Source organism: Bufo bufo, chromosome 11 (assembly GCF_905171765.1).
Source record: "Bufo bufo chromosome 11, aBufBuf1.1, whole genome shotgun sequence".
In the NCBI taxonomy this organism is placed as follows: Eukaryota; Metazoa; Chordata; class Amphibia; order Anura; family Bufonidae; genus Bufo; species Bufo bufo.
In genome coordinates, this window is record NC_053399.1 from 80,270,528 (window position 1) to 80,413,264 (window position 142,737).

Below are 142,737 nucleotides of genomic sequence, written 5' to 3' on the forward strand. Positions count from 1 at the left end.
TTCTTGCTATGAGGCTAAATAGCAGGGGCGGGAGCCATACACATATACTGCTACCCATCAAAGGCAGGTCAGAGGGCACTTGAGGAGAAATACTCCTCTCACCTAATGAGAACCGGGCCTGTTGGCAGGTGCCCACAGAGCTGGACCCCTACCGATATAATATTAGGGTGGCCAGATGTCCGGTTTTCTGGCTCCCTGTCCTCCGTCCGCACAGGGCCTGGATGGACGCAGCAGGGATGTTCTCCTTTCTCAGTAGCTCACACTCAGACAGCAGCATTGTGCTGTATGAACCCTCTGACATGTCTGAGGGTGAGAGAAGTGATCCAGTAAAAAGACACAGGAGTGCTGCTATGCATGGATCTAAACTAGCTTTACAATGCTGCTGCACTATGGGAATAAGTCCCCTCCCAGCTCATCTTTCCCATGCGCTTAATACCTCCCACCGCTAGGTGTCTCTGTGACACTTATGAGCCCTCTTTCCACGCAGTGCTGAGGCGCTCTATAATAGAACGTCAGGCGTACTCTATCGTCCGCAGTTCCGAGTGACGTGTTTCCGGTGCTTCTTGTGCTGAGCTCAGCTGTGGAGGAAGATGGTTCTGCTGGAGAGTGAGCAGGTGAGTGGCGCTGTGTGAGCCGGGGCTGACATAGCCCCAAGTAATGGATAGCTGGGGGTGTATCTTAGAGGGTGAGGACTGGACTCCGGGGCAGGACCCTGATCCCTCCTGGTGCCATATGTAGTGGGGCCATGTCACTATATAGCTAGAGGTGGGGGTGGTGGGTGGGACCACCAGAGATCCCTGGAAAGAAGGGGTGGACATGCTTGTAAATATTAGCTTCCATTGACTTTGATGGCAACCCCCACAACAGAGCTCACCAATCATAGTTATGGGGGTATCTGTGCCCTCAGTGATGCCATCTACTGGTGAACCCCACAAATTGGCCTTGTTCTCGTCCAGGACCCGGTGCCTGCCATCGGAGGTATACACTTTCCGCGTCACCTACCGCAGCCTTGTGTTGTTCGGATGGTATGGTGATTTATACCGGCCTGACAGAGACCAAGGAGCGTATGGGTAAGGGCTCATGCATCCCACTATGTGTATTTTGCAGTCCGCATCCGCCAAAAAAAAAAAAAGGATGATGTCTGTGTTAAATCTGTATTTTTTCCGGATCTATTATAACAATGGCTGTCCTCGTCCACAAAACAGACAAGAATAGGACATGTTCTAGTTTTTTGGCGGAACGGACATACGGAGTGCACACAGAGTAATTTCCGTTTTTTACGTCCCCGTTGACGTGCGCATGAGCTCTAAGTTTAATGTATATGCCGGCAGCTGTTGCCAGACCCTTGTGACGTCACCACTGCCTTAGTTTGACAGTGAGTGGTTCGTTGCAGCGGACAGTCGGTGTCACCAGTTGCCTGACTCCCCCAGTACGTGCATGTGAGGGTGTTATTTTGGCCAGTTACTAGGTTGACAGGACGCTGGGTCCTGGATTCCCGCATTTGCCTTTTGTGAGATCGAGGATACACAGCAGTCTTGACCTGGATTCTCACTTATGAATTTCTTATGCAAGGTTATTTACCTGCTTTCCCGATCATGTGATTTGTCCCATGTGACCATCTATGGGAGGCCGTTACTTACACAAGGACATGCGCACACCGACCGGAGGACGGGCTTGGCCATCTTGGTTGTGGTTCTGGGTTTGTCTCTCTGCGCACGTAGCGTCGCGAGACTTCTGTTTCTGACGCATGCGCAGAGAGGGAACAGGGACGCCGCCAGGGACCGTGGGGCCGGCGCGACACGGCGCACCAGCTGATTGTGAGTTTTAACGTGGTGATTAGGGACAACACACCTGCACTAATGAAGAGTATTTAGGGTTCATGCCCCATATTATACACAGTATGAATTATTTTATACATTTAATGTATGCACTGTATTTTGCAACACTGCGGCATAATATATGTATTCTGTTAAATATAAAGAACCACGTAATATATGAATTTTCTTGTACATGGATCAATTGGTTTAAATTGAATTGTGTAATTGATGCACCTTTAAATTGCATGTTTGCAACACATATGCACATAGCTTGAGAAAGACAGCAACAAGCTGTTGAAACGTCGCTGCTGACTCTGGAGGAATAAACTTCACATTTTGCTGAAAACCTTGGTGTGCTGCTGGCCTTCCTTTCGTCTGTATACTACTTTGGATCCCGGTGCTGATTCACACTGGCCTGACCTTGCACCCGCCATTGACAGAGTGCTGCATCCTCATTTTTTCATATTCTATATATTAAACATGGCGCTTTGCCTTACCCACCCCTCAAGCTTCAAGGGGATGTCCAGTTCTGTGATATTGTTGACCTAACCTCAGTGTCAGAGGATTTGCTGGCCGCCTGCGTTTTTTCTTGCCTTGTGGAGGGGGGGCGTTTTTTGCATGCAATAGACAAGCGTTTATTTTCAGACATTTAGCCAACACGTTCTTTCTAGGGGAAAACCCACCATAAAGAAAATGCTTGTGGTAAGACACAGAGGGGGTCATTTACTAAGACCGACTGTGTACGCGCTAGTCTTTGTAAGAAGCTACACCGGGGTTATTAGGAGATGCACGCCTCTTTATAAATGGCGTATTTCCTGCTGTCCGTGCACTAGGGTTGTCAGATACCAAAATCTTGATTCCATAAAAAAGTATTGCGATATTCGATACCACGCCACTCTACCTCTGACAGGGCGCTGCGATCAGTGGCAGTTAACCCCTCAGGTGCTGCCCGCAGCCCGCCCAACCCCCATGCACTTCTTTAAAAAAAGGCAAGGGTGTAAGAGTTTCAAATTTTATTGCAAAACAACACTTGAGACAAAATCTGAAAATTGGGGTGGAGCCATAGCAAATTAACTCTGTGTGCAGAAACAAAATGCAAAAAAATTGCGCATAAAAAGCAGGTGCCAAAAACCCCCACAAGCGCTGCTGTTTTTTTTACAGGTACGCCAAATGCTGGTGTACAAGGATCCTTAGGGTAACTGTACACGGTGCATATTACATGCACATTTTCATCAGCAGCGTAAGGTCTCCTTCAGACGGCCATAGTGTTTTGCGGATCCACAAAACACAGATACCGGCCGTGTGCGTTCCGCAATTTGCAGACCGCACATGGCCACAACCATAATAGAAAATGCCTATTCTTGTCCGTGGAACGGAACCACGGATGCGAACAGAACACGGTGTGCTGTCGGCATCTTTTGCAGCCCCATTGAAATGATTTGCGGAACGCGTGCGGACCCGTTCATATGGCCGTTTTCCATGGTGCAGAAATTGAACCGCACTGCAGATTTTTAAATTTTCAGTTTGGTGCAGATTTCATTCTTTGCAATGCGAATTGTGAAATCTGAGGCAAATCCACAAATAACACATGTGGCGTTTGGTGCGGAAAAGCAGTGAAAACCATACAAAGATTGGATGGTAAATGTGAACTCCAATGCGGTGTTGCTGCTTATAATTGCCATTCTGACTCATAGGGGGTCAAATATTAAGACTGCCGCTCTGAATACCCCTTTAGCTGACGGTGTATGCACCGTCTAAATCTACGTCCGCTTTCTTGCATAGATTTAGACCATTTTCTACGCCTAAAACTGGCATAGAATATGATAAATGGGACAGGCCTGTCGGCCCTTCCCTGCCCACGCACCCTCTTTTAGACTTGGCATGAGCCCCTTTCACCCCATACAGAATACTCTTCTCGGATGGTCGCATCAGATGCTGTTCTGTAAAGCTATTTGTGGAAAGTGACCTGCTCTGTGGTCTCCTGCTGGACCTCGTGGTCCCGATGCTTCCTCAGTCTGACCCCTGGATACATATATACTGTTAGGCTTACTTATGTATCAGTATGAATTGTAAGTCAGATGCTTACAATTAGTGCTGCAGTAAACGATTATTTTAAATATCGAGTATTCTACCAAGTATTTTTACGATTAATCGAGTACTCTAATAAGAAAAAAATTAATTACAGTAATACTGTTTTCCTTTATAAAAACTCATTAGTCCCCAACCCCCTTGGTTCCCCCAGTGCCGTCTGCTCTCCCCCCGTCCCCTCACTGCACAGGGGTCACCCCACTGCTCCCCAGTAATCACAGCAGTACTACCATAGTGTTGGCATTCAGGAGCCTTGGAGAGCCTAGTGCTGCTGCCACCCAGCTTTCCCAGGCACATATCTCTCTCGGCTTCCTACCTGTGTCTATGGTGGAGCGGTCCCTGGCCAATGCCTCCTGGTGCTCCCCGGCCTCCAGCAGCTCGCCGGTATCCCGGTGCTGCCAGTTCTTCCCGGGCACACACTTGTCAGCCAGCTGCTTGAGCTGCACACAGGTCCGGCGGGACAGGTGCCCCTGGCACAGCCGGCAGCGCTTCCTGGGCTCTCCCCGCAGACAGGGCCAGCAGTACGTGTGCCCGCACAGCACAGTGACCGGGTCCGGCAGGAAGCCGCCACAGCCCGGGCACCGCAGCACACACTGCGCTTCCTCCCGCACCACGACCTAGCCCCGATACTACCGCAACAGAGGCCACGGAGCGGTGAGTGAGAAGCTTCACTTCACTCACGCTCCGTGGTCACATGATTTAAACGAATCCTCGATGCAGGGGAATTGCATTGAGTTATTGTTGCAGCCCTACTTACAATATAGCCCGCCAGGGCCGATTAGTAATAATGAAAGAAATAATTTCCCTAAATGTAATTTTATTGCAGTTTTTGACTGAGCTGACGCGTCTGTTCCAGAAATGCCGAACAAGCGGAAGTGTCTTCGTCACATTAAAGAAATGTATGTATGTTCTCCTTTAGTACTTATGAAAGCAATAAGTTGTACAAAATGTTAAAAAAAAAAAATAAAATTGTGATTGGGCTCTGGAGTAGAAGGCTAGCTTCACACTAGCGCTAAGGATCTTCCAGCATTGCCGGAAGCTTGAAAGTCTCCTCCGGCCCCATTAACCAGCAGATATCCGGCTGCAATCCGGCAAAAATGCTGAGGTTAATGAGGCTGGATGCAGAGAGATCCCTAGTGCTAGTGTGAAGCTAGCCTTATACAGGCTGTACCTTTAAAATGAGGCTTCTTCCACACCCAGATTTGCTCTAGCAATACTGCCAAAAAAAAAGCCATAAAAACCGCTTCCTTTTTTTGGGTGTATAACACTGTGTGACTCAGAGGGTGGTGTCGCACACATCTTTTTGTGGTAGTTTTTGGTGCCTTTGTTTTTTGAGCCAAAGCCAGAAGTGGATCCAGCAAGGAGGACTTCTGCTTCTCCTTCCTGATGGATCCACTTCTGGCTTTGGCTCATAAAACTGCCACTAAAAGCTGTGTGTGACGCCACGCTGAGGAAATCTTTCAAACCTTCTGGAGTAGGATGCACATTAATTAACATGTCCACTTTGGGCTCATGTGGAGACTGTGCCGTTAAAAACCGCAGACAGTCGTACGGCAAATTGCTTTGACATTCAGCCTGTACTAGGCAAAGCACATACATCCCAGACGTGCTGCACATGTGCTTGCCGTATGCCAGTTTGTGGTAAAACCATGGGCAGTTTTGGCCACTTACTTGAGTTCCGTGAGTTATATGTTGCCACATTCTTCACAGACGATGGACGGACAAAGCCGGTTCCTAGTAAGGGCCATTCAGAAACCTTCGAACCAGCCGACAATAAATGTCTTTTGAGAGCCACAGACGGGAAAAAAAAGATCAGCACCGTGGTGAGTGGCCGGGCAGTAGAAGGGTTCCTCTAAATGTCCACCTAAGCTCATTGTGCGTCTTCTACCTCTACAGGTCAGTTCCAAAGACGTAAACAAGTTCCAGATGGTAAGTGCTCCTTCTAGAACGAGAAGACCATCAGATGTCTATGTTCTGTATTCTAGGATAGGTAATATTTTCTCCCTCTATTTCAGGCTTACTCCAACCTACTCCGTGCAAATATGGATGGACTGAAAAAGAAGGACAAGAAAAGTAAATCGAAGAAGAGCAGTGCCGCCCAGTGATGGACTTGGACTCTTTTTTGCTATAGACGAGAGCAGTGAGAGAGCACAGCCTATCTCTATATTACACCTCAGACCAGACGTAACTGGTGGCAATGATGGGTCCATCGACGTACATTGCTCTGCTGCTGCCGTCTGTTATATTTTCAGATTTTTAAATTTTATTTTTATTTTCTTTTGTAATTGGAAAACAGTTTCTTTGGGTTTACTGTACAGATTGTCCGGTTAGGACATACATTTGTTCTGTCATTAAAATTATACTGAAGTTAGTGCTCTGGTACCAGCACTCAGCCTGCTACAAACAAGACTTACTGAACCCAGTCTAGAATGAGCCCACGGTTGGCAGCATGCTCTGCACAGTGTCCACCCCTAAGTACAGAAAGATGGGTCTTGAGGACTAGCTAGGAGCATCAGATGCCACATGTTTTGAAATAGAGAAGATTTTATCCCCCCCCCTTTAAAGGGTTCTCTGCATATGATGCACTCCTGGCTTTGGCTTCAAAAAACGAGAACATGGAAACTAAGCTTAAAGAAACCCTCACAAGCTGGTTTGGTCATCTTTCGGGAGGACCTTATATGTCTGTGCATTACATGGGCAGCCCAGTTATAGCAAACCCTTGCTCCTCGGCAGGCACTAGCTGATTGTAAGTTGTCTCACTGCTGGGAACCCCAGCAATCGGCTTATTTTCAGAGACTCTTCTAACCGAGAAGCAGTCAACACCAGTGGAAAGTCCACGTCCTCTCACTAGACATCATGATTCATCAACGGTTATATCTGCTCCATACAGTCTGACATGTTATGGCTTTGTATTTATACTGCTGTTAAAAAATATATATTTAAAATAATTTACACCTGAGAATACTTGTTTTAGCAGATGAAGGTTCAATATAACGCCAGTCCTATGTAAATTTATTATATGTGGCTTTTTATATAAGCTGTCCTTGAGGTCCCTCTGTGGCCATCATCCAGCATGCATTCTTGAGCTGGAAAACTCATTTAACTGTACAATATTGGTAGTATGTTAGTACAAGTAAAATCAAAAGGTTATAAATACATATAGAAAATTATTTTTACCTATTTTTGTGGTTACCTGGAGTTTTAAAAAAAAAACAAAGTTTGCACTAACTTGTCAGGACCATAATAGTCATTTCCCAACTTGCCCCTAGTTTCAGATCTTTGTCATAGGTTTGTGCCCCTCCCAGAGAGACGTGCAAACTGTGAGGTCTGTGTGTCCAGGATGCTGCTGCCTTCACTAGCTCTCTGGCCTCTCATTCTACAGCCCATGAGGGATTTCTTCTCCCTTGAGCTGACAGTCTGTGATGCTGAGAAGTCTGTTATGGCTCCAGTTAAAACCTCAATCGTGGAGAATTCTAAAATGCTGACCGTAAATCCTACTATGAGTTTTTAATGTTGTCGTTGAATCCTGGTGGATATTCATGTGGAGGTCTCATTTGCAGAGGGGGGCAGCAGTGGCCACGGACACACCAGAGCCGGGAACACACTTCTTAGGGTTGTGCTTGACTAACTCAACTAAAGGGGCAGATTTACTAATGCAATTCTGCTTAGGCCTTGTCAGAAAATGTGCCAAACATTGGTGCACGACGTTGGATCGAGTTTAAAACTGATTTACGAAGCGAATGCGGCAAAAATAGTAATCCACAGCACTTCTCCTGTTTTTCATTTCTCAAGCTTGACGAGGGGGCGCGGCACAAAATAAGGCCTCATGCACATGAACGTATTTTCTTTCTGGGTGTTTATTTTTTTTGGCGGACTGTATGCGGAACTATTTATTTCAATGGGTCTGCAAATTATTATTTTTTTTTTTTTTTACTGTGTGTGCGCGTTCAGTTTCCGTATTTCCGTTCTGCAAAAAAAATAGAACAAGTCCTATTATTGTCCTCATTACTGACAAGAATAGGACTGTTCTATTAGGGGCCGGCTGTTCCGTTCCGCAACATACGGAATGCACACGGACGTCATCCGTATTTTTGGGCGGCCCTCAAAATATATACGGTCGTGTGCATGAGGCCTAAGCCAACCAATACTTGGTGTAATGTTAGCAAAGGTGTCCAGGTTTATCATACAGCATGAGCCACTGTGATAATTCTGGTACATCTTTAGTCTGTCTTAGTTTATATCATCTACATTTTAGAGAGGATTAGTAAATCTGCCACAGAATATTTTTTGGAATTTTTTTTTCCCACTATGGAGAGCTCTCTGAGAAATTGGCTGCTTGCCCCCCTCGTCACACTCTGATCAGCCCTGTACATCCTCCATCCTCCTCTTTGCTGCTATCTCCAAAGCTTTATTCACATGGCAGTGTTCTGATTAGTATTTAGCATCAGTATTTATAAGCCAAAACCAGGAGTGGAGCCTACAGAGAAAAAGTATGAGGGTATATTACCACGGCAAAAACTACAGCAGTTTCTTCCTCGGTTGTTCACTTTAGAGGCCACAGACTTGTTCACGGCTTAGCTTGAATTGAACTAAGCTGCAAGTGGACAGCTGCTGTGGTTACAAGCAGTGGCTGTCCGCCCCAAAAAGGGACATGTCCCTTTTTGGCACTGTACTGACTTTTTAAAGCAGGACGGCAAACTGTGAGGCTGCCTCCGATTATGAAGAATGGGAGGCAGAACACATGCAGCTATCCGAATTTTGGTGCTATGTTTGCACCAATGAAAAAATTGTATCTCATTGATGTTTTGAGATTTGGGGAGATACTGGCTCTCCTTAAAGGGGTATTCCGGTTTTAACAAGTTATCCTCTATACCAGGCATCCTCAAACTGCGGCCCTCCAGCTGTTGTAAAACTACAACTCCCACAATGCCCTGCTGTAGGCTGTTCGGGCATGCTGGGAGTTGTAGTTTTGCAACAGCTGGAGGGACGCAGTTTGAGGATGCCTGCTCTATACACAGGTTTTGTGACAAAGACCGTCGTAAAACCCCCACTGTGTGTGAGGCCTTCTCGAAGGACAACAGGGGCGTACTATTATTTGTGCAGTACAAGGACGGACACTGTGGATAGGGACTTTTGTGGATGTGGGGGTGCTGGAAAAGTGAGGAGTCAAAGATGGCTGGATGTTCCACGAAGTCGGGGCTGGGGGAAGTCATCATGGAGGTCCGTGGTGGATAGACAAGAAAATGATTCTGATCAGGGAAGGCGTTTCTTGTGAGCCACTGGATGTAGTTCTACTATAATTATGTCTGTGGTCTGAAAAAACCCTCTGTGGTGGTAATATTGGCCTTTTGTAGAGTGGTGTTTATTAGGGTTGAGCGAACCTGAACTGTAAAGTTTGGGTTCGTACCAAACTTTTCAGTAAAAGTTCGGGTTCGGTGTTCGGCGAGTTAATGGCGCTTTTTGAAAGTCTGTTAGTTAGTTATCCGTCAGTTAGTTAGGTGGGCAGCGGCGGCCATTTTATGCAAGTTCAGTGCATCAGCACAGCATATGTGCATTTGTGACATTCAAATCCAAGCTTGAAATACTGCAATTATATTCTTGGTTTAAAAAAAATCACCCATTTTTGGCAATACCCTACATCTGGGGCCTTTTCAGCATTTGTCAGTGTGAAATACAAGCTTGAAATACTGCCATAATATTCTGGGTTTAAAAAAATACTAAATTTGCAGCCTTTGCTGCATCTATCAGTGTGAAATACACGCGTTAGATACTAATGTTATATTCTGTTATTAAAAAAACACAAATTTTTGGCAAAAAACTAAATTTGCGGAGAATGAGGAGAGTGTCAAATAAGGGACGTGGCTCAGGTCGTGGTGCTGCTGGTGGAGCTCCTGTTTCAGGGAGAGGACGTGGTCGATCTGTGCCAGCTACACGCACAAGTGAACCCCCTTAACCCCCTTCCTCAGGTGCGAGTAGGCGACAAAGCCTGCAGCGGTATTTGGTTGGGCGTAATGCGCTCTACGAATGGTGAGGCCAGAACAAGTACAGGCGATAGTAGATTGGGTTGCTGGCAGTGCCTCCAGTTCCTTCACATTTTCTCCCACCCAGTCTCCTGCTGAAAGATCAGAGTTGTCAATCAGTCTTTCACCTCACCCCCTTGCAATCAGCCAAGCAGTCTGAGCCCCAAGTCATGCAGCAGTCTCTTCTGCTTTTTGATGACTCTGTTAGCAGGGTTTCGCAGGGCCATCCACCTAGCCCTGCCCCAGAAGTGGAAGAGATTGAGTGCAGCGATGCCCAACCACTTATGTTTCAGGATGAGGACATGGGAGGACCATCGCAGCACGTCTCAGATGATGACGAAACACAGGTGCCAATTGCTGTGGCTTTCTGCAGTGTGCAGACCGACAAGGAGGGCAGGGGTGAAGACTTGGTGGAAGATGATGTGGAGGACGATGAGGTCCTTGACCCCACATGGAATCAAGGTCACGCGAGTGACCTGTCTAGTTCGGAGAAAGAGGCGGTGGTCGCACAGAGCCACCAGCACAGCAGAAGAGAGAGCAGGGTGCAAAAGCGGAGCGGCCGTCCCCTAGACAGTACGCCTCCTACTGCCCACCGCAGCAAGGGACCAAGCACACCAAAGCCAGCTCCAAGGAGTTCCCTGGCGTGGCAGTTCTTCAGACAATGTGCTGACGACAAGACACGAGTGGTTTGCACGCTGTGCAATCAGAGCCTGAAGCGATGCATAAATGTTCTCAACCTGAGCACAACCTGCATGATATGGCATTTAAGTGCTAAGCACGAGCTGCAGTGGAGTAGACACCTCAAAAACCAAGAAAGGTCTCTGGCTCCTCATGCTTCCTCTTCTGCTGCAGTCTCGGCCTCTTAATCCACCTCTGGAGTGACAGTGCCACCTGTCACCCCACAAACAGAGGATCTCCCAGCAACACCACCACCTGGGTCACCAAGCATCTTCACAATGTCCCACGGAAGCGTTCAGCTCTCCATCTCCCAAACGCTGAAGAGCAAGTACCCACCCGCGATCCCTGGCCCTGAATGCCAGCATTTCAAAATTACTGGCCTTTGAAATGCTGTCATTCCATCTGGTGGAGACGGAGAGTTTTAAAGGCCTTATGGCGGTGGCTGTCCCACAGTATGTTGTGCCCAGCCACCACTACTTTTCCAGACGAGCCATCCCTTCCCTGCACAACCAAGTAGGGGACAAAATCAGGTGTGCACTGTGCAACGCCATCTGTGGCAAGGTCCACCTAACTACAGATACGTGGAAAGCACGGTCAGGGACGTTAAATCTCCATAACAGCACACTGGGTAAATGCAGTGGCGGCTGGGCCTGAGGCGGATAGCAGTTTGGCGCATGTCTTTCCACCACCGAGGATTGCAGGGCGCTTCAGTTTGCCTCCTGTTGCTTCCTCATCCTCTACCGCCTCCTCATCCGGTCAGCGTAACACCTTCTCCACCAACTTCTGCACAGCCAGGGGTAAACGACCGCAGGCAGTTTTAAAACTTATCTGTTTGGGGTTTGCAGGAGCTGTGGACGGGCATGGAACAACAGACCGATGAGTGGTTGGTGCCAGTGAGCCTCAAGCCCGGCCTGGTGGTGTGCGATAATGGGCGAAATCTCGTAGAAGCTCTGGGCCTAGCCGGTTTGACGCACATCCCTTGCCTGGCCTGTGCTGAATTTGGTGGTGCAGAGGTTCCTTAAAAATTACCCCGATATGTCAGAGCTGCTGCATAAAGTGAGGGCCGTCTGTGCGCGCTTTTGTCGTTCTCACCCTGCTGCTGCTCGACTGTCAGCGCTGCAGCGTAACTTCGGCCTTCCCGCTCACCGCCTCATATGCAATGTGCCCACCAGGTGGAACTCCACCTTGCACATGCTGAACAGACTGTGCGAGCAGCAGCAGGCGATAGTGGAGTTTCAGCTGCAGTACGCACGGGTGAGTCGCTCTGTGGAACAGCACTACTTCACCACCAATGACTGGGCCTCCATGCGAGACCTGTGTTCCTTGTTGCGCTGTTTCGAGTACTCCACCAACATGGCCAGTGCCGATAACGCCGTTCTCATCGTTACTATCCCACTTCTACGCCTCCTTGAAAAACCGCTCCTGGCGATGATGGAAGAGGATGTGGCACAGGAGGATGAGGAGGAAGAGGAATCATTTCATAGGGTTTCTGGCCAGTCATTCACAAGTGGCTCTGAGGGTGGATTCCTGCACCCACAAACGCCAGGTACACAATTGTCCAGCCAGGGCACAGTTCTGGAGGATGAGGAGATGGAGGAGGAGGAACCGTGTTCACGGCAGGGTGGCACCCAAACCAGCTCATGGCCATCACTGGTGCGTGGCTGGGGGGATACAGAGGACAGCTTGTCGTTGCCTCTGGGCAGCCTGGCACACATGAGCGATTACATGCTGCAGTGTCTCCGCAACGACCGCCGAGTTGCCCACATTCTAACTTGTGCTGATTACTGGGTGGCCACGCTGCTGGATCCCCGTTACAAGGACACGTACCGTCCTTAATTCCGTCACTGGAGCGTGATCGGAAGATGCGCGAGTACAAGCGCACGCTGGTAGACGCGCTGCTGGTGGCATTCCCACCTGACAGTGGGGGCACAGTGGAAGCACAAGGCGAAGGCAGAGGAGAAGGAAGAGGTCGCCAACGCAGCTGGGGCACCGTCAGCACCTCAGAAGGCAGGGTTAGCATGGTGAAATGTGGTAAAGCTTTGCCAGCACGCCACAACAACCAGCACCACCAGCTGATATGGAACGTCTTAGCAGGAGGCAGCATTTCACCAACATGGTGGAGCAGTAGGCGTGCACACGCCTACACGTACTGAATGACGGGTCTGCCCCCTTCAACGTCTGGGTCTCCAAATTGGGCACATGGCCTGAGCTTGCCCTTTACCCCTTGGAGGTGCTGGCCTGCCCTGCAGCCAGTGTATTGTCTGAATGTGTGTTTAGCACGACTAGAGGGGGTTATCACAGCTTATATTTCCCAATGTTTTGGGGTGTACCCTAATTTAAACAAAAAAAATTAAAACCAAAAACCAGTGTTGGCTACCTCCTCCACCGCCGCTTCCACCTACACATCCACCGCCTCCTCAACCTCCTACTCCATATGGACCTCGTCGTCCTCCTAGATCAAGATTATTATTTTTTATTTTTATGTATTTTATGTTATTTTAAGTCATTTCCCTATCCACATTTGTTTGCAGAGCACTTGCCATGCTCTTAACCACATTTTGATGCCATTTGCAGCCCTCTAGCCCTTTCCATGACTTTTTAGAGCCATTTTAGTGCTCCAAAGTTCGGGTCCCCATTGACTTCAATGGGGTTCGGGGTCAAGTTCGGGTCCCAAACTAGAACTTTTTTGGGAAGTTTGGTCAAACCCGAACATCCAGGTGTCCGCTCAACTCTAGTGTTTATTCATATACTGAACTAGTAAATACCAGTTTACTTGAACGAGACTGAGCTTGCAGTGAATTTCCCGCATGCTACACAAGTGCTGTGCTAGTTCCAGACCTTTGTGGCTTCTCTGAATGTCTGAGTTGTGCCAGGAGTCGGACCCCCACCAATCTGATACTGATGACTTCTCCTAAGAGTGCATTCATACGACCGTGCCGGTATGCAAAATACAGATCCGCATAAAATACGGATAATATCTGTGCTGCCTTTTTTCAGATCCATTGTAACAATGCCTATCCTTGTCTGCAAAACGGACAAGAAACAGACGTGCGGATGCGAGCAGCAAATGGTGTGCTGTCCACATCTTTTGTGGCCTCGATAAATAGGTCCACATCCGATCCAAACACACGGTTGTGTGCATGATGCCTAAAGCCTCATTCACACGTCCATGTCTGTGCTTAAAGGGGTTCTGCACTTTCATTTAACTGATGATCTAGTATCACGACTAGTATCAACTAGCGTGGGCGCGGCTAAGCTCCATTCAAGTGAACAGAGCTTAGCCGCACCCACGCTAGTTGATACTAGTCGTGACGTCAGTGGGCCGGCGGCCTGGCGGTAAACAGTGAGAAGGCCGTGGCACTGCTGGAGCTCCGCTGCCTTCTCAAACAGCTGATCGGCGGGGGTCCCGGGTGTCGGACCCCCGCCGATCAGAAGCTGATGATCTATCCAGAGGATAGATCATGAAAGTGCAGAACCCCTTTAAATCTGCGAAAAAGTGGTCATTGAGGCAGGGCCGGGCCAACACAGAGGCTGGGGAGGCTCTCTAGCCTCAGGGCGCAGGCCAGCTCCCCAGCCTTTGGGCGGCAGGCAGGTCACTGATCACGTCGCTGCTGCTGCCGCGCCTGCCGCGCTGGAGGACGGAGGGAGTAGTGAGCACTTGGCACTGACTTACGTGCTCCCTCCCCGCTCCGCCTCCTGGCTCGGCCGCTCCGCTGCTCTGGTCTCTGCTCAGTCGCTTGCCTGACTGGCTGAGTACAGCGCGCACTTTGACCTGACGCGCTGTACGCAGTCAGGTCACATGCGCGCCATCTGGAGACCAGGAGCAGCGCAGGCAGCAGCACAGCACTGTGTCACGACCCAGCCCAGGCCCCAGCAGGGGGCGCGCACTTGGGAAGCTCAGCCTCTGTTGGTGGTGGACCTTGTCCCAGCCCTGCATTGATGCCTCCGTGAAGATGTCTGTGTTTGGTCCGTGTGTCTGTTTTTTGCTGTCCGTGTGTCATCCGTGTTTCACTGACAATGAACAGCTGAAAAAAAAAATCTTCAAAGCATCTCATCCTAATGATCCGTGAAACATGGATGGCATCCGTGATTTTCATGGACCCATAAACTGTATTGGCCGTAATGGATTCGTGAACATGGACAAAATAGAACGTGCATCCGTGCTAAAAACATGGACCCAAGGATCGCGGTAAAAAGCTGATGTGTGAATACACCCGCAGAGAACACGTACAGCACACGTATGTGGAACACTGACGTGTGAATGAGGCTTAAGGCTGAATTTTCCATTAATATCTGTAAGGCTACTTTCACATCTGCGCTTTCCCTTTCCGCTATTGAGATCCGTCATAGGATCTCAATAGCGGGGGAAAACGCTTCCATTTTGTCCCTATTCGTTGTCAATGGGGAGAAAACTGAATGAAACGGAGTGCACCAGAATGTATTCTGTTCCGTTTGGTTGCGTCTCGATTGCGGGTTTTTCTGTCCGTGATGTGGTGCGGAGTAAGACAGAATGGTGGCAGATCCGTTTTCTCAGACACAATAGAAAACGGATGCGTCCCCCATTGACCTACAATGGTTTTAGTGCTGGATCTGTCATGGCTATTTTAGAGATAATACAACCGGATGCAGACGGTTGTATTATTATGGCGGAAGCGTTTTTACGGATTCAGCAAGCTGAAACCAGGAGTGCGTCCAAAGCATGGAAGAGGGGCAGACTTTGTCACCATACTTTCTTCTGCTTAGGTTCCACGACTCCTGGTTTTGGTTTACAGATACTGAGCCCTACACAAATAGGTGTCAGCAGTCACCTATGAGGGCTAATTAATTGGTGATTCATTTCCTCAATCTTCACAGAGGGTTTATGGGTGGTGGCAGGAGCCTCAGGATCTCCTTCACAGGGTGGTTGAGGGATAATGAACAAAATAGAGCAGAGTCAAGCCAGGTAAGTACTCGTGACAGACACCTTGGTACTATTCAAGATTTAAAACCGCGCTGCTCTCCAACGGGTGCCAATCCGACCCCTTCAGTATATGTCGATATTCAAAATGCACCAATCGCTGTTTCCATAGCCCTCCGCACCGCACACTTATTCGTCTCTCCTATAGTCAAATCAAAGAAGCACTGCAGTAGATATCTTAAAATTAGCTTTTATTATACTCGCAAGATCAAAAAGGGCACAGGCATATCAAATGTTTGCACTGGTTTCCCGTCTACCAGTAGATAGGAAACCAGTCTAAACATTTGATATGCCTGTGTCCTTTGTGGCTTAGTTACCCATAGCAACCAATCAGATTGCACCTTTCATTTTTCAGAGCTCCTTTGGAAAATGAAAGCCTCAATCTGATTGGTTGTTGGTTGGGAGCAGCTTTTGGGCCTGCAGAACACCAAACCTACTCCATTCGGATAAATCGCGCCGTTTTTTTTCAGTCACGGAAAGTTCTGCAACAAAACCTTCCAGGTGTGAAGGCCTCCTTAGGCTTATGCCTCTCAGACTCACACTCGGCAGAAATTTCTGGAACACCTCTGCTTCAAAAGAACATGCTATGAGGATGGATTCAGGCGGCCATATTAATGTACAGCGCAGTCTATGTAGGACACAGACCTGGAGACAATTGGTCCATGTGGAAAATTGGAGATGTGATTTGAGTCGGGGTGCGATGTGTTAAGCGAACGCATATGGGGTCATTTATCAAACTGGTGTAAAGTAGAACTGGCTTAGTTGCCCATAGCAACCAATCAGATTCCTCCTTTCATTCTGGACAGCTTCTTTGGAAAATGAAAGGGGGATTCTGATTGATTGCTGTGATAAATGGCCCCTATAAGCATCCGGACTGAATCCTGACCCATTCATTTCAATGGGTCTGTGCACATGAGCGTAGTTTCTACGTTAAGGAAAAATTGCAGCATGTTCTATATTCTGCATTTTTTTTACACCGCTCTGGTTCCGTGGAAGTGAATGGGGCTTCAGTGAAAAACAGGTGCAATGCGTTTTTCATTGATGGTTGCTAGGAGATGTAGATTGTTGTTCTTCAGTTTTTGTTTTGTTTTTCACGCGTGTGAAAAAACGGATTGCACCCGCATGGAGAAAACTGAACCACTGAACACAATCGCAGACAAAACTGACTGGACTTGCGTGCAAAACCATCAGTTTTTTTTCCTGAACAGACCCTGAGAGAATCCGTAACGCTCATGTGAAAGAGGCCTAAGTCCTAAACGTATTTTCTTTCCGTTTCCGTTTTTTTGGGACCGTATACGGAACCATTCATTTCAATGGGTCCGCCAAAAAAATGGAAGGTACTCCGCGTGCATTCCGTTCATGTATTTCCGTTCCTCCAACAAATAGAACATCTCCTATTATTGTCCGCATTACGGACAAAGATAGTACTGTTCTATTAGGGGCCAGCTGTTCCGTTCCGCAAAATACCGAATGCACACGGACGTCATCCGTATTTTTTACGGATCCGTTTTTTTGCAGACCGCAAAATACATACGGTTGCGTGCAAGTGGCCTAAGGGTGTAAGCACGAGGTCACAGGTCGTGTTGCATTTTCCAAGTGGTTAAGAACCGTATGTTCGTACCGGCCAATAGCTCTTTTTAACTGATGAAGACTGCACTATTTAATCCAAGCATGCTCAACCTGCGGCCCTCCAGCTGTTGCAAAACTACAACTCCCAGCATGCCCGAACAGCCTACAGCAAGGAATTGTGGGAGTTGTAGTTTTACAACAGCTGGAGAGGGCTGTACGTTGAGCATGCCTGAAAGGATCAATCTTCAGCACGCCAGCTGCTGTGAAACTACACGCCATATTTGCGCAATAACGTGCTACTTTTTGAGCATCTCGCCACTTTTCTGAAATGTCTTTAAAAATTCAAATGATCCCCCCCCCTCCTCAAAATTAAAAATACATAAAATAAAAATTAAAAAAAATATCAAGGCCATATCACCGTGCGAAAATGCCTGTACTATTAAAGTAAAATGGCGAAATAGGAAAAAAAATCAAAATGGACACACTGCCTCACGGCACCACTGATCATCATTCATGTCCCCCCTCCGTATCAAGCTGAACGCCGCCTGTGTGCGCCATTTTTTTCATAAAAAAAAATCCAAAAAACTACCTACTCTCTTTTGTTCCGCTCTCCTCACTTGAGGGCTACGGCGGCCAACGGGCTCGTCATTCCTGGCTGCTGTGATCCCGCGAGACTCGCCGCGGAGGTCACGGTAAGTAAGCGCAGCACAGCCACACAAAATATAGGTAGGGCCCACCGCACTTAATAAAAAATCACTTGCGGGGCCCGCTTTACTCCATCTCTCCTGGGGGGCCCGGTCACAATTGCGACCGCTGCAACCTCTATAGCTACGCTACTGAGGAAAACTATACATATGTGGTATCGCCGTAATCGTAATGACCCAGAGAATGAAAGTAACAGGTCAGTTTTACTACATAGTAAACATCATAAAACTGTTGCGGAATTGCGTTTTTTTTTTTTTTTTTATCCCATCTCCCCACTACATTGTAAAAGTGCAACCCCTCCTCGTCCTGTGTGTAAGATCCTTGTATTCGAAAACCGAGTCAATATTTTCCAAGCCATTGAGACCGGTAGGAGGCCATTGTTCAAGACGAGAGGATCCTCTGAGCGTCAACTGCTGTAATGATCTTATTCTTCCAGGGCCGTGGGAAACCCTCCATCATTGTATGCGGATGCTGTGCCATTACTAAACCCTTAGGAGAGTGTTCACACTGTTGACCAATACGAATAATAATTTAAAGGGAGGGGGTTTTCCAATTCTAAAAATGTCCCCCCTATAGTATAGATCATACTCCCGCGTCACTCCAGATCCCTGCACGGCCGCCGAAGGTGGGTGCAGCCAATGGCAGGCCGCAATGGTGACATCACCCGTGTAGATGGGAGGGTATTGTTGAAATTTTTTTTAATTTGAATTTTTTTGGGCATTAGTATGGCCGGTTTTTCAGGGCCTCGCCCTTAACTCAATTAACGATGCCCCTTTTCCACAGTGCACCATCCCCTAAATGGACTTTTGGCATCAGGGCTGAGTATAATGACTGATGGTCTGCGAAAACCACAGACCATATACGGAACCCCATCCCTGTTGTGTCTATTTCACGGACAGGTAGACTATAATCAGTTGGTAAAATCGCGGCATATAAGCCCCGGGGAACGCCGCCAAACCCACGGAAACAACACTTGTGGGTGGCGTTTGCATTAGCCACACCTACTTTTGGCCCAGGACATTGCAAATTTGCTGGGACTGTCTCTTAAAATCGGGGACAGTCCCGGCAAATTCGGGAAAGTTGACTATGTATAATATGTGTGAGGGATCTGTACTCATGGACACAAATTGGGGGGTGCTTCTGGGGTGTCGCCACGGACCATGGAAAACCATGAAAACCGCAGACGGCACATGTCAGTGATTCACTTATACTGAATGCAATGATACCTTTCAGTTAGTGATCCGTTACTTCAGAACTTTTAATTTTAATCCATATGCAAATGAGTAGTTAGGTGCACTGAGGGCGGGCTCAAATAACTGTGCACTCGGTCTCCTTTGTTGGCCTGCCCCTCTCCTTGATTGATAGACCAGGTTCCTGCATAGTCACCTTGTCTGACCCTGGCAATCAAGAAAGAGAAGGAGGAGCTTCAGCTAAAATTGGGACCTGACATTTATTTCGGACGGTGGTGCTGTCGATGTGAAACGCCAAATGGGGGCCAGCCGCCAGGAGGAGGAGAGTACTGTGAAGCGGATAGGTGAAGCCGACTGGAACTAGAGTCTACACAGTCATCAGAAACGCGACCAGATCAAAGGTGGGTGCAACTTCTTTATCGGGATCTCTTATGGTGACAACGCGTTTCGAGTGAAGAAATTCCTTCTCAAGTCTTATAGAGATAAACAGAAAGCCTGGTTCTCTGCTGGGTGAGCATGAGGAATGCTGTAGAGTAGTGCGAGACGCCTGATACTACAGCATTCCTCATGCTCATCCATCAGACGTCTCGCACTACTCTACAGCATTCCTCATGCTCACCCAGCAGAGAACCAGGCTTTCCGTTTATCTCTATAAGACTTGAGAAGGAATTTCTTCACTCGAAACGCATTGTCACCATAAGAGATCCCGATAAAGAAGTTGCACCCACCTTTGATCTGGTCGTGTTTCTGGTGACTTGGTGTAGACTCCAGTTCCAGTCGAGTTCACCTGAAATGTAAACAAAGGTCTTCTCCTTTCTGCTGAATCCACTTCTGGTTTTGGCTCAAACTGCCACAAAAAAAATATATATATATATTTTTTTTTCCTCGCCCACAAAAAGCCAGTCATTCCCTGGCCCTAAGTGGCAGCAGTTGCGCTCTTCCAGCTGTGGGCTTACAAGACGTTTGGGGTCATTTTTCAAACTGATGTAAAGTAGAACTGGCTTAGTTACCCATAGCAACCAATCAGATTCCACCTTTCATTTTCCAAAGGAGCTGTGAAAGGAGGAATCTGATTGGTTGCTATGGTAACTAAGCCAGTTCTACTTTACACCAGTTTGATAAATGACCCCAATGGTCACCTAGCATGTAATCACCAGCAGAGGGCGCCCCTTCTAGTAGGCGGTAATAAGTAATGTCAAAGTGAGTTTTAGTGTAGTTTTTCTGCACTTTTGCCTTTTTTGTGGCGATTTTATTATATTTTTTTTTTGTGGTAAAAACATCAGCTCCAGGTATAACGCTACTGTCTTGTTTCTTGGGTTTTTCTTGCGTCTCTGGCTTTTATTTTATTTTTTTATTGCAACGTGTTGAAGCTTTTCGCATTTATCTGGCATTTTGACACCCCCTTCTCAACAGGGAAAAAAATACCAGAAAATATGTGGTTCAGGCAGAATGTATGCCAGGCGGCTGCACCAAGTTCACCTTCCATTGTTTTCAATGGGAGGCCACGCGGTAACAGCCATAAATCACATTCTTCCTTTGGAATGAAACAGATTGGTTCTGTGTGGCCACCCGACCACTTTTTGACACTGTAACCACACCAAATTCTACCTGCAAAAAAATACTGTGTGAATGGGGCGTTACACAGTTGTTTAGAAAAAAAACGCAGGTACAAAAACTTAAAGATTGCATTTCGTATAGAAAAAAACGCAAGTGGTTTCTATGGTGTTTACACATGTGTATTTTAAACTCGCGTAAGAACACTGCAGCCAAATAGTAGTGAACGGGTTAAAAAAAATCATGTGATCACATAATGCCGGAAACGCATGAAGCCACGCCCCTTTTACGCATGCCCGACTCGCTAGCAGTATTTCCTCAGCAGGCCAGTGGTGGGCGGGGTTTACACGCCGACTTGTGGGCGTGGATTGACCTCTCGACCCCTCGCGCCGGCTTCACCTTCGGTATAAATTGCGGGGCTCAGCGGTCTCCACCATTGTCAGACCGGAAGCCGCAGTGTCAGGATGGGCTCCCGCGCCTCCACCCTGCTGAGGGATGAGGAGATAGAAGAGATCAAGAAGGAGACCGGCTGTAAGTGCCTGGCCAATCCCCTGGGTTACTGATGTGGGGCCTCTGCCGGCTCAGGGGCTTGCTGGTAGTTGTAGTACTATGTGAGGAAGTGGTTGTTGTACTGACAGGAGGTTGAGACACTTGTTGGGTCAGGACGTGGTGACACTTGCTGGAGGTTGTAGTACTGCTACAGGACGAGGTGACACTTGCTGGTGCTTGTAGTGCTGCGGCAGGACGCGGTGACACTTGGCTGGGGCTTGTAGTGCTGCGGCAGGACGCGGTGACACTTGGCTGGGGCTTGTAGTGCTGCGGCAGGACGCGGTGACACTTGGCTGGGGCTTGTAGTGCTGCGGCAGGACGCGGTGACACTTGCCTGGGGCTTGTAGTGCTGCGGCAGGACGCGGTGACACTTGCCTGGGGCTTGTAGTGCTGCGGCAGGACGCGGTGACACTTGGCTGGGGCTTGTAGTGCTGCGGCAGGACGCGGTGACACTTGGCTGGGGCTTGTAGTGCTGCGGCAGGACGCGGTGACACTTGCCTGGGGCTTGTAGTGCTGCGGCAAGACGCGGTGACACTTGCCTGGGGCTTGTAGTGCTGCGGCAGGACGCGGTGACACTTGGCTGGGGCTTGTAGTGCTGCGGCAGGACGCGGTGACACTTGGCTGGGGCTTGTAGTGCTGCGGCAGGACGCGGTGACACTTGGCTGGGGCTTGTAGTGCTGCGGCAGGACGCGGTGACACTTGGCTGGGGCTTGTAGTGCTGCGGCAGGACGCGGTGACACTTGGCTGGGGCTTGTAGTGCTGCGGCAGGACGCGGTGACACTTGGCTGGGGCTTGTAGTGCTGCGGCAGGACGCGGTGACACTTGGCTGGGGCTTGTAGTGCTGCGGCAGGACGCGGTGACACTTGGCTGGGGCTTGTAGTGCTGCGGCAGGACGCGGTGACACTTGGCTGGGGCTTGTAGTGCTGCGGCAGGACGCGGTGACACTTGGCTGGGGCTTGTAGTGCTGCGGCAGGACGCGGTGACACTTGGCTGGGGCTTGTAGTGCTGCGGCAGGACGCGGTGACACTTGGCTGGGGCTTGTAGTGCTGCGGCAGGACGCGGTGACACTTGGCTGGGGCTTGTAGTGCTGCGGCAGGACGCGGTGACACTTGGCTGGGGCTTGTAGTGCTGCGGCAGGACGCGGTGACACTTGGCTGGGGCTTGTAGTGCTGCGGCAGGACGCGGTGACACTTGGCTGGGGCTTGTAGTGCTGCGGCAGGACGCGGTGACACTTGGCTGGGGCTTGTAGTGCTGCGGCAGGACGCGGTGACACTTGGCTGGGGCTTGTAGTGCTGCGGCAGGACGCGGTGACACTTGGCTGGGGCTTGTAGTGCTGCGGCAGGACGCGGTGACACTTGGCTGGGGCTTGTAGTGCTGCGGCAGGACGCGGTGACACTTGGCTGGGGCTTGTAGTGCTGCGGCAGGACGCGGTGACACTTGGCTGGGGCTTGTAGTGCTGCGGCAGGACGCGGTGACACTTGGCTGGGGCTTGTAGTGCTGCGGCAGGACGCGGTGACACTTGGCTGGGGCTTGTAGTGCTGCGGCAGGACGCGGTGACACTTGCCTGGGGCTTGTAGTGCTGCGGCAGGACGCGGTGACACTTGCCTGGGGCTTGTAGTGCTGCGGCAGGACGCGGTGACACTTGGCTGGGGCTTGTAGTGCTGCGGCAGGACGCGGTGACACTTGGCTGGGGCTTGTAGTGCTGCGGCAGGACGCGGTGACACTTGCCTGGGGCTTGTAGTGCTGCGGCAGGACGCGGTGACACTTGGCTGGGGCTTGTAGTGCTGCGGCAGGACGCGGCGACACTTGGCTGGGGCTTGTAGTGCTGCGGCAGGACGCGGCGACACTTGGCTGGGGCTTGTAGTGCTGCGGCAGGACGCGGCGACACTTGGCTGGGGCTTGTAGTGCTGCGGCAGGACGCGGCGACACTTGGCTGGGGCTTGTAGTGCTGCGGCAGGACGCGGCGACACTTGGCTGGGGCTTGTAGTGCTGCGGCAGGACGCGGCGACACTTGGCTGGGGCTTGTAGTGCTGCGGCAGGACGCGGCGACACTTGGCTGGGGCTTGTAGTGCTGCGGCAGGATGCAGCAGCACTACTCCTATGGTGACACACACACACACATCGTGGTCCCTCTGATTTCCAGCTGTGATGACATGACGCAGGCTGTTACATCCCGGCTGTGTTATGTAGTGTGATGGGAATGTGATCTGATCCACCTCATGAGTACGACCTGTTCTCTAGTGTAAAAGCCTCGGCCTGTGTTCACACCACCATCATGGGTTTCATTCTAGATGGAAACTATCCGTATCTGTCACAAGACTGACCCTAAGGTCACACGAGTGAGTTTTCCCACGTGGGTGCAATGCGTGACGTGAACGCACAGCACCCGCACTGAATCCGGACCAATTCATTTCAATGGGTCTGTGTACATGAGCGAAAATATAAATATATATCTCTCTCTATCTCTCTCTCTCTCCCACAGACTTGGGGCTCATGCACACGACAGTATTTTGCGTTCAGTATACTGGACGTTTTTTGAGTTCAGTATGCTGTACATATACTGACCCATTCATTTCAACGGTTCAGCAAAAAATACTGAAGTGTCTCCGTGTGCATTCCATTTCCGTACCGTGAAAAGATAGAACATGTCCTATTCTTATCCGCAAATCACGGTGCATGGGTCCGCAAAAAAACCGGAACACATACGGAAATGCATCCGTATGTCTTCCGTATCCGTTCCGTTTTTGCTGAACCATCTATTGAAAAGGTTATGCCCAGCCCAATTTTTTCTATGTAATTACTGTATAATGTGTATGGCAAACGGAAAGGAAACGGAACAACGGATCCGTAAAAAACCGGACTGCAAAACACTGAAAAAGCCATACTGTCGTGTGCATGAGCCCTTATCAAGAGGTCCAGTATTGTGACTGGGAGAGCAGTGCTGCATGCTGCGCCGTCCTTCCAGTAAAATCTGAGGCTAAAAAAAAATCACAAAAAACAAATAATAACGCACTAACACAATAGATGCAAGCATTCTATAAGGACTAAGCCCTGATTCTGATATGCTAAAATCTGAGACTCCTAGCCAATATATTTTGATCAAAACACATCTGTGCCCACCTACCCGCGCCAAGGTGGTCTCAGGTCAGGCGGGTCCTCCTGAGGACGCAGAACGGCGAAACGTACGTCGAGGAGATAACATCCACCTATCCTGACTCTTACTGGTACGACTTTCACTATATCTTTGGTCACTTTCTTCAGATATTTGTGTTGAACTGGATTATTTTTGGTGCTGCTCGGGGAATGTGGTGCATTGACTCTGCGCTGAGCGATATTTAGAGGGTGGGTCCCTCTTCAGGCTCGGTGCATACTTGGTTTATGGCACCCTGTTCCCTGAACTATCATTGTTCCATAGACTCATTACCTTCAGAGTGGTGTGTGTGTGTGTGTGTGTGTGTATATATATATATATATATATATATATATATGTGGTGGTGGTGGTGTTATCAGTCATTTTTTGTATTTATATTAGTATTATGTTTGAGTTGTGATTTTTGTGATATTTTTCGCTTTATAAGACGCACCTAGGTTTTTGAGGAGGAAAATAATAAAAAATAAAAATTTGAACCAAAAGGTGTGCTTTTGGTGGGTTTTGAACTAATGGTGACCTGTGGATGACGCACTGTTATGGCGGGGACCTGTGGATGACGCACTGTTATGGCGGGGACCTGTGGATGACGCACTGTTATGGCGGGGACCTGTGGATGACGCACTGTTATGGCGGGGACCTGTGGATGACGCACTGTTATGGCGGGGACCTGTGGATGACGCACTGTTATGGCGGGGACCTGTGGATGACGCACTGTTATGGCGGGGACCTGTGGAGGACGCACTGTTATGGCGGGGACCTGTGGAGGACGCACTGTTATGGCGGGGACCTGTGGATGACGCACATATAGCATCTTATGTAGTGGTGTCACTATTCGCACAGGGACAATATACTGTGACACCCCTCTGATACATTGCGGCTTGTGATGTATCAGCGTCACCAAAGTAAACATGGCAGTGTTCGCTTTATAAGACGCACTGCCATTTCCCCCTCCACTTTTGGGGGGGGGGGGGGGGGGAAGTGCGTCTTATAAAGTGAAAAATACGGTAAATTTTTAACCTATGGGACGTGTATCTACTCTTTCCAGTGTGGCATATGTTAAAGAGTATCCCAGTGACTGCAATTGTTACATTATCTGACCTATTGGTGATTAATAATAGAAATGCCTCAGATTTCTAAATCCATCTAAGGGGGCATAGACTTTTCAGGTGGTCGTGTCCACACAATTGTGGTGGGATCCTGTGTCACATGACCTGCCAACAGATTTTACATGGCTAACCTAACCCTGTCCCATCCCCCTGTACGAGGTGATGGGGGGGGCAGTGCTGTCCCATCCGCAGTGGGTGTTCTCCCTGATGGCGGTTCTGTAGGTGATCAACATGTGTAGCATTCTGTTCGGGGTCCGTGCTCATACGCCATGCCGTCTACATACAGGTTACCGCAAATTGACGAAGCTATAATTGCCATTTGAAACCATACCGCAGGTACAGCCATGGCCCAGCCGTAAGCAGAAATCCCCTGGAAAACGTCCACACGGATTTCTTGGCAGGGTTTTCCACGGCAGAATCGGTGTGGACGCTGCAGGTTCTTTTCTCGTTTTTCATTTTGTGTTGACGTTGACAACATCTCATCCACTTTGGTTCTGTAAAACCAAATCCAATTGTGTGAACATGCCCTTGCAGGAGGAGTAATGCCTACCTTAGAGGTGGAAAACCTCTTTGTATTCAGCCAGGACCCTTAACCCCTTCCCAACCACAAATTTACATCGGCGGGCATTTAAAAATGGCGTCCAGTTGTGCAAGCAAGCAGCAGGTGCCAGGGGTCTGCTGTTTTTAAACCGGTCGGCAACTTCTAACCGTGCAGGTGCCGTGGGTCAAATGTGACTACGGCATCTGGATGCCCTAAGACCCGGGTGTGCTCTTGGTAGGGCAGGGATCGGGGGAGCTGCTGCATATTAGGCAGGGCTCCTTAGGAACATGGTAAATTTCTCATTGACTCCAATGCTGATGCATAGGAGTCTATGAGAGAAGCAATCTTATGATGGGAACTATCAAAAAGTGTAAAAATACATAAATAAAAATTCAAGTCACCCCCCCCCCCCCTTTCCCAAAATTGAAATAAAAATATGTAAACAATAAAAATAAAAAAAAACATTATGGGCATCACCGATGAAAGATATATTTTTTCCATACGGGGAAAAAAGTCAAAATGGCCAACTTGCTATTTTTGGTCACTTCACCTCCCACAAAAAATGTAATACCCTCCTGTCTACTGCAAGGTCTATAGGGACATGATGACTGTCTGACGCCCGTTGAATCGATGTGTAACGCAGTGCCCTCTCCCATCCTGCATTTGACATAAGAAAATTTAAAGGGGTTTTCCAAGACCCTAAAAACATGGGTATTAGTGTTATAAAAAACATGACGTGTCTGACCTCCCCTGAGATTACTGCAGCTTCCCTCAGGGGGACATCATTTCAGGGCGGTCTTGGAATCAGGATAGGTTATAAATGCAGGGTCGCTGATGAGGACTCTCTGAACACTGTCCGGACCCCATAGACATGCATGCTCGGGGACTCCGGACTGTGATCAGCAGGGTCACCCATTGTGTGGGTAGGTGATAAACCAGTATCCTTGGAAGACCCCTTTAACAAAGCCTTGCTCACTTAGAGCGGTGATTTAGCGCACTGGCCGGGTCTTGTGGAGTGCTTCACTGGTGACAGGTAAGTATGGTCACGGTGAGGCAGTATGCCGAGCACTTACCTGTAATGTGAGGTGTGTAACCCTAGAGCGGGGTCTCCTCTCTCTTTATTCTCTGTGTTTGTTCGGTTTATGATTTAGTTGTGTCCCGGCTCCCCCTGCGGCAGGTTTGTTGGTGCTTGGATTAAAGGATTACTCTGACAGGGAGACACCCGCAGAGCCAGCTCGCTGGGGGCACTTCGCTATGAGGCGGCGTACTGGGACTGATTTCTGGCCGTTGTTGCCCTTGTCATGTTGTCCAGTAGTGGGCGCCGTTGTTACACTATTTGGCATGTTTACCCTGCAGTGATGTCGACAGGGGAAACGTAGTATTATGCAATGTGTTTTGAATGGATGCGCTGAATCTGCCAGAGCAGTAATGGCCGACACTTGGCGCCTCTATGGCTTCCAGTCGGGATCCCCTTTATTGAATTCGGTTTTGGTCGAAGCTTGCTGCGTTGTCGGGGGAAGGGGGTATAAATTAAAGGTGTTGTCCACCCAAAATTAAAATTTGTGTGTGTGGGGGGGGGGGGGGGGGGGAAATCCTCTCTGATCTCGCCTAGGCGTTTTGGTGCGTAACTGGCGCATGCGCATTACAGCCCTTTTGATGAATGTGCTTTGCTGCGGATGTGCTGATTACAACACGGTACAGGCGTGAGATTACACGGCCGGGCTAAAGGGGAAATCAAACTTGGGGCCCAGTCAGTCAACCAAGAGAAGGACAGGTTCAACAGAGCTAGGGTGCACCGAGGTGCCTGCACTCGTTGCACTTAACATCTCATTTTACACATTGAATTAAAAGGCTTTTTTTTATTTTATTTTTTCTTCTCCGGAATGTAGCTATGGTTTTATTGCCTTCTACAAGCCCTACCAGGCATTTGTGATGAGACTGTCTTTTAGTTTAGGTTGGAAGGGGCGCACAGATCTCGCAGTGTGTGAGAGAATTGTGAAAATTGTCTGTTTTTATAGAAATATTTTATTTATTTTTTCTTTTTCCCTTTTAGTTTCCCACAGCCAGATAACACGCCTGTACAGCCGCTTCACCAGCCTGGATAAGGGAGAGAACGGCACGTTAAGGCAAGTGATTAACATTCATCAGCCCCGAGCCCTGCTCGCATTCAGATCTATGAAACGGTGTCTGTAAAGCCTTGAACGTCATGTTACGCTGTCTAGAGGAACATCCGTCGATCAGACGCGTTAAATACGTTTTATTACATTCTACACGTGTTAAAAAGTGGCCATGCCCCTACGTAGATGAACGACAGCCTCACCAGCTGGACGACCATCTAATGTATATGGCGGTATTTGATGCTCTCCTCCCTCCTCAGAAGATGTTGTAGGAGGTAAGGCTAGACGCCTCTGGCGGTCGATTATCTCCCTTAGGCGGGTTCACGTCACCGTTATTTTTCCGATCTTCTGATAACGGCGATGTGAACCTGGCCTAAGGGAGGTAACCCACTGCCAGCCACTTATTCTCCCTAGTGAGAACATACAGGTTTATTTTTTTGGCGAAGAACTTTTTCAGATGTATGGCCCCCATATTGGCTGCAGAATTGCCAATGGCCTATAAGATGTGCTGTAACTTGGGACCCGTAGAAGACAAGTAGTGCAGGTTCTTCATCTCTCAGCACCCCATGGATCCCAGCCATTTCTACCCGCTAGGTCTTATGAGCGCTGACATGTCATTCAAGCACTGTGACTGCTGAGGCCAGTGATTGGCTGCAGCAGTCATAGGACTAGGCCAGTTCTGGCTGGGAACCAGGGCAGCTGCAGACAGGTGAGGGTTTTAAAAAACAAAACAAAAAAACAGCAGCTTTGTAACATACCATAGAAGCCTGAAGTTTAAGCCAGAGTTCTAGGCTTTCTTCACACACAAATTTGCTCTCAAAAGAAAAAGTAAAATGAAGCCAATGTTTGTATGGTAGCTCTCTGTCCTTGTGAGACCACTGCGCATGTGCCACAGCCATCAGCGGTACACCCGGCCTGTACGTCGGTGAGATTTCAGCTGTGATACTGGTGACTTCAAGAAAGGCTGGTGTTGTTTGTCAGGACACGGGGAAGGTTTTCAGCAGGAGACCTAAGGCGAGGAATGGGACCACCCTCAGGACTCTTCCCACCTAATTTACTTAACGGATTATAGCTTAGCAACAGGCACAAAGGTACGTGTCCACAGCTTTCTAAGTACCCTGCTAAATGCCAGGCATTGTTTACTAGGTCTCGTATACCTGGCTGGCTCCCTTAAAGGGATATTTCCGTCTGGGACATTAATGGCATATCGATAGGAAATGCCATAAATGTCTGATGGGGGCTCGTCCCACCTCTGCGACCTGCAACGGTCTCCAGAACAGTACGAATGGAAAGCACACTGTGCAGGCGTGGCATAAATGAACTGGGGTGGCCGCGCTGTTACACTGCTGTGGGACTTCAGATCCGGAACGCTTGGTTAGTTTCAGAAGTCCCGTAGTGTTGAGTGGTGCGTGCGCGTGATCCTCTCCAGTCACTTCAGAGCATCTTTCTGGAAATGGGTGCAGCTCTCGCCTCTGCGACCTGTTGCAGTTGGACATTTATGGCAAATCCTATCAGTATGTCATAAATGTCCCAGAAGCCTGAAAGTTTACATGCCATGGACCGGACCAGTGCCTTTATTAGGGTCCATTTACACATCCGTGGTGTGTTGTGGACCCGCGACACACCTGGCCGGCACCCCCTATAGATGCCTATTGTCCGCAGCTGCGGACAAGAATAGGACATGTTCTATCTTTTGCGGAGCTGCTGACCGGAAGATTAGGGTTTCGCTCCATAAATGCGGATGCGGACCGCACACTGTGTGCTGTCCGCATCCATTCTGTCCCCATAGAGAATGAATGCGCACCCGTTCCGCAAAATTGCGAAATGGATGCGGACCCATTTGCGGACGTGTGACTGGAGCCTTAGGCTACTTTCACACTAGCATTTTTGCTGGATCCGGCAGGGTTCAGCAAAAACGCTTCCGTTACTGATAATACAACCGTCTGCGTCCGTCATGAACGGTTGTATTATCTTTAACATAGCCAAGACGGATCTGTCTTGAACACTATTGAAAGTCAATGGAGGACGGATCCGTTTTCTATTGTCTTGCTCCGCATCTCATGACTGAAAGAAAACCGCAGCATGCCGCGGTTTGCTCCCCAGTATGAGGACTCAACCAAACGGAATATAATGCATTTTGGAGCACTTTGTTCTATTCATTTCAGTTTCGTCCCCATTAACAATGAATGGGGACAAAATGGAAGCTGTTTTTTTCCGGTATTGAGACCCTATGACGGATCTCAATACCGTAAAATAGAAACGCTAGTGTGAAAGTAGCCTTACTTTAGGTACAGTGCTGTCCGGGACCTAGTTAAAACTGTGGTTGGAGCTGGGCAGATTTTCAGTCCTTTTTGGATGTGTCAGTCTAACAGATGTAATGATCTCCATCAGTAGCGTGCTGCGGCACCTCTACAAGGTCCTGTTATCTTAGGTATGTTCTTCCCGACAATCGGCAGTGTACAGTCGTGGCCAAAAGTTTTGAGAATGACACAAATATTAGTTTTCACAAAGTTTGCTGCTAAACTGCTTTTAGATCTTTGTTTCAGTTGTTTCTGTGATGTAGTGAAATATAATTACACGCACTTCATACGTTTCAAAGGCTTTTATCGACAATTACATGACATTTATGCAAAGAGTCAGTATTTGCAGTGTTGGCCCTTCTTTTTCAAGACCTCTGCAATTCGACTGGGCATGCTCTCAATCAACTTCTGGGCCAATTCCTGACTGATAGCAACCCATTCTTTCATAATCACTTCTTGGAGTTTGTCAGAATTGGTGGGTTTTTGTTTGTCCACCCGCCTCTTGAGGATTGACCACAAGTTCTCAATGGGATTAAGATCTGGGGAGTTTCCAGGCCATGGACCCAAAATGTCAACGTTTTGGTCTCCGAGCCACTTAGTTATCACTTTTGCCTTATGGCACGGTGCTCCATCGTGCTGGAAAATGCATTGTTCTTCACCAAACTGTTGTTGGATTGTTGGAAGAAGTTGCTGTTGGAGGGTGTTTTGGTACCATTCTTTATTCATGGCTGTGTTTTTGGGCAAAATTGTGAGTGAGCCCACTCCCTTGGATGAGAAGCAACCCCACACATGAATGGTCTCAGGATGCTTTACTGTTGGCATGACACAGGACTGATGGTAGCGCTCACCTTTTCTTCTCTGGACAAGCCTTTTTCCAGATGCCCCAAACAATCGGAAAGAGGCTTCATCGGAGAATATGACTTTGCCCCAGTCCTCAGCAGTTCATTCACCATACTTTCTGCAGAAGATCAATCTGTCCCTGATGTTATTTTTGGAGAGAAGTGGCTTCTTTGCTGCCCTTCTTGACACCAGGCCATCTTCCAAAAGTCTTGGCCTCACTGTGCGTGCAGATGCGCTCACACCTGCCTGCTGCCATTCCTGAGCAAGCTCTGCACTGGTGGCACTCCGATCCCGCAGCTGAATCCTCTTTAGGAGACGATCCTGGCGCTTGCTGGACATCTTGGGCGCCCTGAAGCCTTCTTAACAAGAACTTCAAGGAAAGAGGTTCAATTCTTGTTGATCCTATAAATTGTTGATTGAGGTGCAATCTTAGTAGCCACAATATCCTTGCCTTTGAAGCCATTTTTATGCAACGCAATGATGGCTGCACGTGTTTCTTTGCAGGTCACCATGGTTAACAATAGAAGAACAATGATTTCAAGCATCACCCTCCTTTTAACATGTCAAGTCTGCCATTTTAACCCAATCAGCCTGACATAATGATCTCCAGCCTTGTGCTCGTCAACATTTTCACCTGAGTTAAAAAGACGATTACTGAAATGATCTCAGCAGGTCCTTCAATGACGGCAATGAAATGCAGTGGAAAGTTTTTTTTTGGGATTAAGTTAATTTTCATGGCAAAGAAGGACTATGCAATTCATCTCATCACTCTTCATAACATTCTGGAGTATATGCAAATTGCTATTATAAAAACTTAAGCAGCAACTTTTCCAATATTTATGTAATTCTCAAAACTTTTGGCCACGACTGTACACCTGCCTTAACTTTTTGTTGGGCTACCAAATTTAGTTTTTGCACCTTTTTAGTATTTCGCTTTCCCTTGGAATCCATGTCCGGTTGTGGCTCAAAAAAAGGCATCAAAAACGACCACAAAAAGCAGTGTATTCAGTATGTAGAGAGCAGGCTGGAGGTGGTGCACGTGGAACAGGTCCTGCCACATCACTACTGATTGCCTTCCAGATATAATTATGCCCTGGTGGTGACCATTAATTGCTTAGAAACTAATTACCAGCTGTAATGGCCTGACGTTTCATTAAGCGGTCGGAGTTATGCAAGGCCATGCCATTATCTCGTTCTACTGCCATTCAGTCATTTTTTAACTCTATAAAAGTCCTAACCATGTGATGTGGTAGTTTTATTGGCTTAGTCTATAGGTTTGAACTTTAGTGGCCCCTTTTTTATATGCATCTATATTGACCTTAAATACTAGAATGTTCTTACTATAAAGTCTATGGGTGGGTTGTTAACGAGGCTTTTTGTCCCTACGTGTTGGAAGGATCCTAGGCTGATCACCAAGCGCCCCCTCAGCTATTGTTATGTGTGGGGAAACTGGGAAGTCTTCAATTTCCCTGCAGCGCCTCCACAGGAGAAAGATGGGAATGGCATGTCTGCTTACAGAACGAGACTGCTTGTATCTGCTGTCCACTCTGGCTGAGGGATGAAGATCCTGAACATGGGACCCCCTCTATTAAAGGGGGTTTCCCGGCCTATCCTGAGAACAAGCCATAGCCATGTAACCATACCTTCCCGACGCAAAACAGATTCCATTTTCTAGGTTCCTGTTCAGGATTGTTGTCCTTCCGCTGACTGGCCGTACACCGGATTTTCTTCTGGTCTGGGCAATGTACGGGCATGGCTGATGTCACATGTGCCAGGCTAATGGCGAAACGGCAAGTTCATCTTGTGAAAAGGGGTCGTGGCAGTGCCATCTGTGACCCTAGAGGAGCACTAGTGGACACCGACATTGGATTCTGGGTCGGGTGAGCTGCTCTGATTCAAAGGGAGGTCCCATGGTGGCCTCCTTCAGCTGCTGCTTTAAATGTCAGTGGGTGCTCCTATTTATAGTGTTTCACCATTGGACATAAGTGTGCACCACAAATGGGAGATTCCCATGTGGTATTGAGTGCCTAAAAAGCTGCCCTGTCCAGACTTCAGACCCTGATCACACCCTGTGTCTGTCGTCATTGGGTTAGGATGGTCTTCTTCTCTGTGCTGCCTAAAGGTGATCTAGTCAAATACATCTGCAACTGACAGCCCCCTAGTTGTTGTGAAACTACACTTCCCAACATCCTCCAAAATAAGCTGGAACCTTCTGCTCGAAGGCCCCTTTCACACGAGCGAGTTTTCCACGTAGGCGCAATGCGTGACGTAAACGCATTGCGCCCGCACTGAATCCGGACCCGTGAGCGTTGGTTTTTACGCATCACTTGTGCGCTGCGTAAAAAATCCCAGCATGTTCTATATTCTGTGTTTTTTACGTAGCCCTGGCCCCATAGAAGTGAATGGGGCTGCGTGGAAAAACGCATCGCATCCGCAAGCAAATGCATTTTTCACGGATGGTTGCTAGAGATTTTGTTTGTAAACCTTCAGTTTTTTTATCACGCGCGTGAAAAACGCATTAATGTGCATTTCACCCGTACGAAAAAAGTGAACCACTGAACTTGCTTGCTAAATGGTGAGAGTTTCACTGAACGCATCCGGACCTAATCCGTATCGTTTGTGTGAAATGGGCCTAAATCGTCGTGGTTCCGTGGTACTGTGTAATACAGCACCCATAAAAATCTATAGGCCCTTACCCCCCCCCCCGATTCAGGGGCCCCTAGTGTTGGACTGTACATGGTTCCTGGTTGCGCGCTCCTCCCGTTTTACTACTTATCTTCCTGCTCTTTTTATTAAACTATTTGTCTTTCGTAAATGTACCGCCAGTGAACTTTGCACCGCTCTATGTTGTATAAGTAACCCTTGCATAACCACGCTGTCTCAGCACAATGCATATTATAGTCTCATTTACTGGTCTGGATATTGATCGCTCCAGATAATTATTTTTGTATTCCCACACATGTTCTGTGCACTATGGCGTCTGCGGAAGAGCTTATCCAGGGAGGACTCGCTCCGGAAATCTGTGCTAGTGGTCATCCTGGCCGTCATTTAGCTGTCCCAGGAAACATCACAAAAAAAACGCCTTGGCATACACCATACACCATCAAATCGTGCAACATTTAAAGGGATTCTGCAGCTTTTTCTTATTGATGACCTATGCTCTGGTCTGACACCTGAAACCCCGCCGATCAGCTGTTTGAGAAGGCAGCCCCATTGAAGTGAATGGGGCATAGCCACGCCTAGGTGAGTGATACTAGTCGTGACGTCACTGGGCCTGCAGAACACAACGAGAAGGTGGCGGCGCTACAGCTGTTGTTGGGGGGTGTCGGGAGTCGGACCCCCACTGATCAGAGGCTTATCTATCCAGAGGATAGCTCATCAGTAAGAAAAAGCTGCAGCACCCCTTTAAGGGTTTTCTGGGAGTACAACACTCATGACCTAACCTAACTATGTCCTAACCTGCCACCAATCAGCTGTTTGAAGAGGCTATAACGCCCCCCAGGGAGTTCTGCGGCCTCCTCGCAGCATATCAAGTACAGCGCCGTACATTGTATAGTGGCTGTTCTTGGTATTGCAGCGCAGGCACATTCACTTGACCTCCACCCATCTGATGTAAGATAAGGTGCTTTTATTGTCACTGTACAATACAGTAAAGTGTTGTTTGGAGCAATACTAGATGCCATGGATATATATCTCCTGATTCCGACACCACTGCAGTCTGTGGTAGTTTCTATCGTTGGAAGGGGTAATAGTCTATGAGCATTTAGGAGACTGATTGCTTTGGGGTAAAAGCTGTTCTTCAGCCTAGTGGTGCGGGCATGTAGGGCTCTAAGACGCCTACCGGAGGGTAGGGGAGTGAACAGGCTGTGGCCGGGGTGAGTTGGATCCCAGTAGATAATCTTTGCCCTGTTGCTGCAACAAGCAGTGAAGATCCAGGGATGGTAACCGAGAACCAGGGATTCTTCAGCCATTCTGATGATGCTCTTGAGGGTCTTCTTGTCAGAGGACCACACTGTAATGTGATAGATTCTATGGTGCAGCTGTTTTGGGAGTTGTCCTTTCTTCAGACTCCTCTGAAGGCCTTTTTTTTAGTAATTTCTGTTGTGTTTTTTATCCATGACAGGTCCTGACTAATATTAACTCCCAAGAATCTGAAACTTTGAACTCTCTCCACGTTTCCACCATTTATGCTAATGGGATGGTGTCCCTTTCGTTTCTTCTTCTTCTTCCTAAAATCCAGAATAGGCTCCTTTTTGTTTTTACAAACTCCCCTCTTTTGAGGTTGCCACGTGGAGTATGAGGTTGTTGTTCTTCCTCCATCTCTCTAGGTTCTCAACCTCTTTCCTATAGGTGGTTTCATCATTGTTGGAGATTAGGCCTATCACGGTCGCGTCATCTGCAAATTTTATATTAGTATTGTGAAGAGGGAGTAAAGGAGAGGGCTCCACACACAGCCTTGCGGTACCCCAGGATGAAGAGCAGTGCTTGCCCATGCGTATGATTTGTGGTCTTTTTGTAAGAAATTGGTATACAATTTGATCAAAAAGCATAGGCCCACTCACTACGACAAGGTTGCCTTCTCCGAGTAGGAACCTACTCTAAATTTGGCGCGGCGACCACTGGCGCCACAGCACTGCACCAATAGAGGCAGCGGGACCCAGGAACTTCATCAGGGCCAGCTGCTTTGTGGGGATTAATGTGGCTGAAGGCCCCTCATGTGCTCTCAGCATCAGGGAACATGGTGGAGCCTCTTGCTGGGCTAGATTGATGATGGGCGGCTCATTTGTCTTTATCAAATCGTGCGAAAAAATGATTTAGGTCATCAAGAGAGAGCATTTCCAGTGTTGATAAAACAGGTGTTTCTCTTAGAATTCGTAATGGACTTCATACCCTGCCACGTGCGTCGGGAGTCGGAGCTTGTAAAATGATGTTCTATCTTGGTCTTGTAGCAGGGCTTCGCCTCCTTCATGCCCCTCTTCAGATTGGACCTGGCTGTTTTGTACTCCTCTAGGTCTCCCTTTCGGAAAGCAATGTCACGTGCCTTCAAAAGGTTTTGGACATTTCTGTTTATCCATGGTTTCCTATTTGGTAAGGTCCGGATGATTTTGGTATCGGTGACATTGTCCATGCAAAGGAGGAGGCATATGTCTGTGTGATTTACCTCCAATCTGTGTCCTCAAAACAATCCTGGAGTCTCATTGTGGCTTCTTCAGGCCAAACTGATTGTATGCAAAGTAGGCTTAGTCCTGGTGATAAGAGGGTTGTATGCTGGAGCCAAAAACAAAGAAACGTGACCCGACCTGCCGAGATGGGGGGCAGGTGATGCTGTATAAGCATTTCCTATGTTGCAATAAACACCTTCTAATGGATTTCTCCCCCTAGTTGGGAATTTAACAAACTGGTAAACTGTTTTGAGATTGGCTTGGTTAAAATCACCCGCTAAGATGAACACTCCGTCTGGATGGATATTTTGCAGACTGTTGGTAATGTCATACGATTTGGACAGTGCCAGCTTAACATTAGCCTGTGGAGGAACATAGACTACGGTGAGGTACACGACGATGAATTCCCTCGGTAGGTAGAACAGTCTACACTTAAGGGTCATAAGTTCTAAATCAATATTGTCCACCAAGCATTATTGACATAAATACACACGCCACCTCCCTTCTTCCTACCAGACTCGGCAGTCCGATAGCCTCGTCCGGGATGTTAGTATTTAGGCAGGTTTTGGTGAAAAATGAGGCGCAAGTGTTCATCCTATCAGACGAGACCCTCGGTCTCAGCTCATCGATCTTGTCCACTGTAGACTGGGTATTTGCAACGAACAGGCTGGGTAGCGCTTCTTATTTTTGGGTTCTTTAATTGAGTATTGATCTGCTTCCTGTGCTGTCGCTTCGGCGGTATAATCATCCACTGGTGTCCTTAGAATCTCCTCTGGGATATTGGGGGGGGGGGGTGGTGGAACAGGACCTTTCATTCCGCCGTCCAGTAGCTCTTCACACTATATGCTATGGGTGCTCTAGCGGACTGAATACAGTTACTCGCTGTGCTTAAAATGAAGGTAATAACTATGTAAAAAATAAGAAATTGGCCTCTAAATGGAGAGCTCCGGGCTGCTGCGTCCATGTTTAAATGTTGATGACCTATCTATTGTACTCCCAGACAACCCCTTTTAAGGAGTTGTCTCATGGCAAAGACTGACATCAAATGGCAGCGCCAACGAGGGCGCCGCTCCTCAGACCACCACATAAGGGAGGCTTATTCCATGTGGTTTCTTTGTATCATAGCAGCGCCGATCGCAGCCTCGGCTCCGCTTAGAGATCACTGCTAATGGGTAACTGCACCGAATATTTAGTTATTTATATTTGATTTTCTCCTCCACAGCCGGGAAGACTTCCAGCGAATTCCAGAACTCGCCATTAACCCTTTGGGAGATCGGATCATTAATGCATTTTTCAGTGAGGGGTAAGGTTCAGAAGGTGGCACGTGTACAATGCATGTCATAGCAAGGCTGTTGCGTACTCTATGCTTGGTGTATAAGGGGGGGTTGGGCAGATGCTTGAGAACAATACAGAAAATCCTGCTTATTTTTACAAGATTGATCTGGAATCGAGGACGTGGGCGCCTCTGTAAACTGGAATTAAAGGTTAGTTGGAAAAAAACTCTTGATATGTCGGAGATGAAACGTTTTGATCGGGGGGTCTGAGCGCTGAGAACACTAGATCACAGAGAAGCGCGCTCATGTTGCGGAGGACAGAATTAATATGGGCCTGTATTGTGGGAGCGCTTCTCTCTTTTCACCCTTGTTTAAAGGATACACAGTGATCTCTGCACTCAGACCCCCACCAATCAAAACTTTTGGGAAGTCTCTGACATCAAAAGTTTTCTGTCCCTTTTAATATATCTTTATAGCGGTAGTTATGTTTTTCTAAAAGGACGTTCCATTTCATGGTTCAGATGGGGATGCCCATCCTATGGGGTGGCTGGGGTTGTCCTATTTCCATAACGCCCATTCTCTAGGAGTTCCAAAAACCTAGCACTGCCCGCTAAGCTTTCTGCCATGACCTCGACCACCCGCAGTCTCTGCTCGCTTTGCACATTATAGTAATCAGTGCAGTTCTCACTGTAATTATACAAAGGACAGGGCTTAAAGGGGCTCTCTGCCTTTTTTCTTACTGATGATCTATCCTTTGGATAGCTTGCCAGCATCTGATCTGTTTGAGAAGGCTATGTGGCCGGGGTGCTTTCACTTCAATGGTGTTGAGCAGTGCCCAGACTACATGTCATGGATGTGACTCCACTGGCCTGCGGGAAGGCTGTGGCACTACAGCTGATCGTGGGGGTTACGGGTGTCGGACCCCTGCAGATCAGATGCTGATGACGTATCCAAAGGGTAGATAATCAGTAAGAACCCCTTTTAATACTGAGTGACGGTGCCCTATTAAAGTAAACCAGTCTGCTGCCGTATCTGTGGGCAGAGTAAATCCTGACCGGACTCCTAGGAGAGACAGTAAGAGTCCTAATTACCCACACAAGATGATTGACAGCCCTGTCTCTAAGGGGCTCATTCAGACGGCCGTATGCTATCCGCAAAAATGCAGATCCGTTTTTTGGCGGATTAGATGCTGACCCATTCACTTCTATAGGGCCCTTTTTCTATTCCACAGAAAGAGTGAGCCCTAACCCTGGGTTCACACCTGAGCTGTTTTTTTTTTTTTTTGCGGATCTGCAAAATAACGGATAGCATTCAGTATTTTTGCGGACAGCATACGGCCGTCTGAAGGAGCCCTAACCCTGGGTTCACACCTGAGCGTTCTGAAAGGAGCGCTCTGTATGCGCGATTGTACGGGCGTTTACAATCGTGCATACAGAGACAAGCGAACGCCCATTGTTGCGTGTTCCCGAAAGTCTATGTACGGGAACGCGCGACAAAACGCCCCAAAGAAGCTCAAGAACTTGTTTGAGCGTCGGGCGTTTTACAGCGCGATCGTACGTTCTGTAAAACGCCCAGGTGAGAACCATTCCCATAGGGAAGCATTGGTTTCTCCTTGTTGAGCGTTTTACAGCGCGTAGGAACGCGCTGTAAAACGCTCAGGTGTGAACTTAGGGTAAAGGTCTTAATGTCAGGCATTAGTTGTGGACAGCAGTCTGACCATGTAAAGCCAATACATAAGACCCCTTTCAGACGAGCGAGTTCCACGCTACGGTCTCGCAGCATGATTATGCAGCAGCTCCCGTCCTGACCTCCCAGCACTGCCGGGGTCGCATATCATTATATTGATTTATGATGCTATATAACCCTTACAGTTCTGGAATGTACTGGATAACACTGACAGCATTATGTCAGTTATACAATACATTCCAGAACTGTAAGGGTTATATAGCATCATAAATCAATATAATATGTGACCCCGGCAGTTCTGAGAGGTCAGGACGGGAGCTGCTGCAATTCAGATGAGTGAGTTCCACACATCGGAAGGGGGTCTAAAGCCCCCGGCAAATTTTCATGCTTTGCTTGCTGCCACTGAGAACAATCTCCTCTCATTGCCTTTTATGCACTCGGCAGATCCGTCCACTTCATGGTTGTGCTGCTGTCACACGTAAACTTCACTTCACTCTGTAACCACTTGCAGACGCCTGACAACTTTAAACGTCCCCGCTGTAGGAGTAGGAAAGTGGTTGTCGGTGACAGCCGGCCTCACCATAGAGAAGGCAGAGACGGCTGATTATTGTATACACGGCACTAGGCGAGCCCCATGTATACAGATCAAGAAGCCGTCGTGGTCCTTCCTGCTGTATGACCTGTGTAACGCAGACAAACTGCCCCCTGCCCACACAACTGCTTTCATAGAAATGTACCATAAAAAATAAACCTATTGCATCATTGTAATAACATTTTTTTATTTATTTTTTTCTATTCTTTAGGGAGGACCAAGTGAATTTCCGTGGCTTTATGAGGACGCTTGCTCACTTCAGGCCGATTGAAGATAATGAGAAATCGAAAGATCTTGCCAGCAACGAACCTCTGAACAGTAGAAGCAACAAACTGTTGTGTAAGAGTCATGCCGCCATTAAAGGACTTGTGCCACTATCTAGAGCAGGGGTAGGCAACTACAACTCCCAGCATGCATACTTCCTCTACTCAGAAGTCTCATAGAAATGAATGGAGCATGCTGGGAATTGTAGTTTCACGACAGCTGGAGTGCCGAAGGTTGCTGACCCACCCCTGAATCTAGAGGATGGTGGGTTAGCATCTGATCTGCAGGGCCACTGGGGCCCCTGCCATTCAGAAGAACGGGATCGGTGTTCTCCTGTTTGGGGCAGTGGACACGTGTGTTCTCCAGTCTTTCTATGGGCAACGGATTCTCTGCTCTTTCATATTACTTGCCTATATTTCATGTATATATGTTTTTTACTTTTCTGGCAGTCGCATTTCGGCTCTACGACCTGGATAAAGATGATAAAATCTCTCGGGATGAACTCCTTCAGGTAAAAATTTTACTAAGATTTTTGTATTTTTTTTCTTTTCTCTTGGCGGATAAGCAGCAGTGCTTGCCAGTAACTACACAGCACGGACCGCGGTTTTGGTAACCGGTGGTAGTTTGTCCAGCGAGAAGATGGACTCTTGGTGGACATAACTTGGTTCCAGGCTTTCTCAAGTGTTAAAGGGGTTCTACACTTGTCTCTTACTGATGATCTAGCCTTTGCCTTCTCAACCAGCGGATCAGGACTCCCGCCGATCAGATGCTGGTGACCTTTCCAAAGGATAGAAACAATTATAGAACCCCTTTTAGGCATTTTACAAAACCATGGCCTACATAAATTGACATGAGGTGGCCTCGGTGGCGCACCCTGTTAAAAGTTGTTAGACATTCTCCCCCCCCCCCCCCTTTTTTTAAAGGGGTTGTCCTCAGAATAGGTCATCAATATCGGAGGCTAAGTGGTGGTCCAATCCCTGGAACCCCCGACCATCAGCTGTTAGAAGTGGTGTGGGGCCCATGTGACGGCTCTTGAGTGTTTTATCTGCACGCCATCTTGGTTTTAGTGGTGGTACAGCTGAAGCGGAAGTGTAGACTGCTCCAGGTTGACGCTGAAGAGGACCCAGCCATGGCATGAGCGTCAGGGCCTCTTTAAACATCTGATCCGTGGGGGTGCCAGTAGTCGGACCCCACTGATCTGATATTGATGACCTCTTCTACAGCTATGAATGGCTATGCTATAGAGCAGGGATGGCCAACCTGTGGCTCTCCGGCTGTTGCAAAACTACAACTCCCAGCATGCCCAGACTGTGTACAACTATCAGCCTACAGCAGGGCATGGTGGGAATTGTAGTTTTACAACATCTAGAGAGCCACAGGTTGGCCATCCGTGCTATAGAGAGCTATAATTTTTTCACTTTCTACTTTAGGTCCTGCGGATGATGGTGGGAGTGAACATCTCCGATGACCAGCTAGGAAGCATCGCTGACCGCACGATCCAGGAGGCAGACCAGAATGGAGACTGTGCCATTTCCTTCTCTGAATTTGTCAAGGTTTATTATTTCATCCCTTTTATCTAAGAATATCAGACTTCTGTGCTGGTAGTTCTTATAGGGGGCCAACGCTGGCCAGAAGGACACTTTGCGTCCATGGGGTCAGTGGAGCCCTGTGCAGTGGATATTGCTGTATAGGCGTACTATGGGATAGATAAGTCACACTGTTAACCCTTCCACAGCTGCTGGATCCTCTCCACACACTGCCCATAGTGAGCTATTGGTCCATTATTCAAGGGTTGAAGGAACTGCAGATCTGGGACCTGAGACAGAGCCACTAGGACTATACAAACCGGGCACTAACAGTGCTCCATAGTTTACCAATTATGAAGCCTGCCTGTTTTAACCCTTCCCTGGCCAAACCTCGGGATTCAACAGCAGGCAGTGATGTCACTGGTTGAGGGTTCATCTGGCTGAGTAGAGGGGATCTCCACGTAGGCAGAGGGGTGGGAGGTCTGTTTTAGAGGTATACTCATTGGCCAAAAGGATAATTTTACAGCTGATGGCTGGGGGTCACCACATCAAGGAACGCTATAGTCGGCAGATCGCTGGGGGGGGTCACTACATCAAGGAACGCTATAGTCGGCAGATCGCTGGGGGGGGTCACTACATCAAGGAACGCTATAGTCGGCAGATCGCTGGGGGGGGTGGTCACCACATCAGGGAACGCTATAGTCAGACGATCGCTGGGGGGGGTCACCACATCAGGGAATGCTATGGTCAGATGATCGCTGGGGGGGGTCACCACATCAGGGAACGCTATGGTCAGACGATCGCTGGGGGTCACCACTATGGTCAGCCAATCACTGGGGGTCACCACATCAGGGAACGCTATGGTCCGCTTATTTCCATGGCCAGAGCAGTCCAGGGGCTATAACTGAACCCAGTCTCCTTACTCTATGCATAATTCCGGTATTTTTCATGGCAGGTTCTGGAGAAGGTAGACGTGGAGCAGAAGATGAGTATACGATTCCTCCACTAGCCCGTCCTGACACCATTGATCAAGCAGTAGAAAAGCGGCCAGCGTGATCTTCTGTGGTTCATGGCTTCAGCCCTCTGAGGGAGAACTTCATGAGGAGCACAACACTACTGCCGCAACGCTAGATGTCTCCTGTCTGACTGTAACCTTAGTCACGTCGCTAATAATTTATACGTTTTTTTTAATTTTTCTTCTAAGGTGAGCGCTTCTTTTGGGCCGTTGCTGAAAACACTAATAGCATATGCAAGCGAAGTCAGAAAAGCAGGGACTTTCGGAGCATTTTGCAGCCATGTCCGTGCGGCGATCTGTGTACAGTGGTGTCATTAGGCTTTCTGCACACTTGTCTCATATCTTATGATCCAATGAATGACTGCACCTTCTCTTAAATATACAGTTGCTATTTTTACGATCGGCATCTGTTCACCTGGAATTGTAAATAAAGTTTTGAGAACGGAGAGGATTAAAGATGGCCTCGCGTGTAATTCTAAGACCTGACATGCGCTAATTAATGTCTACTGCAAGGGCTCATTCAGGCGGCCATATGTTGGTGGTCACATCCGATCCGCAATTTTACAGATCAGATGCGGCCCCCATTCAGTTCAATGGGGGCCGCAAAAGATGCGCGCGTGGCTCTGCAATTGGACTGGCCATGTGCGTTCCACAAAATGCGGGCCAGTATCCGTGTTTTGCCGTCTCAATGAGCCCCATAGGAAATACAGTGAGAATAATGCTCGTACCAGGGGTCGGCAACCTCCGGCACTCCAGCTGTGGTGAAACTACTACTCCCAGCAGGCACACTTGCTTGGCTGTTCCCTTAGAAGTGACTGGAGCATGCTGGGACTGCCTCTTCCGGTCACATGGCCTAGGCACTGCTCACTCCCATTGGAGGGAATGGGCCTGAGCTGCAATACCATGCCCAGCCACTATATTGGTACGGCGCTGTGCTTGGTACACGATCGGCGGCGATGCCAGGAGTTACATCCCCACCAAGATGCTTACACACGGCAGTGAATAGATGAAGAAATGTTCTCCTGATCATTGGACCATGTACAAGACCCTTGAGTGACGATTGGATTTTCTGACGGAAAGGCATAAAGTATTTCTGAAATACTTGATGTTTTCTGTGTTGTTACTTTGGCCCCAGGAGGTCTTCAGTGTATGATCTTTGGGGTCTGACCTCCTGAAGACGTCATCACTAGAACAGAATGCAGATGTCATGGGCTGAGCTGCACTACAACACACAGCCACACATGTATGATGTCACTGTGCAAGGTACTGCAATGAGGGGGTTGTGCCACAGCAGGGCGCCAGAGAGAACCTCATGGGCTGTAACGAGAGGCATAGATGCAAGAACCTGAGTACAACTCAGAATCCTTCTTTCACTTCTATGGGAGTTACAAGAACAGCCAAGTAAGTGTGCATGCTGAGGGTTGTAGTTTCACAGCAGCTGGAGTGCCGAAGGTTGCTGATCCCTGCACTTGTCAGATGGCACATACTGTGTACCCACGGGCGCCTGTGAGTAAGGATATAACTGAACAGATTGGTACAGAAGAGGGTGATCAAAGGGGTATTAGTAATTTGGACATGTCTGGAAGGTGGCACATCATTCTTGGACAGCCAACACCACATCTGCCCTACTGGATCTGAGTGGACAGGTTGGGGAAGGTTCTCATACACCAGTCTTGACCCCTCCGCACAGGAGTAAGTTCCTGAGGTAAGTTATAGTGGACTGCATAAAGCCCCGTCCTTACCCCCTTTTCATGGCACTTCTGAAAAGTGACAAGGAGCTCCAAGTCACAAATTATGGTTTGAATTTGGTGTGACCCATAATATGCAAATTGTTTACACCACAACAGGTTAAAGGGGTTGGTCCATATCACTAGGATATGCCACCAATGTCTGGTAGGTGCAGGTCGCACCTCTCAGACCTGCATCAGGCTCCAGAACGGGACACAAAGCATGGTCTGAGGAGCGCTGAAGACCCCGGAAAGAAGCCGAACTGGAGGGCAGTGGAGACCCTGGTATGAAGTGTGGGCTGTAGGATGGTGGAGACTCTGGTATGAAGCATGGGCTGGTGGAGACCCCGGTATGTAGAATAGGCTGGAGGACAGTGTAGACCCCGGTAAGGGTCCATTCACATGTCCGTATGCGTTTTGGGGATCTGCACATTGCTGACTCTCATAGAAAATGCCTTTTCTTGTCTGCAATTAAGGATAAGAGTTGGACGTGTTCTATTTTTTTTGCGGAACGGAAGTGCGGATCCACAATGGCGGACAGCACATTCCGTCCCCATTTAAAATGAATAGGTCCACACCTGCAAAATTGCGGACCCATTTTGTGGACGTGTGAATGGACCCTAAGCACAGGCTGGGGGCAGTGCAGACCCCGGGGTGAGGCAGGGGCTGGAGGGCAGTGCAGACCCCGGGGTGAAGCAGGGGCTGGAGGGCAGTGCAGACCCCGGGGTGAGGCGGGGGCTGGAGGGCAGTGTAGACCCTGGGGTGAGGCACAGGCTGCTGGGGGGCAGTGGGGAGCCCGGGGTGAGGCACAGGCTGCTGGGGGGCAGTGGGGAGCCCGGGGTGAGGCACAGGCTGCTGGGGGGCAGTGGGGAGCCCGGGGTGAGGCACAGGCTGCTGGGGGGCAGTGGGGAGCCCGGGGTGAGGCACAGGCTGCTGGGGGGCAGTGCGGAGCCCGGGGTGAGGCAGGGGCTGGGGGGCAGTGTAGACCCCGGGGGTGAGGCACAGGCTGCTGGGGGGCAGTGTAGATCCCTGGGTAAAGCAGGGGGCAGTGCAGGGGCTGGGGGGCAGTGCGGACCCCGGGGTGAAGCAGGGGCTGGGGGGCAGTGTAGACTCCGCGGTGAGGCAGGGGCTGGGGGGCAGTGCAGTGCGGACCCCGGGGTGAGGCAGGGGCTGGGGGGGCAGTGCGGACCCCGGGGTGAGGCAGGGGCTGGGGGGGGCAGTGTGGACCCCGGGGTGAGGTCTTCTCCTCCAGACGCCGCACCGCCCGCTGATTTCCGCAGTGACCTGATGACGCGCCGCACACTTCCGCTGGATACGATGCCGCATACAATGTGACTTTGGCGCGGGGAGGGGGGAGAGCCGCAGCCGGGGAGATGAGTGACCGGCCGCAGTCGTCTCCCCGGGGAGGGCTGCCCAGATAGAGGACCTGACAGTGTACATGGCGGCGGGCGGTGTGTAGCCCCCTCCCGCCGGGCAGTACCGCAATGTCGCAGGGAACATGGCTGCTCGGACCAGGGTCACAGCGCAGGGTGAGCGCAGTTACCGCAGCCTCCCTGATGTGCACACAGCGGGGTGAGGAGGACGCGGCTCCGTCCCGGGAGTGAACAGCAGCCTATGGAGCAGAACTGGAGAGGCCGGGGTTATAACCGCACCGAATCCTGGACATGGCGGAAGACTGCGGCAGCTCCGCGTTATCCCCGTCCATTACCCTCACAGGCGGCTCCAGGTAAGTGTGTGGACTACGGGTGACCTGCGGGGACCTACAGGAGGGGTGACCTGCGGGGACCTACAGGAGGGGTGACCTGGGGGGGCCGCACAGGAGGGGTGACCTGCGGGGACAGTACAGGAGGGGTGACCTGCGGGGACAGTACAGGAGGGGTGACCTGCGGGGACAGTACAGGAGGGGTGACCTGCGGGGACAGTACAGGAGGGGGTGACCTACAGGAGGGGTGACCTGCGGGGACCGCACAGGAGGGGTGACCTACGGGGACAGTACAGGAGGGGGTGACCTGCGGGGACAGTACAGGAGGGGTGACCTGCGGGGACAGTACAGGAGGGGTGACCTACGGGGACAGTACAGGAGGGGGTGACCTGCGGGGACAGTACAGGAGGGGTGACCTGCGGGGACAGTACAGGAGGGGTGACCTACGGGGACAGTACAGGAGGGGGTGACCTGGGGGGACCGTACAGGAGGGGTGACCTACGGGGACAGTACAGGAGGGGGTGACCTGGGGGGACCGTACAGGAGGGGGTGACCTGGGGGGACCGTACAGGAGGGGTGACCTGCGGGGACAGTACAGGAGGGGTGACCTGGGGGGACCGTACAGGAGGGGTGACCTGCGGGGACAGTACAGGAGGGGTGACCTGCGGGGACAGTACAGGAGGGGTGACCTGCGGGGACAGTACAGGAGGGGTGACCTACAGGAGGGGTGACCTGCGGGGACCGCACAGGAGGGGTGACCTACGGGGACAGTACAGGAGGGGGTGACCTGGGGGGACCGTACAGGAGGGGTGACCTGCGGGGACAGTACAGGAGGGGTGACCTGCGGGGACAGTACAGGAGGGGTGACCTACAGGAGGGGTGACCTGCGGGGACCGCACAGGAGGGGTGACCTACGGGGACAGTACAGGAGGGGGTGACCTGGGGGGACCGTACAGGAGGGGTGACCTGGGGGGACCGTACAGGAGGGGTGACCTGCGGGGACAGTACAGGAGGGGTGACCTGCGGGGACAGTACAGGAGGGGTGACCTGCGGGGACAGTACAGGAGGGGTGACCTACAGGAGGGGTGACCTGCGGGGACAGTACAGGAGGGGTGACCTGCGGGGACAGTACAGGAGGGTTGACCTGCGGGGACAGTACAGGAGGGGGTGACCTGGGGGGACCGTACAGGAGGGGGTGACCTGGGGGGACCGTACAGGAGGGGTGACCTGCGGGGACAGTACAGGAGGGGTGACCTGGGGGGACCGTACAGGAGGGGTGACCTGCGGGGACAGTACAGGAGGGGTGACCTGCGGGGACAGTACAGGAGGGGTGACCTGCGGGGACAGTACAGGAGGGGTGACCTACAGGAGGGGTGACCTGCGGGGACCGCACAGGAGGGGTGACCTACGGGGACAGTACAGGAGGGGGTGACCTGGGGGGACCGTACAGGAGGGGTGACCTGCGGGGACAGTACAGGAGGGGTGACCTGCGGGGACAGTACAGGAGGGGTGACCTACAGGAGGGGTGACCTGCGGGGACCGCACAGGAGGGGTGACCTACGGGGACAGTACAGGAGGGGGTGACCTGGGGGGACCGTACAGGAGGGGTGACCTGGGGGGACCGTACAGGAGGGGTGACCTGCGGGGACAGTACAGGAGGGGTGACCTGCGGGGACAGTACAGGAGGGGTGACCTGCGGGGACAGTACAGGAGGGGTGACCTACAGGAGGGGTGACCTGCGGGGACAGTACAGGAGGGGTGACCTGCGGGGACAGTACAGGAGGGTTGACCTGCGGGGACAGTACAGGAGGGGGGACCTATGGGGACCTTACAGGAGGGGTGACCTGCGGGGACCTTACAGGAGGGGTGACCTGCGGGGACCTACAGGAGGGGTGACCTGCGGGGACCTACAGGAGGGGTGACCTGCGGGGACCGTACAGGAGGGGTGACCTGCGGGGACCGTACTGGAGGGGTAACCTGCGGGGACCGTACAGGAGGGGTGACCTGCGGGGACCTTACAGGAGGGGTGACCTGCGGGGACAGTACAGGAGGGGTGACCTACGGGGACCGTACAGGAGGGGTGACCTGCGGGGACCGTACAGGAGGGGTGACCTGCGGGGACAGTACAGGAGGGGTGACCTGCGGGGACAGTACAGGAGGGGTGACCTACGGGGACAGTACAGGAGGGGTGACCTGCGGGGACAGTACAGGAGGGGTGACCTATGGGGACCTTACAGGAGGGGTGACAGTACAGGAGGGGTGACCTGCGGGGACAGTACAGGAGGGGTGACCTGCGGGGACAGTACAGGAGGGGTGACCTGCGGGGACAGTACAGGAGGGGTGACCTGCGGGGACAGTACAGGAGGGGTGACCTGCGGGGACAGTACAGGAGGGGTGACCTACAGGAGGGGTGACCTGCGGGGACAGTACAGGAGGGTTGACCTGCGGGGACAGTACAGGAGGGGGGACCTATGGGGACCTTACAGGAGGGGTGACCTGCGGGGACAGTACAGGAGGGTTGACCTGCGGGGACAGTACAGGAGGGGGGACCTATGGGGACCTTACAGGAGGGGTGACAGTACAGGAGGGGTGACCTGCGGGGACAGTACAGGAGGGGTGACCTACAGGAGGGGTGACCTGCGGGGACAGTACAGGAGGGGTGACCTGCGGGGACAGTACAGGAGGGGTGACCTGCGGGGACAGTACAGGAGGGGGGACCTATGGGGACCTTACAGGAGGGGTGACAGTACAGGAGGGGTGACCTGCGGGGACCGTACAGGAGGGGTGACCTGCGGGGACCGTACAGGAGGGGTGACCTGCGGGGACCGTACAGGAGGGGTGACCTGCGGGGACCGTACAGGAGGGGTGACCTGCGGGGACCGTACAGGAGGGGTGACCTGCGGGGACAGTACAGGAGGGGTGACCTGCGGGGACAGTACAGGAGGGGTGACCTGCGGGGACAGTACAGGAGGGGTGACCTATGGGGACCTTACAGGAGGGGTGACAGTACAGGAGGGGTGACCTGCGGAGACAGTACGGGAGGGGTGACCTGCGGGGACAGTACAGGAGGGGTGACCTGCGGGGACAGTACAGGAGGGGTGACCTGCGGGGACAGTACAGGAGGGGTGACCTACGGGGACAGTACAGGAGGGGTGACCGTACAGGAGGGGTGACCGTACAGGAGGGGTGACCTACGGGGACAGTACAGGAGGGGTGACCTACGGGGACAGTACAGGAGGGGTGACCTGCGGGGACAGTACAGGAGGGGTGACCTACGGGGACAGTACAGGAGGGGTGACCGTACAGGAGGGGTGACCTACGGGGACAGTACAGGAGGGGTGACCTACGGGGACAGTACAGGAGGGGTGACCTACGGGGACAGTACAGGAGGGGGGACCGTACAGGAGGGGTGACCGTACAGGAGGGGTGACCTACGGGGACAGTACAGGAGGGGTGACCTATGGGGACCGTACAGTAAGGGTGACATGCGGAGACAGTACAGGAGGGGTGACCTATGGGGACCTTACAGGAGGGGTGACAGTACAGGAGGGGTGACCTGCGGAGACAGTACGGGAGGGGTGACCTGCGGGGACAGTACAGGAGGGGTGACCTGCGGGGACAGTACAGGAGGGGTGACCTGCGGGGACAGTACAGGAGGGGTGACCTACGGGGACAGTACAGGAGGGGTGACCGTACAGGAGGGGTGACCTACGGGGACAGTACAGGAGGGGTGACCTACGGGGACAGTACAGGAGGGGTGACCTACGGGGACAGTACAGGAGGGGGGACCGTACAGGAGGGGTGACCGTACAGGAGGGGTGACCTACGGGGACAGTACAGGAGGGGTGACCTATGGGGACCGTACAGTAAGGGTGACATGCGGAGACCTGCAGGGACCGTGCATTAAAAAAAATACAGTTCGTTACGCAAAAAACAAGCCCTCATACAGCTCTCTAGAGCAAGCATGTCAAACTCAAAGGCTAACATGGGCCAAAAAAACAAAATTTAAGTTTATGTGGGCCGCATCAAAAAAAAAAAAAAAATCGTACATTTTCATAGAACAACATTGTTGTTTCATGACTGCTGACCCCCAACATCCCGTTGCCCAATAACACAAGTGAGACCTATATATATATATATATACAAATATTAAACCTCACTATAAGACGCACCTAGGTTTTTGAGGAGGAAAATAAGAAAAAAATATTTTTAACCAAAAGTTGTGCTTTTGGTGGGCTTTGAATTAATGGTGGTCTGTGCATGACACTATTATGGGGGATCTGTGGATGACGCACTGTCATGTGGGGGATCTGTGGATGGCACTGTTATGGGGGACCTGTGGATGGCACTGTTATGGGGGATCTGTGGATGGCACTGTTATGGGGGATCTGTGGATGGCGCTGTTATGGGGGATCTGTGGATGGCACTGTTATGGGGATCTGTGGATGGCACTGTTATGGGGGATCTGTGGATGGCACTGTTATGGGGGATCTGTGGATGGCACTGTTATGGGGGATCTGTGGATGGCACTGTTATGGGGGATCTGTGGATGGCACTGTTATGGGGGATCTGTGGATGGCACTGTTATGGGGATCTGTGGATGACACTATTATGGGGGATCTGTGGATGACGCACTGTCATGTGGGGGACCTGTGGATGGCACTGTTATGGGGGATCTGTGGATGGCACTGTTATGGGGGATCTGTGGATGGCGCTGTTATGGGGGATCTGTGGATGGCGCTGTTATGGGGATCTGTGGATGGTGCTGTTATGGGGGATCTGTGGATGGTGCTGTTATGGGGGATCTGTGGATGGTGCTGTTATGGGGGATCTGTGGATGGCATTGTTATGGGGGATCTGTGGATGACACTATTATGGGGGATCTGTGGATGGTGCTGTTATGGGGGATCTGTGGATGACACTATTATGGGGGATCTGTGGATGACACTATTATGGGGGATCTGTGGATGGCACTGTTATGGGGGATCTGTGGATGGCACTGTTATAGGGATCTGTGGATGGCACTGCTATGGGGTGGGATATCTGTGGATGGCATTGTTATGGGGTGGGGGGATCTGAGGATGGCATTGTTATGGGGTGGGGGGATCTGTGGATGGTGCTGTTATGGGGGATCTGTGGATGGCACTGTTATGGGGGATCTGTGGATGGTACTGCTATGGGGTGGGATATCTGTGTATGGCATTGTTATGAGGTGGGGGGATCTGTGGATGGAACTGTTATGGGGGGGGATCTGTGGATGGAACTGTTATGGGGGGGGATCTGTGGATGACACTGCTATGTCATCCACAGATCCCTCTCATAACAGTGTCCCCCAATACACCGGGCCCCGCCGCTCACCGAAGTATTTATAAACGTGAATCCTTATCCTGTTATTAAGTTGAACTAACGCTGCGCTCTCCCATGTTCCCATGTTCCCCTGTATCCCCATAGCACTTACGATTCACACGCTTCCATAGCAGGCAGAGCGGACGGCACCAGTAACGTCACTCACCGACGTCGCGCGTCTGCTCCGCCTGCTTCATTCATAAAGTGGGAGGATCAGGCGCTCGACGTCAGTGAGTGACGTTACTGCTGCCGTCCGCTCTGCCTGCTATTGAAAAGTGCTATGGGGATACAGGGGAACATGGGAGAGCGCAGCGTTAGTTCAACTTAATAACAGGATAAGGATTCACGTTTATAAATACTTTGGTGAGCGGCGGGGCCCGGTGTAAGAGTACAGTGACTGCACCGGGCCCCGCCCCTAGTTCCGGACTCCAGCCCCTCCTCTCTCCCCGCTCATACATAGCAGTGCATCTTTGCCGGGCCGCAAAGATATTCATTGCGGGCCGCATTTTTGACACCCATGCTTTAGAGGAAAAATAAAAAAGTTATTGCTGTCAGAATATGACAGTGTAAAGAAAAATTTTCTTCAAAGGTTTTTTATTTTTTCAAAAGCAGCAAAACAAAAAAACCATACAAGTTTGGTATCCCTGCATTCATATTGAGCCGCAGAATAAGGACGTCAGGTCATTTTTAGCGCACAGTGAACGATGAGATGTAAAAATCACGGCGGAATAAATTTATTAATTTTTTTCAATTTTTCCACACACAGAATTGTTTTCCCGTTTTCCAATACAAGACATGGTAAATTAAATGGTGGCATTTAACAATGCATTGTGTCCCGCCAAAAAAATAAGCCCTCATATAGCTATGTGAAAGGAAAAATAAAAGTGTTACGGTTATTGGAACGTGGGGAGGAAAAATCCAAAATGAAAATAGGCCTCGACTCCAAAGGGTTAAACTCCAGTCTAAAAACAATGGAGGAATTCCTTTCCACAACCCACTAAAAACCAACCCCCATACGTCTATGTTGAGATGCAAAATGAAGTTGAATGCACCTACTTATGTAGTTTCATTGCCTCCTTCAAAAAATCATAATCTTAGTTAATCAGTAACGTATGTGCACAACCAAAGGTGTGACGAGAACCTTCTTCCACCGCTCCTGTTTTTCGCCTACAATGACTTCTGCTTTTCATCAATGGATCTAAGCTATGGTTCTTGTCCTCCTGTAATGTGGTCCATCAAGGTTGTCCAGGCCGTGATTGATCACGTACATTCTTGTCAGTGTATCTCTTGAGGCCACACTCTGCACAACCAAGAGACATCTTCTCCAGACTATGTCCTGGATTTCTCAAAGTGACTTTTGGGAGCCATGTATGAGACCTCTCTACACAGTATCACAACACGAGGCGAACAGTGGAGTTCTGTCAGCAGGCTAGGGTGTCTCCACTCAGCTCCTGAGCAGGCACCATCTTTAAAGACCTGACATCCATCGTGCATGTATGGTGGATATCAGGAAGGGGTTAAGCCATCACTTGGGAAAGGCTGGCTTTTTACATTAGTACGAAATACGTTTGACTTTATGCCTTTTATTTTTTCTCTTTCTAGGTTTTCCTGGCAAGAGCCAAACAACAAAGCTGGACATTCCTTTGGGAATGCAAAAGTGGCACCTTTATGAGCGATGAAACAGAGTAAAATGTCTTCAGAGTCTTGGGAGATGTATCCTGAGGGTCCTCTTATCATGGAACACAACGTGGTGACCTTTTACATCCATTTGATGAAGAGCTTTCACATAGCTAATTGCTCGGGCATCGTAAGGCAGTATGCTCCCGATATGTCTCTACCATGTAGGCTTCTATAACTGGGCCAGGGGTCTTCATTCCTCCGAGAGTCTTCAGATGGGTAACACATGGCTTTATAAGACTGCTGATGGACAGAATCCTTGTACCTTAGGCCTTGGATAGACCTCGACTCTGGAGATGGAATGATGCATTGTGATATAGCAATTTGTCTACAGCTCTAGGATCATCTGACCACGCTGAGGACCTGTAGCCGGGGTAATAATCGGACTCTTCAGATGGATCTGATGTGTTTACATGGTCCACTTTCCATGTGGATGGGACGGATGCATCCCGAGCTGTAACATAGAAGACCAAAGTTGAATGACTGGGTGTCTATTTTTTAACATGGGACATCTCTTGCGTCTCACTGTCACGTAGGCTCTTCAGTTGTATAGCAATGTTAATCTTTCACGGCCTTCTCACTTCATTTCTTTCTGTAGCAATTAACAAATAGTAATGAATTTGCAGAAAAATGCAAAACTTTTACACGTAGAGGCAAAGCAAGTCCGTCATTTACCTCAAACTTGGTGCCAGGTAAACCAAGCCGGTGGCCGATAGGCATACGCCGAGCGATGTCGTGCGTAGGTTTGCAATAAATGCAATAATGTTGATTTCACTTAATTCTCAGGTTTTCCACCAGGTTTTGGTTGTTTGTTTTGATTTTTTTTAATAATACACATTGACTGGTGGAGTCTGACCCTTTACTGTTCAGAAAATGAGTAGTCCTAATGATTAGCTTGTAGGACATTTCTTAGGGTGAGATGAAAAAAATATTTCAGTTCTTCAAATTACTTCTCCATCTGTAGTTGAGAAGGAGGGGATATGACTTGCCGTAGACTAGCGACCTGTATAACTAAGGAATTCTTTTCCATGAGATACGGTAATTCTGATGTTTTCTACCAGAGGATGTCCTCTATACTGGCCCATAATGATGAGAGATGGGTGGGATTGTTCTGATACCCCTGTACAACAGCGACAATATAATAAAGTGTAAGACTAGTTATTTTAAATTTGGCCAGGTCCTTCAGTCCTCCTGCTAATTCCATGGCTGGCCATTACATTCACCTTATAACCTAAAAGATGCAAGAACTCTAGTTTTAATGTCGATGGAAATGTTCTTCATCTTGCCAATGACGTTCTTCACAACCCTTAAACTGGTGAAGACGGCTGTCCCATTCATACAGTCTTCAGTAGTGCACCAGGTCCATATACATATGAGCTGCTACGCCAAAACATCAATTTGAAGGGGTTGTCTGAGTTTGAAAACACATTTTTGAAAACTAAGAGAGGGTATGGGAGTCTTGAAGAACAAATTCATAGAACAACTCTCTGGAGGAACCAGCATATCTGAACGTTGCTGAGACAGGCCATTATTATTTATATATTTTTTTTCACGGGAACCGTGTAATGCTTCATTTATCCTGTAGAGGCGCTGCAGGGAAGTCATACATTTGCCACCGCTCGGCTGATCATTGGTCGTCTCGGCAAAAGGACGCCCCCTGATCAGCCTATCATTGTCTAAAAAGCCCTACAAGTATAAATATGGCTGGCGACGACCCTGTTTCTTCTATATTTTGCACACTTTTGTTTTTTTTTCTGCTTTGTCATTCCTGTACTAGTAACAAGTTGTAATGAAATAATGGGACAAGTGCAATATTAGTGTATGTATTATATATTTTACTACTTGTGGACAAAATGATGTTGTCTGAGAACAACAAAATCACCAATGTCTTCCATTTTTTGATATGTGTATAGTTCCATACGTAGCTAATTGTAGTGCCGCTGTAGGGCCAGTGCATGATATATTGATGTCTATGTATCTGAAGTATATATGTATAACCTGAAACTAAAGGCGCAGAAGTCCATTTATAGCATGCTTATTGGTTTCTCTCCACTAGAAGTAGGTCAGATCTGGCTCCTGGTGGTGTGTCTTCAAGCCATGTTCTGGCGTCCCCTTTCCATAATTGGGTCGAGGATTTTGGTCATGCAATTGAAATTTCATATTGTTTGAAAACTGCAGGTCCCTTTTTAGTGTGTTCAGCATGCATTTGTATGCTCCGTTGCCTGGCAGCCCCAAGACTTCCTGTCTGGGTGACCACCTTTTTCTTCCACACACTGTAGCGGTTGTAGGTAGTTCTGTTTGCCATAACCATACGGTGCAGCCAACGTGAAGAGACGCAACAGGAAATCAAGACTAAGATCTATGTTGTTCTTTCTTGTATGATATATGTGCCATCTATTTTACGGAACGGGCGGAATTGGGGAGTCGATATGTGGCGGGCAGAGGTACACTTTTTAATACTGTCTTGTAAAATAATTGTGTTTTTAACTGAATAAGAGTGTTCATCCCCGGGTAACTTTTCTTCTTGGGAGAAATGGAAAGAAAGGGGTTTCATTTAAGCGTTAGATGATGGCTAGAAATAATTTGTGGGGCCAAGCACAAGCAGGCTTTACATAGACGGTTCATCGATTTAGTGGGCTTCGTGTAATGCTTCTTTTCTCCTTCGGTGGCGCTGTAGGGAAATTTAGCAGTTTTGTTAAATTGCCAAGTTCAACAATGGAGCAGCTTTTGATGAGCTTATTATCAGGCGATCCTTCTATTGACCTGGGATTGTCCTAAGCAGTTGCACTAAGTTGTATTTTTGGCATGTGATATTAGGTAGGTGAACATACTGTTTAGTATCACTACCTATTGGCTATTAGAAGTCAAGAAATTGAGAAACGTGATTTAGATCAGACTATGCATACGTGAGGGCTCCCTGTTGATCCTAGACCTTATTGCTGTCCAACTGAATGAAGACGCTAGCTTGGTTGACTGAATTTCTAAATCAGATTTGGATGATTATTCAAACCATAAGGCTCCAAATTATGCTGCATGAACTGTAGAGGTGGTCCTGGCAAGTACTGACTAGGGGGACTGGCTCTTGGATGCATATACTGTACATTGGAGAGGTGGTCCTCCCAGGTAGTGACTGGCTCTTCGATGCTTCTACCGTACATTGGAGAGGTGGTCCTCTCAGGTAGTGACTGGCTCTTCAATGCTTCTACCGTACATTGGAGAGGTGGTCCTCTCAGGTAGTGACTGGCTCTTGGATGCTTCTACTGTACATTGGAGAGGTGGTCCTCCCAGGTAGTGACTTGCTCTTGGATGCTTCTACTGTACATTGGAGAGGTGGTCCTCCCAGGTAGTGACTGGCTCTTCGATGCTTCTACCGTACATTGGAGAGGTGGTCCTCTCAGGTAGTGACTGGCTCTTCAATGCTTCTACCGTACATTGGAGAGGTGGTCCTCTCAGGTAGTGACTGGCTTTTGGATGCTTCTACTGTACATTGGAGAGGTGGTCCTCCCAGGTAGTGACTTGCTCTTTGATGCTTCTACTGTACATTGGAGAGGTGGTCCTCCCAGGTAGTGACTGGCTCTTGGATGCTTCTACTGTACATTGGAGAGGTGGTCCTCCCAGGTAGTGACTGGCTCTTGGATGCTTCTACTGTACATTGGAGAGGTGGTCCCCCCAGGTGGTGACTGGCTCTTGGATGCTTCTACTGTACATTGGAGAGGTGGTCCTCCCAGGTAGTGACTTGCTCTTGGATGCTTCTACCGTACATTGGAGAGGTGGTCCTCTCAGGTAGTGACTGGCTCTTCAATGCTTCTACCGTACATTGGAGAGGTGGTCCTCCTCAGGTAGTGACTGGCTCTTGGATGCTTCTACTGTACATTGGAGAGGTGGTCCTCCCAGGTAGTGACTGGCTCTTGGATGCATCTACTGTACATTGGAGAGGTGGTCCTCCCAGGTAGTGACTGGCTCTTGGATGCTTCTACTGTACATTGGAGAGGTGGTCCTCCCATGTAGCATATGTGGGTGAAAGCCAAAGGGTATCTGAGTCTATTGCCAACCCCTTAGCCTGCCACTGATCTCATGATAATCCAGCAATTCTAATGATTGTTTGATGGCCAAGAATTCTGTGGGGGGTATACTCCACATGACACAGGCTGTACATTACTTCTGCCCACAGTTGTAATGCCAGACTGAATCCTATAAAGCCTCTAATAAATGTTATTTCTGTAATCGATAAGATCCATGAGCTGGAGAGACATCTTCAGAACAGGTAGGAATACGTTTCTACCTACCCGACAGCTAGTCTCAAGAACGTCCTCGCTGCAATAAGTTCTAGGATTATTGATGGGGGCAGATTCAGACCTCCTAGGCACTGTCCATGTGTAATAGTGTAGAAATAAGCAGTGAAATACCAAATATGTGACCTAATACTTATATATGTGAAGTCGCACAAGTCACTATTACAATGGCACAAATACAGAAGAGGATCGAAGGATAAAACATGTCGATGTACTGCATGGTATGACGGTCATCAAGATTCCCTCCTTGGCCCCAGTCTCCATATTGTAGCCAACATTCATGGGTGGGATACATGTAATATAAAAGACCTCGCAGGGGTGAACGTGTAGTGTGTAGACACACACTGATTTCTGTCGGGGGTACTCGTCCATGACCGCCGCTCCATTCAGTGCTATGCTGTCTGGGTTGGTGGTCATGGAAGACCCTTATACTCTTGCATGGTTAGGGCTATGTATTATACTACAACTTGCATGTCTGATTCCTTACCGTGACCTCATAGAGGGACTAGGTTCCTGCAGCATGCGAAGGAGCATAACCCTGCCATTCTTTGCAGTGGAACCTAATATTATATATTCCAAATATCTCTGAAAAATATTCCATTTATTTTTACAGGAACGCATGCTTCTTTTAGGATAAGGGATGTATATAGCATGAGGCATACTGTGTGTGGGGGCAGGCGGAGAGCCTTGTAAATATGAAACCTCAAGATGGTCGACGGTGTAAAAAATATATGTGATTGTATCCTCATTATAATCTACTCCAATGGAGGAAGCAATAAGAAGCGAACTTTGCTTGCAGTAGCGTACACTATGAAATACCTCTGACGCAGTAATGCACACTCGCGCAGTATGTACCTGTCGCCGCAGACAAAGCCATACGACGAGTTAGGTGTTTAGCAGCAATAACTGTCTTGCATGGTACAGTACAGGGCTGGCGGACCAGTTCCACATAGCGGTGTGCATGTATCCTTACCTTTCCCTTGTTTTACCCAGTTTTTTTCTGGAAGTGGTTGTTCGCCAGAGGAGGTGTGAACTATTATTATTTTATTTTTTTCTTATATGTATTTACTTTTGCTTCCTTTTTATCCAATATATTGCCTACTTTTTGTGTTAATGGACATGGAACTGAATAAAGTTGAGGTATTGCTATTATTTTCAGTCTCGTGTATCTCAATTGATGCGGAAACTTGTATATCGCACATTTAGAGCTACCAGGTAAAATAGCAGCAGCGCAGCAAAGTAACCGCAGTGTAAACTTTTTATTAATTTTTTTTTTTAAATTGTGCTAAAGTTATCTATAAGGAAACATTGCGATTTTGCCATAACTTAGTCAACCAAAAGTTGTGGTTTTAAAGGGATTTTCCAAGATTTTCTTTTCTCCTTTTTTCTCCTTTATTAAAGGGATTTTCCGAAACGTCTTGTCTGGCTCCTTTCCACACTCCGGACTCGCAGAGTGAGTATGCAACAGCTCCCATCCTGACCTCCCAGCACCGACTAGGTCGCATAGCATTATACTGATTTGTGATGTCATGGATAACCCTGACAGCATTATGTCAGTGTTATCCAATACATTTCAGACCTCTAAGGGTTACATAGCATCATAAATCAATATAATGCTATGCGACCCCGACAGTGCTGGGAGGTCAGGACAGGAGCTGCTGCATACTCAAGCAGCAAGTCAGGAGTGTGGGACCCGCTCATCTGAAAGGGGCCTCTGGATAGGGCATCAGTATCTGGTCGGTGGGAGGCCCGTGTGTCGTCAGCCATTTGAGAAGGCACCTCTCAGCTCAGCCCCATCACCTACGCCAGGGATCAGCAACCTCCGGCACCCCAGCTGTTCTGAACTACAACTCCAAGAATCCTCCTTTCACTCTGTGCATTCTGGGAGTTGTAGTTTCACAGAAGCTGGAAGGTTGCTGATCCCTAACCTAGGCCATATATTGTCACAGGGCCTAGACAAAGCTGCGCGAAGACCACAGGTCTACTGTAAGCGCCAGTGCCTTCCCAAAGAGCTGATCGGTGGGAGACCTGGGTGTTGGACCCCCACTGATCAGATACTGATGACCTATCCAGAGGAAGCCCAAATTGACCTGTTACATTTCCCTGTTGCTACATTTGGAGGTAAGTTTGAAGAAGAGCTGCTGTTGGTGGACATGGTCACAGTTCTGGCCAGTGAACTGTCGGTGAGATACGTAATGATAAGTCCAATTATTTCACAGACACACCTCCATTACAACATTAACTTTATTATATATGTAAAATAACATAGATGTAAAAAAAAAAACAAGATACAGGTAGAGAGGGATGATATAAGGTGACAAGCTCACCCTATTATATCCCTACATCTAGCAGTCCGCCTGTGGTGGACATGGACCAGGTGCTGCTTGACTTGTAGAAGGCGGACATAACATGCGCAATCTTGAATACACTAAGTATTGATACAGGTGAAGCGTACAAATCAAGTATGGTAAGGATGAGGCTGATGCATCTCAAGCACCGTTCTTGCGGCACACGTTGAAGTAAGGGGGCGAGACCGATGAACAAAGCCTCTTCGGGACCCTCAGCAAAGTTTCTGTTAAGATGCTCGAGAAGACTAGCATGAATCATGGCCCGCGTATCTAAATCGGAAACATGCGTGGGGCGTGCCCTCCTTTGACGTGCTGGGTGGGTGTGGGAGGCCTCCGGTCTCGGTCCCGCCGGCTGGTCTTCCGGAGTTGCGGGTTGTGATGCCGTGAGGCCGACAGCTGGAGACTCCCTGACTGGCATATCTATCCGATTTAACTAAAACAGAGAGCGGATCATAGGAAAGACCGCAGAGAAGAGGAATAAGATGGCCAAAGCCCCTCACCTTCTGATGTTGTGCTGTGTGCACAACCCCCAACACAGGCCTAGGATTCTCTCTAGATGCCAGTGAACGCCGGTCGGGTCAGAGAGGAACAGCAGGAACTCCAGGACAGCACAAAACAGGTAGGTGAGCGTGTTTCTTCAAAAACTTGCTTTAAAGGGGTTGTCAGTTATTTTTTTTCTTTGTATGTTTCTATCTAGGCAAATGTAAGGACTTTACAATTCACTTACTTTATCTCCAGTTGCTGCTTTCTCAGATTTCACTGAGGGTCACATGACCTGTGATGTCAGCCTCTCTCCCTGCTCTGATGATGTTTCCTGCACAAGCCTGAGAGATCAGATCTGTGTCTGTACACCAGGCGGCACTGTGCTGGCCACACCCCCCCTGCATTGCAGGCTGCTGCTTTTTGCTCTCCCTGGATTCTTGAGGAAAAACATTAACCCCTTCAGCTGCACAGACTTGGGGCCGAAGGCTTTACTGAGTAGCTGCAGGCAGTGAGGAGACAAATGCTGGGCACAGGAGCCGACAGACTAGAGGAGTTCTGCAGAGCATTGCACAAGAACAGGTAGGGGGAAGATCCTGTGTGTATCAGCAGTGTCATTGTACAGCTGGGAATTGTAGTCCTACAAATACAACGTGCTGCTGATTCTCCCAGCAGGCAGACATGTCACTCAGGACAGCACTTGTATCCACTCCCTTTGCAGTGCAGGGGGAGGGGCAGAGATGGTGTTATTGCCGGTAAACAAAGGGCCAGAAAAGAACCAGGAAAATAAGCAAATATATATTTTTGTGCCTAGAACTTGCTTAGCTTGGTTATATATTGCTGCCCATCAGATTTACAGTACTATATATATTTTTTTTTTTATAACTCTGACAACCCCTTTAAATAAAATGGTTGACATCAGTACAGAGACGCATTTCGAGGCCGCACCAGTCCCTTCAGGCGGACGCTGTGGACTCCCAGTAGCTTTCCAAGCACAGCGCTGTACATGGTATAGTGGCAGTGCTTGGTATTGCAGCTCGGCCACATTGACTTGAATGGGGCTGAGCTGCAAATAGTCCATGTGACCGATGTACAGTTACGTCTCTGATTTAGGAGGAGGCTGCGGCGCTCAAGGCATCTTCTAACAGCTGATCGACAGGCACCGATCAGATACTGATGACCTATCCAGAGGATGGGTCATCAGTAAAAAAGAATCTTGTAAAATCCCTTTAACTTTACTGTGTACCTTATGTTGTTAGAGTTGCCATTATCAGCAGTGCTATTTCATCTGTAGTGGCCTTAAAGGGGTTGTCTCATCACAGACAATGGGGGGCATATCACTAGGATATTCCCCCATTGTCTGATAGGTGCAGGTCCCACTGTTGGGACCTGCACCTGAAAGTGGTGGAGGGCACACTGTGCATGCGCAGCCGCCCCCCATTCATTTCTATAGGGCAGAGTGCTAGCTCAGCTATTTCAGTCGGGCCCATAGAAGTGAATGGGAGCGGTGACTGGTCATGCACCATTCACTTCGATGGGGAGAGTGCTTGGTGGTGGCCGGACCGGGGTCCTCCTGCCACCACCTTGTGGGGCTCCGGGTGTCAGCGACTATAAGACAATGCGGGCATATCCCAGAGATATGCCCCCCATTGTCTCAGATGAGACAACCCCTCTTTTAGCTGTACCACATTTTTTTGTAAGTAATTCTCTTAGTTTGTGGTATATATTATTATTGCCTGAAGAAGGGGTCGGTCCTGAGACCCGTCGTGTACTGCTGTCAACCACTTGACTAAGCAAGTTATGGAAGAAACGCTCACCTACCTGTTTTGCGCCATCCTGTTCCTCTCTGTGTGTATCTACCCGAGTCTCATCTAACTCCTCTTCCCCAACATCCTCAGCCAGTCTGAACAGTGCTGTCATGTAAGAACTTGTGAAGATGAAACTTTGGTGGTGGTCCTGAGGACTGAGAACCTCCTGAGGGTGTACAGGCTGGAGACCAGGAATCAGAAACACTTCAGCTGCTGTGAAACTACAACTCCCAGCATGCAAACTTGCTCAGCTGTTCCTCTAACTCCCACAGAAGTGAATGAAGCATTCTGGGAATTGTAGTTTCTGAACAGCTGGAGCGCCGGAGGTTGCTGATCCCCGCTATAGACATTTGCTGCTTCTGCAGTTCGAAGCCAACGGACACAGTCCTCCATGTGTGGTCTGACTAGTGATGTGTAAAGTGGTAGGACTATGTTCTCATCACCGGCATCTATGCCCCTTCTGATGCAACCCATTATCTTATTGGCCTTGGCAGCAGCTGCCTGACACTGGTTTCTTACCAGTTTTGATAAATCTACTTTTAGATTTACTAAAATGTTACTGTACTTACAGTTCAGAGCGTGTGTGTAAAGGTATGAAGCTTATGCCAGAAGGCTGATTGTGGGGCATGCATTTTAGGAAGGTGAGGGGGGCATTAATTAGTGGGCAGAATGCAATGGAAAGAACCTAATGCCCCTTCTATGAGGAGCGGGTGGAGAGAGTAATTTAGGGGAGGACCCCAGCCGTGCTTTCTAGGTAACTGATAGGTGTGGTAGTGGGATAAAGCCCCCCATACATAAGAAGGCGGGGAGGTAAACATCAGCGGAGGGGAGATGTCTGCTCAGCAGAGTGCAGACCTTCAACTGGCTAGGAGCACCGCCTTAGGGCTCGTTCACACGACCGTGACGCTTTTTGCGGTCCGCAAAACACGGATGGTGACCGTGTGCCTTTCCGCAATTTGCGGAACGGAACAGGAGGCCTATTCTAGAAATGCCTATTCTTATCCGCAAAACGGACAAGAATAGGAAAGGACTCATCATTTTTGCGGGGCCACAGAACGGAGCAACAGAGTGCTGGCCGCATCTTTTGCGGACCCATTGAAATGAATGGTTCCGTATGCGGAACGCAAAATACGTTTGTGTGAACGAGCCCTTACACTGATCTGTGCATACAGTCCCATGTAAGACATCACTCTACTCCCTACAACATCCAGTCCCATGTAAAGGACATCACTCCGCTCCCTCCAGCAGACCGTCTTATGTAAATAATACTCCCCCTCCCTCTAACAGCCAGTCCCATGTAAATAACATAACTCCTCTCCCTCTAACATCCAGTCCCATGTAAAGGACATCACTCCCCTCCCTCCAGCACACAGTCCCATGTAAATAATACTCCCCCTCCCTCTAACATCCAGTCCCATGTAAATTACATCACTCCAACAGCCAGTCCCATGTAAATAACATAAATCCTCTCCCTCTAACATCCAGTCCCATGTAAAGGACATCACTCCCCTCCCTCCAGCACACAGTCCCATGTAAATAATACTCTCCCTCCCTCTAACATCCAGTCCCATGTAAATTACATCACTCCAACAGCCAGTCCCATGTAAATAACATAACTCCTCTCCCTCTAACATCCAGTCCCATGTAAAGGCATCACTCCCCTCCCTCCAGCACACAGTCCCATGTAAATAATACTCCCCCTCCCTCCAACAGCCAGTCCCATGTAAGTCACGCCCCTCTGCTCCACATACAGCACTGCCCTATAACAGTCCACCGCTCTCTTCTCTCCACAATCCACATCTCCGTGCGTCGCCGCCGACGCTTCCTCCTCTGAAATCGGAGAGTCCCCGCCCATTAGCTACAAGACCCCGCCTCTTCCCATGACGTCATCCCTACCAGGAGCGTCTCCATTCTAGCCCCTCCCCTCCAGGCAGCTCACGTCTTGCTGTATGATTATACGACGACGCCAGTCAGAAAGGAGCCAATTAAATCCACCCCTCTGGATCACGTGGTCGCGCCGGCCAATCCTGTGCCGGGACGCATGAGTTTGAATCAAAGTCCTCACTAACGCGCTCAATTTCAAACTCGCCGTGTTTACCTGCCGTCCTGCCCGCCGGAGAGTAGTAAATAACCATGGAGGCTCCTTCTTTGGAAGAGCTGGACACCTTGAAGTACCCCGAGCTACGGAGGCTGGCGAAGGCGGCCGGACTGAAGGCCAATCTGAAGGTGAGGAGACGTGCGCATTGTCGCCGACAGATGTCATCTCTAATGTCGCAGTCTGACCGAGCAGGGCCACAACCGTCACTGCCTTTCTGCTGCTGAGTAGTCTAAGGCTGTGTTCACACAAAATGGATATATCTTACCACAATTACCGCAGCAAAACCTCCCGACTTGTCTGCAGTGTGTTTTTTGCGGGGTGCGATGTGGTTTCATTGGTACCATTTTAGGTTACATGAGACGTATTTTTTTGGGGGGGGGTAAGAACAATTCCGTTCTCTCCTTGCGTTTTGTCTTTTTACATTGTTCAGGGGGCGGTATAAATAACGTGTTATCCTTTATACAAGTTGTGGCAAACAGCGAGATACCGCAGAATGTTTGTTTGTTTTTGTTTTTTTTACCAACTTTTTAAATAATTTTTGTTTTCTTTCTTTTTTTTCTTTTATAATGCACTGGTATATCACTGAAGATCTGAGGGAGATAGTAGCAGATAATCATCTCCGAATTAGCATTTTTGCCATACTGCAGGTCCTGTTAGGACATATAGATATTAGAGGGGTGGGGGCCGTAAACTCCAAAACCTCTAAATATATACCGTATTTCTCGCCCTATAAGATGCACCTGCCAGTAAGACGCACCGAGGTTTTAGAGGAGGACAATAAGAAAAAAAAATATTTTTTATCAGACCCCCAATGTGAATATGACCTCAAATCAGAGCCTCAATGTGAATGACCCCCGATCAGACCTCAGATCTGACCCCCGATCAGACCTCAGATCTGACCCCCGATCAGACCTCAGATCTGACCCCCGATCAGACCTCAGATCTGACCCCCGATCAGACCTCAGATCTGACCCCCGATCAGACCTCAGATCTGACCCCCGATCAGACCTCAGATCTGACCCCCGATCAGACCTCAGATCTGACCCCCCGATCAGACCTCAGATCTGACCCCCGATCAGACCTCAGATCTGACCCCCGATCAGACCTCAGATCTGACCCCCGATCAGACCTCAGATCTGACCCCCGATCAGACAAAAATAATCCACTTCCCTCTCCTGCTCCTCACATCCAGCGCTCTTCCTGTTCTTTCTGCCGCGCACAATGTGGGGTCACAGAGCGCCGACGTCCTCACTCTGTGCGCAGTCACAGCACAGCGGGCGGCCGAGGACTAGGAAGCAGTGAGTACAGACCCCGGGAGCGCTGCATTCACTGCTTCCCGCTCCTCCTGTACTAGTGAGCACCTCCATGATGCTCCTTGGAATTCGCCCCATTGGACGCGCCTTTTGTGTGTGTGGGAGGGTGCGTCTTATAGAGTGAGAAATACAGTACACAGAGCTTTATCTTCTAGTAAAGTTGTTAAGTTTTGAACAATTGTATAGCGCCATGATGTTTTTTACAGGGAGTAAAATATTCTCGGGCTAGGTCATCACGTATCTGATTAGTGGGAGTCCGACCCCTGGCACCAGAGGCCATGACACCGGTGAACACTGAGGCCTTTTTCTAGGCCAATGACGTCACATTCACCGGTCATGTGGCCTAGCAAATGGGCCTTGGCTGCAATACCAAACATGGCCACTATACAATGTGTGGTGCTGTGCTTTCGTCTCTTTCAAACAGCTGAACGCAGGGAGTGGACCCCCCTACCAATCAGATATTGATGACCTATCTTGAGTATACTATCCAGCTGGTGGAAGACCCCTTTAATGTACTTGTGATGATCCATCTTAGGTTGTACTTATTCCTAACTCTGCTTATCTATACCATGTATTACAGGCTGACCGCCTGCTCAGAGCCCTGAAGAAACACTTTCACCCGGCCCTCATCACCGACAACAATGGCAGTGTAAGTCTGACCCCAGAGAGCTTTATTTCTCCTCATTTAAAGGGATATTCTTGTCCTGAAATTTAGGGCATAAATATTGAGATGTGAATAGAGAGATCTGCAGCGGTGACGTGCCCGTATACCGCACGTGACTGCTGCAGCCAGTCACTAGTCTGATTGTTCTCATACTGTGGCCAATGATTGGCTGCAGTGGATCGGGGATAACTTACTCATTTGTGGGGGTCCGACTACTGGTGCCCCCACCAATCACGAGAACGAGGATCCCGTTCCCCGGATTCGATGAAGCAGTGGCTCAAGCATTCTCTATGGGAGTGCCAGCGCTGTACTCCGCTATCTGTAAGGGGTCCCGTAGAGTTTGAATGAAGCGAACGAGACCCCCATTCTCGTGATCGGAGGGCAGCCCAGCAGTCGGACCCCTACTCATCAGTTAGTTATCCCCTTTCCTGTGGATAGCGGATAACTTTAAAATTTGGCACAACCCCTTTTAAAGAGAAGCGGTCCCCTCTCCTGCCAGGTCTGCATCCCCCATGTAATTCTGGAGCATCTATTCTTCCCACTGTCTCGTTCCTCTGTTATGAATTGCTAGCAGTTTGCAGTGAAGGTCCAGATGGGTTTTACCAGTTTGGGGATACGCCCACAACTGGTAACACTCAGCTGAACCGTTATCGCAAACTGCTAGTAAACCTTTCAGAACTTCTATGAGTAATAATAGAGGAAGGGAACATCATAGATGGGACAGGTCATCTTCAAGGTTGCTTAGAAGCCAAGTGTTTAGTGTTTTTTGGCTGGCGCTCAGTCATTACTACTAGTAGGATAAGTAGTTTCCTGGCACATGCGATCGCTCCTGCTGAGCGGAAAGTGTTGGCAGCAAGAATGTCTTATCTCTGAAGAGCGAGACTGATTATATTGTTCTTCCTCTGGAAGTGCTGGTAGATAAGGAGCTCCACCTCTGGAGGCCTCTAGGAGGAGGTCGTTGGCCTCTACTCCAAGCTGATCTGGATTTTCACTTTTTCTCCACCCCTGTCAGAGGGGTAACCAGCCTGAATTATTATTTTTGTTTTAAAGGGCCTTTTTTTTTTCATGGTTAAAGAGGTTTTCTGGGATTACAGTATTGATCACCGATCGTCAGGATAGGTCATCAATATCTGACTCTGGGGAGTGAAGTGCCCTCAGAGGTCGGGTTTCCATTTTCAGTTTTTTTTACACAGTTTTATAAGCCAGGAACAGACCCTAAATGAAGGGTACATGTAAAGGAGTCTAGGTTGTCACCTCTTGTGAATCCACTCCAAGCCCAGCCAAAGGGTATGGAGGATATGGAAGGTGCACTTCCCTCACTTGCAGCTAGAGGTCGCCTGTGTAGAGGCTTGTCCGTTTTTTAAAAATCTTTTTGTACTGTTTGCCTCCCTGCCTTAGTAACTGTAAGCTGATGTGTCACTTGTATCTAGGATTCGGATAGTAACTCTACCCTGACTGATGACTCGCAAGTCAGACCGGACGAAGAAGAGCAGATTTCCACGTGCCATGTTACGCACAGACGTGGTCGGGGGAAAAAGGAAACCCTTGTGGACTCCAGTCTAGAGATGGAACATAAAGTGAAAGCCGTTCAGGTACCAAGTACTGTGGGTTTTGGGGTTTTGAATAGAAACCGTGTCCATCTGTAGCCCAAAAAAACATAGTTATAACTGCTGAAAGATTTCCAATTTCTCGCATGAATATTGAACTGATTTATAAAGCTAAGCTAGTGCTGCGTGTATTAGGTTACATGTGCTCTTAAAGGGGTATTCCCATCTCAGACAATGGGAATATATCGCGAAGCGGGGAGTGCTGTGGCTGGAGGACCCTGGATTTCCTGGGGTCTGTCCACCACCAAGAGCTGCTCCCATAGAAGTGAATGGGAGCGCACCGTGCATGCGCGGCCCATGCTCCCATTCATTTCTACAGGGCAGACAGCAATAGCCGAGCCAGCGCTCGGCTATTTTCGGCGGCCCCATAGAAATGAATGGAGGGCGGCTGCGCAGTGTGCCCTCCGTTCATTTCCCGGCTCCGTTCTCAGTGTAGGTGCGGGTCTAATCGCTATCAGACATGGGGGCATATCCTAGCAATATGTTTCATTGTCTGAGATAGGAAAACCCCTTTAAGAGCACTTCTGATAAGTGTTTAGAAAAAGTGAAAATCCAGATGAGCTCAGATTGGGAGGTGTCCACCACACCTCAAGAAATCTGAAGTCCTCCTGCAGCTAGGGTCTTCTCATCTCCTCGCAGCTGTCCAAGCACAGCGCTGTACATTGTATAGTGGCTGTGCTTGGTATTGCAGCTCAGGCCAATTCACTTGGAACGAGGAGCCTGTTGACAGTGGTAGCCAGACTTTCCATAGAGAAAGCAGGGATGGTTTATTACTTTCCTGATTGCTGCACAAGTGCCATGTATACAGTTTAGGAAGTGGCCATGTCAGCAATCGCTGGATCATAAGGTGCCTGGTAACTGTATGGGCTGCTGGGTCTTAGCAGACCCAGATCAGCTCTGCAGTGAGACCCTGGAGCCTGATCCCCCTGTAACTGGGGCTAATAGATCAGTCCCAGCTACAGGACAAGCCAGGATGTCCCCCAAATCAGTGGTCCTCAGGGTTCACCTGCCAGTCATGTTTTCAGGATTTCTTTAGTATTGAGCAGCTGATATAATTGGTGTCCATGCATCAGGCCTTACCACAGATATTCATTCTATGGGATATTCCTAAATCCTGACCGGCAGGTGGGCCCTGCCCCAAATGACTTCCAAGTAGTCCCGTATCACTGCCTGTTGATTTGCTTCCTCCTTACCATGAAGCTGTACTCCTTGGTGACCTTTGACCAATGGTTGTCACCTCTGCCCTGAGGAAGACATGTGCAGCTGTAACACTAGTGAGTCGCTGCCCTGTAAATGTGGAGTGGCTGGCAGATCCAGGCTAATACAACCATCTTCTGGTTGGAAGCTGTGCCGCAGAAGAGGAGCGTGTTCTGGTGTGCACGTAGCAGAGCTGCAGAGGCTATCTGCATAATACTCTGCTGTGGTAAAGCACAGCACGCAGAGTGTGAGGACCTGACACTACCTGCTGATACCATATCTTCTCATGCTTGGTTCCTCTCAATGGCTAACCTGTACTGATCTCTAGGCAGATGAAGTTGGGAGCGATGCAGAAGAAACGTCTGTTGCAGTGCTGCAGAACCAACAGAGCAGTGCCGGGAATACAGAAGACACTGCAAGAAGGCAAAGTATGTGTCTTCAGAAGTAACACTTATGGTTAAGTCTTTGGGATATATTTATCACGTCCCTATCAAAAAGTTTCAGATTTTTGTGAAGGCTCTGAATCAAAAATGATACCTGAACTGTACGTCGGCTCGTAGCGGCTGTAAGTTTCACTTCCGACACATGGACCTGCAGTCAAGCGCCACCATTAAGTGGCATTCTCCATTAATATGAGTTCCCTCCAAAATCCACACAATTTATTCTTGCAGAAATTTTTGACAGCAATGCTGCTACATGTACCCTTAGTTTATTTGGGTTTGGATCTGTTTGGAGAAGATGTGACAATTGTTTGCTTACAGGACGTCAAAATGATGTCCTATGTCAATGACATCTTAACTGAAGGATATTTCTCCAATTCTCCTACAAAACTCCTTTTGATTAAATATGCAATAAATCTGATGAGTAGGAGTGCAACTGGTAAAACCCCTATACACCACCGTCTCTGAGTCTGTCAAGAATAGGGAATAGCTGGGCCTCTAGACACATGAATGTTCACTCAAAAAACACCATAGAAACCGCTAGTGTGTTTTTATTTTTATTTATTTTTCTATACCACATGTAGTTTATATGCTGTTTTTTGGTTTTGTTTTTCTTCTCTAAATAATTGTGTTTATTCTGGCATTACGTTCCTTATGGAGGTCAAAACACCAAAAGCTTCAGCATGTGGCTGTTTTCAAAGAAAGTCACCTAATTAACCAAAATGCAAGTAGCAAAAACGCTTGTGTGTCCTGCGTTTCATATTTCTCATAGACCAGGGATGTCAAACTTTTGGTCCTCCAGCTGTTACAAAACTACAACTCCGAGCATGTAGATTGTCCAAGCATGATGGAAGTTGTAGTTTTGCAACTGCTGGAGGACCACAAGTTTGACATTGCTGTCATAGGCATTTTTACAGCAAAAACGAAATGCACCAAAAATCACAAGTGCGGGAGAACCCGGGTCAAGCCACAAAAGTGCAGGAGAACCCGGGTCAAGCCACAAAAGTGCGGGAGAACCCGGGTCAAGCCACAAAAGTGCGGGAGAACCCGGGTCAAGCCACAAAAGTGCGGGAGAACCCGGGTCAAGCCACAAAAGTGCGGGAGAACCCAATAAAAAAATCTGTGTGAATCCACCTGAAGCCTGATTCTCAGGATCAGTCATGGGAATGCTCCTTTGAAGAGTGACTGACTGTATTTCCACACTACATACAATTAAATAAATGCAGACATTTTATGAAAGGATATGTAGAGAGAATCTCTAAATCGCACATCCTCATACCTATGCTTCTGATATACAACTGTTTTCAATTATCAGCATTTCTTATGATAAAACATGGCTATACAGCGATGCTATCAATCATTTGCTGTGCCCTATAAAGAGACAATTAGTATACAGTTTGATCAAAGCGCATAGGCCCACTTACCGCGACAAGGTTGACTCTTGTTTAAGTGGGAACCTACTCTAACCATGGCGCAGAGCCGTGCGGCGACCACCACACCTCCACACCGCTCCAGCAGGCAATGGGATCCAGCAGCAGCCGCACAGCAGCCCCACTATACAGTGAGGCCACATGGGCCCCGGGTCCCATCACTCCACCAGCACGGCACAGAAGCAGAGACGGCCGCCGTCCAGCGCCGCATGTTAACTGGTGCAAATGGCTCACCTGTTCACAGCCTCTCAGGAACTCCAACTGAGATGTGGTAGGAATTTATAGACCCTTTGCAGACTTCTGCTAATTAAAAAGCACCTGAGCCACATGGGAAGGAGTGCTGATTCAGGGGAGGGGGGAAAAGAAGTTTATAGCATAAATATCCATACATTTTATGAAAGGACACATACTTTTTGCAGGTAAACGCAGGCGCTGTTCTGGTAAAAAAACGGGCAGAAAGATTCCAAAGAGCGCCACTGTATCGAAGTCTGGATCAAAACCGTCAACTCCGAGTAAGTCAGACACTTAACATGCAAGTTTTCCTCACATTACATGATTTCTATCATTACATAAAATATTTCTGCTGTATTCAACATAGATTTCAAGAGGGTGCATGAGGCCCACTTCAAAAAGATGGAGTCGATCGACAAATACCTGGAGAGAAAGCAGAAGCGACTAGATGCCATAAGCAGCTCCATCCAAGAAGTCAAGGTGTGTACAGCTGCCATGTTCTTGTTCTCGGGTCTTTGCTCCGCTAGTACATAAGCGTTCAGGTGACACCAAAAACCACCAGAGGTTCAAGTGTGTCTCCAAACTTAGGTTTCAATTCTGTAAGGGCTCTTTCACACGACTGGGTGCCGTGCGGGTAATCTTCGTGAAAGACAGCCAAGTCGCGCACTGGACAGCAGAGACACGGAGCAGTAACATGATTGATAATGCTCCGTGCCTCTCTGATCTTTTTACTACAAAATCACAGTGAGATAAAGTGAGGAAATCACTGTGAGCCCTAAGGCTGGGTTCACACTTGAGCGTTTTACAGCGCGTTCAAACGCGCTGTAAACCGCTCAACACATGAAAACCAATGCTTCCCTATGGCCCTGGTTCTCACTTGAGCGTTTTACAGCGCGTTTGAACGCGCTGAAAAACGCCCTACGCTCAAACAAGTTCTTGAGCTTCTTTGGGGCGTTTTACAGCGCTTTTGTGGCCATAGGACATTGCAGTCAATCACACAAACGCGCGTTTACTATTGCAAAAAACGCGCATAAAAAACGCGCGTTAAACGCGCATATCAAAGACGCTCAGGTCTGAACCCAGCCTAAGAGTATGCTCTCAGAAATCCGAGGCTAGCCCTTGGCCCATTTCTGCCATGGATTAGTAGCATGAACTTCCACAGGTTGACTCGTGGTTACCCGCCGCAGTTTCCGAGTACTTTCTAGAGTATCTCAGTGCTTAGGTTGATTAGCATTTTAGAGTATAAAGTGTGGTTAACATTTTTTTTTTTTTTCCTGCCATGCAGATGCTTACTAAAAACTCTAACCAGCAGAAGACTCCAAGCAGCAATAGGAAGGTAAAGTGATGAGCACAATGATGTCTAGTTTTCTGTACAGTGTACAAAAATAAACAATTTTTTAGCCCAAAATAATGCACTCCTAAAAAATTGATCCAAAGGTGTCCATAGCCTCTAAAGAAGGGTATGACCTTTGCTTGGTTTTGGCTGACTATTTTTTGTTGTCTTCTCCTATTGCTTTGATACAAATTCATTGGCTCAGTGTCTGCAGGAGGGGGTATAACCATGAGGAGGAGCGTAGGGCTGCAGTAAACGATTATTTTAGTAATCAAGTATTTTATTGATTTTATTTTTTACGATTAATCGAATAATCTATTAAGAAAAAAAATAATTAATAGACTGTTTTCCTTTATAAGAACTAATCAGACCCCCTGCCATCAGTCCCAAACACCCTTCGTTCCCCACTATGTGATCAGCTCAGTGCCATCAGCTCCACTATTCCCCCCACTGCCATCAGCCCTCCATGCCATCCATTGCCATGTCCCCCACTGCCATCAGATCAGCTCCTCCATGCTATCCATTGCCGGCCGTCCCCCCTTCAGTGCCATGTCTCCAGCGCCAGTGAATAAAATACTTACCTTTCCTGTAGGGGCGCCGCTTCACAGCTCCTTTTTCTTCTTCTCCGCGCGCTGCACTGGATCCTGACAATGTGTCAGGGTCCAGTGCAGCGCGGTACGGGCCGGCGGGGTGACCACGGAGCGGTAAGTAATAGCAAGCGCTTCACTCTTGTTCCGTGGTCACATCACGCAAAAAATTTGCATCGATGATTTTTTTTTTTTTCTGTCGAATTACTCGATTCAATCGAGTAATCGTTTCAGCCCTAGAGGAGCGTACGCCTTTTTTCAGGTAACTGTCTCCTAGTGGCAAGCAGCTGTACACCATGGTCTTCTGTGTCCCCCAATGAACTTGGTGAGAAAAGTATTTTATAGGCAAGTAAAAAAAATGCTTTTTCAAGTGATCTTTATTACGAAAGAAGATTTTTAATAAAGCCCAAAATTAGTAAAATGCAGTCATTAAAAGGTGTGATAACCTTTAAAGACGGGCAGAATAACTGGGTGGGAGCGTTGTCTCGCATGGACTCTGCAAGAAATGCATTATACAGGTCCTATTTCTCATGTACAAATCCTATTTTCTCGCCCATATTCCTTGGGGGACACAGGAAACCATGGGTATAGCTCTGCTCCCTAGGAGGCGTGACACTAAGTGAAAGCTGTAAGCCCCTCCTCCATCAGCTATACCCTTCAGCCTGGAGAAGAGACTGCCAGTTTTTTGCTTAGTGTCCAAGGAGGCAAGACACCCCCTGCTTATGCAGGGTTGTTTTCCTATAATTTTTTATTTTTTGCGTTATTTGTTGTTTTAATTCGATTTTTTTTTTTTTTCTACTCTACAGGGACAACAGAGGCGCATTAGACCCCTCTGTTTCTCCGGGGTTGAGTTGCGCCAGTGCCGGTAATTCCGCACTGGCGCCTCCCCCACAGAAGACAAGGTGGACCAGGGCAGCCTCGCTCCCCTGCGTCCCGCCAGCTCAGGGTCGCCCGCACGCCAAGTCCCTCCCCCGGCTTCCTGCCACTGCGGTGCCAGGAGCTGAAGGGGCGACCCCGCTGGATGGATTGAGGGCGAAGACAGCGTATGGTGAGAGTGGCTGCTCCAGCCTCCCCTTCCTCCCTCCCACCGCTGCTACACCCCCACCACTGCCCCCCCCCCATGGGCATATCAGGACCGTTTCCGGGCATCATATGGGGGGGACTTTGTCTTGGGCAAGTCCTTGGCACGGACGCTGCCTTCAGGGGACGGCTGCAGGCAAGGAGGCCGTCTGCCACATCCAGGCGCGGCGGGGGCCGCTTACTTGGCGCGAACGGCGCCATTTCATCTTGGCCGGCACTTCATCACCTTGGGGGTTAAAATCATTTTGCCGCGCACGCGCGGCTCAGCTTCTCCTTCAGCGCGGCAGAGGGGGGCGGAGCTTCCTACATGCGCTCCGCTACTTCCGGTTTCGTCGGGCTCCACTTCTCTTAGTGCTGCGTGGAATCCTCTCTGCCGTCCGATCCTGAAGCCATTCATCTCCGTGCTGCTGCCTCTCCTCCACAGCCTCCTCAGTCTGTTCCCCCTTGCTGCTGCCGCTTGCATCATCCGGGTCTGTAGGACTGTTAACCCCCTCCGTGCCACCAGTACTGTTGCTTGGGTGTAATCCCTGTTCCGCTTTTAAGTGCAACATCTTTTTTCCACCATGTCAGACCCTTCTGCAGCCGCCAAGCCTTGGTACCAGCCTGTACTGCTTTAGGGAACCCTTCCCCTGGGGGCAGTCTGATCCGCACTGTACTGCATGCCGAGCTCCACCGCAGCCTCAGTCGCCACGCTGTGTCGCTTCTGCTTCCTCTGACCCGCCTGGACTGGGCTAGATCCCTGTCCCAGGCCGTGGAAAGCCTCACTCATGTCGTGGGCCGCCTAATAGACAGGCCCGCCTACCCCGCAGACGCCACTCTTACTGTCGCGCCCTCCGGGTCCACTGCTTCTGCCGCTGCAGCGGGTTCACTCTTCTTAGTGACCCCTCCAGAGCTAGGCACTCTCAGAAGCGTCTTAGAGTAGAGCGAGCCTCCTCCTCAGAGGCCTCCCTCTCCCCCGCCACGCGTGCGCACCCAGGACGGGCCTCTCCTCTCCAAAGGATTCGCTCTCTGAGGTGAATTGGCGGTTTCAGATTTGGAAATGGACTCGGCCCTGCCGTCCAAGCTAGCCTCAGCAATGGGTCAACTCATCTCCGATATTCGTGACACCTTTAAGGTGCAAGATGACCCCCCCTAGCTCTGACGCAGCTAGCGTCTCCTTTATCAGACCCAGGCAGGCCTCAGAAGTCTTTCCAATCCACTCTGGATTTCTCCTCCGTGGTGTTCTAAGGCTTGGGCTCGCCCGGACGCCCGTTTTGTCAACCCCAAGAAGCTGGACATTGCTATCCTTTTCCAGCCGATGTCGTGGCCACCTGGTCGTCCCCACCCAAGGTGGACCCCCCCTGTGGCCCGGCTGTCAAAGAACATGGCCATCCCTGTTCCCGACGGGTCTCCTCTCTTCAGTCAGCGGAGGACCGTCGCATGGAGACCCTTTCCAAGGGCATTTTTGCTGCCTCCGGTTCTGCTCTCAGGCGGTTTTTGCCTCTGCTTGGGCAGGTAAAGCAATCTCTGCTTGGGGCGCGCAGCTGGAACAGGAGTTGGACTCGGACGTCCCATCCAGGACTACGTTCCTTGGCCCAGCTTATTATTCGGGCCGGGAATTTTGTTTGTGAGGCCTCCCTTGATGCGGGAGCCCTTATTGCACGCTCCTCCGCCCTGGCAGTTTCCGTCAGGAGGGAGCTCTGGCTGAAGGTTTGGAAAGCGGACGCTGCCTCCAAACGTTCCTTGGCGGGCTACCGTTTTCGGGGTCCGCCTAGACGAGCTTATTTCGGAGGCCACGGGTGGTAAAAGCACCCATCTTCCTCAACCCCAAGCCAGGGGCGCCCCCCCGCGGAGCCCTGGTGCGTCTCGTTTTCGGTCCTCCCGCAGGGCCTCTGGGGCTCCCCCCACAGCTGCCGCTTCGGCTCCTCCCCAGGATAAGCGTAGGAAGCCGTTTTTTCGGGCGCAGGCCACAGGCTGCCCGTACACCCGCAGCAAAGCAGTCCTCTGCCTGAAGGCGCGCCCCCACCCACCCGGGTGGGGGGCCGGCTCCTCCTTTTCAGGGACGTCTGGATGGCTCACGTCTCCGACGCCTGGGCTCTCGAAATTGTGTCCTCCCGGATACAAAATCGAAATTTGCATCCTTCCCTCCAGATCGGTTCTTTCGCTCCCGCCCGCCGCGGGACCCGAAAAGCGCGGGCTGCGTTCTCCGCGGCTGTTCAAGCCTTACTGGACAGGGGGGTGATTACCCCCGTTCCTCTAGAGGAAGGTTCCAAGGGTTCTACTCGAACCTCTTTGTAGTCCCAAGAGGGAGGTTCGGTGCGGCCCATTTTGGACCTCAAAAGCTCAACCGTTTTCTCCTCCTTCGACGGTTTCGGATGGAGTCCCTCCGTTCCGCGGTGGCTTCCCTGGAGCAGGGAGATTTCATGTCTTCCATCGATATACAGGATGCCTACCTCCATGTTCTGGTAGCCCGGTGTCACCATCGCTTCCTCCGATTCGCCGTGGGGGACCTCCACTTCCAATTTGTCGCCCTTCCCTTTGGGCTGGCAACAGCCCCCCGGGTGTTCACCAAGGTCCTGGCCCCGGTTTTGGCCTTACTCCGTTCCAGGGGTGTTTTTCTGCTACCGTACTTGGACGATATCCTCATCAAGGCTCCGTCCCTTTCTCAAGCGGTTGCCAGCGTGGATCTCACTCTAGAGACTCTGGCTAGGTTCGGTTGGGTCATCAACTTCCCCAAGTCCTCCCTTCCCCCCTCCAGACAACTGGTCTTCCTGGGAATGCTTTTAGACACGGGAGCGGCGGAGGTACGTCTTCCCTCGGAAAAAACGACCTGATCCTCCGTCGGGCGGTTTCGGGGTCTCCTTCTCCACCGTCGACCGTCCTTCCGCTTCTGCATGCGGCTCTTGGGGCAGATGGTTGCCTGCTTCGAGGCGATCCCATTTGCGCAGTTTCACTCCCGCCCTCTCCAACGGGCGATCCTCTCCTCCTGGGACAATCGCCGGAGTCTCTGGATCAATCCCTTCCATCTATCGCCTCCGGTGCGGTCATCTCTCCGCTGGTGGTTACAGTCCCCTCTTCTGGGCAGGTCCTTTCTGCCACTCAACTGGTTGGTGGTTACAACCGATGCCAGTCTCTTGGGCTGGGGGAGGCGTGTTTCCTCCCCGATCGTCCAGGGCATTTGGTCTCCATCGGAGTCCAAACTCTCGATCAATGTCCTGGAGCTGAGAGCGGCCCTTCTGTCTCTGCGACACTGGACTCATCTGCTGAAGGGTCATCCAGTTCGTGTGCAATCGGACAACGCCACGGCTGTGGCGTACATAAACCACCAGGGGGGCACTCGCAGCGCTGCAGCAATGCGGGAGGTCACCAGCATTCTCCGTTGGGCGGAAGCCCCACGTCCCGGCCCTATCTGCAATTTTTATTCCAGGGGTGGACAATTGGGCGGCGGACTTCCTCAGTCGCACCACCGTCGACCCCGGCGAGTGGTCTCTTCACCCGGAGGTATTCGAGGCCATTTGCCTTCGTTGGGGCATACCGGACGTGGACCTCATGGCCTCCAAATTCAATCACAAGGTCCCCGCCTATCTGTCCAGGGCCAGGGATCGGGAGCTTGCGGAGCCGACGCCCTCGTTCCTTCCTTGGCGAGGCTTCGCGCGCCCATACATATTCCCTCCCATCCCACTCCTGCCCAAGGTCCTTCGGAAGATTGCGGCGGAAGGCGTCTCGGTGATTCTGGTCGCTCCGGACTGGCCCCGCCGGTCTTGGTATGCCGACCTCATGCTGCTCCTGGCAGACGCGCCCTGGCCGCTGCCCGCCAGGGAAGATCTTCTCTCTCAGGGACCGATCTTCCACCCGCGTTAGGGTCCCTAGTTTGACGGCGTGGTTGTTGAGACCACCGTCCTGACACGTAGGGGTTTTTCTGCGGACGTCGTTTGCACCATGATCCGCGCCCGTAAGCCGTCCTCTTCCAGGATCTATTATAGGACCTGGAGGACCTTTTTGGGGTTCTGTGCCGATCTGGGGATTCCTCCGCTCCGCTTTTCTCTCCCCACAGTTTTGTCCTTCCTGCAGAGCGGACTTGCCCAAGGTCTGGGCCTTAGTTCTTTGAAGGGTCAGGTGTCTGCGCTGTCCATTTTGTTTCAGCGCCCACTGGCCCCCCCTTGGTCCTGTCAAGACCTTCCTTCAGGGCGTGGCTCACGCGTTTCCCCCGTACCGCCCTCCGGTACCGCCCTGGGACCTGAACTGGTTCTCTCAGCGCTCCAGGCTTCTCCTTTCGAGCCTCTGCGGACGGTTTCCTTGCGTCTTCTGTCCTGCAAGTTATTTTCCTTGTAGCCGTCACCTCTCTTCGGAGGGTGTCCGAATTGGCTGCACTCTCCTGTCTGGAACCTTTCCTAGTGTTCCACCAGGACAAGGTGGTTCTTCGTCTGGTCCCTTCCTTCCTTCCTAAGGTGGTCTCCGCCTTTCATCTGAACGAGGACATCGTTCTCCCCTCTTTGTGTCCTTCCCCTTCCACCAGCGGGAGAGGAAGCTTCATCGCCTGGACGTTGTCAGGGCGCTCAAGGTTTACTGGAGGTAACCAGCTCTTTAGGCATACTGACTCGCTCTTTGTGGTTCCGGAGGGGTCGCGCAGAGGGATGGCGGCATCAAAGTTGCTATCGCCCGTTTTGTCAAGATGGCTGTTACTGAGGCTTATCTCGCCAAGGGCAAGGTTCCGCCCCTTGGTGTTACCGCTCACTCCACTAGAGCGGTCGGGCTTCCTGGGCTCAGAGGAATCGGGCTTCTACGGAGCAGATTTGCAAGGCGGCCACTTGGTCCTCCTTGCACACCTTCACCAAGTTCTACTGGGTGCATACTCATGCGTCGGCTGACGCTGCTTTAGGCCGTCTGGTGTTGCAGGCGGCAGTTGATTGATGCCTCTGGTGTTGGTCTAGTTTGTTCTGGTCCCTCCCTTCTGGGACTGCTCTGGAACGTCCCATGGTTTCCTGTGTCCCCCAAGGATATGGGCGAGAAAGGAGACTTTTGTATTACTTACCAGTAAAGTCTCTTTCTCGCTCTTCCTTGGGGGACACAGCACCCGCCCTTCATTTGGTTACAGTTGTGGTTCCGGCTTGGTTGCCCCCGTTGGGGCTCGACAGTTCTTTTTTCCGGTTGGTGGTTATCTTTCCCTACTTGGACACGCAACTGGCAGTCTCTTCTCCAGGCCTGAAGGGTATAGCTGATGGAGGAGGGGCTTACAGCTTTCACTTAGTGTCACGCCTCCTAGGGAGCAGAGCTATACCCATGGTTTCCTGTGTCCCCCAAGGAAGAGCGAGAAAGAGACTTTACTGGTAAGTAATACAAAAGTCTCCTTTTCTCGCTTGTCTTTGAGGGACACAGAAGACCGCAGGACTTTTTAAAGCAGCACCAGGGAAAGGGAACGAAAGGCCGAAACACAAACTGTAAAGCTGGATGTAGAGTAGAAATGCATCCTCTGCTGGATCTCAAAACCTGAAAGGAAAACGCATATGTGAAAGTAGCCTTAATCAGACATGCATCCATACACTTGCAATAATCTCCCCATGTCTTCATAGGATTATTACATTAACCTCCTAATAGTCACGTTAAAATTGTAAAAACCCTCCAAAAATGTCACTTTTATTGTAGATTTTGAATGTCTGTCGTTATTTTGTGGGATTAGTTGTAGGTTTTTTAGGAACCATTTTTTGGGGTGTATATATAGTGTATTAAATAACCTTTTTTTATTTTATTTTTAGTGGGAAAGATAAAAAGAAAAACAATTTTTTACATTATTTTGTGTAATTTTTTTTCAGTGTGGTTTGTTATGTGGGTCTGTACATTGGTAATGTCACATTTCTATATGCTTTTACTATTTCTCCTCTCCTCCTGCAGCTGCTCCCTCACCTCCGCCAGGCTGACAGTGTGTTTTGCTTTAGCTGCTCATATCTCTGGTTTGGTACCAGCTAAGAGCTATTGTATTGGCATTCTAAGCTTTCAGACAATACCAGAAAGACAGCAATATCTTCAGTACATGGGAAGATATCGCTGTTAGAAATTTGGGATGCAGTGAATGTGGCTGAAAGTAAAAGCAGGTTTTACCTGTAATCATTCCTGACCCGATTTCTAACAGTGGTATCTGCTCTGTTGCTTGGACTTTAGCTGTCATTTTGTTATTTTAAACAAGACCAGTTGCCGGCTTCTAGCTGCTACTATTCATGACATATCAGCAGCTAAAGCTCAGCTCAGGCAGAAGAGTTAAGTACTTTTCCCACAGTCTGAGCTGAGCTCAGGTAAAACAGTTAGGTGGTTAATATACAGTATATCATGTAAACACGAGGAGAACAGTCTAGTTAGTGAAGATCCTCCTATCCATAATATAGATATGGTATATTATGGCCTTCCCAAGTAACGACCTGAAGTTTATTCCGCTTTTCTTTTTCCTCTTTAGAAATCCTTGCAGAATAGATTCTCTCTTCTGAGTCCAGTACCACAGATCGGGAACCTCTTTTCAGCAAAAACACCAGCAAATCCACAATCTGGACGCAAAAGGAGCTGTCTGGTTGACAAATCTGGTGTTAAGCCATCTACGTATTCATCTTCTAAAATGAATGTGAGGTAAATGAACATATGAGAACTTGAATTTCCAGCTGTGAAGTAGCTATACATCTCATCCTCTACTGCAATCATAAAGGGATGCTCAGTGCCGGGCTGAGGGATTGCATAGGGCTTAGTTGCTCATATCAGTCAATTAGCTTTCAGTTTTAATTTTATCAGGGCTACTTTGGCGAATGAAAGGTAGAATCTGGTTGGTTGCTCTGGGCAACTAAGCCAATTTTGATAAATCTCCCCCAAAATCCTTGTTTTGCCTGCAATGTTTCTAGATCCTGTCCACGGTCCATCTGTAGATGGTCCTAGTACTTGGGGTGTACATCCACAGGTCCTAGTACTTGGGGTGTACATCCACAGGCTTTGTTTGCTTCCGGTGCAGCATGGACATGGTCACGTGTTCTGCTGCAGCCAATGACTGGCGTCAGCGGTGAAATGCCACTTGTGGCATTGGCTGCAGGGGAGCACTTGACCATGCCTATGTTGTGCCGGAAGTAAACAATCCCAGGGACTAGAACATAGACCAGAGCCATAGCAGAGGACTGGGGCGACGGGAAGTTGGTAAGTATGACTCTTCTGCTTATTGTGGCAGGCCGCAGGCACTAGATAAAATGGACAGTGCCATAAGAGCGTGTATAAGAAAAATAAAACCATGTCCTCACCCCGCCCTAAAGTGATTTTATTAATGCAGTAAATTCAGCTATGTTATGTCTGATGGACCTCACATGGACTTCTTCATGCAGGTTTTCCGGAGCAACAAAGGACAATGAACACAAGTACTCTCTGGTCAAGACACCTGCCAGGAAATCTTCTACTTTTGTGCCCAGTACAAACAGTGCACCAAGAAAAAGTTTACCACTGAGCAGCATCAAAGCCACAAACAGCCCTGAAGACCTGAACCTTTCAGCAGGTAGATGGAGAAGATCTCGGCGTCCACATACCCAGTACCTAGTCCTTTGTATGTTGCGCCACCTTGTGTCCGGTTTCCTTAGAAGTCTAAAACTGAGGAACACCGAAACTAACAAAAGCCAAAACCATTTTAATTCCCCTTTGTCCGATTTGACTTTTTGTTCTTAAAGGGATTCTGTCACCAGGATTAACGATATGTAGATATTTATATGTGCCCACTAGTCTCCATGCAGTGTGTACAATGATCCCTCTGTTTATGCTCTGTGTGCCTTATATTCTTATAAAAAGCGATCTTATTCATATGTAAGTCACCTCTGTCAGGTGCACAGTGGACAAGTTGAAGCTGGTGCCAGTAGTCCGCACGGACGCAGACTACAGTGTCCACTGCGCCTGCGCGAGACTACGGAGCAGAGATTACATGACGTCAGGATAGTGCAGTGAATAAATTAAGTGGTAGGCGGTGCTGGGCTCCGGATCGATGGGCGCGGCTGGGCTCCAGGAGATCGTGGGACAACCCCTTGGGCTCCTGACAGAGGTGACTTACATATGAATAAGATCGCTTTTTATAAGAATATAAGGCACACAGAGCATAAACAGTGGGATCATTGTAAACACTGCATGAAGACTAATGGACACATATCAGGGTTCCAGATGACGACCAAAATGGTCGCCAATGCGACTTAGAATTCACAAATGGCGACAAGACTTTTTAGTCTTGTCGCCATTTGCGACTAGACCCGCCGCCACAGCTCTGCTCAATACAGCGGCGGGCACAGGAGCTAATAGTTCTCTGCCCCGTCGCCGATGTTCTTCTCAGCAGCGCAGAGAAGGGGTCTCTCCCCCCTGTGCTGCCGCTGCCAATAAGAAGAGAGACAGGAGGAGGAAGGGCTGTGGCCACTGCGCCGCCAATGAAGATAACTGAGCTGTTAATACAAATACAGGAGGCGGGTGCCGGAATTAAATAGCCGGCACCCGACCTCTATGACAGGGAGCGGTACCTGAAGAGTTAACTGCCGCTGATCGCAGCTCCCCGTCATAGAGGTCGGGTGCCGGCTATTTGATTCCGGCACCTGCCTCCTGTATTTGTATTAACAGCTCAGTTATCTTCATTGGTGGCACAGTGGCCACAGCCCCCCCAGTATAATAAACATTGGTGGCGCAGTGGGAAGTGCCAATGAGGGTTAAAAAATATGAACTCTCCTCCTCCAATTGATCACGTAGCTGCCAGTCTCCTGTTCTTTCTTCAGGACCTGTGGTGACGTCACTGAGCTCATCACATGGTCCATTACCATGGTGATGGATCATGTGATGAGCACAGTGATGTCACCACAGGTCCTGAAGAAAGAACAGGAGACTGGCTGCTACGCGATCATTTGGAGGAGGTGAGTTCATATTTTTTTTATTTTTTAACCCTCATTGGCGCTGCCCACTGCGCCACCAATGTTATACTGGGGGGGCGCACTGTGCCACCAATGTTTTATACTGGGGGGGGGCACACTGCGCCACCAATGTTATACTGGGGGGGCGCACTGTGCCACCAATGTTTTATACTGGGGGGGGGCACACTGCGCCACCAATGTTTATTATACTGGGGGGGGGGGGGGCGCCCTGTGCCACCAATGTTTTATTATACTGGGGTGTTGGGGGGGCACACTGCGCCACCAATGTTTATTATACTGGGGGGGCGCACTGTGCCACCAATGTTTATTATACTGGGGGGGCGCGCACTGTGCCACCAATGTTTTATTATACTGGGGTGTTGGGGGGGCACACTGCGCCACCAATGTTTATTACACTGGGGTATTGGGGGGGGCGCACTGTGCCACCAATGTTTATTATATTGGGGGGGGCACACTGCGCCACCAATGTTTATTATACTGGGGTGTATATAATGTTTATTATATTGACCTTCTACTTAGTATTCTGTATTCAGAATGCTATTACTTTCCCTTATAACTATGTTATAAGGGAAAATAATACAGTGAATAGACTTTCATCCTAGCAACCGTGCGTGAAAATCGCACCGCATCCGCACTTGCTTGCGATTTTCACGCAGCCCCATTAACTTCTATGGGGCCTGCGTTGCGTTAAAAATGCACAACAGAGCATGCTGCGATTTTAATGCAAAACACAAGTGATGCGTGAAAATCACCGCTCATGTGCACAGCCCCATAGAAATGAATGGGTCCGGATTCAGTTCGGGTGCATTCCGGTATTTTGAATACCAGATCTGGCACTAATACATTCCTATGGGGAAAAATGCCGGATCCTGCATTCAGGCAAATATTCAGTTTTTTTTCTGCCGGAGATAAAACAGTAGCATACTACGGTTTTATCTTTTGCCTGATCAGTCAAAATGACTGAACTGAAGACATCCTGAACGGATTGCTCTCCATTCAGAATGCATGGGGATATGCCTGATCAGTTCTTTTCCGGTATAGAGCCCCTGTGACGGAACTCTATGCCGGAAAAGAAAAACGCTAGTGTGAAAGTTCCCTAAAATATTAAGTTTAAATCCCCCTTTCCCAATTTTACATATAAAATATATAAACAATAAATAAATAAACATATTACATAGCGCTGCGTCCGAAAAGTCCAAACTATTAAATTATTAAAAAATTTCTCCTATGCGGTGAGCATTCGCCATTTTTAGTCACCCCAAAAAATAAGATAGGACTGTAATATTATGGGCCGAACGTTTCATAAAATGCGAAATGCACGCGGCTTTTTTTTGGTGTTGTTTATTTTTGCGCGGTATTTATGTTGACTGAAGCGAATGAAAATTTTGGTATCGGCATAGCGCTGTCACGATCCCAAAATTTTGATTCGCTTTCGATTTGGCGACTAAAAATTTGATTTGGCTCCTAAATTTTTCAGTTCAGGAGCCAATGGCTACTAGGTATTTTTTTTTTTAGTCTGGAGCACTGCATATGTAGATATTTATATCGTTAATCCTGGTGACAGAATCCCTTTTAATGTTCTTCGTGTTGTCTTTTCTTTCCTTGTAGTAACAACACCTTTCAAATTTACTGCACAAAACATGGAAACTCCAAAAGATGCCAAAAAGATGAAGTTTGACCTCCAGGCAAGCTTGGCACGGCCACTAGGATATCAGCCGCACAAAGGTGAATGTTTTATATCTATTACATAAAGCAGCAGAACACACATCGTTAACCAGCTTAGTATTGATGTGCACAGTCATATCTATGATTAAGAACTCTTTGAGAGTCTTAAGCGCGTAAGCAGTTTATGTTCACACGTCTTCAGTAAAGCTACTATGTTTTAACTCTTCATGTGTGCTGGAACCATCTCCTAGAAACCAAATCTCCGGTAACCGGTACGGTTAAGAAGTTCTCACCAGTAGACAGAAGTGGGACCTCATTGTCATCTGGGTCTGATGGATTATGAAGTAACACATTCCAGAGGAATCTCTCCAAATGAGAAGATGATCGAAGAACTGGTTACTTAATTTTTGCAGCCTCATTAAAGGGGTTGTCCAGGCTTTTACTATTGATGACCTTAGCCTCAGGATAGAGTCATCAATATCAGATCGGAGGGGGTCCGGCAACCAGGATCCCGCCAATCAGCTGTATGAAAGAGAAGGCACATTCTCTTCCTGCTTGCCATAGACAGACAGGAGACGGCACACATGCATGGCGTGTGCCTTCTCTACATACAGCCGATCGGGGCGGGTGTCAGATCTGATATTGATGACCTATCCGAGGACAGGTCATCAATATAAAAAGCCTGGAAATCCCCTTTAATGCCAACTCTGGTGCTGCTTTCTTTTCTTTTCCTCTCCTGTTTGACCTGCTATTGGTGCAGGCAGTTTTTGACGTCCCATAACCATGAACTGCCAGGAGAGGGGTCCCCAGCGCTCAGTGTCAATGGACTGTCATCTGAGCCATTGACATAGAGCACTGGGGACCGATCAACTGAACAATTACCAGTTACAGATCGTCAAAAGGAGGCGGCTAGTAAGATAACTAAACGGCGCAGGAACCAGAGATGATGAACCTGCAAAGTTACGCAGATAGTTAGATTTCTGTAAGGACAAGACACGTCCTCTTGTAATTCATTCTATAAAAACTCAAATATATATGAGTAAAGTTGGCACAAACCTGCTTGAAGTTTGGTGGAACTGGCCAGGTTTGTGTGGATGAGGGTTGGGGGATCTCCTGACTCTCCTCTGACAGATGAAGTCAACAAAAGGACCAAAGCAACTTGCTCCCCTCTTTCCCATTGAGAACCACATGCCTGCTTGGCCAAGGTGTACATGCATGGAGGAGTTGCTACACAACACTTTTTGTAACAACCAGTCAATGGTATCTGACAAAACCTTGTTCAAGCTCCACGGGTTCTGCACAGTATTTCTTTTTATCTTGGGACCAAAATTTATCATGGACTCCAAAGAGGAAGTATAAATCATTTCAACTCCATTTATCCACTTTTTTTTTAATACTGCAATTATGACCAAGAGACTGTTTTGGAATGGCAATCATTATCATCAAGCATTACAATTCCACAGTAATGTGATCCAGATGTATAGATCTGTGCACTCCGTTTTCACTGTAGTGTTTCACTATTCTATATTCTACTCATTTATATAACTTCTATTCTGTTGGCTTTTTCTCCCCATAAATCCTATTTAAAGGCAAGCTTAGCCTTGGGGAGACACTAAAGAAAACAACGAGGAAGAACAGAGCAAGTCGTCCATTTTAGAAGAATACCTACAAGCAGCCTCCCGTTTCCACCAGTAATTTAATGGCATTTCAAAACCTAGAAATGAACGATGACTGTTAAACAGGAGACACACTTGCCATTTTGTAGATGGGTGGGGGATTAGGGGGTCATCTATTAATAACACCCTATAGCTGGCGCCGGCTTCTATCTAACTTCAGCGTATCCCAGCGCCAGTCTAAATGTAAGACGGCTTCCTTGTTGTCTTACATTTAGACCCTTTTTTTTTTTTTCAAACCTAGATAGGTGTAAATAAATAATGAGATGGGCCTGCCGGTCCGTCCCCTTCCCAGTTTTTTTTTAGACCTGCGTGAGCAGAGAAAAGTCGCAGATTTGCGGAGCAAATAACCTTTGCGCCAGAAACGCGCCTAATATAGGCGTCTTTCTGGATAGTAAATGACTCCTAGAGTGCCTGACAGGGGTGTAAACAGATCTCATAGGGCTCCTTAGCAAAACAACATGGCCCACCCTGCCCCGTTTTTCAATACGCACGTCGCTCCCAGGCAACGCAAGTTCTCCGACATTTATTGAGACTGCTGCTGTCTTACATGTCGGTCTTATCTCTCCCTACTTGTTTGCCTCTTTAATATTTGTGGTGCATCTGTGCAGGTCCGAGATATAGACCCCAGCAAGGGAGCTAGTGTATATTTCCGCCAGTTTCCTGACATAGATTTTAATACCTCTGACGGACCACCTATTCTGGACCCTCATGTGCTCGCAAAAGTGTCAATCAGTGAGTTAAAATTCCCAAAAAGTCATAATTCTGAGAAGCGGCAGAGAGGAGAAAGGAAAGGGATGGCTGCAGGGAACTTCTGGTCTATTTGCCAGGCTGAATTGAAAGTAGTGGTAATTAGGGATAAGCGAACTTGTGTTTTCAAGCTCAGCGTTACAAGTTCGGGTTATCTTAAGAATTCTGTTATGGATTCCGCTACCAACGGACCATAACGGGATTTTTGGATAATCCGATCCTTGCAAGTCGAACTTGAAAACACAAGTTCGCTCAGCACTAGTGGTAATATCACTCAAAGCGCACAGTTCTACTTCATGACTGAACCAGTTAGAAAAACCCTGCTTTCATTAAAAGGGGTATTCTGGTCATCTAACCAGAATATTACAGCATTGGGACCCCCACCCGACCAAGACAATTGGGCCCCCTTTGAAATGACCGGAGTTATCCTGTGGAATACCCCTTTAAGGTACTAGCTAGTTGTAAGATCTGCTTTGCCCGCTCTCTTTCCATACATGACCTTTTTTCTTTGTCCTTCAGCAGAGAGAACAGACGTAACCAGCAGGAGAGCGGGACCGAAAGACCAAGAGGGACAAGACATTGGGATCACGGAGAGGGGTAGCCGTCCTTTAGAAAACCAGACGGAGAATGGAACTTTCCACTGACCGCTTTCCTAAATTGTAGTCTTCTGGTTTTAAAAAGAGTGGAACATTTTTGTCTGTATTTTTTAATCTTTTTTTTTTTTTTTCTTTAAACAGCTAAATAATGGTTATGTTAAAATATTGATGAGGCAGCTAATGTTAGAATAATTAGATATCCTGCTTAAAAAAAAGGCTTTCTTTATAAGAAAAAATAAAAGCAGCATTTTTACTTCGGGCTAAGGCATTTATGTCCCTAATTAGTTACCATAGACTAGCATCAAACTGATAGATGGTAAAGTACTAACGCCGTATTTATCCGATTTTATGTTTTCTTATCGACTGATATGGACAGAGGAAACCTTATAGAATGCAGGGATTGTAAATTATTATATAATCTCCCCCCCATCTCGCTGTCAGATTAATGTTTGTGACCCTTTAGCAATAAGGATTCTTGTACAATGCAGACCTTTTTATTAATCGTCATCTGGAACAGCAGCGATGTCTTATTGGCCAGTCTCTGAACCCTGCCGATGCTGTGTGTTTCCTGCCTGACTGCTGGTCTACGGACAGCCAGGAAAACGCATCATCCATCATTAGGATTCTGAGTGAAAGCCAACCATCGCACACGGCTCCACTCCTCACCTTGACAGGTCCCAGGGGCCTTTAGGTACTATGACCATCTCCTGGGATTTGCACTGTGGCGAGGTTGGCAGTCTGGCAACTCTTGGGATAACATTTTTTCACTGTACCAAATCTACTCCATTTTGGAAGATAATAGTCTGAACAGCCCCTTGTTTTAGGCCTTGTGAAGACTTCCTTCTTACAAATCTGTAGGCTAAAATAAGTATTCCCATCTGGAAGCGTACAGCAGGTCCACCGGATATGGTGCTCTATGTCGGGGGGGCCCCCGTTTTGCCCCTCACATCTGCGGTTATCCATTTACTTCTGTGGGACTTGTGTAAAGTAAGCAGGCGCTGTTATTTTCAGAACTCCCATAGAAGTGAATGGAGCGAGCCGCACATGCACCTCTTCATTCTGTTAGAGAGGTGCAGGTCCCACCACTTGAACCCATCGGACATTTATCGCATATCCTATTTATACGCCATAAATATACAGATGGGGACAACCTACGTAGAGTCTGTTATAGGTATGTACCGTGCATCTAATTCCATAGGTATCCATGTTCTGGCCTAGAAGCACTGTTACAGGTGATCCAGACAGGTATCTGAACAGTCATCTCTTAAAGGGGTATTCTGGTTGTTAGAAGTGATCCCCTATCCACAGGATAGGGGGTAACAGATAGGTGGGGTTACTACCGCTGGGGCCCCCCATACTCCGCTGCAGCCCCCCTTAAAAAGAAACAGAGCAGACAGTCGGGCATGTGTGCGGCTGCTCCATTCATCTCTATCGGAGTTCCGCTTATACTCGCAACTCCCATAGAAATGAATGGAGCAACCACACACCTGTGCGAACGGCTGCTGCTCTGGTCTTCAGATGGGGGGATAAGGGTCCCAGCGGTAGCACCCCCACCGATCTAATAGTTATCCCCTATCCTGTGGATAAGAGATAACTTCAACCAACTGGAATACCCCTAAACTGTGTATTAAGCATTTTACATCTCATTAGTCTACCTTTGCCTCTAGTGGAACAAAAAGACTATATTAAAGGGGTTTATGGCTTCCTAATGTTGATTACCTATCCTCAGAACATCAATATCCGTCCACCGGGGGTCTGACATGGTATAAACCCCCCCCCCCCAATATCAGCAGTTTGTTGCAGTGTCCTGCGCTGTCTGAAATGGAGCCAGAAGCACATTACTGCAGCACAGATGCCCTTCACTTCAATGATTCTGGTGGGTGTCAGACCCCCACCAATTGTATATTGCTGACCTAGTCTGAGGATAGCCCCTCAATAGTAGGAGTCTAGAGAGTCCCTTTTAAACCCACCTAGGACATATTTAGCTTTTCAGGACATAAAAAAAATAAATGATTGCAGAGGTTAAATATTTTTCGTCTATGTAGCAGTGTTAATATCCTGTCGGGTACAAGATGTATAGTAAAGATGTAGATGTTACGGTTCTAGGATGCCACATGTGTGAATGTTATTTATTATTGGTAACATAATAAATGCCACTTTGCTAATATGAACTGGAGTCTTGTCAATGTCATTTACAACTCATTATCAAAAACAGTTAAAAAGCCACTTCACAATAAAAGGGAAAGAGAATAATTTAAATCCTTCTTTATACCTATCGTACCACTATCGCTTATATTGGTGTGGTTTTGTATAATTCATATGCAAACTCTTCTGTATGTGCCAGATCTTTACATAATCCAACAAAATCGATCTCAAGATGAAATGGTCCATCTGCTCTGTCCGCAAGTGTGAATCCAAGGGTAGTAATCTGGAACAAAAGGGGGGGGGAGGGGAGGGAAAGAAATGCATGTAAAAAGTATATTTCTATTTAAGGAATTGTCCCATGAAAAAAATATTCTACAATTTTCAAACCAGCTCCTGGATCTGAGTACTTTTGTAATTGCGTGTAATTTCAATAAAATGTATATGTACAGCGCCACCTGCTGTTTGTTCTTTTTCTTATTTCTTTGTCCTGCTCACGGAGATGGCACGCACATGCTCAGTTTCATCCTGAGCTGTGATAGGGAGAGCTGAGACACGCCCCCTGAGCTGCAGCAGGAAAGACACTCCCCTGAGCTGTGATAGGGAGAGCTGAGACACGCCCCTGAGCTGTCAGCTTGATATAAATCTAGCAGAGCAATGAATGAGGAGATCTCTGGATCCATGTGAGGTACTAGGCTGGTTCTAGCTTTGTTAGAAAGGGATTGTCATGTACTATACAATGTCTGTTTTTTCATATTTTTTCCCATTAGTGGGCACTAAAAAGGAAGTATGTCCTTTCTGCTACAGGAAGCAGTTGAAGGATAGAACTGAGCATGTGCGTCCACATCTGCAAGGTGGACCGAGAAATATGAAAAAATAAATGAATTGCAGGTGGCGCTGTTCAGAAATTGTATTCAATAACCCGGTGACCATAGTAAATTTGTAATTACATGCAATTACAAAAGTATTCAGATCCAGGTGCTGGTTGGAAAACTACAAAATGTTTCATGGGACAACCCCCAATGTATGAGCACCCAGTAGCTCCAGCTGTATCTGGGTCCTTGGCTTAAAGGTCACAGTCGTCTGTCACACTAGTAATCTGGGGCACCAGCGTCCTGCAATAAAGGCCCCTTTACACAGACCGATGATCTAGGCCAGTGATGCCCAACCTGCGGCCAGCGAAGCCGTGTCATGCGGCCCGTGCAGTGACCGGACTTTATCAGCACAGGGCGTGCTGCGGACGGCACAAGCAGCAAAGCGATGCTGTCTGTGGCTGCAATCTCCCAGCGCCGCCTCCTAGCTAATTTATTCACTGCACTTGCCTCTGAAATTGAAGAGAAGAGCCGTAATCTCGCACAGGTGCACTGGCATCGAAGCTGCGCATGCACCATCTTCCTGGCCTCTGCCTGTGCGAGATTACGGCACTTCTCTCAGAGGAAAGTGCAGTGAATAAATTAGCTAGGAAGCGGCACTGGGTGGGGGGGATATCTGTGGACGACACTAAAGGGGGGGGGGGGGGGATGGATCTGTGGACGACACTGAAGGGGGATGTTGGGGTGGGAGGTCCTGGAGGGGTGTTTGGGTGGGAGCTCTGGAAGGGGTGGGAGGTCTGATAGGTATGTGGGGTGGGAGATCCGGGAGGGGGGGCCCATAATTTTTTTTTGCTATGGGGCCCAGTCATTTGTAGCTACGCCTCTGATTGTTAAGATTGGGCAGGCACTGGAGCGATAGAGCGCCCTGCTGTAGGAGAAGCCGGCGGGAGATGAAAGGAGTAGGGGCCAGCTCCTGGTGGTGTCGGGCACAAGCATGGCGGTGGAGGATCTGACTGAAGCCTAAAGACCAGACATCACAGTAGACCTGCAGAAGAAGGTGACAGCGCAGTGTGTGATGTATACATGTGTGTAATGTATGTAGTGCAGTGTGTGATCATCACATACTGCACTACATACATTACACACATGTATACATCACATGCCCCCTCACAGTAGTTATGCTCACTCGTGCCCCCCTCACAGTAGTTATGCCCAGATATGTGCCCTCCTCACAGTAGTTATGCCCAGATATGTGCCCTCTCCACAGTAGTAATGCTCACACGTGCCCCCTCACAGCGTTTGCATTTCTTTCTGGCAAAGCTACCTGGTTCCGGCCCGCAAAATTTATACCAAGTCTAGTGCGGCCCTCAGACGAAAAATGGTTGGGCACCACTGATCTAGGCAATTATTGGGAAGGAGCATTCCTTCATGATAATTGCTCTGTGTAATAGTACTCCAAACACTTGTTGATCGAGTGACCGTATCATTGATGGGGGGCACAAAAATTGTTTCTGTGCAGCAGATCTCCCTGTGTAAACCGTACGATGTGCTGTGGAGAAACTCTGAGGACGGGTAATAGCCGTAGCAAAGTGTAAAGGGGTCTTACCGGTTTGCCCCCCTTGGGTATTGACACCGGGCCTGCCCCAAATAAACATATAAAATGTGTACTGTGCTTTGTATACACACCTTATCTGGCCACAGTGGGTACTGACCGTCTTGAATTCTTCCTCGGCTTGTCAAGAAGAACTTTGACAAGGGAATCTGAAAAAGTTCCAAAAATAAGAAAAAAGGTTAACGCAGATGTGATATTCTAATATGGTGTCCTACCTAAGGGCAGCAGAATACGGGGACAGGTCCCTTATTGTGAAAATAAATGCTATTTTAACAAGGCCCACATGCTTGTGACCAGCGGTGCACCAGCTTCACACATAAATCATGTGCAGAGTGCTGAAGGTTCTGCCTGGTTCCTACTAGGCCTAAAGCCTATGATGCAGTACAAGGGCTGGAGGTCACAAAGTGATTACATTATGGCAGGTGCCTCAGGACGCAGCTGGAAGAGGCCCATGACCTGCCCCTGCCCAGAGAGTGAGTGGAATAGGCGCATAAAGGGCACATATGGGGTCTGGGGGCATTTTTAATATGGGCACTACAGCAAGCATTGAGGCATTTTTTCCAATACTGGGCCATTATAGAGGCATTTTATATGGAGTCAAAATAGGGGGAATTTTTAACACTGGACCTGGAGGCATTCTAATACTGGGGAGATTATAATGGGTATTACTGGGTTATTTTTTAATATGGGGGCACTATAGGAAGGCATTACTGGAGGCCCTGTGGGCATTTAATACCGGGGCACTAGAGGAGATATTACTAAAGGCACTGGGGCACTATAGGAGACATCACTAGAGGCATTGGGCTAATTTTAATACTGGGGCACTATAGTGGCCATTACACAGTGACCTGGGGGACATTTTAATACTGGGGCACTATAGCAGACTATTCTGGAGGGCACTACAGTCTAGAGTTGTTGCGATACCAATTTTTAATTCGGTTTCGATACCATAAAAAAGTATTGCGATACACGATACCACGTGAAAAAATAAACCAAAAAAGCCATGTGCATTCTATCTGGTGAATAGGACCTCACACACTCCCTGCTGCCCTGTGCACACAGCATCAGGGATGTTACCATGGCAGCCAGGGCTTCAGGAGCGTCCTGGCTGCCATGGTAACTGATCGGAGCCCCAGGCTTACACTGCTGGGGCTCCGATCAGAAGCTGCCACTGCCACCAATGAGGGGAGGGGACCCTGTGGCCACTGCCACCAATGATTTTAATAGTGGGGGGTGTGGGGAGGGGGCATTGTGCCATCAATGATTTTAATGGGGTGGGGGGTTGAGGGTGCACTGCGCCACCAATGATAATTACCCCTTAATACAGGAGGCGGGTACTGGCAGATCAGCGGCAGTTAACCCCTCAGGTGCCGCAATGCGATTCTGCTGCCGGCACCTGCCTCCTGTATTATGTGTTAAAGACTACTTTATATGGGTCCAGACTTTAAGTATTAGGCTACACAGAGCGATGACCCAGCACTTACTATTATTCCTGGGTACCGCTCCGTTCGCCCGCTGTGCCCCATTACTGTCTCCTCTCCTGCTCCAATGCTAATTACTATCGGAGCAATGGGGAGGAGACATCAGCTTCTCTAGCGGGCGTTCCTTCTCCTGCGCTGCGATTGGACAGCGCTACAGCAGGGAGAAGGAACGCCCACTAGAGAAGCTGATGTCTCCTCCCCATTGCTCCGATAATAATTGGCATATGGAGCAGGAGACAGTAATTGGGGCACAGCGGACGTGGTGAACGCGAGCGACACCAGGAATAATGGTAAGTGCTGGGACATCGCTGGGCGTCGCTCTGTGTAGGAAAAGTCCCATCATTGGTGGCGCAGTGCGCCCGCCCCTCTCTCCGTTTATTGGTGGCAGTGGCAGCATATGTGGGAGGGAGAGACTGCTTCCTTCTCCCCTGTGCTGCTGAGGCAACACGAGTGCGCCGACAGCAGCGCGCTCATGCTCAGAGATACTAGACTGCGCACCAGCGCAGCCCAATATCGAAAAAATGGAAACCCGCAACAACCCTACTACAGACATCTTAATACTGGGGCACTATAGTGGCCATTACAAAGGGACCTGGGGGACATTTTATTACTGGGGCACTATAGGAGGATCAATGTCCATCTTCCTTTGGCGTGGAGTCAAAGGGAAAGGGTGTGTAGAACATGATTCCTATACATGGTCATAAGCCTCAATGTTATTTTGTAATAAGTCTAAACCTTTTTCGAAGCCATCTCCTATATTTTCTGTGACTGGCTCCTGCGGCTATTCCAGAGATTCTCAGCCCTTACTGTAAAGAATGCTTGTCGCCTCTTATGACTGAATCGTTGTTTCACCAGGCGTAGGGAGTGGCCCCTTGTTTTTTGAGGGGGTTTAACACAGAATAGCCTCCCTTGATATTTTTTCTATGGTCAGTCTATATATTTGTACAGGTTTATCATGTCCCCCTTAGACGTCTTTTTTCAAGGCTAAACTATTTCAGCTCATTTAATCTTGGCTCATAACTAAGATCTGCAAGGCCCTTTATGAGTTTAGTTGCTCTCCTTTGCACTTTCTCTAAGGCTGGTTTCACACGGGCGTTGCGGGAAAACGTGCGGTTGCGTTGCGGGAACATGTGCGATTATTCCGCGCGAGTGCAAAACATTGTAATGCGTTTTGCACTCGCGTGAGAAAAATCGCGCATGTTTGGTACCCAAACCCGAACTTCTTCACAGAAGTTCGGGCTTGGGATCGGTGTTCTGTAGATTGTATTATTTTCCCTTATAACAAGGTTATAAGGGAAAATAATAGCATTCTTAATATAGAATGCATAGTACAATAGCGCTGGAGGGGTTAAAATTTTTTTAACTCACCTTAATCCCCTTGCTCGCGCAGCCCGGCTTCTCTTCTGTCTTCTTTTTTGCTGTGTGCAGGAAAAGGACCTATGGTGACGTCACTCCGGTCATCACATGACCCATCACCATGTTAAAAGATCATGTTATGACCGGAGTGACGTCACCACAGGTCCTTTTCCTGCACACAGCAAAAAAGAAGACAGAAGAGAAGCCGGCTGCGTGAGCAAGTGGACTAAGGTGAGTTTAATTTTTTTTTAACCCCTCCAGCCCTATTGTACTATGCATGCTGTATTCAGAATGCTATTATTTTCCCTTATAACCATGTTATAAGGGAAAATAATAAAATGATTGGGTCTCCATCCCAATCATCTCCTAGCAACAGTACGTGAAAATCGCACCGCATCCGCACTTGCTTGCGATTTTCACGCAACCCCATTCACTTCTATGGGGCCTGCGTTGCGTGGAAAAATCGCACAATATAGAGCATGCTGCCATTTACACGCAACGCAGAAGTGATGCGTGAAAATCACCGCTCATGTGCACAGCCCCATAGAAATGAATGGGTCCGGATTCAGTGCGGGTACAATGCGTTCACCTCACGCATTGCACCCGCACGGAATTATCGCCCGTGTGAAAGGGGCCTAACTCCAGGGCATCCTTTTTTGTGGACTGGTGCCCAGAACTGAACTGCGTATTCCAGTTGCGGTCGCACCAACGCTTTGTATAGAGGCCATATTACATCCCTGTCCCCCGAGTCCATACCTCTTAATACAAGACAACATTTAGTTGGCCTTAGAGGCAGCTGACTGGCATTGCATGCTGTTATTTAGCCTATGATCTACTAATACATCCAGATCCTTCTCGATCAGTGACTCTCCCAGGTTTACTCCCCCCTAGGACATATGCTGCATGCAGATTATTAGCCCCCAAGTGCATAACTTTTCATTTATCTATATTGAACCTCATTTGCCAAGTGGAGGCCCAAACAGTAAGTTTGTCCAAGTCAGCTTGTAACTTTCGAGAGAGCGTCCTGGCTGAATGGAGCCAATGGATGTGCCCGACGTACCCTCTCCTGGCGCACGCACCAGCGATACAATGCTGATGACCTATCCACAGGATATGCCCGGAGTAGGACTCCCGCCGGTCTGATATTAATGACCCGTCATCGATATTGTAGCGCTGCACAACCCCTTTAAAATAACGGGAAGTGAACAGAACCCAAGCCAGACCCTTCTCCGTTAAATTGACTTTATAGAGGACAAACTCAAGGGAACAAGAGCATTTTTAAGAAAAATACCTTTACCTTTATGTCCTGCCAGTACGGACCACCGCGAGTGTATAGAAAATAGTTGTATAAATCATCCCACTGGCCAGAAAAATAGGTTTCCGACTGGATGTTCACCATCCAAGGCCGTCCGTCTCCCCGGACCCTCAAATGCAGCATGTTAAAGTTGGACCAGTCATAAGACAACTTGCGATTGAAGGCTCCCTGTAACAGACAAACCTATCTATGAGGGACAGAAGCGGCACAGTACGACACCCACATCTTTATAGAGCAGATGGCGAGATTAATGAAATCAAGTAAGGGCTCAAGATACTGGATGACAGAAATCACTGGACAAATGAAAAGGAAAGGATGTAAAAAATATCCCACCAATCCAGCGCAGTGATGACGTCTGCAGCCATATGTGCACTGCCGTCAATCATTTGCCTCAGTGGTCGAGTGAACGGAAAGTCATTACTTCTGTATTTGTGGCGCTGGAATGGATGCACTTTCAAAAAATTACAGCTTCCCCCCCGATAGTTCCTGCCTGTCATTACGTTTTATTTTTTTCAGACTATGTCATCAGGATCAACCCTACTGAACAAGGCATAGTGCCTGGTAGAACTGATCCTGCTGAGTAAAAGGATACCTTATTGACAGCGTCTTGAAAAAGTTTTCATACCCCTTGAACTTTGCCACATTTTGTCATGTTACACCCACAAACATAAAACATATTTTTATTGGGATTGCATGTGATAGACCAGGGATCGGCAGCCTCCGGCTGTTCTGAAACGGCAACTCCCAGAATCCTCCATTCACTTCTATGGGAGTTACTAGAACAGCAGAAAAAGTGTGCATGCTGGGAGTTGTAGTTTCACAAAAGCCAGAGTGCCGAAGGTTGCTGTCCCCTGTGATAGACCAACTGCTGGTTCACGTGTGCCCCCGGACTGCTGCTTCATCCCCATTCACTATAATGGGGGCGGAGTTCTGGCGGCGCACGGCGAGAGGCAGCCGGACTAAAACTACAACATGCAGTACTTTTAGTCCGGCTGCCTCTCGCCGTGCGCCGCCAGAACTCCGCCCCCATTATAGTGAATGGGGATGAAGCAGCAGTCCGGGGGCACACGTGAACCAGCAGCAGGACGAATCCAACAGACTAATCACCCGCCGGAACAGCCTGCTGCTAATGTGAAAGTACCCTTAGATGTTTTTTGCCACAGTTTAATCTGGCCTTTCTATTCGATCAGTCTTGGGCTACATTCACACGTCAGTATTTTTCTATAATCCGATTTTCTGTCCGTTTTTTGCGGATCCGTTGTTCCTGAAAATGTTTCCGTATGTTATCCGTATGTCATCCGTTTTTTGCGGATCCGCAAAAAACGGAAACATGTATAAATTTCAATAAGCAAATAAAGTTGTTTGGATTTCTTTAAAAAAAAAAAAAAAAAAAAAAAAATTAAAATGTAATTTCCAGGAACGGATTCCGTATAAAACGGATGACATACGGAATGACATCCGTATGTCATCCGTTTTTTGCGGATCTATTTACTTTGTATTGTACCAGGATCCGATTTTTCAGGAAGAGAATAGGACATGTTTTATATTTAAACGGACATGCGGAACGGAACAACGGAAACGGACAGCACACATTGTGCTGTCCGTTTTTTTCCAGGACCCATTGAAAATGAATGGGTCCAGATCTGGTCCAGATCTGTTCCAGAAAAACCGGAACAGATCAGGAAAGAAAAAACGGACGTGTGAATGGACCCTTACTGCTATCTCCTGAACTCCCATAGAAAAGAATGGAGCGGCCGTGCAGTGGCTACAGAGCGTGATCGTTGGGGGGTCCCAGCGGTAGGACCTCCATTGATCTGATAGTTATTCCCTATCCTGTGGATAGGGGATAACTTGTACCTACCAGAATAACACTTTAATGGTTTGCAGTGAACCCTCTTTAAGGCAGACTTAGATACTGATTCACCTACTTCCTGGAGTGTTCTTCACTTGGGTGGATGTTGTGAAGGGGTTTTCTTCACCATAAAAAGGATTCTGCGACCATCCACCACTGTAGTCCTCCATGGACCAGAATAGGATTGTTTCGATACCAATATTTTGATTTGGTTTCGATACCATAAAAAAGTATTGTGATACTCAATACCACGCGAAAAAAATAAAACGTCCAAAAAAGCTGCGTTCATTCCGCATTTTATGGAACGTCCGGCCCATAAAAAACACCAATGAGGAGGAGTTGAGGAGACCCTGGGATTACTGCCACCAATGATTTTAATACTGGGGAGGGCGCACCGCGCCACCAATGTTTTTAATACAGGGGGGGAGGGCGCACTGCGCCACCAATGATAACTAACGTTTAATATACAAATACAGCCAGCGGCAGAAACACATTGCCGGCACCCGACCTCTGACAGAGCACTGCGATCAGCGGCAGGGGTTAATTGCAGCGGATCGCAGCGCCCTATCAGAGGCAGGGTGCCGGCAATGTGTTTCTGCATATTAAACGTTAGTTATCTTTGGTGGCACAGTGGCCCGCGCAGTGGCGCACAGCCCCTCCCATCCTCCGCGCTCTCATTGGAGACGGCAGCACATGGGGGGGAATGGGGGGGGGGAGAGACTGCTTCCTTCTTCCCTGTGCTGCCGAGAGCAGCGCGATCCAGATTCTCTGATATTGGGCTGTGCAGTAGTAGTATCGATAAAAGACAAATCCTGGTATTGTATCGATACGGGGCTAAAAATATTGATTGGGTATCGAAAGTTCGATACCCGAAACAACACTAGACCAGAATGTACCATACTGTTGAATAAACCACTCCTAACATTTCCGCTATCTCTCTGATGGATTTCTTCTTTTTTTCAGCCTAATGATGGTCTTTTTCACTTCCGATGAGAGCTTCTTTGCCCGCATGTTGAGAGTTCACAGCAACAACTTCCAAATGCAAATGCCATACCTGGCAACTCCAGACCTTTTACCTGCTTAACTGATGGATTAACAAGGGACCAGCCCGCCCATACATCCCATTAAATATATTTTGTGATAATTGTTCAATTACATTTGGTCCCTTGAAAAAAGAGGTAGATACATATTAAAGAGCTGTAATTAATAAAACCTTCTTCCAATTAGATTGTGAACCCTCAAATTAAAGCTGAGAGTCTGCGTTTTAAGCTCATATTGATTATTTACCTTAATCTTGAATACGTTTTGGTAAGCAGCTAAAATGCCAAAAAACCTGTGTCACTGTCCAAATATTTCTTGACCCACCGTAACTACAGCAGTTCTGTGAAGGCCTCAGAGGTTTGTTAGAAAACATTAGTGATCAAACAGCATCATCAAAACCAAAGAACACACCAGACAGGTCAGAGATAAAGGTGTGGAGAAGTGTAAAGCAGAGTGAGGTTATAAAAAAAATATCCCAAGCTCTGAGCATCTCACGGAGCACTTTTTTAATCCATCATCTGAAAACGAAAGGAGTATGGCACAACTGTAAACCTACCAAGACATGGCCGTCCACCTAAACTGACATCCCAGGCAAGGAGAGCACTAATTAGAGAAGCAGCCAAGAGTCCAATGGTCACTCTGTAGGAACTGCAGAGATCCACAGCTCAGGTGGGAGAATCTGTCCACAGGACAACCATTAGTCGTGTACTCCACAAATCTGGTGTCTATGGAAGAGTGGCAAGAAGAAAGCCATTTCTGAAAGCAAGTCATAACAACTCCGACCATGTAGAGGACACAGCATACATGTGGAAGAAGGTGCTCTGGTCAGATGAGACCAAAGTTGACCTTTTTAGCCTAAATGCAAAACGCTATGTGAGGCGGAAAACAAACACTGGCCAACCTCTTTAAAATTCTTTACTAAAAGCTGTGGTACCTTTGTCCTGGGCACCGATAGGGGTCTCAGCCCCCCATCATCTTGATATATTCTGACACATCAAAAGGTAACTACAGGATAGAAATCTGCATTTTATGCAGAGGACATCCCAGCACGCACCATTCAGGTCCAATATTCTTGATAAGACTCTAGTGAATGGGTCAGCAAGAAAAACGGACAGCATGCAGATGCCATTTTTTGCTGCTGCAACATGGGCGAGTTCCACCTTCCACCTCCTGCCTAGCCCAACTCTCTTGCTTGTCACAGATTACATGGACGTTCCCCCCTTACAGAGCTACACATCCCCAAAATGGAATGTCACCAGTGATAGCTCGTACACTAGGCTGAGACGATGAGTCACATGATGCACCGCCATCATAACAAGTGTAGTTTCCAAAGTGTGCAATGTGGGCAGCAAGGGTCGATTAAAGAGGTTTTCCGGGATTATTAGATTGATGACCTATCCTCAGGATAGGCCATTTATATGAGATTGGTGGGGGTCCGAGTCCTAAGCCCCACGCTGATCAGCTGTTTGAGGGGATGCGGTTCTCTGGTGAGCGCTGCAGCCTCCTCGCTGCTCGCCAAGCGCAGTGCCTAGGGCATGTGACAAACAAACGTGATGTCACATGGCCTAGGAAGAGGCCTAAGTGCCCATACAGCTGATTATGGGGGTCGCGGGAATCGGACTCCCGCCAATCTCATATTGAATAAGTGATCAACATGATGATCCCAAAAAATACCTTTAGTGGAAAAAATAAAAATAAAAATCAAACCACCCCTTTAAACAGAATTTATACAAACCTTTGGAGCCTTGGATCTTAAGGTGCAATACCCGCTGTATTTTGTTTCGCCATCACGAGGAACTTCATTATTAAGGACCCCATAAAACAGGGCCGTCTGGTTGTTGTTACCAAGTTTCAGGAAGGCCTGGCTTTTGCCGCCAATCTCCACATCTGAAGACACCACCCACTTCTGCAGATCTTCTGGCTGCCTGAACTCCCATACCACTCTTGTCTGCTCCAAGAGGTCTTCCCTCAATGGCTTACCCCTTGGCCCTCTAAGGTGATCCGCCCCTTCTTTCATCAGAAGTCCAAAGTGTTTCTTAAAACGTGTAACGCTATTTTTAACGCTAAAATCAGTTTTCTTCCAAAAAGGTGTATTATCTGGAGGAAGACCAGGTCTTCGGTAACTGCTGCTGTATAACACTGGATGGTGGGAGGTGGGACAGAAGGCAGGACCATGGCTTTTCATCAATTGATAATTCTTGCATAGGTTGAGTCCTCTGTTCATTCGAAGTGTCAAAGCCATAGCTGCTCAGTACCATCACTTGGCTCCTGGATGTCCAGCGAACCCCATGCACTAAGAGTAAGAAGAAAAGTAAGTTACATAAGAACCACATTCTAGTACAGAAATGTGTCACCTTCCCTGAAACAAAACTGAACAGTGTCAGCTGGCCATGAAGGTCTCGTGATGAGCTGGTCTCTAGGAGAACTAGCCTAGGGTTAGACCTAGACATTTAATTTAGCAGTCCCTACGATCAAACTGCAATCACTACACATAGGGATGAATGCATACTAATTACTATAGCCTTACCATGTTGAGAATAGAGGTTTTCTATGCTTAGAAAGCTAATAAATATTACTTATCTAATCACAGGCATAAATTTATTATTATTATTTTTAAGACACCAGCTAGTTTTTTTTCTCTCCCTCATTTAACCCATAATAAAAGGCTATCACCTTACTATATTGAGAATAGATGTTTTCTATACTTAAAAAGTTAACATCTTATTGAGGTCTCAATAATCATATATTGTGCCTATGAATTAACACGCAATATGTATTAGCTTTCTAAGCGTAGAAAATTTTCATTCTCAATATAGTAAGGCTATGGCCTTTTATTATAGGATAAATAAGGGGGAATAAAAACCTAGAAGTCTCTCCTGAGATATGAACCTGGGATATCCACATGCAAGGCTGACCACTTACCTTCAGTGTACGGCCATATCATTATTTAGAAGAGTGGGTTTCTATACTTACAAAACGAATGCCTGTTACTAGTGTCTTTATAATCAAATATTGTGCTGCCCGTGAAGAAACCAGTAATGTATTAGCTTTCTAAGCATAGAAAAACGTCTATTTTCAACATGGTAAGGATATATTAAGTAGTGTATATGACTTGTACATGGTAGCACACAGCTCTGCTCTAAACATGCGGATGTCTAGCCCTGTCAATCAAGTGGAGACACTGCTGAGGTCACTGGCACGTGACCCTGTCCACGGCAGGAAGTTGACAGGTGAGGACAGACAAAACCAAACTGCAGGGACCTGGTGAAAATGCATTTCTCCAAAGGTCCCGCTGGCTGAGGGGCCACCATGGTAATCATACTTATTTGACCCCCGACAGCTCTGCAGCTCCCAGGTCTCCACGCAATGGCGTCCGGTTTGATGCAGGTCACATGACCGCTGCAGCCAATGACTGGACTCAGATGTGTCCAGATGCCTAAATCACCCCAGAACCCCCTCTATAACCCACTAACACGCTGCAGCTCCATAATACAGACCGCCAGTCACTTCAGCAGCCGCTAGGAATTCTCTGTGACCTAAACGGATTTGACTGCGGTTTTCATAAGGCTCACACCTGAAGCATGCTTAAAAAAAAACTTTTCCATGAAAACGTGCACTCCATGCACAAGAGCAAGAATCAGTCCCAATAACATAGAAAATATTTAAACCCAATTATTTACAATTCCCCACATGTCCTTACCGTCCTATGAACAAGGCTGAGGAAAGCACAGGTCGCACGGGTGACGTCATCCTTGCGCGACCGGCAGCAGACGTAAACTTCAACTCAAGCATGTAATGCTATACTCCGGCCAGCAGATGGCAGCCCATTCCCGCCCAGTCAGAAACGAAGCGCGCCGCTCGATTGCTCCTGTCTTATTCGGTCACATTAAAGCGCAGCCGAGAATTTGATACTGACGGATAACCACTGCACCCTGCCTCGCTAATAAGGTCTACTCTACAGATCTACACACTGGACTGCGCCTCTGGCGGCTTTGCCCTCAGCTTTCGTACCAAACCCCACGTGACGCCAAGCCGCGCCCACGTCGGGTTCCGTTTGCACGCTCTGGCGTCACAATATCAGGGGCGGGACCTGTCGGTGGACTCGTACGCATGCGCAGATATTTTTTAGGTTCCGGCGCTGCGGCCGTGCTGCAGTCATGGTGAAGAAGCGGAAGAATCGGAGGAACCGGGTGGTGATCGACTCGGACTCCGATGATAGCGGCAGCGATGACACCTGGATCAGGAGAGTGGCGGAATCTACAGGATTCCCTCTGCGCCGACCTTCTCCCGGGCCCGGGCACAACTCCAGCCCGACCCTTTATGTCTGTCGTCGGGTGGGTCCTGCTGGCTGGGTAGAGTCTGCTCTGTGTATAGTGAGGTATGGAGGGCAATGGCATGAATAGCAACTGCCTCCCTCATTCCTGGCTGGTGGGGGATTCCATTCCTGTGTGTATTTTCAGATCTCCCCTAGACCTGCCTGCTCTTCATCTGTTCATCCACAGGGAGGCGCTGCCTGTGTATATATACAGATCTCCCCTAGACCTGCCTGCTCTTCATCTGTTCATCCACAGGGAGGCGCTGCCTGTGTATATATACAGATCTCCCCTAGACCTGCCTGCTCTTCATCTGTTCATCCACAGGGAGGCGCTGCCTGTGTATATATACAGATCTCCCCTAGACCTGCCTGCTCTTCATCTGTTCATCCACAGGGAGGCGCTGCCTGTGTATATATACAGATCTCCCTAGACCTGCCTGCTCTTCATGCACAGGGAGGTGCTGCTGTGTATATAAAGATCTCCCCTAGACCTGCCTGCTCTTCATGCACAGGGAGGCCGCTGCCTGTGTATATATACAGATCTCCCCTAGACCTGCCTGCTATTCATCTGTTCGTCCACAGGGAGGCGCTGCCTGTGTATATATACAGATCTCCCCTAGACCTGCCTGCTATTCATCTGTTCGTCCCACAGAGAGGCGCTGCCTGTGTATATATTACAGATCTCCCCAAGACCTGCCTGCTATTCATCTGTTCGTCCACAGGAGGCGCTGCCTGTGTATATATACAGATCTCCCCTAGACCTGCCTGCTCTTCATCTGTTCATCCACAGGGAGGCGCTGTGTGCTGAGGGGGTCACAGCCTGTGTGTATATACAGATCTCCCCAGGGACAGAGCCGCTTCTTAGGCTGCGTTCACACGGGCGAGATTTCCGTGCGGGTGCAATGCGGTAGGTGAAACGCATTGCACCCGCACTGAATCTGGACCCATTCAATTTCAATGGGGCTGTTCAGATGAGCGATGAGTTTCACGCATCACTTATGCGTTGCGTGAAAATCGCAGCATGCCTCTATATTCTGCGTTTTTCACGCAACGCAGGCCCCATAGAAGTGAATGGGGTTGCGTGAAAATCGCATGCATCCCGCAAGCAAGTGCGGATGCGGTGCGATTTTCACGCACGGTTGCTGGTGACTGTCTATACACTGTATTATTTTCCCTTATACATGGTTATAAGGGAAAATAAATAGCATTCTGAATACAGAATGCTTAGTAGGTGATCATTGAGGGTTAAAAAATAAAAAAAATTAACTCACCTTGTCCTCTTGTTCGCGTAGTTCTCCCGGTCTTTAGTTCTTTAAAAAGATGAACTATGGGCTAAAGGACCTTTGGTGACGTCAGATCACATGCTCCAATCACATGGTACATCACCGCGGTGATGTACCCATGTGATTGGAGCATGTGATCTGACGTCACCAAAGGTCCTTAGCCTATAGTTCATCTTTTTAAAGAACTAAAGACCGGGAGAACTACGCGAACCATAGGAGAAGGTGAGTTAATTTTTTTTATTTTTTAACCTCATTTGATCACCTACTAAGCATTCTGTATTTCAGAATGCTATTATTTTCCCCTTATAACCATGTTATAAGGGAAAATATTAACATCTAACAACACCGAACCCAAACCTGAACTTCAGTGAAGATGTTCGCGGTCTGGGTACCACAGTCGTTTTTTTATCACGCGCGTGCAAAACACATTGCACCCGCGCGATAAAAACTGAACATCGGAACGCAATCGCAGTCAAAACTGACGGCAATTGCATTCTACTCGCGCGGTTTGCCGCAACACACCCGGACGCATCCGGAACCTAATCCGGACACGATCGTGTGAACGCAGCCTTACCCTTCTGCTGTACCTTCGAGAAGTTCGGGGGGGCTGGTCGCTACTCCTCCAATGAATGGGGCTGGGTTAAAGTGTTGGCGTTTGAGGGTCGCTTTTGATGCTAGTCCATTGTTTGGGGTACCAATCTCCGATCTTCTGCTCTAACGGTCCAGATCGCCAGAAGCGCTCATCAGGGCTGTTTAATTCCTTAGATGCTGCTGTCAATAGCGACTGCGGTTTAGAAGGAGGTGGTCCCTCTGTCGGTCCCTTGTACTCCAGTTAATTAAATTGCGGGTGCTTGATGTCTTTGCATGGCAGACAAGGGCCACTAAAGAAGGCCCCCCAAGGTCTGCTTGCGTTGCCATGCCAGAGGCGCAGTGTCCCGCTGACTGTATAATACACTGTACTGCATAATCAGTACAGTGTATTATAGAAGCCATCAGAGTTCTCTTTTGGCATTAGTAGATTGTAAACATAAAATCTCTTCCACATTTGGTATTGTCGCACCCATAGATACCCGCACTATGCCTGAAAATGCCAGATTTCCGGTGTTTTGCTTATTTGCCAATTGCCACCAAAAAAGGAATAAAAAGCCATCAAGAAGCGTTATGTACTCCAACATGATGCAAATGAAAAGTACAAGTCATTCTGCAAATATTCAAGCTCTATAGAAAGAAAAATTTTTAAAAAATTAAAGTTCCGGGTTTTTAGGATGTGGTAATGCAAAAACTTTTTTTTTTTTTGTTTATTGTTAAAAAAGTAGTAAACCGTAAAAAAAATCTATTTAGTATGGCTGTCATTGTACTGTCCCCGAGAATAGTTATGTAGGCCGAAAAACAAAAGCCGCAACTTTATAAAGTAAAGACTCAGGTACTGCTGTGTTTTCCCATCCCACTTGAAAGAGTTAATAAAAATGAATCTGTAATTTTATGTGCACCCCGAAAATGTTGCCATTTAAAAACTATTGTCCCCACAAAAAGAGAAGGAAAAATAAAAACATTATAGCTCTTGGAATAGGACAAAAAAAATAAAAAAAAAATCATAAATTGCCTAGGGGGTTAATAAATGGATTTTTTTTTTTCCCTGTAATATAAACTTGCCCTGTGAGTATTACTAATATTATCCACGTAACCTTGTCCTTAGGTGCTCAATATCAAAATACAATAATAAAAAAATACATCTCATCCTCTTCCATTATTTCTGGCCCTTTTAGGAGCTGCTTTCCTTGCGAAGCGCAAGAGGAGTGATTCTGAGGAGAAGGAGCAACCCGCGAGCAAACCCGTGGCCCACCTCAGACTCCGAGACCTCAGACAGTGATGATGAGGTAAGTACTGGTTCGGTGCAGTAATCCCCATGTGTCCACACCTCTTCAGGCTTTTACTTATGTATTGGGGAATTTCCAAAAAATCAGCTGCCGGTCCTCCTTGGACCAGTCAAGCTTGGCCTGAAGAAGGCCCCTGCCCTGGTGCTGAAACGCATAGGTTGATGGGTAGATATTTCAGCCTTGCTTTGTTTTTTTTTTTAATCCTTTTTGCTTCAGTCTATTCCCTCATTGAGCGTAGACTTGGGTTTTCACCTCTAAAGGGGTTAGCCAAGAATTTTGATATGATCACCTATACTCCAGGACGGCATATCAGATTGAAAGGGTCCAACTCCCAGCACCCCGACTGATCAGGTGATTAGAGAGGCTGCTGTGCTCACCGGAGCTCTAGTGAGCACTGTGGCCTCCTAACAGGTTCCCTAACACGGCATCAGCCCCGAGCTGCGCCTGGTCCAACGGTGGCCCAAGGAAGAGGTCTAAGCACACCAGGAGTGCTGCAGCCTCTTCCAAAAGCTGATCAAAGGATAGCACCTGATCTGATGTTGGTGACCTACCCTGAGGGATAGGGTCAATATCAAATTCTGAAAACTCCTTAAAGAGTCCCCATCCTGGCCACCTGACATTTGTTGGCTTAAGCGGTCACTGAAGTTATAGACTTCTAAAAAGTCTTGATCGTGGTGGGTTTCAGTGCCGAGACCACCACTGGTCGCTAAAACGAGAGAGGGAAAGTGCTCACATCAAGCTCCTTGCCGCAGGAGACGTTCCTCAATAGAAGTCTGTTTTGTAGAAATGAATGGAGGGCGGCTCCCCATGCGTGGTCCTCCATCCTTCTCTTTGTCTGGCTCCGTTCTAGGATCCAGTAGGCTGCTCTTGTGCTGGAACAGTTTGCCGATCTCCTAACAGAAATGTGAACGAGGTCTTACACCTAGTTTTTGTGAACTCCCACCAATCAAAATCTTTGATATGTCGGTATGATAAATCAAATGTTTTTGGCAAGTCCAGATACTTTTTAAATGTTCTTGTGATTTTTAATTTTTTTTAAATCTCATTTTGTATGTTTTCTTTAGTGGACGGTTGGAGGAGTTAAAAACAAGAAAAAAGGAAAGCCTGGAAAAGGACTGGGACAAGAAGGTCTCCATGAAGAAGACCGCTAGCAAAGGCGCCTCTTCTGGCAAGCTCTGGGAAGACAGCTCGGGAGAGAGTTCTGCACCTGAAGGAAGGTGAGTAGTAAGCTTAGTACGCTGTATAAACTGGGAAATCGGGTGAACTCGCCTCCACCTGATACTTTGCCTTCCATTTCTGTTCAGCTAAGTGGTGCTTTATAGGTAATTTCTAGGAATGTACACGTATGACCTATTCTTAAAACAGATTATTTGTGTGTGATCAGTTGGACACTTAAATGTGGCTGACCCGCTGTACAAGGAGCTGCAGGGTGGTCCATACATTAGGGCATGAAACCCTCTAAGGATAGCTCATCAGGGTCAATTCCTGGAAAATCCTTTTATAAAAAAAAAACCAAAAACTATAAGATGTCCTTCTCTGGGATTTGTATCTTTTATATATGGCAAATTCCATTCCCAGGTGAAGTTTCAGACTCTGATAGCAACAGTTCTTCCTCAAGCTCTGATTCGGACTCCTCTTCGGAGGAAGAGGAGTTTTGCGATGGATATGGGAGATGACCTTATGGGTGATGAAGAAGACAGGGCTCGCTTGGAGCAGATGAAGAGAAGGAACGAGAGCAAGAGTTATTTAATCGGATTGAGAAGCGAGAAGTGCTTAAAAGACGGTATGCCTTATACTATTCTATCGCAATGTCACAGCTTCTTCCTAATGTATGGTCATGCGCTCAGCAGAGGTCCACAAGACAAGGGTTGGTTCCAAGAAATGACTTCATCACCAGTGAGTCCTCTCTGCATGCCGCCATGATGAGGAGCTTGAGGGGCATGGCACTTTCTGGGTTCTAGCTATTGATGGCCTCAAGATCGCCAATCAGCTATACATTGGGGAGACTAGACCAGCAAGCAGTCTCTCTCACAAACACTTTACTTCTATCTTGTAGGTTTGAGATTAAGAAAAAGCCTCAAAACTGCAAAGCGCAAGGAAAAGAAAGAGAAAAAGAAAAAAGCACGATGAAGAGCAAGAAAAGAAGAAACAAACCCAGATCCTGGAATCTCAGGCTCAGGTACAAAATGATCTATCCACAAGACGTAAATAGCTTAGCACAAGACCCTTTTTCTAGCTCCTCAAAGGGAGATACAAAAAGTACTTCTGGCTGCATTTCCAGTTAGAGACTTAAATTTGACAAAACCGGTGGTACCATATGAGACAGGAGACGCTTCGTTATTATGGCTGGTCATCGCTAACCATTTACTACTGCAGGCTATGGTGGTTGGGCAGATCATGCCTTAGGATGTTATATTGACCCTTGGTGCATAGAACTCCTAGAGTGCTATGGAGAAGCAGCTTGCATGCTCAAAACTCCACTTGGCTGGTGAGGAGAAACCAGAATAATGGAGTCTCCCATAGTCGTGATGGACAACCCTTGAAATGAGCATTTAAGTGGTTTTCCAGAAATGGAACATTAATGATCTATCCTCAAATAGCTCATCAGTATCTGATCGGTGGAGATCTTACTCCTGGCACCCTTATCGACCAGCTGTTTAGGGAGGCCGTGGTCTCCTCCAAGCCCAGTGATGTCACAGTTCATCAGTCGCATAGCCCAAGTGCAGCTCAGTCCCATTCATATGAATGGGCCTGGGCTGCAAAATGCACGGTGCTGTGGCTCTTCAAGCAGATGATGAGTGGAGGTGTTGGGAGTTGGGCCCCCACCGATCAGATATTGATGACCTGTCCTAAGGATAGGTCATCAATATTGTGTTCCCAGAAGACCTCTTTAAATTTTTATCTATTACATTTTTTTTTCTTTGTGATATAGGTTACTTCCCATAACAAGGAGAGACGCTCTAAGAGAGATGAGAAATTGGACAAGAAGTCCCAGGCTATGGAGGAGCTGCGAGCAGAGCGTGAAAAGAGAAAGATAAGACTGGTATGAATATGACTTCTTCTCTAATTTTATTTTTTTCTTGTCTAAATCAATCAGTTATTTTTGCTGCTCAGTTTTCTTGTTATCTGACAAGTTATGTAAATGTAAATTGACACCCTATTTTTATTTTTTTTCCCCCCTTGTTTGAGACCTACACACAAAAAAAAGTAATTTTGCAGGGTGTTTTTTGCTCTTTGCTAAATGGATTTTTTTTTTTCTCTATTTTTTTTTCTAGCTGAGCTTATTGCTCGAAAGCAACCTCTAAAGACAAGTGAAGTGTACTCGGACGATGAAGAGGAGGAGGAAGATGGAAGTCTAGTGAGAAAAGTGATCGTTCTTCTAGATCGTCTTCCTCGTCTGATGAAGAGATGGAGTAAGTTTTCAAGTCAAGCCATAAATAATGTACATCACAGTAATTGAGCACCTTTATCGGGAGGTATCAGATCTGATGAAAGTGGAACTGATTAGACCAAAACTCTTCAATGTAGATGTTTGTTGACTGTGAAGGATTAGTTCCCCTGACCGTCCATGTGTTTTTCTTTTTCTTTATTTTTTTTTTTTATTGTGATGAATGTTCCCCAAGACTTTTCATGTAGCCGCACAACTTCAATAGAGAGCTGTGCCCCAATATTGCATCTAACTAATTGAGCATGGTAGTATTTGAAAGCTAGATTCTGGGCTATGAGTGTTTTAGCCACCGCAACCTCCATGACTGAAAGATGATAGGAGTAGAAATTCTACATTTTAAGCATTCCTTTCTTCTTTAATTTTCCACAGAGCAGAAGAAAATTCCACCAAAGTCTCTGCCTGTTTCGTTGCCGGAAGAACTTAATAAAGTTCGCCTGTCGCGTCATAAGCTGGAACGTTGGTGCCACATGCCCTTTTTCGCCAAGACCGTGTCCGGTTGCTTTGTACGGATCGGTATCGGCAATCATAACAGCAAGCCTGTGTACAGAGTAAGTGTGGAAAATGTTACCTTGAACAGAATCTCTAAAGGAGTTGTCCCATTACAACAGTACAGGGGATGTGTCTGGATCAGTGGGGGGCCCATGCCGATCACGATAACTGGGGTTCATGTACTCACTATCGTTGGCAGTTGAATGGGTGTCCACCACGCCATTCAAAAAGGGGAACAAGAGCTTGGCTTTCTCTGGCAGTTCCAAAAAAAGTTGAATAGACCATTCAAGCAGGGGAGCACAGGCCCAAGTTCTAGTGACTGACGAGGGCCGCAGCTGTCAGACCACTGCTGGTCAGACATCTATCCCCTGTCTGGTGGATGGGGAATAAATTGTTCTAATGGGACAAACCCTTTTAATATTTGGCCCGTAGGTGAAACCGGCACCCCACCTGATTCCTGCTCCGTGGGGGCCCATGTTTTGTAAGAGTAGTTCTCCCGAGCTATGTTGGCCCGTTAGAATCCTCTCGAGGGCTCTTGTCCTGGCTCCTTCATGCAAGTCCTTTGTGTTTGTTTTTTTCAGGTAGCCGAAATTACTGGCGTAGTAGAAACTGCAAAAGTTTACAGTTGGGAGGCACGGAGGACAAACAAAGGTCTGCAGCTCAGGTAACCCTTCTCCCAGATGTGTGTATTGTAATGATCTCCATGCCAAATATCAGCACAAAAACAAACAAATTCTCCTTCCATCCAATTTATTGCATTTAGACATGGCATTGACCAGAGAGTATTTCGCTTAGAATTTGTGTCCAACCAGGAGTTTACAGAAGCGAGTTCATGAAGTGGAAGGAAGCCGTGAGTTTTTTGTTTTTTGGAGGGGAAATGTTTCACTTTACACAATCCTGCTTTATAGTCCTGTTTCTATGGACATTGGGATAGATGACACTATCTAGTTCGAATTGGTTTTACCTCCTTATTAATCTGGCCTTCTAAAGGTTAATTAAACCTAAACCTGTGTGTTGTAGATGTTCTCAGCGAGCATGCAGCTCCCCACATTGGACGAGATTAACAAAAAAGAGGTAACTATTAAAGAAGCCATGAACTACAAGTTCAATGACCAGGACATTGAAGAGGTAAGTTGTATGTAGTGAATGACGAACAACTAATCAATCATTTAATCCGTTCTGGGGGGTTACATTCCTGGGTACTAGAGTTGAGCGACCCTGGGTTTTAAGTGAATTCCGTTATTTATTCTGTTCTCGTGTAATTCAGTGCCGGTATGCCGCATAATATAAGTGTAGAACCAGCTCCGAGGGTTCCGTCCTGCTGGACATACACTTGTATTAAGAAGGCATGCAAAACGGAATACCTCTAAAGGTTTTCGGCATTGAATTACATGATGGATTCCGTACTCGAACTTGCCAAAAAGCAGGTTTGCTCAACTCCTACTGGGTTACCATAAGGATAGTCACACGGCCAGGTTTGCTGATGCAGTTTTTAAATGCTAAAATCAGGAGTGGATCATAAAAGGAGAGAAAGGACAGATGCGAAAAATCCCATTTCCCTGACCCCCTCCCCAAACTCATTGTGTTTAAAGAAACCTGACATGTGGCCATACCAAGTGGTTGGGAGAAAAATTAGTTTTTTCCTCCAGCATAGGTTTTTTTTATTTTTTTATTCTGGCTAACCCTTTCTTCTGTTCTCCGTACTGTAGATTGTAAAAGAAAAGGAACGGTTCAGGAAAGCTCCATCCAATTATGCCATGAAAAAGACCCAGCTTTTGAAAGATAAGGTATAAATCGCTGTTTAAGGCCTTTTTAAACACGGCACAACATTGTCGCAAATACAAAGAGGCGGACTTGAGGTCTGGCAGGTGACTGCAGCTCGGTCCTCTCCTTCTCACCTAAATGCTCAGGCCACATGCACACATTGCGGAATAGGCCTTTTTTTTCGTGCAGAAAAACCGCACTAGCGAAGTTTATGAGATTAGACAAATAGAGAAGGTCTATTAGCGCCTCTCCAGTCTGCCTTCAACAGCAAGGTGAGACTGTGCTCCATCTAAGCACTTCTAGCTCCTAGTTTTAGCCATGGGCGCAGGTCTCGGCACACTGACCCCACCAATCAAAACCTTTGGTATGTCACTTTGCAATATCTACTTTTTTTGAACGTGCAGTTCACTTTAAGATCTTGTGACTTCATTCATTATGGAGGACTTCCCACCATGAAGCTCAGCATTCTTCATAAGTTGATTTCTGTCTTCAGCGTACAAAAGTATTCACTACTACTGTCCTTTTAGGCCATGGCCGAGGAATCTGGAGAGCAGGAGCGAGCAAAACAGATCCAAGACCAGCTGAATGAATTGGAGGAAAGAGCTGAAGCTCTGGATCGTCAGAGGACAAAGAATATTTCTGCCATTAGGTATGAGGAGAAGAGGTTTTTCATTTAATGCAGTGGGGACAGGAAACGGGTTGTCTCTCCTGGTCATAGTGGATAGCCACCTGAAGAGCGACTTCTGCTATGTAGGACTTGGTCTGGCAATGTATCCCATGCCTTAGCTTGTGGACAGGTTGATCCGCTGAACACTAAGCCGGGTATATTTCATATATATCCTTAATTTTGTAACTTGTTAATCGCATCTTCCTGCTATTTTCAGCTACATTAATCAGAGGAACAGAGAGTGGAACATCGTGGAATCTGAGAAGGCCTTAGTGGTGAGTTCACATCGTAAGGATTACTTGCGTGATCTGGTCCATGGTGGCAACTTTTGTGCTGCTGGTCTGCTAAACGATGTACTGGGGGGGTGTCCTTGAAATGATGTCCATTGGGTTGTCATAATTGGGCACGCAGTAAAGTTTTTGGGCATTTTATAGAGCTCATCCCTCATTGATGATCATCTTGAAGAACCTCTCGAATGTAAAGACCCATAGGGGCCACTTTAATGTAAGTGTTGCATGTGGCTGATGGATCTGTAAAATCCTTTTACAGGCTGAAAGTCAGAGCATGAAGCAGCAGCAGATGGATCCCTTCACCAGGAGGCAATGCAAACCTACTATGGTATCGAATGTAAGTGTTCCTTCCAACAAAGTCGCTGCCGTCTCTGATCTTCTGCGTTGCAGATGTGGAGAAATTTCAGGACTTGGAACTCCATGTGTTCTGTCATGTTTGAAGCTTGTGGGGCATTGAAGGGTTGTGCTCACAGGTCAGGAACTAGCAGGGATCCTTGTGCATCTTGACTTATTAACCTGTTGATTTTTGAATTTCCAGTCCAGGGACCCAGCGGTACAGGCGGCCATCATTGCTCAGTTGAATGCCAAGTATGGATCGACTGGAAACTTGGACACTGCAAAAGATCTAGCAACGGTAAGAACCAAACATTCTTTCTTTAGATTTGAAATCTAGTGAACGATGCTACTAAGGCTGATCAGACATTTTAGAGAGCGGTCAGACAAACGCTCATTTCCAACCCAACCCCTTCATACCCATTCCAGCTCAGACTAATGTGATTGGCAACAGAGGAGAGCGTCGCTTGCAGACACCTGTGGTGGTAGCTTATCTCCCCTGAGGACAGAATTGGACGTTCTGACATCTGATTTGTGGGGGAGAGGTTGGAGTCATGACACCCCATACACAGTAGAAGGACGGTCGAAATTGGCTTTGCATTAAATGTGTACAAACGTGATCCAAGGTGGAAGCTCTGGATCGTCAGAGGACAAAGTGGAACCTATCTGTGCTAGGTGGAGAAACTTTACCTAATGTCATCTTAATGCATTTTTACCTTCCAGAATCAAGGCAAAGATAAAGACGGCAACCCTAAAACAACCAGTGACCTGTCGGAGGACCTGTTTAAAGTACATGACTTTGATGTAAAAATTGATCTACAAGTCCCCAGTTCAGGTAATTCGTTTTTTAAAAGTGCTTCTTTTAAGGAGTAAGTCCATTTCATTCATTCACTCATTCGGTTGGCGTACTTTGCTGTTGAGTCCATATCAACCGTTAAAGGGTCCTTTTTAGTACATTCAAAGTGCTCCCCAATAAATCTGCCTATACTCGCCTTGCCGATACCATGCCACTGTGTTCCACTTCCTACTACTGTCCCCGATACAGCAGGAAATTAAGTTCGGCCAAGCACTATCTGCAGTGATGACATGCCCCAGCCTTTGGATGAGTGATATACCCAGCCGTTTCGTGTTGCGTAGAGAGCAGGAAGTTGGGTGCAAAAATGCGGTGTGTGGCAGGGTATCGGAAAGCTGAGTGTAGGCTGGCTTCGTGTTTTTTTTTTTTTTTTTTTTTTCCCCCTGCCATTAGGTAGCGTTTTTAATGTGCTGGTATACTCCTTTTTGAAGAGTTGAATATTGATGACCTATCCTTCAGATAAGCCATCAAATATCTGACTGGCGGGGGTCCGATACCCCACACCCCCAGCTGTTCTGCAGTAACTACAGTGCCAGGAGTACATTACTCTACTCTATTCACCTGCAGTTACCTGTGTAAGTCTGGTGCCAATGGCTGGCGTTGGAGCTACTGCAGAACATCAGATCGTGTGACCGTTGGGGACCCCCGCCAGTCAGATATTAAAATCCTGGAAAACCCCTTTAAGGTCATCTCTGATGACTCTAGAGGAATTGCCTAATGTGAAAATGTATTCCCAGTAAAACTAAATTCTGATAACTTACTGAGCATTTAGGATAAGATATGACCACACTAGACAAGTGGGATACAATATGATGGCCAAATAGTCATTTCAAATGGTGGCCTACATATCGGGGCAGTGTTGGGTGGTGGCAATATCCTGCCAGTGTCTCACAATATAAATGCCTCCAATGTGACCCTCAAGTAAGACACAAACTAATCTAATAGCTGCTCTGTACTAGATCTACATAGAACTCTTAAGATTCAGGGTGGTTATAAGCATTTATATTCCAAGGCGTCTGTAGCACCACTTTCTGCAGAGGTTGACCTCCAAAGAGGAAAAAAATAATAGTTCTGCAATGTCTAACAGAGGTATTTTCTGCTCTTATCATAGAATCCAAGTCACTCGCTATCTCCTCCAAAGCTCCCCCTGCCAAGGATGGAGCACCAAGAAGATCTTTGAACTTGGAGGACTACAAGAAAAGAAGAGGACTTATCTGAGATTAGTTTGGGCCGCTGCTCCTGACCTTGCATGTTCCGTCAGATTCTTTATTTTCTCCATGTTCTGTTTGTCTTCACCAGACCGGAGCAGAAGAATGAAGAGAAAACTTCGCCATCATAAAGATGTAAATAACTGTATATACCTTGAGACCATGTCTCTTCTTTTGCCCTATAAATTGTGGATTTGTGACTGAGTTGTCTCCTGATCTCTTCATGCTCCAGTATTACACGGTATTTCAGAGATCGACTGTGCAAGTTAAAAACCATGACAGACTGTGTAAGCACCCTATGGGTTCCCACACAAGATAACTCGGTTTCATGTTTTACCAGAGCCCTGCACTTTCTTCTATGGAAAGAAGTTTGTAGAACATGGCACCATGTTTTTGTTACAGAAGGACCTTTTTTTTTTTCTCACCCTCCCTTTATTTTTAATTCTTCCTCTTCAGCTGAAATATGATCTTTATGGCTGTCCAAAACTCTACAAGCTGTAAATAAGTTACATTAAATGAATGTTCTTACAATCCTGTGTCCATATATATGCCTGAGTGTGGTTGTAAGTAATATCCGTGTATTCAGAGCAAGTGCTGAGCTGACGGTGGATCCCCCGTCTCCTTTCCTTCTCGGATGGCACAGGCAGTGATAGAAGCTCCCCCTTATTCGCAGATGTGGTCGAGCAGCTGGGGTGTGTATTAGGGTAGTTTACATGGGACTGACTGCGGCGCTTTACAGTAACAGCAGGGTGGGTGAGAGCTAAAGAAATCATCTGTACACTGCAGTGTAAACTGGATCTCATGCCTGTAGCATGTCCATTTATACTGTGGATTGCAGTTGTTGACTTCACCATTTACAATGCAGAGAGTAAAACGTGGATTTCCCACAGAATTTTGTACCTTCATGAGGCCAAATTTTGCAAAAGTGACGTTAAGTAAAAACTTTGGAATCCTTGTACGTATCCAGAAGATTTTGAAACTGTTGTCTCGCTGGTGAATTTGAGTTGATATGTTTTTACTTTTATTTATTAAAAAACAAAAAATTGGATATTTTCTAAAATTGAATTTCTTTTTTTTTTTTATGAGACCGGGAAACCTCACAAAACATTCACCACGTCTACTTTATGTTGACATTAATTTTTGAAAATTTTTCAATTTTATATATTTTTTTTTTTTAAAGGCTTAGAATTTTAGAAGCAATTTTTTTAAGTTTTAAAGAAAATTCTCAAAACAAACTCAGTTATGGTTCTAAACTCACTTTGGGGCTTGGCCACCCATAAAAGACCCCATTTTACAAACTAAACCCCTCAAATTAATAAAAACTGTTTTTACCAACTTTAGGTGTTCCACAAGAATTAAAGGAAAATGAAATTTTTAAAGAAGATTTCGCATTTTATTTAGTCTCCTGTAACGGCTAAAGAAACCTTAAAGGAGTTGTCCAGGCGCTAATATTGATGACCTATCGTCCTGATATCTGATCAGTGGGGTCTGACACCTGGGACCCCCACCAATCAGTTGTTTGAAAAGGAGGGGGTGCTCCAGACAAGCACCACTTCCTGTTCATTACACTGCACTTTGTCTGGGAAGTGCAGTGTAATACAAGCACCTGCTCCATTCAAGTAGATATTGCGAGTGCTTGTAATTACACTTTACCGCCGCTCCACTGGAGACTAGACGTAGTGTAATGACGAGGAAGCGGAGCTCGCATGGAGCGCTGCCTCCTCTACAAACAGCTGACCGGTGGGGTGCCAGACCCCCTCCCTATCCAGAAGGTAGGTCATCAATATTAATGCTGGACAACCCCTTTAATATTTATTACCCTGTTTCTGCAGTTTACAGAAACCCATCATTTGTGGTTTGGGAACACGCAGGGCTCAGAAGGGAAGGAACGGCAAATAGCTTTTGAAGGGCAGGTTTTGCTGGAATGGTTTTTGGATGCCATATTGCATTTAAAGAGGCCCTAAGTGGAAACTCTCCAAAAAGCTACCCCTTTTTGGAAACTACACCACTCAAAGAATTGACTGAGAAGAGTCCTTTGACCTCACAGGCATGTCATAGAATTTAGAAACTTGGCTATGAAAATAAAAAAAATAAATCTTTTTGCAATAAAGTGTTGCTATAGCCCCAGATTAGGACCCCAAACTTGTTACACGTTTTTTTTTTTTTTCAAGAATTTGGCAACATCCCCATGTGTGGTGGTAAACTGCTGTTTGGGCACACTGCAGGTAAAGCCGATGTAGAGCACCATGTGCATTTAAGGCCTAGTTTGGTATTTTATACAGCACTGATCGACACCTGCTAAGGTTAAATAAAAAAGACCCCTGTTTTAGAAACCACACCTCACAGAATTTACCAATGGGTGTGGTGAGCATTTTGGCCCCCTTTGTGCAAAGTGAAAATGCTGTTTCAGTGCCCAATATGGTGAGTCAGTGTAAAAAGCAAGCCCTCTTATTATGCCATGCTTCCTGGTTTTATAAACACCCAACATGTGGCTCATAATTTGAGGTCCAATGTGGTTATTTACACCGCTTGTGCTGACAACTGTAGAGACTTTGGGGTGAAATAACAAATGGAATCCCTGAGAATGAACCCCATTTTGGAAACTCCGCCCCTTATGGTACCTAAGGGGTGGAGCTAGCGTTTTGACACCACAAAAATTAATGCACTGCAAGTGGAAATTGCAATATTCCCCCCCCCCCCCCCCCCCCCAGATATGGCATTTCAGTGCCCAGCTTGTGCCATCTGAGACACCCCACAACCACTAAATTGTTACTGTGTGCCTGTATACACAGTTATAGAGGGAAGGCTGTCAGTCACTGATAGGACATCCTCCTCATAGAGGGAAGGCTGTCAGTCACTGATAGGACATCCTCCTCATAGAGGGAAGGCTGTCAGTCACTGATAGGACCTCCTCCTCATAGAGGGAAGGCTGTCAGTCACTGATAGGACCTCCTCCTCATAGAGGGAAGGCTGTCAGTCACTGATAGGACCTCCTCCTCATAGAGGGAAGGCTGTCAGGCACTGATTGGACCTCCTCCTCATAGAGGGAAGGCTGTCAGTCACTGATAGGACCTCCTCCTCATAGAGGGAAGGCTGTCAATCACTGATAGGACCTCCTCCTCATAGAGGGAAGGCTGTCAGTCACTGATAGGACCTCCTCCTCATAGAGGGAAGGCTGTCAGTCACTGATAGGACCTCCTCCGCATAGAAGGAAGGCTGTCAGTCACTGATAGGACCTCCTCCTCTCATAGAGGGAAGGCTGTCAGTCACTGATAGGACCTCCTCCTCATAGAGGGAAGGCTGTCAGTCACTGATAGGACCTCCTCCTCATAGAGGGAAGGCTGTCAGTCACTGATAGGACCTCCTCCGCATAGAAGGAAGGCTGTCAGTCACTGATAGGACCTCCTCCCCTCATAGAGGGAAGGCTGTCAGTCACTGATAGGACCTCCTCCTCATAGAGGGAAGGCTGTCAGTCACTGATAGGACCTCCTCCTCATAGAGGGAAGGCTGTCAGTCACTGATAGGACCTCCTCATAGAGGGAAGGCTGTCAGTCACTGATAGGACCTCCTCCTCAGAGGGAAGGCTGTCAGTCACTGATAGGACCTCCTCCTCTCATAGAGGGAAGGCTGTCAGTCACTGATAGGACCTCCTCCTCATAGAAGGAAGGCTGTCAGTCACTGATAGGACCTCCTCATAGAGGGAAGGCTGTCAGTCACTGATAGGACCTCCTCCTCATAGACGAAAGGCTGTAAATCACTGATAGGACCTCCTCCTCAGAGGGAAGGCTGTCAGTCACTGATAGGACCTCCTCCTCAGAGGGAAGGCTGTCAGTCACTGATAGGACCTCCTCCTCAGAGGGAAGGCTGTCAGTCACTGATAGTACCACCTCCTCATAGAGGGAAGGTTGTCAGTCACTGATAGTACCTTCTCATAGAGGGAAGGCTGTCAGTCACTGATAGGACCTCCTCCTCATAGACGAAAGGCTGTAAATCACTGATAGGACCTCCTCCTCATAGAGGGAAGGCTGTCAGTCACTGATAGGACGTCCTCCTCATAGAGGGAAGACTGTCAGTCACCGATAGAACCTCCTCCTCATAGAGGGAAGGCTGTCAGTCACTGATAGGACCTCCTCCTCATAGAGGGAAGGCTGTCAGTCACTGATAGGACCTCCTCCGCATAGAAGGAAGGCTGTCAGTCACTGATAGGACCTCCTCCTCTCATAGAGGGAAGGCTGTCAGTCACTGATAGGACCTCCTCCTCATAGAGGGAAGGCTGTCAGTCACTGATAGGACCTCCTCCTCATAGAGGGAAGGCTGTCAGTCACTGATAGGACCTCCTCCGCATAGAAGGAAGGCTGTCAGTCACTGATAGGACCTCCTCCTCTCATAGAGGGAAGGCTGTCAGTCACTGATAGGACCTCCTCCTCATAGAGGGAAGGCTGTCAGTCACTGATAGGACCTCCTCCTCATAGAGGGAAGGCTGTCAGTCACTGATAGGACCTCCTCATAGAGGGAAGGCTGTCAGTCACTGATAGGACCTCCTCCTCAGAGGGAAGGCTGTCAGTCACTGATAGGACCTCCTCCTCTCATAGAGGGAAGGCTGTCAGTCACTGATAGGACCTCCTCCTCATAGAAGGAAGGCTGTCAGTCACTGATAGGACCTCCTCATAGAGGGAAGGCTGTCAGTCACTGATAGGACCTCCTCCTCATAGACGAAAGGCTGTAAATCACTGATAGGACCTCCTCCTCAGAGGGAAGGCTGTCAGTCACTGATAGGACCTCCTCCTCAGAGGGAAGGCTGTCAGTCACTGATAGGACCTCCTCCTCAGAGGGAAGGCTGTCAGTCACTGATAGTACCACCTCCTCATAGAGGGAAGGTTGTCAGTCACTGATAGTACCTTCTCATAGAGGGAAGGCTGTCAGTCACTGATAGGACCTCCTCCTCATAGACGAAAGGCTGTAAATCACTGATAGGACCTCCTCCTCATAGAGGGAAGGCTGTCAGTCACTGATAGGACGTCCTCCTCATAGAGGGAAGACTGTCAGTCACCGATAGAACCTCCTCCTCATAGAGGGAAGGCTGTGAAACTGATAGGACCTCCTCCTCATAGAGGGAAGGCTGTCAGTCACTGATAGGACCTCCTCCTCATAGAGGGAAGGCTGTCAGTCACTGATAGGACCTCCTCCTCATAGAGGGAAGGCTGTCAATCACTGATAGGACCTCCTCCTCATAGAGGGAAGGCTGTCAGTCACTGATAGGACCTCCTCCTCATAGAGGGAAGGCTGTCAGTCACTGATAGGACCTCCTCCGCATAGAAGGAAGGCTGTCAGTCACTGATAGGACCTCCTCCGCATAGAAGGAAGGCTGTCAGTCACTGATAGGACCTCCTCCTCTCATAGAGGGAAGGCTGTCAGTCACTGATAGGACCTCCTCCTCATAGAGGGAAGGCTGTCAGTCACTGATAGGACCTCCTCCTCATAGAGGGAAGGCTGTCAGTCACTGATAGGACCTCCTCATAGAGGGAAGGCTGTCAGTCACTGATAGGACCTCCTCCTCAGAGGGAAGGCTGTCAGTCACTGATAGGACCTCCTCCTCTCATAGAGGGAAGGCTGTCAGTCACTGATAGGACCTCCTCCTCATAGAAGGAAGGCTGTCAGTCACTGATAGGACCTCCTCATAGAGGGAAGGCTGTCAGTCACTGATAGGACCTCCTCCTCATAGACGAAAGGCTGTAAATCACTGATAGGACCTCCTCCTCAGAGGGAAGGCTGTCAGTCACTGATAGGACCTCCTCCTCAGAGGGAAGGCTGTCAGTCACTGATAGTACCACCTCCTCATAGAGGGAAGGTTGTCAGTCACTGATAGTACCTTCTCATAGAGGGAAGGCTGTCAGTCACTGATAGGACCTCCTCCTCATAGACGAAAGGCTGTAAATCACTGATAGGACCTCCTCCTCATAGAGGGAAGGCTGTCAGTCACTGATAGGACGTCCTCCTCATAGAGGGAAGACTGTCAGTCACCGATAGAACCTCCTCCTCATAGAGGGAAGGCTGTGAAACTGATAGGACCTCCTCCTCATAGAGGGAAGGTTGTCAGTCACTGATAGGACCTCCTCATAGAGGGAAGGCTGTCAGTCACTGATAGGACCTCATAGAGGGAAGGCTGTCAGGCACTGATTGGACCTCCTCCGCATAGAAGGAAGGCTGTCAGTCACTGATAGGACCTCCTCCTCATAGAGGGAAGGCTGCCAGTCACTGATAGGGCCTCCTCCTCAGAGGGAAGGCTGTCAATCACTGATAGGACCTCCTCCTCATAGAGGGAAGACTGTCAGTCACTGATAGGACCTCCTCATAGAGGGAAGGCTGTCAGTCACTGATAGGACCTCCTCCTCATAGAGGGAAGGCTGTCAGTCACTGATAGGACCTCCTCCTCATAGAGGGAAGGCTGCCAGTCACTGATAGGACCTCATAGAGGGAAGGCTGTCAGTCACTGATAGGACCTCCTCATAGAGGGAAGACTGTCAGTCACCGATAGAACCTCCTCCTCATAGAGGGAAGGCTGTGAAACTGATAGGACCTCCTCCTCATAGAGGGAAGGTTGTCAGTCACTGATAGGACCTCCTCATAGAGGGAAGGCTGTCAGTCACTGATAGGACCTCATAGAGGGAAGGCTGTCAGGCACTGATTGGACCTCCTCCGCATAGAAGGAAGGCTGTCAGTCACTGATAGGACCTCCTCCTCATAGAGGGAAGGCTGCCAGTCACTGATAGGGCCTCCTCCTCAGAGGGAAGGCTGTCAATCACTGATAGGACCTCCTCCTCATAGAGGGAAGACTGTCAGTCACTGATAGGACCTCCTCATAGAGGGAAGGCTGTCAGTCACTGATAGGACCTCCTCCTCATAGAGGGAAGGCTGTCAGTCACTGATAGGACCTCCTCCTCATAGAGGGAAGGCTGCCAGTCACTGATAGGACCTCATAGAGGGAAGGCTGTCAGTCACTGATAGGACCTCCTCATAGAGGGAAGGCTGTCAGTCACTGATAGGACCTCCTCCTCATAGAGGGAAGGCTGTCAGTCACCGATAGGACCTCCTCCACATAGAGGGAAGGCTGCCAGTCACTGATAGGACCTCCTCCTCATAGAGGGAAGGATGTCAGTCACTGATAGGACCTCCTCCTCATAGAGGGAAGGCTGTCAGTCACTGATAGGACCTCCTCATAGAGGGAAGGCTGTCAGTCACTGATAGGACCTCCTCCTCATAGAGGGAAGGCTGTCAGTCACTGATAGGACCACCTCCTCATAGAGGGAAGGCTGTCAGTCACTGATAGGACCTCCTCCTCATAGAGGGAAGGCTGTCAGTCACTGATAGGCCCTCCTCCTCAGAGGGAAGGCTGTCAGTCACTGATAGGACCTCCTCCTCATAGAGGGAAGGCTGTCAGTCACTGATAGGACCTCCTCCTCATAGAGGGAAGGTTGTCAGTCACTGATAGGACCTCCTCATAGAGGGAAGGCTGTCAGTCACTGATAGGCCCTCCTCCTCAGAGGGAAGGCTGCCAGTCACTGATAGGACCTCCTCCTTGACTTCAAACACAATAATGAGCAGGATTTTAAATGAATGAACTACAAGTTTTACAGAATCTTTTCCCAGAAAACTATACAGTACATCAATCTGCTCAGCTCCTCCTGCTACATAACATTCTGCCTGTAGCTTAAATGCTTAAATTGCATTTTCAAGGTGACAGCTTCCCTTTAAACTATGTGCACTATTTACATTGATCTTTATGAATGTATTCTTCTGTTTTAGACACTGAAGTTTGGGAATAAAACCTCATGCACACGTCCGTGAAACACGGTCCGTGTGATACCGGCCTGGATTTCTTCTGAGTGCAGGAGCGCACGGCGTCATTGGTTGCTATGACGCCGTGCGCTTCCTGCTGCCGCCGCAGTACACTGGTATGATCTATACCGGTGTGTGTCTGCACTGCGGCGGCAGCAGGAAGCATACGGCGTCCAGGCCGGTATCACACGGACCGTGTTTCACGGACGTGTGCATGAGGCTTAAAAGTGAGTTTTTTCCACAATATATTTTTGTAACATAGACTAAGGCTACTTTCACACTAGCGGCAGGACGGATCTGACAGGCTGTTCACCCTGTCAGATCCGTCCTGCCGCTATTTCGCCGTGCCGCCGCTCCGTCCCCATTGACTATAATGGGGACAGGGGCGGAGCTCCAGCGCAGCACGGCGAAAGGCCGCCGGACTAAAAGTAGTGCATGTCCGACTTTTTAATCCGGCGGCCTCTCACCGCGAACTGCCGTGCTGCGCCAGAGCTCCGCCCCGTCCCCATTATAGTCAATGGGGACAGAGCTGCGTCAGGATGGATCCGACAGGGTGAACAGCCTGTCTGATCCGTCCTGCAGCTAGTGTGAAAGTACCATAACACTGTTTCAATTCCAGTTTTGAGATCTGGCAGAGGATCTGAAAACCGGAATTAAATGGTTCAGTTTTGTCCGTATTCATTGTCAATGGGAACAGAAATGATCAGGATGCATAAGTATAGCATCCCTTCCGTTTTGGTGCCGGACACTGTTTGTGAAACGGAACAAACTGGATACGGCATGATAATCAATGGAAGTCAATGGTGCAGGATCTGATCTTTTTGTTAGCTACTGTCAGAAGAGACTTAACGACGTATAGATTTAGACTTTTCTGCTTAACAACATTTTTGTCAGTAAATTCAGGGCATTTACAATCCCCCAGGAACACCCTAAACCCGCCTGAGAACACCCACTTCTGATCAGAGTACCTTTTATCAAGGTAATATATCCTGGTGCTGCGTAGTAATGTAGTGGTGAAGCTCCCTGCAGCGTGCGAGTACCATCTTAGCACACTGCTGTCATTCGGATTGATTTTTTTGGTTTTGACCTCGGCTTGACTAATGGACTATGTTTTTTGACTGCTGCCTGCCCTGACCCCGGACTGTTTTTGGACTACGTTTATTTGCTGCCTGCCCTGACCCCGGCCTGTATTTTGACTATGATCTTTTGCTGCCTGCCCTGACTCCGGCCTGTTTTTAGACTTCGATCGTTTGCCGCCTGCCCTGACCTTTGCTTGCTCGACTATTCTTCTGCCTGTTGATTTGGTACCTTATTATAAATGACTACACGGACAGTCCTCTCTCCGAGCCTCACCTCTGGGCAGATCCTGTTTAGTTTCTCTAATCACTGGGAATCTTGCATGCCTTCACTTTCATGGAGAGAACTATTGTGGGCTCCTCTCTCCCACACCGCACATGCCCTGAAAGTGAAAGGTTACAAGACTGCCATCTTTTTTCTGTTCTGCCCATAGTATATGGTGTCCTGACCATATGGGTCTTTGCACTGTCATTTTTACTTTAGGCAACAGGCATGCAGACACAATGAAGGAGAAATAGAGGACTGGATTTAGTACTAGCTCCTCAGCCAGTAACCAGGATGGACTGGTAATCCCCCCCACAGGACAGATTGGTTAGTCAGGGGGCTGACCGACATGGTAAAGCTGAAACCACACTGATACTGCCAGGACTGTACTACCAGTGCAGTTTCCATGACCAGAATGAGTAAAGGACCTGTGGTGACATCATGGTGACATGACCACAGGTCCTGCACCCAGTAGTTCTGAGGGAGTTGGGAGAATAGAAATGACCTGACTGGAGGAGCCTGGGAATGGGGATTTGTTACTCCCAGTAGGAAATGTGGGAAGGGGGAAATGACACTGTCAGTGGGGGAGGGGCTTCAAGGGGGAAATGATGCTGTCAGTGGGGAAGGGGCAGCAAGGGGGAAACGATGCGGTCAGTGGGGAAGGGGAAAATGCTGCTGTCAGTGGGGGATGGGTGTTAAAGGATACAATGCTGCTGCCATGTGGCATTTGCAGGGGTACATTGTGCAGCACTGTGCTGTTTGGCACTACTGGAGAGGCATGTTGGGTTGCACTGTGGTATTTCTGGGCCAGAGCTGCGTTTAAACCCAGTCTGGTCCTTGATGTAACATACAGTATATACAGTGCAAGTGTTAGGACATCCAGATGTCCGCTCCGTCTGGACCAGCCATTACCTTCTGCACGCTCCCTGGTAACAATAGTGAGACAGTTCTTTGGAAACGTCCAGTAAAAGAACCTGGTGGTCGACCTGAGCGGTGATGTCATCTGCTCCACGCTACTACTACACCCACTGGACCTGATCAAGATCCGCTCTGCAGGTATAACCACCAATCTTATACTATCCATTATGGAGCTAAAAGACATCTAGCACATCAGCACTGCCCTTAAATCTATGGTGGGCATCCTGGGATTTGTAGTCCCATCTAATAGTTTAATGATAAGTTCTGTCACTTTAAAATATACTTTGCAGAAGGGGCATTAATATGTATTCAGGGGGCACAAGAGGCATTAATATTAAGTACAATATTTGGGGGCACCGTGCTATGCCGAGGGGCAGATGGGGAAGCATCTGGGGGCATTGGGGGCATCAGCAGGATGGGGAGTTGGTGTAGGTTTGGGAAAGGCAGGATGGAGGCTAAAGTGAGGAGCCAAAGATGTCTCTATTGCAATCTCCGCAGACACAAGTCATGGAAGGAAGAAGTCATCATGGTGGTCCCAGATGGAGAAGATGGGAAAAGTGAACGACTCCAATCAGAGACGTCACCTGTAAGTGACTGGATATAACTGCAGTGTAATCCTGCAGAGCGCTGTGTAACACTGATATCTACCACTGTACGCTCACTGTATGGCGGTAATACTGGTCTGTGTACAGTGTGTAGTAACCGTATGGTAACAGGAGTCAGCCACTATTTAGTGGTATTGGTAGTGGTCATGGTGTGGTGGTACCTGGGTTGGGGCCCATTCAGGAGACGGATGTGCTTCTGGCCACCCCTTTTCTGAAGCCTTATCTACACCTCCGTGTACAAGACTTACCTACTCTGCTGGGAGGAAATACTTATTTCTGGTGAGTCCCCAACACTGTGCTGTAGGTAAATCTGATGTATGTAAGAAAGGTGTACATCTTGGTGGGGTCTGTGGAGGCCCCTGGTAAAACAGTGTTCGGACCCCCTTCCCATTTCATACTGGAAAATAACTGAAAGATCACATCAATAAATGTCCCGTACAGCACCCGTGTAACATAGTGATGGACTGATCATATTATACCCCCATACAGTGCCCAGAGAAGTGCACAGCCTAGAAGTAATAGTGCAGGACACCGTCTATATAATACCGCCATCCTATCCGGAACGAGCCGCACCAATAATTCTGCACTTTAATGGAAATTAATATCTTCTGTGTCTGGAGATGTGGTGACCTGGACTTCATGACTTCACCAGGAAAAAGCTGTAGAAAGTCAATTCACTCAGGTACGGAAAGTGGAGCACCCTAAGGCCTCTTTCACATGGGGGTCATGTTTTTGGGCCGGATAAGATGCGGGTGCATTGCGGGAAAATGCGCGATTTTTCCGTGCGAGTGCAAAGTGCAAAACATTGTAATGCGTTTTGCACGCGCGTAAGAATAATCAGCATGTTTGGTACCCAAACCCGAACTTCTTGACAGAAGTTCGGGCTTGGGATCGGTGTTCTGTAGATTGTATTATTTTCCCTTATAACATGGTTATAAGGGAAAATAATAGCATTCTTAATACAGTATGCATAGTACAATAGGGCTGGAGGGGTTAAAAAATAAAAATTTATCTCACCTTAATCCACTTGTTCGTGCAGCCGGCATCTCTTCGGTCTTCCTCTTTGAGGAATAGGGCCTTTGATGTCATCACTACGCTCATCACATGGTCCATCACCATGGTAAAAATATCATGTGATGGACCATGTGATGAGTGCAGTGACATCATCAAAGGTCCTATTCCTCAAAGAAGAAGACTTAATCCACTTGTTCGCGCAGCCCGGCTTCAGAAGAGAAGCCGGGCTGCGCGAACAAGTGGATTAAGGTGAGTTAAATTATGATTTCTTTATTTTTTAACCCCTCCAGCGCTGTTGTACTCTGCATTCTGTATTAAGAATGCTATTATTTTCCCTTATAACCATGTTATAAGGGAAAATAATAATGATCGGGTCCCCATCCCGATCGTCTCCTAGCAACCATGCGTGAAAATCGCACCGCATCCGCACTTGCTTGCGGATGCTTGCGATTTTCACGCAGCCCCATTCACTTCTATGGGGCCTGTGAAAAACGCACAATATAGAGCATGCTGCGATTTTCACGCAACGCACAAGTGATGTGTTAAAATCACCGCTCCTGTGCACAGCCCCATAGAAATGAATGGGTCCGGATTCAGTGCGGGTGCAATGCGTTCACCTCACGCATCGCATTCGCGCGGAAATCTCGCCCGTGTGAAAGAGGCCTAAGGGTTTGTTCACATGCTGCAGATTTGTTCTGGACATTTCTGCAACTAAAAATCAGTTGTTTTGGCGGCAATCACCTGGATTTTTGAAAGCTCCATTTGGATGAAGAAATCTCTGCAGCAAATCTGCTGTGTGTGAATACACCCCAGGAGAACAGATCACATGGGGGCAGGTATAGCCCTGGTCAAGCTTTAACCTATGGCCAGAGGGCAGCAAGGTAGAAGTGTTAACCATTGCACCGCCATATTTTGACTCTTTATCAGGTACTTGTTGCCCTTGTGAGGATCATTTCTTTCATGCAGGTGCCTTAACCCTTCCCTGTACTAACCCAATATGGGTTACAGACTCGTCTTGCTCTTCAGTACGATGATGACGATGACTCCTCAAGACGATAATCCAAAGACACGTTCCCTGCTCTGGCTGCAATCTATAGGAGGAAGGAATTCCCTCCTGGACAAGGTAATCGGTGTCTATAATGTCCTACCATCATCGCAGACGTCAGGCTTTTCCATCCGTCACCATCATGTCCTGTATTTGTAGGGGTTTGTACCAGGCCTGCTGGAGACGTCACACTGGGCCCTCCAGGTTATGTCCTACGAGGAACTGAAGATACAACGTTATCAGATAGACATGGAGGTAAGTCGATGTGAGCTGTGCTCTAGGATGTTATAGGCTCTGGTCTGGAACCAATTCTAATGCCATTTGGGGGAACATGTGTTAGAAGCAGTGTTTTATACATTGGTCTTAATCTCTGTCCCGATGGCATCAGATGCACCACAATTACGGAGATCTTCATGACTCCTAATGATTGTGACTCTGCCTGACAGGTCCGTGTGACAGAAGTGAAATCTACACCAGCTCTCAATGGTCAAATGTTGGAGGTGGCGCACTGTATGGAAAAGTGCAGTCTGCTGTGGTCAGGCCTTAAAGGGGTTCAGCTCTGAACCCGGACATACCCATAATTTCACCCAGGCAGCCCCCCTGAGGCTAGCATCGGAGCATCTCATGCTAGATCGCATAGGGCACAGGCTCTTTTGTTTTTAATAACACACTGCCAGGCGGAAACTTCAGCAGTGTGTTCGGTGACGTCACTGGCTCTGATGGGTGGGCTTTAGCGCTGCCCTAGCCGTTTTACTGGCTAGGGCAGCGCTAAATCCCGCCCATCAGTGCCGGTGACGTCACCGGGCTTCCTGGCAGCCCCATGGAGAGCCCCGGTACGTCACTGGATCTCTCGAAAAATGCCTTTGCCCTGCGTGATTTAGCGCAGGGCAAAGGAGAGCATCGGAGCATGAACTGCTCAAGTCAGGGGGGCTGCCGGGGTGAAAATGGAGGTATGTCCAGGTTCAGCTCTGAACCCGGACAACCCTTTTAAGCAGGTGAATGGGGGTCTACGGCTATGTCGCCTTTGTCTCATACGTAATCTAAGATACAATGAAGTATGAAATCTGAAGCGTATGGAGATGTAGGAGGCCCCATAGACTCCTTTAGGTGCCACATGATGTAACTGGGAGGCTGTAGGGAGCTGGAATACCGTTGTGTACATGAGGACATAATCCACATCTCGGGGGTGCTGGGAATTTTCCAGAGGATTCCCCTAGTATTAATGTAATGGGAGAAATCTGCAGTCTCTACAAGAACACGGCACTCTGCCCATGTAGTCTGGAGCGCCCCCTAGCTGCCCAATAACAAATGACGGGGGGCGGGCCAGACTACACTGACTGATGTGCAGCCGCTAACAGAGAGGACGGGGCGCTACCTTACAACATGAGGTCCTAGTCCTGTCTCTTCTGTCTTATAGGAAAGGTTTCCACCACTTCTACCAGGAAACAGCCCCCAACGTGCTGGGAGTGACCCCCCCTGCTCCATCTCCTCACTGCTCTATGAGAATGTCGCTTAAAACCTGCTAGGATGACAGAAACCAGTAAAGAGATTAATGTGCAATAAAAATAACACTTTGGTGGCATTTAAAAAAATATATATATATTTTTTCCCTCTCATGTTGATCCACATGCTGTTAACTGTCTGGGTTATGGCTTCAATAAAACGGCCTAAGTAGACACAGAGGGGTAATAAGATGAGCAAAAAGAAGACCCCAATATGTGACAACCAGAAAGCAAGAATGCTCTGATTTATGGCGGGATTGAATAGGCTTCATTCACATCTATATCGGAGAAACTGTCAGGAGCTCCTGTTGCAGATTCCATTAATATGGGACAGAACAGCAGCTCTTTCTTGTCCAGTAAAATGTTGGGTTTTCTAATAGAAACCAAATCTCATTAGAGTCAGTGGGGTCTGTCAGGTGGCGTTAATTTCCATCACACCAATTCCATTATTTCCATAGTTCTGCTTCAACAATGGAAATAAATATATCAAGCCTCCCCTGGAGCCATGTAGTTAAATAGGGAAAGGAGGATCTCTCCCGGCAGCCTGTGAGCACCTCACCCACATCAGCTCGTTTCCCACCAGCCACCCCTGTCTTCCTTCATGCTGGCCAACTGTATGTGGGGGGCTGCTTCAACCTGGAATATCTCAGGCTGTATAGCAGGTAGAGCTAAAGTCTGAGATTTTTGAGAGCCCTGTGTCACAAATAGGTAGGGATAAGTGCTGCCCTATCTCCACCCACACCCCTATCCCTACCTACTTGCACAGTCCATCCTAACCCCACCATACAATGTTAAAGGAATAATGGTAGCAACTAAGCCAGGACGCTGGGAGCAGGTCAACTCCTATTGCGTACCTAATCCTCTCCCTAACTCCTAACCGTATGAGCGGACCCTGATGGTGGGACGACTCATACCCTGGATACCTAAAATCCTGAGTCGCCCTGGATATCTCTCACTTAGGAGCAGGGGAGAGTAGACCTGTTCATCCACAACACGGAGGAACAGGAATCTCTAAATGCCTAGAAGCAGGGAAAAGGGAAGCCCATACACAGCTAGAGGATCGGCAGGTAAGAACAATAAGACAAGTCACTTACCTGCCGAAGCTTCCACAACTGGAACCCGTGCATCAGTACAGGTTCCCACACGCCAAATAGGACACCGTACAGACAACACACGCACACACACAGGTATTCAGCACTCCTGATACTGCCTGGACCCCATGCTGCAAGGAGCACGGCAGCCCCAGGCAGCACTGCATACAGACTAATGGTTAACCCCTCCGGGAAACCAGCCCCCTCATGGAGGTATCAACATAGCGGGTGACGTATAGCATACCAACACCAACAAAAGTTCAAACATGTAACAACCAACAAAACGCTTAACACACCCAGAACATAAACCCACACCACACATACAACAAGTGAGGGTAAAGGTACATAAGGGAGGACAATTTATGTTCCATAAGGTGGCCCTCAAGGACTGGGCAGAACAACTGCACCCAGCCAGCAAGCCACAGGTTTATATCAAGCTTGCAGCCACACCCAGGAAACACCTTAATCCCCACTAGCCAGAAGATTAACCCCTTGCTCACCCAAGCACACACCTTAACCCCGAGCACACCAGGAAGGAAGGAAAAGCTTTAAAGGGAAAGCGCACACACGTGCAACAACATAAGCCGTGACACTCCCACCCCTCAAAGCCCTCCCAACAGAAAAGGGGAAGCTAGTGAGGAACCCACAAACAGGGATGGGGGAAGGGAGAAAACAAAAAAAAACTGAATCAGTTTCAGCGCAAGCGAGTCTCCCCAGAACTGCTGCCAGCCCCTGGAGCAACACACAGGAACCAAGGCGCCAGCCACCAAACAGCCAGGAGAGACCGCACTGATCACTGCGTCCACACTCAGACACGGTTCACACCAAGTCGCTGCCAGCATGCATCCCCCACCAGTATACACCAAAGCCAGTTCAACAAGGAAAGCAGCCAGCCACCACAACACAAGTGACAGAATCACTGAGACGTGGACAAGGGGAGACACAAACACAAGTGCCGGTTCACACCTACAGAGAACCGCACTGTTAGGGTCCATTCACACGTCCGTTGTTTCTTTCCTGATCTGTTCCGTTTTTTGCGGAACAGATCTGGACCAGATCTGTACCCATTCATTTTCAATGGGTCCTGAAAAAAAATCTGACATTGAGCTGTCCGATTTTTTTCAGGACCCATTGAAAATGAATGGGTACAGATCTGGTCCAGATCTGTTCCGCAAAAAACGGAACAGATCAGGAAAGAAACAACGGACGTGTGAATGGACCCTTTAACAGCATCTCACACCATATACCCTCCGGAGGATAAGCATGTGCACCAGAAAACGTCAGGCGACACATGTTGGGCCCTCTTCCAAAGGCAAAACAGAGATGCCTTTATGGGAAAACCCCCCACCGTACAATGTCACCAAACAGCAGGGAGGCACACCTTAAAGGGGAAGTGCACGTGCAAACCACAGACTACACGTTGCCCCTGGCAACCAGTCTGCACGGCAACCGCATCACGGTCAAACACCAATATGACCGTGACAGGATCACACAGAAGCAAGAGCTTCCCAGGCCGGTTGTCATGGTCTTACCTTCTTGCTGTTCTCCTTCGTTTGACATGTGCTGGCGGCCATCTTGGTTTCTGGGTTTCTTGTAGCCTTCCACCCTGCGGCTCCTCCTTCCCACTGGGAGGAGCTGGATGCCTAGCTCATATATATAGGAGGTCTGTGGCTTCAGTTCCTTGCTTGGTCCTCTTGTGTTCACATGCTTCTAAGACTGCTGCTGCTTCTGGTTCCTGATCCTGGCTTCGTCTGACTACCCTGCTGGTTCCTGATCCTGGCTTCGTCTGACTACCCTGCTGGTTCCTGATCCTGGCTTCGTCTGACTACCCTTCTGGTTCCTGACCTCTGGCTTCGCAAAGACTCTGCTCGGTTTCACCATCCGTTTGGACTTTTGCTTTACAGCTTTATTTTCAATAAAGCCTTCTTATTTTCTCTTATCTCTTGTTGTACGTCTGGTTCATGGTTCCGTGACATTAGGACCAAGCCATGAATTCTGACGGTACAGGGCCATCCTCGCTACCCACGCTGGTTGCCAGACTTGATCAGCAGGATCACCTGTTGGGTCGGTTCGCTGTGGCGTTGCAAACCCTGCTTGAACGCACGGCTCATTTCGCTCCCGTTGCCGATGGGTCGGTTGTCGCTCCTGGGCTCGCTCCTACTGCCGCTCCGGTTGTTGCGCCAGAGTCTACCCCGACACCTGTTGTTGCGCCTGCGGTGTTTCGGGGTATGACCGGTTCTGCCCCTCTTCCACAGCGCTTTGGGGGAGAGCCAACTCAGTGCCGAGGTTTCCTTAACCAGGTGGGCATTTATTTCGAGTTGCTGCCACATGCCTTTCCTACTGAGAGATCAAAGGTGGGCTTCTTGATCTCGCTGCTCTCGGACAAGGCCTTGGCCTGGGCCAGCCCTTTATGGGAGAACAACAATCCGGTGGTTGCCGAGTTTTCCGGTTTTGTTGCTTCTCTTCGGAAGGTATTCGATGTGCCGGCTCGTGCTGCCTCTGCTGCGAAGCTCCTTATGTCCATCAGACAGGGTTCACGATCCGTAGCTGAATACGCCATTGAGTTTCGTACCCTGGCAGCAGAGGTGGGCTGGAATAATGAGGCTCTGGTCGCTGCTTTCTCTCATGGTCTCTCGGATGCCTTGAAGGATGAGGTTGCAGCTAAGGACCTACCAGTTGAGCTCGAGTCTCTTATTTCTTTCCTGATTTTGATTGACACCAGACTCAGGGAGAGACCTTCCTTTAAGGAGAACCTGCGGAGGTCTTCTAACAGATTGGTGCCTACGTTTGCTGTCCCACCCGTGCCTCCCTCTCCTCCCACGCCTCCTGGGGATGACTTGTCTGGGGGTGAACCCATGCAGCTGGGGTTTGCTCGCCTGTCCGAGGGGGAGAGGGCACTCCGGAGACGCGAGGGCCGATGCATGTACTGTGGTCTCGGTGGGCATTTTCGGTTGGCATGTCCGAACCGTCCGGGAAAACGCTCGTACCTGAGATCCTGTCGGGGGCAGATCTTGGGTGGAGTCTCCTCGTCCCCGGTTTCCCGTGTTGACAAACCACTGATCACTGTTGTCCTCTCCTGGGTCGGTGGCTCGGTGACGACCCAGGCGTTGGTGGACTCTGGTGCTGGTGGTTTGTTCATTGATAGTGTGTTCGCTGCCGCCAATTCCATTCCTCTGCAGGCTCGAGGTTCCCCACTGGCTCTTGAGGCGATAGACGGCAGACCCCTTCTGCCGCCACACGTGACTCATGAGACCCTTCCAGTGGGGATAGCCATTGGTGCCGTTCACAGAGAGTCGGTCTGCCTCCAGGTTATTTCGTCTCCACACTACTCGGTGGTCTTGGGGTACCCCTGGCTCCAGAAGCATAATCCGACTTTCGATTGGAGATCGGTCGAGATCCTCTCGTGGTCACCGCAGTGTGGGGCTAGTTGCATCCATGGGCCTGTCAAGTTGCTGTGTACTTCCTCGGACTCTCTGTTGCCTCCTGAATACGAGGAGTACCGGGATGTATTCGATAAGGTGCGCGCGGTTGCCCTACCTCCGCACCGCCCATACGATTGTGCCATAGAGTTACAATCTGGTGCCGTTCCTCCTCGTGGCAAAGTCTATCCACTGTCGGTAGCGGAGAATGAGGCCATGGAGGAGTACGTGAGGGAGGCGCTTTCACGCGGACACATTCGCAAATCTTCGTCCCCGGCAGGGGCTGGATTTTTCTTTGTGAAAAAGAAGGGCGGTGAGTTGAGGCCTTGCATCGATTACAGGGGTCTCAATCGCATCACGATCAAGAACGCTTACCCGATACCCTTGATTTCCGAGCTGTTCGATCGCCTTAAAGGGGCCACGGTCTTTACCAAACTCGACCTGAGGGCGGCATATAACCTGGTAAGGATCAAGGCGGGCGATGAGTGGAAGACCGCGTTTAACACCAGGACCGGTCATTATGAATCCTTGGTTATGCCCTTTGGGTTGTGCAATGCGCCCGCAGTCTTTGAGGAATTCATCAACGATGTTTTCCGTGACCTGTTGCAGCAGTGTGTGGTGGTCTATTTGGATGACATCTTGGTATATTCTGAATCCATGGAGGCCCACATTCTGGATGTCAGACGAGTGTTGCAACGGTTACGAGAGAACAAGCTGTTCGGTAAGCTTGAGAAATGCGAATTTCACCGATCCCAGGTAACCTTCTTAGGTTACATCATTTCCGCTGAGGGGTTCTCCATGGATCCTGAGAAGGTTTCGGCTGTCTTACAGTGGCCCCAGCCCAGTGGTCTTCGTTCCCTGCAGCGCTTTTTGGGCTTCGCCAATTATTATCGGAAGTTCATCAGGGACTTTTCCATGCTGGCCAAGCCTCTCACGGATCTGACCAGGAAGGGCAGTAATTCCCAGGTCTGGCCGCTCGAGGCCATCCGAGCTTTTGAGGCCCTAAAGTCAGCCTTTGTGTCGGCTCCGATTCTGTCGCATCCCAACCCTGGGTTGCCCTTTGTCCTCGAGGTGGACGCGTCTGAGACGGGAGTAGGCGCCCTTCTGTCTCAGCGTAGAACACCAGAGGGTCCTCTGCTTCCTTGTGGGTTTTACTCCCGGAAACTGTCTTCCGCGGAGTGCAACTATCAGATTGGTGACAGGGAGTTATTGGCCATCGTGCAGGCCCTTAAAGAATGGAGGCACTTGCTCGAGGGTTCGGTGGTTCCGGTTCTCATCCTGACGGACCACAAGAATCTGACCTACCTTTCTGAGGCCAAGAGATTGACACCACGTCAGGCCAGATGGGCTCTGTTCTTGTCACGTTTTAATTACGTGGTCTCCTACCTACCCGGTTCCAAGAACATCAGGGCGGATGCCTTATCACGGCAGTACTCCGAGCTGTCCAGGGAGGAGTCGATTCCGACTTCGGTCATACCTCCGAATCAGATCCTGGCCGCCATTCGCACCAGCCTGACCTCTCCCCTGGGTGAGCAGATTTTGGCGGCTCAATCTGGTGCTCCCTCTGGGAGACCCAACGGCAGATGTTTTGTGCCTGAGGAGTTGCGCACTCGGTTGTTGCGAACCTACCATAACTCCAAGACCGCGGGGCATCCTGGAAAGAATCAGCTGTCCTGGGCTGTTTCACGTCTGTTCTGGTGGCCTTCCCTACGTTCCGACATCGCCGCATATGTAGCGGCATGCTCCGTTTGTGCCCAGAGTAAGTCCCCTCGGCACCTTCCGTTGGGCCTTCTGCAACCCATAGCCACCGGGGAGCGCCCATGGTCACACCTGGGGATGGATTTCATTGTGGACCTCCCTGCATCCCGAGGCCATACGGTCATTCTCATGATTGTGGATCGGTTTTCCAAAATGTGCCACTGTGTTCCTCTCAAGAAGTTACCCTCTGCACAAGAGTTGGCCACGATTTTTGCCAGGGAGGTCTTCCGGTTGCACGGTTTGCCCAAGGAGATTGTGTCGGATCGGGGGAGTCAGTTTGTGTCCAGGTTCTGGCGCGCCTTTTGCTCCCAGTTGGGGATTCATCTCTCCTTCTCCTCGGCCTACCACCCTCAGTCCAATGGGGCCGCAGAACGATCCAATCAGGCCTTGGAGCAATTCCTTCGTTGCTATGTCTCCGACCACCAAGACAATTGGGTTGACCTCCTGCCTTGGGCTGAGTTTGCCAGGAACACGGCGGTGAACTCTTCCTCTGGGACGTCTCCCTTCATGGCCAATTATGGGTTCCAACCTGCCGTGTTACCGGAGGTATTCTCTCCCCAGGATATTCCGGCTGTGGAGGATCACCTTTCCGTCCTACGTGCTTCTTGGGTACAGATCCAGAAGTCCCTTGAGGTCTCTGCGCAGCGCCAGAGACTCCAGGCTGATCGCAGACGAGCGCCTGCTCCTTCCTACCAGGTCGGAGACCGTGTATGGTTGTCCACCCGCAACCTCAACCTTCGAGTGCCCACTCCCAAGCTGGCGCCTCGCTTTGTTGGTCCCTTCCGAGTGCTTCGCAGGGTAAACCCGGTAGCCTATGCCCTTGCGCTTCCTCCTGGCATGCGGATCTCCAACGTGTTTCATGTCTCCCTGTTGAAGCCACTGGTGTGTAATCGTTTCACTTCCTCGGTTCCTCGGCCTCGTCCGGTCCAAGTGGGCAATCATGAGGAATATGAGGTGAGCAATATCCTGGACTCACGCCTGGTCCGCGGTCGGTTGCAGTTTTTGGTCCATTGGCGTGGTTATGGTCCAGAGGAGCGTTCCTGGGTTCCCTCCGCAGATGTCCATGCTCCTGCCTTGCTCCGAGCCTTCCACGCACGCTTCCCTCAGAAACCGTTTTGTGCTCCGCGGAGGAGGGGCCCTTGAGGGGGAGGTACTGTCATGGTCTTACCTTCTTGCTGTTCTCCTTCGTTTGACATGTGCTGGCGGCCATCTTGGTTTCTGGGTTTCTTGTAGCCTTCCACCCTGCGGCTCCTCCTTCCCACTGGGAGGAGCTGGATGCCTAGCTCATATATATAGGAGGTCTGTGGCTTCAGTTCCTTGCTTGGTCCTCTTGTGTTCACATGCTTCTAAGACTGCTGCTGCTTCTGGTTCCTGATCCTGGCTTCGTCTGACTACCCTGCTGGTTCCTGATCCTGGCTTCGTCTGACTACCCTGCTGGTTCCTGATCCTGGCTTCGTCTGACTACCCTTCTGGTTCCTGACCTCTGGCTTCGCAAAGACTCTGCTCGGTTTCACCATCCGTTTGGACTTTTGCTTTACAGCTTTATTTTCAATAAAGCCTTCTTATTTTCTCTTATCTCTTGTTGTACGTCTGGTTCATGGTTCCGTGACACCGGTACAGAATAGCAAATAGAAGCAAAGGGTCTGAGGACAAGGTTCACAGGCACAAGGGGGTATAACAATATCAAGAGTACTAGCTGAGGTCAAGAGCCAGGAGATCCCGTCAGTACCAGGGGTAACACCAGGTCAGAGTCAAATACAAGCCGAGGTCAAACAGACAGAAGTCGCACATGCAGAATACGCTAGTGAGGTAGTAAGACCAATCACAGCAAACCTGTAGCCAGCAGGTTACCTGCTTAAATAGGTCCTCTTGATGGGTCACATGGCATGGTCAGTGTCACATGACCCATGTCCAGCATCTCAGTACACCTGAGCGCCGACTTATTAACATCGGCGCTCAGTTCCCCAGCTGCTCGTCATCTAGGAGATGGAGGACACCGGCCGCACTGAGGAGACGTGCACGCCCGGGTCCTCCCTGCCCTCTTGTCACTATGGAGAGCGCGTCGCCGGCGCTGCAGAGGGAGAGCGCATCGCAGGCTCCCTGTTACAATCTACAGATAACAGCTTTTACTCATGACATATATCTCTGGCTGTATGGTGGCTAGCACCACTACCCTAGCTTAGGCTCACATCTCTGGGTGCTACACAGCGTGAGATATAGCCATTCGTGGCAAGGAAGTATCTCATACCTCCTTCTAGGGCTGGGGAATTATGACCTAAATCTAAATCATGATTTATTGAACATTTTACCTCAATTATAATAAATGAATGATTACTTTATAAAAAATTATACTTCTGCTTGTATCCTTTTAACTGGATAGCAGCTACCGTAAGCTCCATACATGTACCTGAACGACTTGTGCTATATATGTACACCAAATGTTGTCTCTTTAAAAATGGAGCCCGGAGTGGAGCAGCCACCACTGCCACCGGGTGCCTGCTGCTTCACATTGCAGACACCCAGAGCTCACGTCTGTGATCTGTGATAATGCCGATAATCGACATTTAACCCCACAGATGACGTGGCTAATTGCGACAACAGCACTTGAGGCAGATGTCCCTGGGAGCGCTGCTCTTTCGAGGCCCGAACGGCTACCCCGTGCTGAAATCAAGGGAGTCGTTCATTTGCTGTGGAAGCCTCTAGCCTTCTAAAGGCTAACATGCCGACCATAGTGATGTTCCTATGGAGCCCTACCATGGGCAGGGCTCTATAGTAATGTATTGAATCTTTCACAAACTACAATGGTAATTCATTGCAGTCTATAGCAAAAGCAATCCCATGTTCAGGTCCCCGAGTGTCGGACTGGGGTGCCAAGGGCCCACCAGTAGAAGTGACTCTAGGGGCCTGCCCTATAGTTTCATACAAATATTGACACTTAAGGGGGTTTTCCAATTTGCATCATTTAAAATAATCCTTTATATAGAAGGCTGTAGTGTATCTCATGCGCATGACCAAAAGTTTGGACACACCTTCTCATTCAAAGAGTTTTCTTTATTTTCATGACTATGAAGGCATCAAAACTATGAATTAACACACGTGGAATAATATACATAACAAACAAGTGTGAAACAACTGAAAATATGTCATATTCTAGGTTCTTCAAAGTAGCCACCTTTTGCTTTGATTACTGCTTTGCACACTCTTGGCATTCTCTTGATGAGCTTCAAGAGGTAGTCCCCTGAAATGGTCTTCCATCAGTCTTGAAGGAGTTCCCAGAGATGCTTAGCACTTGTTGGCCCTTTTGCCTTCACTCTGCGGTCCAGCTCACCCCAAACCATCTCGATTGGGTTCAGGTCCGGTGACTGTGGAGGCCAGGTCATCTGGCGCAGCACCCCATCACTCTCCTTCATGGTCAAATAGCCCTTACTTTCAAAGTTTTCCCAATTTTTCGGCTGACTGACTGACCTTCATTTCTTAAAGTAATGATGGCCACTCGTTTTTCTTTACTTAGCTGCTTTTTTCTTGCCATAATACAAATTCTAACAGTCTATTCAGTAGGACTATCAGCTGTGTATCCACCTGACTTCTCCTCAACGCAACTGATGGTCCCAACCCCATTTATAAGGCAAGAAATCCCACTTATTAAACCTGACAGGGCACACCTGTGAAGTGAAAACCATTTCAGGGGACTACCTCTTGAAGCTCATCAAGAGAATGCCAAGAGTGTGCAAAGCAGTAATCAAAGCAAAAGGTGGCTACTTTGAAGAACCTAGAATATGACATATTTTCAGTTGTTTCACATTCGTTTGTTATGTATATAATTCCACATGTGTTAATTCGTAGTTTTGATGCCTTCAGTGTGAATCTACAATTTTCATAGTCATGAAAATAAAGAAAACTCTTTGAATGAGAAGGTGTGTCCAAACTTTTGGTCTGTACTGTATATGGACTATCACTATCCAATTCAAGGGTGATAAAAAATAGCCTGTACCACACAAAACTGGCCACACGGTGGTGACAGATTACCTGAAATAAAAATCAGAACCCAATTACAATTCCTAGTAATCCATTTATTGTTATTATTATTATTTTTTAATTTTAACCCCTCAAGGACCGGACCATTTTTCACCTTAAGGACCAGGCCATTTTTAGCAAATCTGACATGTGTCACTTTATGTGGTGATAACTTTAAAACGCTTTTACTTATCCAGGCCATTCTGAGATTGTTTTCTCGTCACATATTGTACTTCATGACAGTGGTAAAATTGAGTAAAAAAATAAAATAAAAATTTTAATAAAAAAAAATCTAATTTTACCAAAGATTTTGAAAAATTTGCAAATTTTAATTTCTCTACTTTTAGAATAGATAGTAATACCCAGTGGCGTGCCCAGGGTGTTTAGCACCCGGGGCGGGTCATTTCTCTGGGCTCCCCCCCCCCAATACTTGATTACATACCTCTTAAATCCAGGGACATCTCCTGTCATGTAGATCTTCTCTTTCCTCTTCTACTCCGTTAGACAGCCATGAGAAATTCTTTCAGCCGCATCTCGTCTCTACAGAGTTTGTAACACAGACACGTTAGATTTCTCAATTTTTCCATCAACCTCTCCATCCTGGTGTCCCCACAGTGTCATCCTGCTGCCACCCCCAATACCTGTGCCCGTTGTGCCCCCCAATGCCCCAGGTACTACACTGCTGAAAAAATAGTGACCCTAATAGACATAATTGGAACTGGATTTCCAAATAAGCTGTCAAAAATTCTACTTTATACCAGTTTGATAAATGACCCTGTAACGATCCGTTTCAGCAGAAGAGGGGTTAAAATCCGTTTAGGCGATAAGCCCCTTTCTGAGAGACAGGCCCAGCTACTGCAGAACACCAAACTCCCGAACTGGATACAAAATAGCACTCCAAACTGGAACCTCACGAATAGCTGCTAGCAGACGAACAGGGATCAGCTTACACTTCTGGCAATCGGTCCTCTAACAGCATACAGTGAATCCCCCCAATAACGAGACAAGGCTCCGTGTTGAGGGTCAAGCAGTGGTCTGACTGTACTTCACATACAGCCTCTTTTATTCATAAACCACAAACATAGTACTGCCCACAGGGGTTTGAAATATAACCAATCAGTAATTTACAACACATACAATGTAACTACAGCAACCAATCGTTCACGCCCCCAGAGGACCAGAATGAAGACTGTGACATAGGACAGATACAACATATCCCCACAATGCATCATGGTTCCCTCCTCTCTGTCCCGGAGACAACCGGAGGAGCAATCAAATTATCTCTCAAGACAAAGAGAAGTCACCAATACACATGTGCAGACAATAGGACAGACATCACCCTTTAAACACACAATGGGACAATGGCACAATAGAAACACACCCAGCATTTCCTCCCAAGCTGACAAGTTACACTTATTATAAATTGTTACAACTTTGTGAGTTTACATTGGCCATACATATATCTAACATCAATTTAAACAGTATAACTTGGGGACAAACCTATGCAAAATTCACTTGAATAGGTTCAGGGGTTTAAAAGTTAGTATATGGCCCATAATCCAGGGGCAAGAGGCCAGCAGCCAGTCCTCTCCAAAACCCAGTGGCGAGGTTGGTTTCGCCACAGACCCCAAATGTTCTTATACTGTCTACAGCAGCTATAACGTCCCCTAGAATGCCCCCAGTAATAATAATAACACCCTATATTGTGCTCCAGGTAATAATCCCTCTATAGTGTCCCCAGAAATAATAGACTGGCCTCTACAGTGCCTCCCCAATAGCAAGGCCCCCATGCTGCCCCCACACAGTAGTGTCCCCCACACAGTAGTGTCCCCCACACAGTAGTGTCCCCCACACAGTAGTGTCCCCCACGCTGCCCCCCACACAGTAGTGTCCCCCACACAGTAGTGTCCCCCACGCTGCCCCCCACACAGTAATTTCCCCCACACAGTAGTGTCCCCCACACAGTAATTTCCCCCACACAGTAGTGTCACCCACACAGTAATTTCCCCCACACTGTCCCCCACACAGTAGTGTCCCCCACGCTTCCCCCCACACAGTAGTGTCCCCCACACTGCAGTCCCCCCATACAGTAGTGTCCCCCACACAGTAATTTCCCCCACACTGCCCCCACACAGTAGTGTCCCCCACGCTGCCCCCGCACAGTAATTTCCCCCACACTGCCCCCCACGCAGTAATTTCCCCCACACAGTAGTGTCCCCCATGCTGCCCCCCACACAGTAGTGTCCCCCACGCTGCCCCCACACAGTAATTTCCCCCACACTGCCCCCACACAGTAGTGTCCCCCATGCTGCCCCCACACAGTAATTTCCCCCACACTGCCCCCACACAGTAGTCCCCCCCATACAGTAGTGTCCCCCACGCTGCCCCCCACACAGTAGTGTCCCCCACGCTGCCCCCCC

At 48.5% G+C, this 142,737-nt stretch overlaps 5 protein-coding genes and 1 long non-coding RNA gene across 9 annotated transcripts; 5 read left to right on the plus strand and 1 right to left on the minus strand.

The window, feature by feature from the left end:
• The first annotated feature begins 528 nt into the window (after window positions 1-528).
• On the plus strand, window positions 529-6,277 carry SRP14 (signal recognition particle 14). The gene is made up of 5 exons (XM_040412820.1): window positions 529-614; window positions 4,732-4,804; window positions 5,616-5,728; window positions 5,802-5,834; window positions 5,921-6,277. Exons 1-5 carry the CDS (start codon window positions 591-593, stop codon window positions 6,008-6,010), a joined length of 333 nt encoding a protein of 110 aa, XP_040268754.1. The 5' UTR covers window positions 529-590; the 3' UTR covers window positions 6,011-6,277.
• A 14,674-nt stretch (window positions 6,278-20,951) lies between these two features.
• On the plus strand, window positions 20,952-43,157 carry CHP1 (calcineurin like EF-hand protein 1). 2 transcript variants are annotated; one of them, XM_040412821.1, is made up of 7 exons: window positions 20,952-21,109; window positions 27,979-28,051; window positions 37,567-37,647; window positions 40,108-40,235; window positions 40,610-40,671; window positions 41,591-41,713; window positions 42,642-43,157. In XM_040412821.1, exons 1-7 carry the CDS (start codon window positions 21,043-21,045, stop codon window positions 42,693-42,695), a joined length of 588 nt encoding a protein of 195 aa, XP_040268755.1. In that variant the 5' UTR covers window positions 20,952-21,042; the 3' UTR covers window positions 42,696-43,157. The 2 variants fall into 2 exon arrangements, with proteins under 2 accessions (XP_040268755.1, XP_040268756.1); XM_040412822.1 differs by lacking the exon at window positions 42,642-43,157 and adding an exon at window positions 41,826-41,947 and having other exon boundaries at window positions 41,591-41,776.
• A 2,540-nt stretch (window positions 43,158-45,697) lies between these two features.
• On the plus strand, window positions 45,698-56,964 carry LOC120982575. The gene is made up of 4 exons (XR_005774947.1): window positions 45,698-46,154; window positions 53,079-56,263; window positions 56,387-56,483; window positions 56,607-56,964. It is a non-coding gene; the product is annotated as an uncharacterized LOC120982575 (long non-coding RNA).
• A 7,154-nt stretch (window positions 56,965-64,118) lies between these two features.
• NUSAP1 (nucleolar and spindle associated protein 1) lies at window positions 64,119-87,715 on the plus strand. 3 transcript variants are annotated; one of them, XM_040412825.1, is made up of 12 exons: window positions 64,119-64,307; window positions 66,073-66,141; window positions 67,587-67,748; window positions 69,289-69,388; window positions 71,250-71,342; window positions 71,429-71,541; window positions 72,347-72,397; window positions 80,486-80,652; window positions 81,387-81,553; window positions 84,561-84,677; window positions 86,207-86,309; window positions 87,560-87,715. In XM_040412825.1, exons 1-11 carry the CDS (start codon window positions 64,215-64,217, stop codon window positions 86,272-86,274), a joined length of 1,200 nt encoding a protein of 399 aa, XP_040268759.1. In that variant the 5' UTR covers window positions 64,119-64,214; the 3' UTR covers window positions 86,275-86,309; window positions 87,560-87,715. The 3 variants fall into 3 exon arrangements, with proteins under 3 accessions (XP_040268759.1, XP_040268757.1, XP_040268758.1); XM_040412823.1 differs by having other exon boundaries at window positions 86,207-86,306; window positions 87,557-87,715; XM_040412824.1 differs by having other exon boundaries at window positions 86,207-86,306.
• A 2,157-nt stretch (window positions 87,716-89,872) lies between these two features.
• On the minus strand, window positions 89,873-103,276 carry NDUFAF1 (NADH:ubiquinone oxidoreductase complex assembly factor 1). Its single transcript, XM_040412826.1, has 5 exons — window positions 102,948-103,276; window positions 100,983-101,540; window positions 96,337-96,522; window positions 92,277-92,351; window positions 89,873-90,064 (listed from the first exon to the last, which is right to left on the minus strand). Exons 2-5 carry the CDS (start codon window positions 101,487-101,489, stop codon window positions 89,927-89,929), a joined length of 906 nt encoding a protein of 301 aa, XP_040268760.1. The 5' UTR covers window positions 101,490-101,540; window positions 102,948-103,276; the 3' UTR covers window positions 89,873-89,926.
• Window positions 103,277-103,389: 113 nt separating this feature from the next.
• Window positions 103,390-116,375, plus strand: RTF1 (RTF1 homolog, Paf1/RNA polymerase II complex component). The gene is given in 28 exon segments (XM_040412827.1): window positions 103,390-103,477; window positions 103,480-103,494; window positions 106,615-106,685; window positions 106,687-106,722; window positions 107,787-107,837; window positions 107,839-107,934; window positions 108,297-108,389; window positions 108,391-108,439; window positions 108,442-108,505; window positions 108,779-108,797; window positions 108,799-108,830; window positions 108,832-108,901; window positions 109,655-109,765; window position 109,942; window positions 109,998-110,069; window positions 110,072-110,139; window positions 110,545-110,718; window positions 111,241-111,323; window positions 111,423-111,481; window positions 111,484-111,509; window positions 111,680-111,787; window positions 112,369-112,446; window positions 112,951-113,072; window positions 113,308-113,365; window positions 113,640-113,717; window positions 113,919-114,014; window positions 114,437-114,548; window positions 115,678-116,375. Coding segments are annotated over 28 exon segments (2,022 nt in total). The 5' UTR covers window positions 103,390-103,404; the 3' UTR covers window positions 115,785-116,375.
• The last annotated feature ends 26,362 nt before the right edge of the window (window positions 116,376-142,737 follow it).

Bases quoted from the DNA above. Each gene is read 5' to 3' on its own strand.
- SRP14 (XM_040412820.1), top strand. From the start codon at position 591: ATGGTTCTGCTGGAGAGTGAGCAG. The intron at 4,805-5,615 runs GTATGTATGTTC...CATTCTTCACAG, and splicing joins CTTCGTCACATTAAAGAAAT to ACGATGGACGGACAAAGCCG. The intron at 5,729-5,801 runs GTGAGTGGCCGG...CTACCTCTACAG, and splicing joins AAAAAAAGATCAGCACCGTG to GTCAGTTCCAAAGACGTAAA.
- CHP1 (XM_040412821.1), top strand. From the start codon at position 21,043: ATGGGCTCCCGCGCCTCCACCCTGCTGAGGGATGAGGAGATAGAAGAG. The intron at 40,672-41,590 runs GTAAAAATTTTA...TTTCTACTTTAG, and splicing joins CTCGGGATGAACTCCTTCAG to GTCCTGCGGATGATGGTGGG. The intron at 41,714-42,641 runs GTTTATTATTTC...TTTTCATGGCAG, and splicing joins CCTTCTCTGAATTTGTCAAG to GTTCTGGAGAAGGTAGACGT.
- NUSAP1 (XM_040412825.1), top strand. From the start codon at position 64,215: ATGGAGGCTCCTTCTTTGGAAGAGCTGGACACCTTGAAGTACCCCGAG. The intron at 69,389-71,249 runs GTATGTGTCTTC...TACTTTTTGCAG, and splicing joins AGACACTGCAAGAAGGCAAA to GTAAACGCAGGCGCTGTTCT. The intron at 71,343-71,428 runs GTAAGTCAGACA...TATTCAACATAG, and splicing joins ATCAAAACCGTCAACTCCGA to ATTTCAAGAGGGTGCATGAG.
- NDUFAF1 (XM_040412826.1), bottom strand. From the start codon at position 101,489: ATGGCTTTGACACTTCGAATGAACAGAGGACTCAACCTATGCAAGAAT. The intron at 96,523-100,982 runs GTTTGTATAAAT...TGTCTGTTACAG, and splicing joins TAAGATCCAAGGCTCCAAAG to GGAGCCTTCAATCGCAAGTT. The intron at 90,065-92,276 runs GTGTGTATACAA...CTTTTGTTCCAG, and splicing joins ACCCACTGTGGCCAGATAAG to ATTACTACCCTTGGATTCAC.